Genomic DNA, 144,179 nt, shown 5'->3' on the forward strand with positions numbered 1-144,179 from the left:
AGTTGAGAGCTCAAGCTGCAGTAGGTCATTCGTATACGAGTCCAGAATAGCCACTAAGTGAGAATCAGAATATGGCTCTACCCTGAGTCAACCCCTGAGGTGTGGTAAAATTCTGCACTCATCAAGATCTTCCTCCTTAATGAGTTGTCAGCCCTAACTTATAGGGATATTAAAAGTAACTAATCAAATAACACACCTTAAGGCATGATTTTTAAAAGCTCATAATTTTACCAATGCAATATAAATATCCTTTCTCTTAGATTACTTTTAATATTTATCCTTTTAAAGACACAGTCAAGAGAATAAAAAATATATAAGAGAAAGTGATCAGAAGAAAGGATTGGGGAAGAGGGTTTGGAAGTAAATCCTTGGACTTTTCTCTACCAGAGACCTGTAAAAATAGAAAGATTTAGAACAATCAAAATCAGGGATGCTCCTGGCGTCACCACTCTCCTGCTGACAGACAGATAATTTTGCTAATATACTCAGTGGAACTTGAAAAATTGAAAAATCTATTCCCTGTATATTGTAATGGCCCAAGCAATGAAAAATTTATATTAGTATTGATAATGACATCCTTGGAACAAGACAGGAGCAGGGCCTGGAAGAACATTGTATTTTTAAACAACACACCAGGCATCATTTCTGGAAAGTTACAGTTTCTGTCCTAACTAGTGTTTCAGTGGCTTATCTTCATTATGTAATGTATAGGATGAAGAATATTAGTAAATTAGAAATGACAAAATAAAATGGCCTTCTTCCTAAAAAAATGTTTTTAAATATCCTGTTCTTCCCTATATCCACCATCCAGCATTATTAATTTGTGGGGATATCTAGAGCTCTTCATACATTATATAATTGACTCATGGTTGCCTCTGAAGAGGATTGTCTAAGAGACCCATTTCACGGCTGCCTCTAGGACTAGAAGGGGCTGCAGATGTTCTCTCAGGGACATCATCAGGGAGGAAACTCAGAGCAATCCGCTGAACCTGTTCTTTGCTTCTCAGTGGATCAGACAGAGCAGCCTCAGTTGGGAGGTTCCCCATACAATCACTAGGTTATAGGCTTGTAGGGAAGATGGGCCGGCAGTTTCTGAAAAAGAAAAAGAGATGGAAAAAGCAAATTAGTGGAGAAGGCCCAAGTTATGGAATTCCTCTAGCAACAGTTCAAAGAACTAGGTCTCTTCACTTTCTTGAGTCCAAGTATTTATTGAGTTCATCAGCCAGGCTGATATTTATTGCATATCTATGATGCACCAATATAGACTAAGAGTGGTAGATTAGGCTCAGGGTTGGAAGGGGCAGTGAAAAAACAGAGGTAAGTAGTGGATTGCTGTGGTAGGCAGCCTCCAAGGTGGCCGCTAATGATCGATGTCTGCCTGTATTTCACATCCCTATATAGTCCTTCACACACTGAATTGGAGTTGGGGTGTGACCAATAGAACATGGTAGGAGTAATAGCGTGTTACTTCTGAGGCTGCTCATGAGAGGTACTGCTGCTTCAGCCTCCATCTTTGGAATCACACATAGGGGAAGCCAGCCGCCATGCTATTAGGACTCAACAGCCCTAAAGAGAGATCCACATGGAGAGCAGCACAAGAGCCCTGCTAGCAGCTAAGAGCTGCCAGATGTGTGAGTGAGCCAACCTGGGGGTGAATCTTTGGACAACAGCAGCCTCAGCTGGTATCTGACTGTGACTTCATGAGGGACTGAGTGAGAACTGCCCAGCCCAGACACCCCGGAATTCCTGAACCACAGAACTGTGCAAGAAAATAAGTCATGATTGTTCTTTTAAATGCCTAAGTTTTAGGGTGATTCCTTGCACAAATAGACAGATAACTATTATTTTCAAACGGACAGCATGAGTTTAAATGTGATCTAAAAGGCAGTCTAACATAGTAGTTAAGAACAGAGCTCTTGGAGTTGGATCTGGGTTTGAATCCTAGCTGGGTGATTCTGTAAATTTTTTTCATTTTTCCAGTCTTCTGGTTCCTCAGCTGAAGAATATGGATAATAATTAATACCTACTTGTTATTGTGGGTAATAGTAATACCTACTTGTTATTGTGTCCCAGGTCACACACCACTGGACTTCATGACATCTAGGATCTATTCAAACTCTAAAATTCAGGAAGACAGAAATTATGTATATATATCACAAAAGACAGAAGAGACACAATTAAGCATTTACTATATTTTGGCTATTGAGTCAGATTGGTCCTTTACATATTTTAGGCCACCTTTGAACAAAACCTTGATATCAGGACCGTATCATTTCAAACTCCCTGTTTTCAGAAGAACTGGTTCAAGACAGAGGTTGTATGGTAAAAGCTATTGAATTGTAATCAAGTCCTATTGCAGCAAATTAATCTGTGCAAAAGCTGAAAAATATTTCATCAACCAGAAACCAAGAAGAAAGCTTTATTACAGCCTGGTGGTGATCTGACCCTTTTACACTCCAGGGACTGGGAAAAGTAATCAACCCATGGGTGTTTACTCCCGGAAAAACTGAGGCTGAGAGGGGAGAAGCTGAGCCCCAGGGGGGCAATACTGCAAGGCTGCCAGCTTTCCGAAAGAGCTCCTGGCCGACACCCAGCACTCCCCACACCTGCTGGCAACTGAGGCTATGTTTGACTTATAAAACAAAACAAAAAACTTTATGAAACCAGCTTTTTGTTATTGAGACCTGAAAATTCACTAGGCTGCAAGTATTTTTTTTAAAGCACTCTGATTTGATACAATATTTCGTTTTGTTTCTCTCTTGCTCTCTTTTCCCCGTCTGCTCTCTCCGTAGCTTCTGGTGATCATGAGAACCTTGGACATTATCATTCCACAGACTCTCGCTCCATTTTTTGCCAATTCCAATTTGTTCTGAGTCCTGCAATAAATGAAATAAATAATAAATGAAAAGGCCACAGGCAATGGCACTATCACCCTGCACACCCAGGGGAGGACCCAGAGGGTGTAGGGAGCTCTCTGCAGAGAAGATGGAAAACAGTGTCTCAGGGGCCCAATTATTTACTGTAGCTGCTGGAATGGGATGATTTATGTTGGTGACAAGCCTGTCCTGGAAGTAGTAACCAACTGGTGTAAATTTAGATCTGTTATAAAAAAAACAATCCTTGAAACGAAAAGAGCCCAAGCTAAAAAGAAATTAAATGACTCTGGATTTTATATATATATACACTGCACTTTATATGTATAGACAGGTATTTGCCATTTAATGATTACTGGATATTCTGATATATTTGCTTGATGGATCTTCAATAAGCTAAAAATATAAACATTTTGTGTCTTAAATTCATACAGTCACACAAAATAATATAAGTTAAGCCATAGGTGGAAGAGGATGGACTTTTGATTGAAAACTGGCTTTAATTTTCTTGTGCATGATATGAATACCAATGCATTTAATTGTATTTGACCTCCTCAGTGAAGCAGGCAAGGGTTAAACTCACTAGATTAAGATCAGGGTTTGGTTATTTCAAAACAACACCCTACAAGGTCACATACTGAAATGAAAAATTCAAAATGTCAAATAGCAATGCTGGTTCCACTGGATGAGCATCAAAAGGAAATTCATTAAAGCCCTGGGAGAGTCCAAAGCACAAAATTCCCAGGCCTTGGAGTCATTGGGAAAGAGGAGCTAGTGGTTAGCGAAAGCTTAGAGGCTCAGGTTCCACACTGTCAAGACAGCTGACACTAAAGCGTTTTGAAAGTATACACAATCAGTTAAAGAAAACTGAGCATATGTAGTATGTAAATATATTACATTTATAAATAATATTATATTATTTTATAAATATACACACATACATATTATATGTATACACTACATATTATATATACACACACATACATATGTTTATATAATAAAATATGTGTAAACATCAAAGCTTATAAAGTGACAATAAATAAATGTAATTATATGTTCCTTTCTATTCTGTTATCTCACCAGTGGTTACAGCAATGCCACCAAGATTTAGAGATGAGGATGAACGTTATAGAAATAGCATCTGGGGTGGGGTGAGAAACAAGAAACAGAAGGCATTAGGGACGGAAGGCCTTTTAGGTTTGCCTGCCCTGTACCTAATAGTCAAGAAACGAGTGAGTGGATATCGCGGTATCTTTAACTCCCCACCTCTCCAAATAATACTTCACTCCTTTCCTTGCCATTGTCAGGAACTACACCCACAGGAAGGAATCGTCCTGATTCACCCTCACGCCACCACTCCTTGGACTCCACCTTCCTGCTGTACACATGGCAGCTTGGAGGCCAAACCTGAATGCAAACAAAGAAATAAAAGCTAATTAACCCTTAGCTTGGACTGTGGCAGTAACAGGACTGCCACCAGGATTTTCTCAGTCTGTCTGCCCATCTGTGGAGAACAGCTCCCAGACTTGAGTCACCTACACAGAATAATTGCCTAAAGAGAAGATGTCTGAGTTCTACCCTTCTCCCTGGAAACTCTACTTTGGCTGCTCTGCTTTGGTGGGCCTGGAATTCTGCATTTTATAATTTCTGGAAAATGTGGAGGAGGAGACTGAGGGCAGCTGTGAGGAAGGGGCTGTACTCCTGGATTCTGATCCTCAGGCAGTCTTGGACCAGTCTCCATCCCTCCACCCCCATCCTCCTGAAGATAGCAGATCAGAGGATGCTGACTTTGAGGAATGGTCAGACAGCCTCTGGGGAGAGGTCAGTGGGGCCAAGTGGAATAGGTCCCCTTACCTATCTGTTATGTTAAGTTCCACAGATGCCCTCTGACTGCATGGCAGCACTCTCCTCAGGTGAACAATCTGTGGATACTGAGCTCGGCCACCCTACCCTTTGCTCCAGTCCCTGACAGTGGGCATTTCTGCAGGAAGAGCTCATGAAGCCCACTGGGTTCGGAATCCTGGGACAGCCTGGGGACACTGTGAAGAGGTGGAAGGAGGGGCACAGAGGTGTATGTGAGAGGAAAGAGCATTCAGGCCTTTGGGCTGTGGTGAGGCACGACACGCTGCTAATGGGACTGGAAGTGTACCTGGGCCAACAGGGAGGGCACTGAAGTGCTACCATGGACGTTGAAGTAATTCAGCAGGCAAGGAGAGTCCCTGGAGACACTTCAACAGGTAAATAGGTACGATAAGATGAGCCTGAGGAAACTGATTGCAGAAAAATGTGGATGATGTATTGGAGGAATGGGAATTTGAATGCAAGAAAACCGGGCACACATGCAGGTAAATAATTCACTAGGTTTGATACCTTATTGAGTAATTAACTAAGGAATTAATAAGGCCTTTGTCACCAGACGACCTAGCGATAGGGACAAAAATGGAAATTCTTGACTATTCTGTCTGTTTATATAGAGATATATGGCTACCTATTCACAGGTAAATGCACATACATGGCCCATCAGAATCTTAAAATCAATCCACATGATTAATACAAAACATCTCCTCCATTCACTCCCAATTCTCTACTCACACCACACCCATTACGTCAAGGAAAAAAACTAATTTAGGGACATAAATAATTGAATTTAATTTGCACATAGAGCAATTCTTTTTGGTGTTGCTTTGGCTTTAAGAAACCCAAGTATAACCACATCTTTTTGTCCAGAAAGAGGAGGAAGATAAGTGCAACACATCCTGCCTTACTTCAGTGAAAACACCCATCACTATATTTTAAATGTCTTTTTCCCTTTTCTAGATCATAAGATTCTTCATGGCAGTGGCCAAATCCATCTGTGTTAGTTCCAATAACTAGAGCAATGCCTAGCTGATATGCAAAAGATGTTTATAAAATACTCTTGATGGAATAAATTCAGATCCATTAGATGTCACAGAAATGATTTCAGAACTCACAAATGGACAGAGCTATTTTAAAATCCTACTGCTCTGCCAAATAAATGCAAGCCTTTGAGGACTAAGGCCAAGTGGCCCAGCTCATTCCTTACATGCTGGTGGCCCTCTTCCAAACACGTTCACACCATGACAGCAAAGCATGCTGCCCTTGTGTTACATATGTGTGTCCTGGGTCTGGTGGAGGGGATACACTCTGAGCCGTCCCATATACGGGTTGTATGAATCAAAGCCAGTGAAATGTAGCTTCTCTGAGAAATGAATGATCTGTTTATTTTGATGACCTGTTTTATGTACACTTGATAGACCGAAGTTGCAATACCAACCTTGTTCAGTATCTGAAGACTTGAATCTGTAGATTCTGTAACATTTATTGTATCAACCACAGTTGTGTTATATCATAATGAGAATGGACGGATGGAGCTAAAGGAGGTAAATATAAAAGCCAAAGTGCTGACATCATTTCATGGAGGGTATATTAGGCTAGAATAACTGCTGTAACAAACCCCAAGCTTCAGGGGCCTTGCACACTATATGATAACATCTCACTCATGCAAAATACAGTGCAGACATTTTCTCATTAGACAACTTTCCTAGGTAGCTCTCCTCTAAATGTGCTCCAGGGACACAGCTCCTTCCCTCTCCTAACACCCTTGTCTTCCAGACCTGGTCCCATGGGAGGGAAAGTGAGAGAGTAAAAGATGAAGCAAGAGAGATTTTTATAGGCCAGTTCTGGAAGTGGCAGGTATCAGCAAGCGTAACAGGAAATGAGAGTTTAACAGTGGAGCCAGAAGGAAAATACAGTATATTCGGAGAGCACATAGCATTATTTCTTCAACACTTATTTATCTCATTAGTCAATGGTTTTTCCCTATAGCTAGGCCTAAAGCAGTCATGCACAAACTAAAAGGCATTGTGGTATAGTTATAATTATAGGAGCTATAATTATTCTACCTCATATTTTTTATAATAAATTATATATGAATATTTATTAACCCCATTTCTATCAAATCCCTGATCATTTTAACCCCTTCTCAGTTTCAAAAACCTTCTTTCTTATGAACTTTGGCATAAATTCTTTCTGGTAGCCATCCAAAAGCAGGCTGGTTCTTTTAAAATGGTTGTTTTACAAGGGTGATCCACTTTTTCCATTCTAGTGGAGATGACCTTTATAAATTCTAAGACCTAATCATTTTAGTTAATTCAAAACAGGTGGAAATACCTTATAGGAAGTCATTTGTTATGCACAAGATCAAGCTGAAATGTCATCACCTCTCCGTAACCCTCTCTCCTCGAGACTTCCTTTCCCAGATATAATTAATTGCCCCTCATCTGTGTTTTCACAGCATTTTATATGTACTCAGTTTTAAAATGAATCACCTTATAGCATAATTATTTGCTTGTATATTTGTCTTTCCCGTAGACTCAAACTCCTCAAGGCTAAGGGAGTTTGTATCTTCAGATACAAACTAAAAGAGTTTCTGGCACATAACAGGTGCAGAGTACATCAGTGAAGCTTTGTAATATTGTGTACACACCACCTTTACAGCACTTAGAAAATTGCATTGTAATTTGTTCTGTGTGTTTCTATGACTCTCTAGCTACTAAACTGTGTAAATGAGGGCAAGAATAATACCCATGTGTCAATTTGTTTATATGTTCAATACCCAACTTGTTTCAAAACTATTTTCCATGCTTTGTACCACATATAGAACAAGAGGATAAGCAATAGATAACTGAGTAAAATAATGACAAAGGATAAATAAGAGTAGGATGAATGATGTAAAGAGTCCAAGAGTGAGATAAGTACATAAAATGTCTGGCAGGACATTCTATACTGTATTTGTAAAAAGCAAGCCATTAAACTTGGCTCTGAGCTTTCTAGTAGTCAAAACAAAAAGGGCCACATGCCCAGTTACAAAATGACGAGTGTAAAATGTTCAAGTGAGCTATTTTCTTGAGGCAATGGTGGTTGGTTCTGGTGTTTTAAATGTTTATTTCTGTTTCTCAGATACAGTGGTTTTTGTCAAACCAGATGTTATAACCAGGAGCCACGTGTTTGACAGAGCTTTTACACATCAACCCAGGAACCACTGTTGAAGGCTGAGAAGTGAGGCCTCTCCTAAGCTCTGAGACGAGCCTCCAAGAGACCGACCAAGAACAAGGGATATCTACATGAATGACAACAGCCCCTCGATGTACCTCTTTCCTCACAGTCCCCTAACATCACCCGTCCAGAAGTGAGGGTACACAGGGCCTAGGATGCTTTCAACGAAGACCAATTTAGGGTTGAAATTATCCCTTCTACCCGACCCAGAATATCTACCTAATAATGACATTTACATATCAACCATCAACTATGGTGTATGCCAGTGCTTCTCACACACTGGTATCAGGCTAGCTGCATACAAATTACTGGTGGGAACATTTTTTTTTAAATAGAAATTCCCAGGAAATTCTGATTTGTTGGGTCCTAATTGGAGCTCAGAAATCTGTATGAAGAATCTCCCAGGTGATTTGAATCAAGGTTAAGTTTGCAAAAACCGTCCACATATTCCTTGACATGAGAATGAGTGAAACAGCCACAGGTTTCTTCCTGATGTTTCTATTTCACCAGTCACAGGTTCAGTAGTTTAAATACGTTTGTTTCTACAGAGACAACTGTAAGAAGGAACCCTCGCAGCCCCTCATTGGTGGGATGCAGGACCCATTAATTCTATAGCTCCATCCTGGCAACTGAGGCTTTAGCAATACTTATCTCAGGGGCTCTAGATTTATCTTTACCCTTTGCAAACTAGGAAAAACATTTAATACAACATTTAATAACCATTTGAAATAGTTAATAAAAGGGAATAAATCTATTAGAATTTAACAACCATATAATACTGAAAAATTTTTCAGAAAAATACTACATATCAGGATATCTATTTCATTTATCTCAATTGCACATATTCCAGGAAAGGAATTTTTGTTCTGACAGTGCCTGGAATATTTATATGCTTCTAATTCTCTCTAAGTGAATGAATGAATGAATGAATGACTTGTCATGTCAAATTGAGAGGGAGAAGCCAAAGAGAAGAAGAAAAAAGGGAAGAGATGTAAAGTATATTGCATTCTAACCAAATTGAATGTTTTCATACAAATAAACCCAAAATTAAGATGTCAATTTCATCACTCTAGACCTTTTCTGTGAAGGGAAATATTTGGCTAATGATTACCAAGTTTTCTTATAGATCTGTTAAGACAGGTTATATGTCCACTCAATTCTTATGTCAAAGCAATTTCTAGGGAAGTCCATGATTTTTCTCCCTATTTAACATACCTCATCAAGACAATCTGAAGGGCAATTGCAGTATTAAAAACCCGTAAAACAATTTTTTAGCTCATATATTCACAGGATGTCTAAGAATTGTTTTCACATAAGATCAGAGAATTGAAGTTGCTAAATAAATAATGATATGAGGGAATCATGTTAGTGAGTTTATTTCTACTGGGACCTCTGGAATTTGGACACAAAAAAACCAACATGCTTCCCACAGAGCACATCTGACACACATGCAGTTGGATGCATTTAATTCTCAGGACTCATCATCTCAACAGTGCAAATTTCCATATGTTGGTAGCTCAAGCACAGGCAATATGACTAAGACCCCAGAGAAAGCACCACACCTTCCCTGAGACTCCAGTGGAGTAAGTATGAAAGAAAGAGGAACAGAGAGGAGATTGCACCTCAGGAAATGCCACGGTGCTTTGCACCCCCATTTCTATCTGTGAACACACTCATATCCATTTATATGCATCACAAGCATACATAAATACACAACCAGATGAGTACTGGAGTCATGAGTGTGGGAGTCCTCACAGTCAGATGGAGACCCAGGGCCAGTGAAGAATCTGGGTCTGGTGGAAGAATGCAAGCCTGGGGTACCCCTATCCTAGAATCCAGACAGCATGTTTGTCTCCTGCAGTAAGCATCTTGCAAGTTGGACCTTGCTTATTCATTTGTATCCTTCACGTCTTGCATATACCCTGGGCACATAATCAGGTCTCAATACAAGTTCATTAAAAGATTGAACCAATCAATCAATCAATGAACACCAGATTAGGAGAGTCCACCGTGGACTAGAGACCCCATGCAATGACTATCCCAGCCTCCTGATTGCTCCTTCTTACCTGGACAAGAGCCAGGCAACAGCCCTGGCTTCCATCAGTAGAGTGCTTTAAAAGTTACTAAGGAAGTTCATGTCTGTTAAACTCATTTTATCCCCACAACAACCTCTTGCTATGGGGAAGACAGACACCTTGACCCTAACTTTACACATCAGAGAACTGTGGGGCACAGAGCTGAATTAACTTGCCTCAGTTCACATGTCAATGCAGCCTATTGACAGAAACGGAACTGAAGCCAAGGCCTGGTTATTATTCCCTGCCTACTCTTCTGCTGGAAAATGTTTAGACACATACACACACACACATATGCACTATACATAAAACAGTTGATTCTCATGATTTGTGGTAGTTTTTTCCTATAAAATCTCTGCAAACACTGAATTCGTGAATGAATTAGTAAATACTGAACCACTGCTCCTAGGAGATGTGTTAAGTATATGCATATGCATATCACATAGATCATAATCTTAAATCCTAAAACAACGCTGATTGTTAGATTCTATTTTCTTTATTTTACAAAAGAGAAAAAGAGGCTCAGAAGTGTTGAATGACTTGCCTATGGCTGCTCCACGAACAAGTGTCAGAGTCGGGGTCCAAACCTGGCCCAGTGCCCCCAGAGTCAAAGCTTCTTGCACTGTCCCTCCTTCTCCATCCTCAGGTCCCTTCTGTATGAAACCAAGATGGGAACACAAGGCTGCCTTGTTCAACCTTGGCTGGGAACTTGCATTTGGGAGGGACTCAAACTGTTCTCCTTCTGCGACTACCTATGCACGACACTGAGAATGCTGTGGGTATTGACTGGAGTCACAAACAAATTCGAGTGAGTAGGCAAATTCACAAAGGTGCAATCTGGGATGATGGGGATCCGCTGACTGTATCCTATCATTGGAATGACCTTTCCCTTAGGTCTGCCTCTGGGAAGAGGCAGACCAGACTTGTGATAAAAGGCTGACACGCTGGTTGGAAACAGTCGTGTCTTCTTTTCTCCTTCTAAACTCAGTCTCCAGTCTGCCTGCTACACAGATGTAATTGAACTTCCAGCCTCCGTACTTTCTCTGTCCTTGCAGTACTGGTGGGCCCTGAGCCAGTGGGAAAGATAGGGGGCTTTACCCAGAGGGCTGCATTCCCTCTTAGGCTACCTCACCCTTCAGCACAGGAAGGGTGTGGTCACCAAGGGGAACACAGCCGCCTCCGAACAGGCCTTAGGCTGGTCTGACATTTAAGGGGCATGAGCTCTGGACTGCAAAACAAGGCAATGGTGACAGACCAGGAAACTGACAGCAGCGCCCAGGGTGGGGAAGCAGAAGCCCTTCTGCACCCGTCCCCAAGCCGTCCATGAGGAGAACCATCTCCGGGCCAATTGTGGCTTTTCCCAGCAGGCCTTGGAGTAGACATTTTGCATGTACTAGACATTTAATTCACACAAAAACACAGCCAGAAACAGTACTGTGCAATTTCCACAGATGAAGAAAGTAAGTCTTAAGGAAATACAGTGATCTGCCCAGGGCCACTCAACCAGTCGGCGGCCAGGCCCGCATTCCGAGCCAGTGTCTCCTGAAGACAATGGCGCTCTTTCCTCTACTTGGTAGATACTCAGTTGCCGTAGGAGGTGCTACAGAAAAACATAGATACGAATCTACAGAAAGCTGGCAGGAGTTTCCCAGTAAGAAAATTCTCTGCTTTATTCAATAATGAAGCCATGTTAAAGGGCTTACACCGAGAGAAAGGTAAACGCAATTCATCACATTGACGGTTTGTGTCCTTACATTAAGAAATTGACCTGAACTGAGTGTTTCAATCTGTGTGGTGATAACATGCATGTTCTAATACAGACTTGTCATTTTTGTTGTCACAAAAGAAATAATTTATCATAACAGGCACAGTTCCAAGCTACCCTTATTCTAAAAATGTAAAAGTCTTTGGAAACATGTAGACTCCATCTTGCCATATATGTGAATCAATTTAGAAATTAATTATTAAGTAGTGTTCAACTACAGACATTTGATGTTTTGCTCAGTGCAAGACATTTGAAAAAACCATGGATTGGGATGTTCCGTGACTCCCTAACATGCCTGAATTCACTCATCCTTACCCAGGCACATGTGGAAACCAGCCATCCACACATAAGGAAACATGCCTGCACTCCGTGATTCCAGGGGACAAAAGCATCACTTCAACACTCTTCTCTCCTGCCACCTCCTCCTCAGTCTCTGCAGGCTTTTAGCTCCCAAGTATTGTGGATTCTATTTTTTTTAATGCTGTGCAATTGATTCAGTGCCTTTGAACTTCCCCTAAACATCCAAAGTACTTAGGATCATTAAGAGGCTTTCAGTATGCAGAAAATGCTTCCTTCAAGTACTCTGTGCCACTCCTTGTAGACTGAATGTTGTCTCTGTCTCACCCAGCCTGGGTGTCAGTTCATGGCTCATTACTGTAAATTACCAACATTGGAAATGGCAAGTCACAAAGATGAATTGTGGAAAACTTACACAAGAGGAGTTACCAGGCCATGTGCCTCTGGGGTGTGGTAGCTGTTAATGTAGGAAAACAAGATTCAAGAGTTCTGAAGGTGTCCATCTTCTGAATCAACAATCATATTGCTGGGCAGGAATGTAGAATGGAATTTTTAAAAGTAGGGGCCACCATCCTGATTTCTCTAACTGAAGCCACTCACTTCTGAGACATGTCTCGGTTTTGACATTGCATAGAACAATGTGGGATTGACAGCAGAGTGTCCAGGCTAACTGACAAAAGGTAGGAAACACTTGACTATGTTTAACTGAGTCCATGGCCTTGGGCTTCTCATTTGAGGGACCCCCAATCAGCTGTAGTAAATGGCAGGGGAACAGGCACTCAGGGAAGAAGAACATCAGGAGGCCTAATGTGGATAGGGATGGTGAGTTTAAAAGTAATAAGTATGGATTCCATAAGTCACACAAGGAAATCAAGTATGTTTTTCTATCATATATTTAATTACTATATAGAAGGACTATCCTAACATTTACTTACATAGCTTAGACTTCTTAAACCTTTCAAAGTTGCCTCCTTGAGGTTTGTCTTAAGCTGATTTGTCATTGGAAAAAAAGAAATATTAAAGGGGAACCAGCAGTCTAAGAACTACTCTATTGGTAAGCCATTTGCTTTCACACTTTTTTGACCCAATTCCATAGTAAGAAATAGATTTTATGTCATGACACAGTACAACCATGCAAATATATAAACAAAAGTATACACACACAGACACACACATGCACAAAGTGAAACACTTCAACAAATGACTAGGAATGAAAAAATGAGAGAAGAGTACAACTGAAGTGATGTATTATGTAGTCGGTAACTGCGTTCACCTAGAATATTTAATAACATGGTACAGTGCTCACAGCAAAACAATAAAATAAAATATAGGAAAACTATATATATATATACATATATTTAAAATTATCCAAATTTTTAAATTCATTGCTACCTTGATAAATTCAAACCAGTAATATAATTTTGCTTTAGGAATCAGAAGGAAAAAGGATTTTTAAAGTGACAGGGTTCAAATCTTACTTATCCCACAGAAAACCAATAGAAGTGTGGTTTATCAAGGAAAAAGATGAGAAGCTCTATAATATTATAAAAAGGAAGCCACGATGTTCTAATAAATTCAGACTGTGTACACAATCAATTCATATTATTCAAAGTAGGAGTCTTAATTAATTAGGATAACAGCAGTAACAACTATTAAGTACCTGCATTCGGGAATACTCTTATTGCCAAGCAAAAAGAAAAATAAAGCTAGAGTGATTCATAATTTATGTCATGCAGCTAATGAGAAATATTGAGTTACTTTACTATCCATTCACTTAGTCATTCATTTATTTATCTGAGCATGCAGTACTTTCAAACCACTATAATATTCTTGACTCTTCACTAGGAAGTGGGGATCCCAAACTTAAAAATGACAGAGATCCCATTCTCAAGCAGCTCAAAACCAAGTGGATGACCAAGACAAGCAGATGCTGACACTGAATGTGATGAGCACCATGCTAGAGCCGAACATAGAGAGCTCCGGGCACAGTGTCACTGTGGGCCTTGGGGAAACTGGAGAGAGTTCACAGAACAGCTGAGTCTTAAAAAGTGTGAGGACTTTGCCAAGAAGACAAAGGAGGGAAGGGCATTCCCAAGCAAGTATAGTAGGCTCAAAAGCCCAGAAATGGAAGAGAATGACCCAAGACTGGGAACACATCTACTTCAGTATGACTGAAATGTAGCATTCTAGATGGTGAGGAAAATAGGAAGATATGATGTAAGTTAGTGGGGGGGGTCGGTCTTTTTTATGCTATTCTACAGAATTTGGGTTTCTTCTCAAGGCAGTGGAGAGCCCATGAATTGTTCAGGGCCAAGAAGCAACAGATCTGATTTGTGCTTCAGAATGATGATCCTGGGATGGGTTTGGAGGCATGCAGGGCTAGAGGCAAAAGACCCGCTTAGGAGCTGGACTTAGATCTGTGGGCACCTGTCACTACCAGACTGGCTCTGCCAAGAGAATCTGCAAACAGAGATCCTGCTCTCAGTGAATCCAGTGTCCCATTTACAGAACCCCAAATCACAACTGATGGAGAAATGCTCTTTCTGGAGATAAATGTATACTGTTTGCTTGCACTTCCACACAAAGGGAAGTGCTGCCTTCATAGAAATAACTAATCCTCTTTTTCTGCCACTGGGATAAACAAAGGAGAAAGAAATAGATGCTATAAAAAAAAAATCCGAGGCAGATCAAAGGGGATGTGGTGGAAGATTCAACAACTGCTTACCCTTAAGCAAGGAATAGTAATGAATAAATGAGTTTTGGCAGCCCAGCCAATGGGATTTTAAAGAAATTAATCCAGAAGGGATGTAATGACCCGAAAAAAATGATGAGCAAAGACCGGGAGGATCAGAAGAGTCCAGCTAAAGAGTAGAATTATTTTTAAGACTCCCTTTTCTCTCAAAGGGAGCAGACAGGTAAGAGCCACTTCAGTCTGAGTCCTGCCCATTTTAAGGATATCAGAATTAAGGCCTCAGCAAAGGAAGAAGATTATGAAAAAGCAACACAAAGGATTGATTTGGCAAAGTCATTTAAATCTCTTTTTTCTTTTTATTCATTTTTCTTAAGGCAAAGAATGGTATTTTAATTTATTCTCATAACAGAGGAACTGGCTATTGATAACAGCAGGCTCGCTCAAGAATGATGAAGTTTCAGTAGACCTAGGATGCATTTGTTTTTCCAGCTAAAGATGAGAATTGCTTTTAAGACTCAGACCTTTAATATAATGTCTGTGGATGGTTTTTATGTTTTCTTTCCAGAGTGGACTTCAGTGCAACAGGGAATTAAACTGAAATCATTGAATTCTTTCTACTTAGCACTTTAGAGAACATTTACACTCAGCCTGCCTAAGGTTAGTGAACTCTATAATAATAAATTGTTAATACTGAAACCTTTTGTTTTTATCTGATTTTTAAATGATTTTTCCACCTCATTAGGTAGAGTCTTATTTTCTTTTGGTTCTGTTAGAAAGAGGCATGATAATCTTGGTGGTCTAAGAGTATTTTCCTGACCAAAGGCTCTCAAATAAATTTGAAAATGGCATGGACATTGACAAGAATAGGTCAGTATTTGTAGAGTTCTGAGTAATAGCTACAGAAGTTCCAGTTTTGGTTTGTACTTTTTACACACAATTTGATACCTGTTTCTTGAGTCTGAAGTGATGGTGTTCACTGTAGGAAATTCAACACGGCCAATCAGTGTCAAATTTTTCAAAACATCACCCTTACCTCTTGTTCTATGAATCAGGAAATGCATTATCAGAAGCTCAGATTATGGAAGAAGCTGCAGAATAAAACTCAAAATAAGAAAGCCTCAGATAATTGTACTTCACAGTCAGTACTGTGCTCCAGAAGAGGTAAAAGGTGTATAACATTATAGCTATTTCCCTTTTATTTTAATTAAGATATCTTTTCAATTCTGATATTCCTGGTATTGTTTGAATCTGCCATCTTCCTAGAATTTTATCTTCCATCTTTCTTTCTCCAGCCTCTCAACTCCCGTTACTGCCCACACTGAAGGAATAGAGAAAGAATAATTACCTATTCCCTGCAAATCAAATTAGGGAAACATTTGCCAAAAAACTGGCCCTTTACCAGAAGGGTAGAGCAGCGACCACAGCCACCAGCATCCCCAGAGGCCTTGTCTCGTGGCCTAGCAGCAGTGAGAATTTTCTTGGCTTCCTGGGGGATAGGGCACTGACCAGCTCTCAGCCTGAGCCTACTACTAATTACTAGTGTGAAAAGAAGACTCGATTCAGGTCAATGTTTCCTCGAACGTTGTTTACATTTGATTTTAAATCCATACAATAGCAGAATTGACATTTGCAGTTTGCTCCCACATTTATTTGCTAGGTTTTATGTTATTTTATTTTCAGGTTAGAAATGTTTGAGGAGGCATTTATCACTAAAGCCGTGGCCTTTGCTCCTAGAGCTTTGCCTCCCAAGTACAATAACAAAAGCTGCTAATTAAAGAGGGAAAACAACCAGGAGACATCACTGAGGGGCATCCCTTCCTCATCAGCATAGAACAATAGAACAGCTCCGTCCAGCGCTCCACATAAGGCTTAGTGTTGGGAGGCAGGCTCTGCCCACCCAAGGTACCCACTTAATTCTACTGTCCGAGAACATTAGGGGAGGGAATGGTATTATGTTTTTATACGATCATGATCTGAGATAGGCTAGGTTATGTGAAATAACCACCCCCAAATCTCTATGATTGAATCCAATGAAAGTTCATTTCTCACAGTCAAAAAAAAGTCCACTGTGGTTCCAGGCAACACTGTGGAGCAACTTACCTGCATATAAAGATAAAGTAATCCAGAAGAGAGAGGTGCCACATTATATCAACGTACCCTCTAGAATATTGTTCTCCTTGTTCTATCTAGCAATGCAATGGAGAAAGGTGATAGTCTCATACCAGTAATTCAGTGTTTCATCCAGGAAGTAATGAATGACACACCTCACTGGCCAAACTAGTCAAATGACCTCAGCTAATGGTAAGAGGGCAAGAAAACATCATTTTTCCAAAAATTAGATGAAGAGAATTAGATAAGGGTGAGCACTAAAGTCTATACATAGCAGTTTACAAATATAAATATATATATATATGTCAAATATATGTACACATTAAATTATATTAATAAAATAAAATCCAAGTCCTCAGTTTATATAACACTCACATACACTGTGGGATAATCATTTTTTAAAGAGGGATCCTTTTTCTTTTTTCAATAAATTTTAAAATTCATCACAAATACCTCTATTTTCTTTTTCTCACTCTTTTGTATTTACATCAACATATGAATTTTTGTTCCTATGAAATGTCAGATGAGTCAGTTGAGATGAGAAAGTTGATTTGTTCAAATGAGGATATTTTGATATGTTAAACATTGTTCTCAAAAATGCATTTTGGCATACCCTACCTCTACAAACTGTCACCCAAAAGACAATTTTATGAGCTTTATAGTACACACAAGTTATGTTCCCAAGTTCTCTAAATTAGGAAAAGTTTGATTCAGGACCTTCCTTACAAAAAATACAAATTTTTTTCTATTGAGGAGTTAAAGAATATGAATCTGAACAGGCAGACAAAAAATAAATGTTGAAGGGTGTTTTCTGCTATGCTAAGAAGCTTGGGTTAATCCTCTAAGCTAGAGGCCAGCAAATTTCTTCTGTAAAGGGACAGGTAGTAAATATTTTAGGTTTTACAAACTGTATACTCACCTTTCACAAATACTGAACTCTCCTTCATTGTTTATGGCTACTTTCACACAATGGATGAGTTGAGTGTGCACATGAATTTTGGCCCATGGGCCAAAGTTTTCCCTGCTCTAAGCCAATAAGGGGCCTTGAAGAATTCTGACTGAGTATTGACATGATCAAAGTTGTGATGGATGGATGGATGGTATTTGTGGTGGTGGATGGTGAGGGGCAAGATTAGAAACAGGAAGCAGCAAAAAGGGCATACAAGAAACGAAGGATGACTGAATGAAAGCAGTGGCAAAAGGAAGCAGAAGAGAACACAGACAAGAGAGGTCCTGAGAGGAAATTGATGAGATGTGTCATTTGATTAGCTGTGTGACGTGAAGGAGGGTAATAAATCCAGCAGTAATGGGTTCATAGTGATACCAGGCACATCTTAGGAAACAGGGGAGAGAGAGTAGTAACCTGAAGGGATCTGAAGGGGAAGACCTACTTGAGATGGAGCAAGTCTGAAGTGTCTGGATTGGCCTGGTGTAGATGCCCATTAGACACCTGAACAGACATGCCAGACATGCCCCAGAGTCACAGGAGGGAGATCTGAGTGGGAAGTAAGGGTTCAAGGTCAGCAGCATCAAGATGGATTTTAAGCTGTGGGAGTAAATGAGACAGCTCAGGAAGTACTAAAGAAGAGCCATAGACTGCTGAGAGAGTCATGATATCGGTGTTCGACTATATGTCAATATTTAAGGATGTTATGCAAGAAGAGAAGCCTGAAAAGAAGGCCAAGTCTAGGCATAAGAAACTCAGCGAAAAAACCAAAGGGGGAAGGTGAATGTAAGAAGGATGGCCTCGTCAGCAGTGGTAAATATGGCAGGAAAATCAAATCAGGTGACCGAGAAATATCTATGAAAGTCGACCATTAGAGGATCATTAGTGGTGCTGAAAGGAAGCTTCATATAAGACTGGACAGGATGAATACCAGCCTGCAAAGAGTTGAAGACAGAGGAAGACAGGCACTCAGCTGAGAAGGACTTGTTTGATGTGAGCAACCCACAAAGGCAAAGAGGGGTATACGAGAGAAAAAGAGAGAACTCAATGAACTAAAGTTCCCAAGGGGTACAAGGTGAAATTCAGAACCCAGGGAAATTGGTTGTGAGCAGGCAGAGGAGCAGGAGAAACGCTCAGGTGACTGTAGAGACTGATGCTCTGGCTGAGAAGCAGAGTGGTGGGGAAATGCATAAAGGGCATCTATTTTCTAAGTAAAGAAACAGTGCCTTAGGTGTCTGTGTACCTGGAAACCTACAAAAGGTGGGGGACAGAGTTAATGCACAGAGTCAAAGAAGCCACCCACCATCAGTACCTGGAAGCTAGGAAAGCCAAACATTTTATGGATTTGTGGGTGTGGAAAAGGCAGTGTCCACCACCTTTGGAAATTTTTTTGGCTGAGTCTCTTAGAATGGACCCAGGAGCTCTTAGCCCTTTGTGATGTGTGGCTGGCAGTTCCCACACTACAACATTTGTATTTAAGCCTGTTACAATGCCTGTGATTAGAATGTGTCTCTGGAGCAGGCAACAGTTTCAGTTTGAGAATTCACAGTTTAGAAGTATTAGTTACCACTAACTGAGGGCAACAGGGGTAGTCTGAGCAGCAGAAGAGTGTGGGGGTAGCTGGAAACCAAAATAAAAGTGAATTGTGTTAAATTTCAAGTTCATTCCTTCACATGGAGACTTGTGCTGCAGTGAGCATGGGGCTGTGGTCACAGGCTGGTCATAACAAACCCCACAAAGTGTTCATCCTTTGGAGCCTTATAACACTCAAGAAAGTCAAGCTCGTGAAAGGAGAAACTAAGTACCATTGGTTATTTATGAAAAGATACATTTAACAATGTCCTGCAAGATGAGAAATACATGAGAGGAGAGATTCACCTCTATGGGAATAGCAGTTTGGGAAGAAACAGTACTATTGTTTTTGGAGCTTAGGAAGACAAGGCAGTGCTGGGAGAAGGAGAGTTTCCTCAGTAGGAATCCAGTGTCACGTTGGGGTTACTGGGAGGTACCATTATGATTCGTGGATGATGCAGTCCAGCCCCCACACATAAACATGTGCACAGGTTGGGGGTGCAGAACTGCGTGATGCTTCCTAGTCTGAGGTGCGGTGGGCAGCGATGGTGGGGCAGTCTGGAAAGGAGGAATCCTGGCAAAGCCTTAGGCCTTTCATGCCTGATTCCCCAGAGTAGACAAAACGCACGAAGGCAAATCTCTACGAGCCAGAGGGTGATCTCAGCGAAGAGGCTCAGAGAATCTCTCCTTCCTCCCTTCCCTTCCTCCTTCCTTCCTTCCTTCTCTCCTTGCTGTGCCCTGAGTAAGCTTCTGCTCACCCTTACGAAGACTTCCCCAATGCTCTTCCCACCTCCTCCAGTGGATTCCGTGAGCCCACCTCTGTGTTCCCGTTAAATGACAATACTACAGCTAACTCAGCAGCTCCCTCCAGCTGGCTGTGAGTGTGTCCTCTCTCCTCCCTGCACTCTGAGCACAGCGACCTGCCTGGGCTCTCCTCCTTCAGCCTCTCTCCCCGACTCCCTAACTAAGTACCACACACTTAGAAGAAATAGAATAAATGTTTGTTGAATTGAAATACATTTGGGAATTTGGCAAATCAAGAATGTTTTTGAAACTTCGATTTCTTGGCTAATTACACATAAAATTAGGGAAGTGGATGAATGACAAATATTAAATTCCAAATCCTCTTCAAAATGTATAATAATGTGTAGAGCAGCAGGAATCTTTATTCTCTCCATCTGAAAATATAATTATAGAACTAGAAATGTCTAGAAGAATCATTCGCTCCATTCTCCTCTGCCTCCAGGTAGGTTATATTAAATTATTTCAGGCAGATGAAAATATTTCCTCTTTTTTTTCATTTCAAAAAATGAGATTTTAAATTCCACTATTGCAGTATAAAAAGGCCTCATCTAATTTCTTCTCTAAAGCTCACATGGCACATTTTAGGTTGGGATGGAGCCAGCTGAATAAGATTCTTTTTGTTACAATTTTACAAATTTTTTATCTATCTATCTAGATTATATAGGTATTCCATAGATATAGATAGTGGGTGAACGTGTGTGTGTGTGTGTGTGTGTGTGTGTGTGTGTGTGTCTGTGAGTGTACATGGAGAAAGAGACAGAAAATTGGCTTTATTTAATTTTAAATTTCTGAGATGATCAAGCAGAGAGTGTTTTTTCCTGAAGCATCGAGCAGCAGGAAGTTTTCCTATGGATGAGCCCAGGCTTCAAATGGAAACATGCTGGCGAAAGGACGCAAGGTGGTTCTAAGTCACTATAAATACAGCGTCCCTTTTCAGTCTCTCTTCCTTGTGCCTGAAATTCTACCATGTGGGAACGTATGTATTTATTCCTTTCAGTTGCTAAGAGAATTTTAGATTTGAATTTGTTGACATCTGTAGTTATTCCTACTAATAATTCAAAGGAAAGAACTGGGAACTGGGAAGGGAAGAGGAAGGTGTGAATGGGTTGAGGCTGTTACAAAGCGTGGAGAGACTCACGGACTCTGGAAAAGGCAAGGGATACTGTCCTGCATCAGTGGATGGAAGAGGGGTCAGGGCCACACAGCAAAGCTCCAACCGAGGGATGGGGAAGGGGCTCTCTGGGGACCACCCTCCTAACCCCTCTGAGCAAGCGAAAGCACAGGTCCCCACTGTGTCTCCCCTGTCTTCATTTCTGGGTCTATGATCAGATTTCAGGAATGGACTTCCATAACTAGAAGGGAAACCAAAAACTGGAAAGGCATTGCCTATTTGGAAAGAGGACCAAAACTACTTATTAGGATAAATCACCACAGGATAAGAGTTAAAAGAATAGCGCTTATAGGTTCCCTGGGTTCAGACCTCAGTTCTGCCACTTATTCTCTTTAAGCCTCATTTTCCTCATCCATAATGGGAACAATGGTATCTTTTTTACAGAGTCTTATGAAGATGAATAAAATAATAACTACCTGCAATATAGCATGTGCTTAGTTAATGGCAGTTATTATTATATTATTTGTAACAAAGAAAATGACATTTATAAGAATCTTACTAAAGTTTAGGGAGAGGGAGATCCTGAAGGAGATAAATAATAAATAAATTTAGAGCATTAATTACACAGATTTAAGGTATGTAAAATCACATTGATTATGTGTTTTATTGTTATATTTCAGAAAATGTAAAAAAATAGGTATGAGATTCCCCCTAACTGCACTGGTAGCCTTTGTCTCCCTAGAGGCGCTGTTTCCCTCCCGCCGGGGCTCCCCAGTGCGGGCAGGAGCACCCAGCAGCGCCGCCCAGCCCCACCCGAGGCAGACCACTCCTGCTCCCCCTGGCCTGCGGGCAGCTGCTCCTGGCCAGGAGAGAGCCGCCCTACTCAGAGGGGGCCCGTCCTACCCAAGGCCCCGTCCCGCCCCAGGGGAAACGGCGTCTGCTGCCTATCGGTTTAGGAAGACCCCCGCTTCCCTCCATTTGGAACAAATCTGGAAGGTCCCACAGGGAGGCAGCTGAGGCCTCCGTAGCGAGGACAGCGCAGTCCACGCCTTCCTCTGCGAGCTTGCTTCCTTCCCTCCCCCCGCAGGGCACGACCCTGACAGCACTTCCCAGGCTCGCTCTCAGAGATTGTTTCCCAGGACCCGACCTGAGACAGAGGGTTTCAGAAAAATAGATTTTGCTATTGACAGAGACAGGACTGCAGAGAGGAAAGGGAGAGGAGTTTGGGGAATGACAGCTGTCCCACAGGGCTGCTGCGGGGCTTGCTGGTTACCACTGAGAACCTGGGGGAGGCGCTGGAGTAGGGCGGAGAGGAGAATGGAAGAGGATAGGATGGACGGCGGGGTGCAAGTTCCCAGAATCAAGAAGGGGCCACAACATACTGCAAGTCTATAGGGCTGCAAGCACACACAGGGGCTGCAAGCACACACAGAGAGAGAAAAACAGCCTACAGCATCATCTCCACCTCGCCTGGCTGGACTGTGTTGAAATGCCAACCTCACGTGGGTTCCCCTATTCTAACACCTTCTTTAACAAAAGTTTTCTTTTTTAGAAGTTTGTCCTCAGCACTACAAGAGAAATCCAAGAGAAGATGGGTTTCGTCTGATTCAAGTTCTCTGTACCAGCTTTATTCCCTTGGGGCAAAGCAATTCCACCACAGAACTTTGACCCCTTCTGCTTTCTATTCTTCAGTCAAGAGGTCGAAGCTGTTTGTTCAGAACTCTACAGCTTGTCAAACTACTCTTTTTATTCTAAACTTCTATGTACAGCAAAGGATTATGAGGAGTTTATAAGCTGGGCAAACTCTGACTTACAATTTGAAGGGTAAAAATGTACTGGGCCACCAATTCTGTGCTATGTAAAGGGGCGTATTTTATACTTTACTGTAAAAACACTCACCAGGTGTGCTGTAAACATGAGTGTTTGAGAATTTGCTGGCTGGGCCTTCATCATTTTTGGTTTACTGAGCATTTTATTATTGCTGGCTAATAGTAGAACTGTGTTTCTGGTTGTGCTTAGAGGTAGTGGTGAGTTTGATAAAACAGTTTACTTACCCTGAAAGCTGATGATCAGGTCTCCCCTGGCAGTTCCAGGGTTCCTCCTGTGAATGACTTGAATGAGGGCTTCTGTTCTCCCTCTGCAGGAGGTGGAACATGTTTTCTTCTTTCTCCTCGCCCCATCATAAGGGCTTTTAAGGTATTAAGAAATCATCAATGCGTGCATTATTCAGCAGCTGTGACAGATCCTTCTCCCATCAATTAACACTGCCAGAAAGTGTTGAAAGCCACTACGGAGAAGAGGGTGAAAAGCCGTGCTTGGGACCATGGTAGCACATCTGAGAGGTGAAAGATGGAAGCCCCCACACAGGTCACCTCCCCCACTCCCTCCCTCTGGTGTCAGTGGCAGGACAGCCAGGGCTCTGCCTCAGTCTTCACGTCAGGGTATGGGTCCAGCTGGCTGGTGCCCCACCTCGGGCACTTCCGGCCTGGTCAGAGAAGCCCTTGCACCAGCCACAGTCAGATGAGAAAGTAGAAGACAGAGCTTGTCACCCAGAAGTGGCTCCCCACCAGCTGAAATGGGGAGAGCGTGTGCATTAGTTTGCTAGGGCCACTATAACAAAATACCACAAACCAGTGACTGAGAATAACAGAAATGTATTATCTCACAGTTATGGAGGCCAAAAATCTGAAACCAGGAAGTTTGCAGGACCATTCTCTCTCTGACGGCACTGGGGAAAATCTGTCCCGGCCTCGCTCCTCGTAGATGGCTTGCAGATGGTCTTCTTCCTGTGTCTCTTCACACTGTCTTCCCTCTCTCTGTGTCCAAACTCCCTTTCAATAAGGATGCCAGTCATACCAGAGTAGGATCCCCACTAGTGACCTCAATTTAACTTGATTACTCCTGAAAAGATTCTATTTCAAACTATACATTTGGCATATATATTTGGTGGCATCCTGAGGTTTTGGAGCTGAGGACTTCAACATACCTTTTTGTGTGTGTGTATGAGGGGAAGGGGTGTCTGGAGGGAGTGGAGGGCACAGTTCAGTCCAGAACAGTATGCATTGTTTGTTCTTGTTCTGATAATTGGGTGATTGGCTTTCCATGGAGAAAATTCTTCCAATATTGAAATAAATACAACAGAATTTTTCAGAGATTGCTTAGCAGAGTAGTCAGTTAAGATCCAACCATACAGCCCTTGCAACCAGACAAGATTACCTGCAAATCACAGCTTTGCCAGTTGCCAATACGACTACCTCTCTTTCTTCAACTCTCAGCTTTCTCACCTGCAGGCTGGGGTGAATTAGGGTTACATTTTCACAGGACTGTTGTGAAGGTGAAGTGAGAAAATGGAACTAAAGTATTAAGTACTTTAATTAAGGATATTAAGGTCTGGGCACGTGTTCTAGATTCTATAAGCATACTAGCTATTTTCAAATGTCAAGGGTCTTCCCTCCCTATAGGAAGACAGAACTTTAAGAAGAAAACTTGTGGTGTTACTTACAGCCCTACCTAAAACTCCAAAGAGCTATCAAGACATACACCCCAGCTCCCTAGAGAAGAACTGCAAACAATGACAAGAAAATTGGGTAGATTTAGATCTTACCTTCCAGACCATCTATTGTTTCCAAGTTCTTCCAAGTTGGTATTTTCTAGAGTGAGACAGGTCTTTCTCTCTTTCTTTAAAAAAACAGTCACTGTCTGAGTCAATAGATTCCATGGGTCATGGAAGCAAATTACAAAGCTAATACAAAGGATTTGAGAAATTGCTTATGTAATCAGATTTTGAACAAGCTTTAGAAATAGTCCCTATTTCACAGCACCAAGGGTATTTTTTGAAACCGTTCATTGCTTTCAACAACCCCATTATAAAACCATCTAAAAGTGAGAAAAGAAAATTCAGCAGCAACCTGTGTTGTCAGGACAAAGAAACCTGCCTCACTAGGATGCCGTTTTTGGAGAAATATTCAATACTGAATAATCCTATTTGAATTTTGCTCTCCTAGAAGGATGTGTGGAAGAAATTGCTGTGGGAGCAGGGATGGAGAGTCAGGAAGAGACACAAGAAAATCTTCATTGATTTCTACCAGATAAACAGAAAGGATTTCTGGACCTTTGACTGTAGGAAATGAAAATTATGAGATCCTACACCTCTGACTTTCAATATAATACTTGAAACCCTTATAATAAAATGTCACTGAAGACTTTACCTGCCCAATCAGTACAAGGAATACTGAAGCATCTAAGTCTCAAAGGCCTTCCTAGCACATGGTAAAAACTCATTTAATGTAAACTTTTTATCACTTCACGTGTAAGGTGATGCATATGTCCTGGTCGCCCTGGGAAGTCCCAGTTTACATTTTTTGCCTGAACAAAAGTACTTATAATGTCTGCTTTCATTCTCAAAAATGGCCCAGTTTGGACAATAAATTATATAGTCCACCTTGTCGATAAGCAACTTCAGGAAAATCTGTGAATATCCCACCTTTTAGTTTTCTTTTTATTTCAGGAAGGACATCTGAAATTGCATTGAGGATTTTATTATCTTTTGGGACTTATTTCCTTCGATAGTAGACATAGGCGCATTTCCTTATGGGATGTTAGGTATATGAGTTTAGGGTTTTATTACAAATTAACTTTTTCTAAGCAGTTCTATCAATCTACAAATATTCATTAAGTGTCTATTATGTGCAAAACAACTTTATATCCAGTACCAGTGGACTTTCAGAAACATACTTGAAAGCTCTCATTTGACTAAGAAATATTCTTCACGTGCTTACTAAGTTAATTTTTATAAGGTTTTTCATTTGGAAATATGTAAAGACTTTAAACTGGTATGAAAATGCAACAGCCACCCAGACTGGAAATGACATCAGGCTGGGCATTTGGAACTTGGGTTCTCTGCCCAGCTGCTAATTAGCCGTGGAATGCGCTGGAAAGGCAGCTTCCCCTCACTGGTCCCAGTTTCCTCATCCATAAAATGAGAGAGTCGGATGAGATAATCTCTGAGGCTCTTTTGGGCTCTAAAATTCTATGATCTGATGAACCATCTCTTTTCAATTGATTAAAATGAGTGTTAAGAGATTTCCTAAAGTAAACAAGCCAGGCATGATTCCAATTTGTTTTGTTTGCCCATTTTTCTTTCCATTCCATTTTCCATCTCAGAGCACTTAGGAGAATACGAAGTAAATATTTCTGAATTGTCATTTAGAAATGACACCTGAAATCTTCCCCATTTGAATGCCTAATGCATTGCCATTTTTAAGTCACTTAGAAAATTTAAAAGGAAAGAGAGCCTGGACAAAGTTAACTTAGTTGTGGCCATGCAAATGCAACCAACTTGTAGTTTGTTATCTTGCAACTTGTAACTTGGAAGGATAAAAAAGCAAAGGGGGATTGTTGGGAAAATAAACCCTAGTATTCTTACTACCAACTAGGTGCTGGGTCAGCCCCAACTGGCTTAATGTTGCTGGTGAACTGGTCCCTTCACTGATATTCATGGTCTCTCAGCATAAAATGATCTCATTTGTTGGCTCAATGGTTTAAAAGAAGCATTCTGTTTCCCACAGAGTGCTTCAATATGTTCCAATCCATAGAGATTACTATGGCAGAATGTTTCAACTCAGTGTAGTTTTCTGGCACAAGTGATTTTCATCAGAGCAAAACTCATAGTCAATTTATGACTAACAAAGGTATTAAAATCTTAAAGTTATATGGTAGGTGCTGGGATTAAACTCTCTCAGTGACTTAGTTGTCTTCTTTTAATTTACATTTTTGAAAGTATTTTAACACCACACACACACACAAAACTGCAACTCAAACCTTCCTTGAAGGAATCAAAAAGGAATTTGCATTTTTTATTTTATGTACAGCTGGTGGCCAATGTGTTTATCTTGGTAGAGAGAGGGGGCAGGTGGAAGATAAAAATAGAACTTGAGATAAAAGAATGATCTCAGTGTGGAATTTTTAAGTAAATGAGAGAAAATGGATGACAGAATTGAAAATCTATACACTCCACAGGAAGCAGGTATGGGAATAGAAGAAGGAACAACAGCTCACCTTCAGTGGAAGAGCAAAGGGGTGATATCATCAAAGCCCAACCCCCATAAGAGGCAGCCCCTCAGCTTCCCTCCTAATACCAGGTTAAGAATTTAGGGCTCTTTTGAGAGGATTATCGTGTGCCTATTATGTGTCTGGCAGAACTTGCTACATAATTTAAGGGGCCCAGAGCAGAATGACAATGCAAGAGCCCTTGTCCAGTAATCAGGAAGAATTTCAAGATGTTAAGAGCAGAACATTAAACCAAGGACAAGACCCTGTGCAGGTGGGGTTTTGTTGCTGATCCTGGTGCCCAGCATGTCCACACCCTCACTGGCTCCCATCCTCTCACTGAATTCCACAACAGCCCAGGAGGTGTGTACCATTATCCAGACTTTACAGACGAGGCCGATGAAGCTGAGCAAGACATTTCGCTCCAGGCCAATTAGCTTGTTAGAGCTCAGACCTCCTTCCAACAGACCCAGGGCTTTCCCCTGCCCTAGCCACACTTAGCCCTGCACAATATATAGAGGGCAGTAAAGCCCTCAGTATGATACTGAGCTTCTAGTCCTCCAAAGAAGATGTGGACTTCCATCAGGCAAACTGCTAAACACTCCCTTCCTGTTCTTGGTGTGCTTTGCTTAGTTTTTGCCAGATAAGTATTAGCTAAGTGAATAAGTAGATAAACATGGTATGCATTATAATAATAACATAGTTTGGTAAATCATTCTTGTACTTTTTAAAGTGTTGTCACAAACCTTATTTTTTCCAGGGGTTTTATTGCTGAGTGTTTTATGTTATTCTTGTGACTTGTAAATCCCTGACTATCTGAGCCTGAGATAAAACAAGAGAAATATCTACCCACATTCATTCAAAACTATTTGCTAACCACTGGAAATGCTAACCTATCTTATATATCCCAAGAGTCAGACTACCTATACCCATATAAGCTAGCCACTGGAAATATACACAAGTATACACACAAATGCAATTATTTCCCATAAAGGCCTTATTATCTAGTAGGACTGACAGGAAAACTAGAGAAAAAGCCAGCAGTGTGGTAAGTACAAGAACAGGGTGTGGACAGGCTCAGCAAGGAAACAGAAATAAATCAGATGGGGGACTTGGGAAATTTTTCCAAAGAATGAGATGGTGTTTGAAGGTGAGTAAAAGGTATTTAGATGGAAAACCTGTGAGAGGAAATTTCAGAAGTAAAAACGACATTTGCAAAAGTCCATGAATTATTAAGTAGCAAGGCATGGAGAAAAGACGCATGTGTGCAGTTCTGGGGAATGAGGGTGAAGGCTCCAGACTAACAAGGACCTTGAATCCAAAGCCTGGCATGCCGGTTGCTCCTTGGAGCTTTGAGGAGTCATTCTGGATGCTAAATGGCATTTCCATGATAAAAGACAAGGCTGTCAGTCAGAAAACACTTACAAATGTAAATCCTAGACTTCATAGCTTAAACCTGGCCTTGATCTTCCCGCCCCCATTCATCCTGAACCCTCCATGATAATTATCCCACAAATATCCCACGCTTACTGAGAATGAGAAGGAGCAGACTTCACAGAATTCTTATAGAATGATTTCAGACCTGAATGCCCACCTATACCCCCTGCTTTGCGAATCCCAGCCCCACCAGCCTCACCGTGCAGTTACATGCATACAGCCAGCCTTGCATAATGGAGGATCTTCAGTTTTTGGAAGGTGGATCCGATCTCTTCAAAGATGAGTAACTTTTGTGGCAATTCTGAGTCACCTTCTGTGCACTTATTCAGTCTAAATCCTTCTAATTTAACCTATTAGCTGTTTCTCAGCCCTAATCCCTCACAATCTTCCTATCAACACCCTTGTTCAGGGCTTTGTTCTGGACAACCATACCAGCCTCCTATCTGACATCTGGTCTTAGCTTTCCTGTGCTTGAATTCACCCTGTGCCCAGCTACCTGCACAACAATCATAAAGCACAAATGTGATCAGTTCCATTCACTGCTTAGAAGCCCCCCCATCCTCTACTTGATGAAGTCCAAGCTCATCGCCATGCCACCTACTTCCACCTGATTACTACCCTCTGCACCTCCCTGTCTGCTTTCCTGCATGACAATGAGCTGCTTGTGATGCCTACATACACTATAGGTTTCACCTCCCCATGCTTTTCTGAATTCCTTCTGCCTACAGTCTCCTCTTAGCACTCTTTTCCTGGCTGACTCTGACTCACTCTTGAAGAGTTGATTCAGTTGCCATCTGCAGAAACCACCCTTTACTCCTCCAGTCCCAAGGAGAGCTGTACCTCCACTGTGCTACCGTAACTCTGCACATATGTCTTTCTAAATTGCATCATCACTATCATTTATGTATCTATGTCCCCTTTGAACTACAACGTCTTTGAGGACTCTAACCTGTCTTGTTTATCCCAGGATTTAACAGAGTGCCTGTATGTGCATGTATATTATGGATCTCTAAGTCAGGGTCCCAAGATGGAAAGGAAGAAACTAGGTAGAACAGGTAAAAACACATGTTAAACGGTCATAAGGGGCCATAGAAGAAATAACTTCCTTTCATTTCTTTCCCCTGTAGCTTAGATCTAGGACACTTCTTAATTAATAAATAGAGCCCATAGATATTCATGGCCAAGGAGAAGGAGGCAATCCCTGATCTAACTTGAATTCCCCACAGGACAGGGTTTCAAAATAACCACCCCCACCCCCACCCCCCAACTGGAAGTCTAAAAGCATTAGGAATTCTCCTATCCCCTGGACAAGATAGGCTGTGTGAGACCACATTTATTAAGACAAAATTGACGAGGTGTCAGCAACCCCAATGCTTTGTCCTTTGTGTCCCTAACTACATCTTTAAAGGCAACCATCCATTCTGAGATGGCAAGAAAGTTTCACACAAGGTGGCAACACAGCCAGAAAGGTAAAGCTTTTTTTCTTTTTTTTCTAACCTTTCTCAAGTATAGCTCAGGACTAATTTGAGGACAAGAAACGATTCCAGTGCCTTGTAAATTGCGATCCACATTGCAACTCCTAGCAGCCGCAGTTCAGCACAGTTAGAAGTCAATTAAGGGAGGCCCAGGATTAAGACATCATAGAGATGGAATTATCTCACGCCAGCAGGAAAGAGTCGTTTCTTCAGTTCAGGTTCATGGTCTTTGGAGCAGAAATAGTTATGAACAGGAAAGCAAATAAAGGCAATTGTGATCTTTTATTTTCTGCAAGATAAGGGAATAGAGAAGATTCCAACCTAAATATATAGCCAGCTCTTCAATATTCCCTAATTAATAAATTTATTTTTTAATACACTTTGAGTACAAATTTCAGGCCTTTAGGTTCATTGGGAACAGCTAAAAATACCAAAACATGGAATAAACTACAACATCCCGCAGTTCCCTCCACATGTTTTATTTTCTTTCCCTGTTTATGAGATAAAATAGGTGAAATAAAAGTAAAAGTTTAATTACAAGAAATAAAGTGTCAGCAGTGAAGTTCACGGCCAATTTCTGTACTTGGAGTCATGTAGCATGTTTCTGTGAATGATTGTAGGTTTCTGATTGTGCAATAAAATAATTCCAACAATAAAAACCATTAGTATGCAGGTGTTCTACAATTTTCTCAGGGAGTTTTGTAGGTGCTGGCATGCATTTGATAAATGTACTCCCAAACCCCAAGCTCCTATGCAGAGACATGTGGCTTCACAAGGAAAAGGCTTTTGCACACCTGCAGTAATCAAGCAAAAACATAATGAGACGCAAGGGGATTGGGAGACACACACCCTTCTCTCTTTAGATGAATGTTGAAGTATTGAGATCTCATACACAGCAAAGCAGTATTGTCATTTGCTGACTTTGCCCACCCACATTTTTAGTAACTATCACTTTAGAGACTCATGTGTGACTTCTCAAATAAGCATAAAGGGAACAGATCATGTTCTGAACTTATTGCAAAATTGGAAGTCATAACATGGCTCTTAAAGTAACTACTATTCTTATAGTGAGGAGACACTCAATTGGTCAACAAACATTTGCTGAGCAAGTTTTTTGTAAGCCATTATACGAGGCTTAAAAAACTGAAGACAACGTAAACTCACATCTTAGCCTTATGCTGGGTTCTCCAAGCCAGCAGAACCCTTTGACAGGGTCCTTTTATGCATCACCCACATTTAAAGCACAATGAAGCAGAGCTGCCTAGTGGACACCAGGGCAGGAGCTCTGCAGACACACTTGGCCTAGGAACCAGTCCTCTAAACTCTGGCAAGAGGAAATGCATTGAATATGTTACATGAAAATTTCATCCAGGGAATTTTTATACTTTTTCAGTGTTAGCAGAATATTTTACTTCTTTCCCTTTGTCCAGTGAGCCAACTAACTCCAAGACCTGATAGCACATGAAACACAGCAGTGGACAGAGAGTCAGTCCTCTCGAGGTCCTCATCCACCTCTTAGCTCACCGGTGCAGCATCTCTTGATGGTCAGTCCATGAGAAGCGAATATTAGGCCGTGGATCCTATCTTAAGGCAACGCTGAGTGGAAAGATATCAGAAGAGTGAGTCTAAACCAACATCTGTACAAATTGCTAAGGGCCTAAGCCAGGAATCTTAAAAGCAATGACAAGTTCAAAGGAAAGATAGGTTGCAAATGGGAAATAAAGCCAGAGGTCAGGATCCAGGAGGAAATAGAAGCAGATCAGGAAGGAAGCAAGATGACTCCAGTCCATTGTTCTGGCTCTCGCTGGCCTGCTTTCAATTCATCTGCTTTGGTCTTTAAGCCCAGTGATGACCATGAGTACTAGCTGAAAGGTTCAGAGCTGGAGCGTATTCTCCCCACTTCCAAAACCTTTTGGTCTTTCTTTGTCTGTGTATGTTTTATATTGTTACCTTTCTAAGCAATGGGTAATTCTCTACTACCCAAGAGATTTTAACGGTGAAACAGATGAAAAATCTGGTTACATCTGATCCTAAAGACTAAACCCCTTCCCGTTGTCAAGGGGGCAAAGAGGGGAACAGTACACCTGCGATATACCTGAACCAGCCTAAAGTTTCTCCTCCGATAGTCTTTCCCTTTTAAACTTTATGTTTCCAAGCAGAGGAACAGTAACTATAGGCACACCAAAAGCACTCCACAGCACCAATCTGTGCCCAGACCTGTGTTAAGTATTGTAACAATCATAAAAGCTGCAAAATACAGTCTCCACCCTCAAGGTTTTTATAATCTCAGTAGGAAGGCAGAAAACATACATGAATCAGTAAAAAATGCAGGTGTTTCAAAACAGCAGCAGACTCAGAGACTCCAAGAATGAACTAGTGGTTACCAAAGGGGAGGGGTGTGGGAGGGCAGGTGGGGAGGTGGGGAGAAGGGGATTGAGGGGTTTGAGGGGTATTATGTTTAGTACACATGGTGTGGGGGATCACAGGGAAAACAGTGTAGCACAGAGAAGGAAAATAGTGAATCTGTGGCATCTAACTACACTGATGGACAGTGACTGCATTGGGGTATGGGTGGGGACTTGATAATATGGGTAAATGTAGTAACCACATTGCTTTTTCATGTGAAATCTTCATAAGAGTGTATATCAATCATACCTTAATAAAAAAAATGCAGGTGTTTCAACTGCTTTTTGCTAGGTAACAAACCACCTCAAAACTTTGTGGCTTAAAATAGTAATTTATTTGCTTACCATTCTGTGGGTTGGTGAGTTGGGTTGGGCTCAGCTGAGACCTCTTATCTCTGCCCTACAGAGTGTCTGATGAACTCACTCCTATATTTGGGGCCTCAGCTGGGACAGCCAGCAAGTTTGGGTGGCTAGGCCTCTCTCTTCACAGGCAAAGGAGGTCAGGCTTGTTCATAGAGCAGACAAGTTCCAAGAGGGCAAGTGCAGAGACCACAGGCCTCTGAAGCCATAGTTGCACAGCCTGTACATTGTCACTTCTGCCACATTTTGTTGGTTGAATCAAGTCATAAGCCAGCCACAATTCAAGAGGTAAAGAAACCAACTACTTCATCTGTCCATACAATAAACTGCAGAGAATTTGTAGCCATAATCTACCATAGTCATCTACTAGCTTTATATAATTATTTGTATTCCTTCCACATGTCAAATGAATTGAACCCCTTCCAAGACTGCCAAAAAGTATTACATAATTTTATCATCAAATTCAGAGTCCAACATCTCAGGAACTGCATATCCAGATATGGATGGTCCCTTGGTGCAGCTTCTTCCATGTGCTCCTCTTAATTTGGAAATTTGTGAACTAAACAATTTTATTTTGCCCTCTCCCCATATACCACACATACAGTGGTGAGATGGCAACAAGACAACCAAAGTAGATACCTCCATTAAAAAAAAAGGAGAAATGGGAAACACATGAGAGTCAGTGGTCCACAGCAGTTCAGGAATCCAGTCGTGTACATGTTACTGTAAGAAGTAACCCTTTTTTACAGATAATGCCTGTTATTCCCACTTGTCCAACACCAAATGCAATGGTGTCTACATATATGCATAACAATAACAGTATTATACACAGCAGTAATAATACTACAACTCCATTCAGTTTCCCTGACCCAATTCCAATGTGTGAAAGTATGTGGGAGGGGGTCTTCCCACACATACTTACACCAAGCAAATCTCAAACACCAGCAGGGTGTAGGAGAACTCAACGCAATTTTGATGCTATCTGCCCAGAGACAGCACCAGATTCCCAAGTTAAGGGCTACATCTTACAAGACTGCCCTCCACCCCCAACTCCAGATGCCAGTCACAAGCCCCAGGCAGTTACCTGTGCTTCTGACCTACCAGCTACAGACTGGAGGTTCCCACAACCTCCCCTTAGGTTCGATTAATTTGCTAGAGTGGCTCACAGAACTCAGGAAAACACTTACATTTACCAGTTTAATAATGGATGCTGTAAAGGATACAAGTTAACAGCCAGATAAAAAAAGACATAGGACAAGCTCCAAATAAAGGGGCTTCTATCCTTGTGGAGCTTGAGCCTGGCTCAGCGGCACATGGAGGTACTCTGGTTCCCCAGGCATAGGAGCTCTATGACCGAGAAGCGGGATCCAACCAAACAGAGCAGGCAGAGCACAGAGAGAGATAAGTTCTTCTCTGCGGTTTTTGTGAGGACTTCATTGCATAGTCACGATTGACTAAATTATTGGCTATTGGCTGATTCAATCTTCAGCTCTACCCCACCCCCACCCCCAACACTCTTGGGTGGGGTTCAATAGTCTCTCATTAACATGACAAAACACCCATTTCATCTTTAAGACTCTGCAGTGTGTTCAGCAAATGGATAAAGACCAATATACCTGCAAAATACAATATACATGTGAATGACCAAATATCTATTTCTTATAACTCATTATATCACAATACCTTTTCTCATCCTGCTTCCTGCTCAAAGAAATTTGAGGACCTGAAGTGATCTTTTCAGGTTGACCTACTTTGATCCCTTTTAATGTAAGCCTATACAATCCCCTTTAAAACTTTGCAGGTTTCCTATGTATCAGGCTACACTCAATTTAATTAGACAAGGACACATACACACAATTCTTTTTGATGTGTTTCTTCTTAAGGAAGAAAATCAGGATACTGCAGGTTTGTGCCCTTAAGGTCTTTAAAATTTTTCTTTTCTACTTGAAGGCATCTTCTATGAGCTATCACAAATCTTCTGACGTCTTCACAATACCCTTAAAACAAACCCTTTAAAGATTTTATAGGGATCTTTTGTAAATTGGAAAAAGGGTCATGAAAATAATTTTATTTTCTAATCTAGAAAATCTACTCTAGAAAAGCCCTCTGTATTTCCTCTATTTCCTGCTTACAAGCTGAATAATTCCTTCTTTATTTCATCTCTTTCTTTCTCTATTTCAGTTCTTCCTTTCTATATATCATCAACATTCTGCTGAAAATTTTCCTAATCAGATCCACAAGTTTATTAGGTGTATTTTCTAACTGCTGAGTTACCACATGCAACAGTTTTACCAATTATTCGGACCAAAAACCAGTGCCACATGTTTTAGGTTTTTGTTATGGCAGCATTCCACTTCTGTGCACCAATTTCTGTGTAAGTTAGCTTTTGCTGTATGACAAACCACCTCAAAATTAGTAGCTTAAAACATTTATTTGCTCAGAGTCCTGTAGGTCAACAATTTAAGTTGGACCAAACAGCATGCTAATCTGACTATAGTCATTGCTGAGTATGCAACCTGTCAACAACAGAGATCCACACTGAACTCCTGATATGGTACCATTTCCCGGGAAACCAGCCAGCCATATAATGGCAGGTTGATTACATTGGACCACTTCCATGTGGTCTTCCATGCCTTTCCATGAAAAAATTACAGAATGCCTTATTCACTGTCATAGTACTCAACATAGTGTTGCTCTTGACTGGAGAACTCATTTTTCATCAGCAAAATTGGTCATAGGCTTACACTCATGGAGTTCACTGTGTTTACCATGGTCCTCATCTTCCCAAAGCAGTTTGCTTGATAGAATGGTGGAAAGGCCTTTGAAGACTCAGTTATGGTGTCAGTGAGGTGCCAATCTTTTGCAGGAGTTGTGTGACATTCTCTAGGGTGTACTAACTGCTCCACATTCATGACTAATATATTGTACTCTTTATCCCATAAACAGGAGTCAGGAGCTTGAGAATCAGGGGTGGGAATAGAAGGGGCTCCTCTCATATTACCTCAACCATCTACTAGTGAAATTTTTGCTTCTTATCCTCACAATTTTGGGCTCTGCTGGTCTAGAAGTTTTTGTTGTTAAAGAGGAACATTTCCAGGGGTACCAAAAAAAAAAAGGTTTAATTAAACAGGAACCTGAAAAGACCATCTGGCCAGTTGAGCTTCCGTGTCAGTAAGTCAATAGTCAAAGAAGGGGAGTCCTTTATTGGTTGGGTAGTTGATTCTATTAAGAGGAAATTGATAGGTTTTTTTCTTGAGAGGTTTTTTTCCCCCACCAACCAATTCTGACACCAACTGGGTGTCATACAATTCAATTCAACCGATATTATCTGAGTTAGTGTGAGACTCCACAGGTTTAAGGGTTCAGTCCCACAAGAATGCTCTCATTTCAGATGCCAACTGCAAGTACTGGGTCCCCAAGTTACCCACATCTCTGACCAATTTGGCTACAAAGTCAGAGGTTCCCACAACCTCTCTCCTTAGTTTTGGTAATTTGCTATAATAATTCACAGAACTTCGGAAAATGTTCTATTTACTATTACAGTTTATTATAAAGGGTATGAATGAACAGCCAGATGAAAAGGTACATAGGCCAATGTCCATAAGGGCCCTTTATGCAGCAACCTCAGTCCCCATGGAGTTGGGGTATGCCACACTCCCAGCACGTATTTAACTCAGAAACTCTCCAAACCTCATCATTTAGGAGTTTATAATGGAGGTCTCATTATATAGGCACGGTTGATTAAATTTTTGGCCATTGGTGATAAATTCAATCTACAGCCCTTCTCCTCCCCAGAGGCTGGAGGGTGGGACTGAAATTTCTAAACCTCTCATCACATCACACAGCTGGTTTCTCTGATGACCAACCCCCATCCTGGAGCTATCTAGGGGACAATCAAGTGTTCCATGATTAGAACAAAAGCCACTTCTGTCACCCTTATCACTCAGGAAATCTCAAGGATTTTAGAGCTTTGTACCAGGAACCAGGTACAAACCAAATACTTTCCTTATTCTACTACACTACTGCACGATGGGAGCTGGGGCCTTTACATATTCCCAAAGCTCTGTGATAAAGTATATAAATAACCCATTACAGGTGAGGCTATAAAAACACAGACTCTTCAGGAGAGGTTTAGGTCCCCTGCCCACCATCAGAAAAGAACCATGATTGAGATGAGCCACTTCCTTGGGGCAAAGGGCATGTGACATGGTAACGGGAAGGAGGAACTCACAAATGCTAGCAATGACTGTGTGAATCAACTGCAGAAAAGAGGACAGTAGTACTTATTACTGGTATTTCTCCTTAATTTCATATGAATATTTTTATTTATTTGTTTGTTCGTTTATTTACTTTCTCCTCTCTGATTCTCCTACAATCTGACTTGAGAGATAGTTCCTAATGGTTAACATTATATATCAATCTTTAAGTTACAGGATATGAAAGGGTGAATATGCGCTAGAAGAGGAATGAACATCCCCCAGAACTGAGTCAGTTGACGTGTGAAACTAATGAATCATTGTAGGAAATTATCAAAACTAAGGAGAAGAGTTGTGGGACCCTCTGACTTTGTAGCCAAATTCATTGAGATTTGGGTCACTCGGGGACATGAGTGCTCTTCTGGGGAAAGGGTTACAGTATTTTTAATTGTGTTCTGTTAGGCAAAGCATGTTTATCCCTTGTCTTAATTTGAAGTTAAAATGGTTAAAAGAGGAGTCAACTTATCAAGGTGCCGACTATGCCAGTTTGTTGTATCATCAACTTGTTTAAGCTGAGAACTACTTTTCCTGGAATCCCCTCCCCTCTCTAGGATGCCAGGCTAGAGTTCGTCCAAAGAAGGGCCAAATGAAAGAGAAGCAGTATCCATTGTCTCAAAGTGTCTCACCGTGAGCTGATCAGCAGTGCTAGAGGCCCCACTTGTCCATGCCGTCCTCTGCCACAGGTCCAGTTCTCCCTGATGGGGACACTGCTGACCACAACAGCTAGACCACTCCCAGATGCTCAGTGACAGAACCACAGGGGCAGCAACTCTGCAGAGCCTCTCCACCCTCACCTCCTCCACCATCCCGCTTTGGCAGCTGGATGTGGTTGGCTTCTGAGATGATCCACCCACCCTGGGGTGCTTCAGGATGAATGGTTAGTGATTCTCCAGTCATCCAATACTCCTTTTGAGACTCACTACCCCAGTTGCTCTTGCATCTATGTAAGGCCTACTTTCTATAACAAACCCCTTTTCCCCTAATGCAATAAGAACTCTGCTTCCCTGACTGAACCCCAACAGAATCAAGGTATATAAAATATGGCATCACAAACAAGCAAGCACCTGAAGACATTTCTCCAAATGGAGTTGCTATTGGGGAATAATGTTTTCCCCTATGCCTGATGTTTCTTTCTGTGGAGGGAGAATGCCATCAGTGAAACCCTTCTGGCCTCTCTCCAGCGCTGTCTCACTGATGAACTTGGGGCAAGGAAGTGAATCTCCACAGTTCTGCCCCTTCTGCCTTCTCCTGGGAGCAAGCCTGCCCACCAACAGCATTCATTCTGCCAGTTGGTTGGGACAGATCTCTGCAGTGAACCATTCTGCCTGTAGTGGGTGGAAATATCCTTCCGAGATTCTGGACTATGAGGTCTACTCACCACATTTCTCTAGTCTTATCAGAATAAAGATGGCATTTGGAGTTCATCTCTCCTATTTTTATGTATTTCTCTACTGGTTCAGAACTCAGGTGTGGAAGACAAAGGTTCATAATAGTGTTGCCTAGAACCCCAGAATGGGTCACTCAGAAAACCTAAGCAAGCTTTCCACCAGTTCTCAGAGAATGTAATGGGAATGGCATAAAAAAGAAAAAAGGCAGGCAAAGCATGAGGAAAGAAGGGATGCAGCAGGCAGGACAAGGAAGATTAGTTTGAGAAATATAACTATACTTTTTGAGCAAATAAAAAATAATGAGGGATGGAGTTTGATGAGGGACAGGATGATAGGGCAGCTGATGAAGGGCCCTGAAGACTAAATTTAAGTTTTTAATAACAGTTACTTTAATTTTGCACCAATTATTCTGCTTCCTTTGAATATTACATTTTATGATCAGCTTCACTTCCAATTTAATGAAATATGCAATCAGCTCTTTTATAGATCTCCTTTATTGCTCATATATGTTTCTTAATATCTAAATCAGAGAAATGACCTACCAGTACTAATAATGGTTCCAGGCCCTTACTACCTGTATCTCCTGGCACACTTACTTTATTTGACTTTACTTGAAATATATTTTCCAGTCTTACAACATTAAAAATAGTTACCAGGAGTAGAACCCCTTTTCTCTGCAACAAAAATTATTTCAGGGTGCTTTACTAAGGGAGACAAGGAGAGAGAGATGGGATGATAGAAACATTTTGCCCTGGCTCAGTACCTGTCAGGAAACTGATGACTTGTATCTGGGTGTCTGAGTTCATCCGCGTGTTATGAATCACACTGTTGGAAAATGTACTGGTATTTCCCTTTGTCCCCTCTCTATCTTCCCCCTCCCCCTTCCCACATTTCAAATTCATTTTTGTTTCTGTTCCAGGCCTAATGAGACTGTGATCAATGTATCTCTAGCTGACCCTGCCTTCGAGTCTTCAATCATACCTTCTCTGTCTAATCCACTACACTCTCCTCTTTGTCAACTGATGGATTTATTCAGTTAAGAAAACTAAAAATACAATCATGCTTCAACTCCACAAACAGGCCTCTGGTTTGATTTTCTTCATTTTATGAAATCCAGCCAACCGCAGACACTAAACAATGCCCTTCCAGAATGTGTCTCTGGCCCAATCATATATATTCTCCCTTCGTGAAGACATTTGTAAGTCTGCCTTTTTTTTCTCCAGTCATTTCCTGGGTGGTGTGCTCTGCAGGGCTGCTTTCCTGAGCTCAAGTCCAAGTGAGGGCAGGACAGGTCTACCCCTAAGCAGTTTTTTTGCACGAGTTAAGTGCTCGCGGTCCTTCTCTCCTTACTAAATGGGGGATCGTGCAAGGTCAGCTTCTGCCATGCTGATGCTGGGAAGAGAGTAGCAGCGCAGACCTCCCGGCACACTGCCCGCAGGCGAGCCTCATGACCCAGGGTATGATGGAGTGCCATGACCGCGAATCCAAGACCTTTCAAGCTGCCCTTCCTATTTCTGGAGTTGTACCAGCTTCATACTCAATCTCACAAGGCCTTTGTGTTTGTGCATTATTTGATGATTTGGACAAAATACTATCCAATTTATAACTTCCAACTTTCTGGAATCACTCTTCTCTTTTTCTTAACTCCTTTTTGGAGATGTAGAGCCTGAGCTTCGGACAGTTATGACATCTACTTCTAAGTGAGAGACTAGTTCAAGCTAACTTCATGCTCCTTCCTCCTGTGCCAATTCCCAACCTCCTGACTTCTGCTCTAACTCCTGCCACTGCCACAAAGCAGATATTCATCATTCTGAGCCCCCAGAAAGCCATCTCCATAACCACTGCCCTCATCTCTTGCTACTTCTGCCACTGTACTCCATCCTCTAGGCTGCAGAGCTTCATCATCCATTGTAGCACACTCCAGGACCAAGGACACATCCCAGGTTCTGAATACTTTCAAGGGAGATGTGGAGACTCTAAACCCTACCCAAGGCATGCATGGAAATAAGCCCCATGCCTTGGATTAATCCCTACACTTTAACAAACTGGAACAATAGGGGCTCATGGCATATGAAGAGGAAGCAGATAGAAATGGCACAGAATTGCACCCTTTCTCCTCTTTATCCCAGTCTGCTTTAAACCAAACAAAACAAAATAAGAAAAACTTTTTGCCTTTTCTCCCCTTCTGGGATAGAGGAATTCATTTTAACCTGATTTTCCCTAAATGGAATTAAGGAAACACACTGTAATTTCTCCCACCCTTATTTCCTTGCCTAATACCTTTCTTCTGTCTCTACAGTAACTCACACCCATGTGCCTACAGCACCCATCAACACGATGATCCCACATACCTTAGGCCTTCAGTCTTCCCAGATGACCTTGCTTCAAGCCTGCTTCCCAAAGGTGGCCTGCAACTCGTGGAAAGAAAATGGAAGTTTCATCCAACTATTATATTTCAATAAAACATTCCTCAAAGAAACAGACCTCAATGAAATCTCTCTTCTCTCTTCATCATTTGTATGCTCACTGCTTTGATAAACAAACATGTGCATTTGGAAAGGGAAAGAATCAAGTAAAGCAAAATTGAATTCTGATACCCCTTGGGGAATATGGTTATAGATGTGAGAATGTTAAGATAGTTCAAGTGACACTAAGAAAATCATCTGTGCAGCCAGCATGCTGTATACTTTATCTGCAGATGCCTGGACAAGGTTCATGAGAGAAAACACTCTGGGATCACAAGTCATGCACATTTGCTGTAAGAGTGAAATGCATCTTCCATCTGAGGGTACTTTTCATGAACAAAGCATTGGGAGAAATAGCTGTCTTGTAGATGCCTCATTACTCAACCAAACCAGCAAGACAATAAAAATGTAATGACAGCATTTCCGGATAAGAAATAATGGTGAGAACAGGGTGCTTTACTCTTTAAATGACCTGTATTGCATCATTTTAATGCAACTGCAATTAGGTAAAGAGGAAAGTTTGGGACTATCTCATCCCATTTTCAGAAATTACCAATAGCACATACTATATACAAATAATGCTTTATATCACTCTGAATGCTTTCATATATTCCTCCTCATGAGGCTTTTGAAAAGTGCATTATTTTTACACGTGAGAAAGCTGAGGGAGGGGAATCTCTTGCCAAGGTTGACACAGCTGGTTAGTGAGAGCACTGGATTGGAACCCAAGTTTGTTGAACACCCAGCAGCACAATAGTCTATTATGCTAGTTCCATACTAGTCATGAGCTTCCAGGCATTTCTGGAATCCATGAAAATGGTATTTTTCATGGAGACCCTACTGATTAATTGTGCTCCTTGTTCAAGCCAAAGAATTCCATATTTAGTTTCAAAACATGGAGGTTTAAACATATATGTAGCCAACACCTTGCATAAAAGGCTCCTGCCTTGAATTTGTTGTAACACCTCTCTTGCAAAGGGCTAAGAAAAGTTTGCAGCCGCTTGCTAATCCTCCCTACATGCCTGTGAAAGGCCTAGTGGGCAGTTTTAATTATGCCTGGTTTACAAATAGAAAAACTGAGACGCAGATGGTGAAAAATGAAGCTGAGTCAGGGATTTTCCCAGAACCACCCGGCATGTCAGACTCAGGCCACTGTTTGCCAGGCCGGCACAATCTCCACCCAGTCACATTTCCTGGGTAAGATGCTTCAAGTGGCAGACAGGCATTAAAGGCTCTTGTGTGTTTCAACTGCAATACACACATACTTTGAGAGGTGGAAAAATACGGGGTTCCGAAGGGGAAACAGTGTATATGGCAAGTGCCTGGCACCAAACGCTGACAGGTAGTATTGGCACAAGAAATGGTAACAGGGAAGATCTCTATCTGGAAAGAAAAGAGGCTGATGATGTAGACACTTAATAAATACCAGTGAGAGGAAGGAAGGGACAAAGAAAGAATTGAGAAAGGTAAAACACTTTTTAAATGGAAAATTGGGCTTGCTACCTTTTTCCTATGACTAGTTAGAGTCTTACAGTTTTATGTTCTGCAACACAGGGGTTTGGTAGTCTAAATACCTTTTGAAAATGGATAATTTGACTGGAACATTTCTTAACACCGCCCTTAATATAGTCAGCTCCCACCTTGCTGGGCAGGCCTCTTTGTTTGCATCACCAACAGGTACCTCAACCTAACCAATACATTTTATGCAGACACATCCTGTCTGTTGGAGTTTGTTTTGACGTTATTGTAAAAGAATGACAAGCCTTTTTTTTAAAAGTAACTAAATAGGTTTGATTATATTGCAGCAGCTCCTGAGGTGCTCATCATAAAGCCAACCCTTTGCTATTATTTCATCCATTTCTTGATTCTTTCCAAAAACCAAACATCTTTCTAACCTCCATGACAACTGCAGAGTTGTAGGTGGGTATACAATGAAGATTCTGAAAACTGCTTAGCAAGTTGAAGGAAAGACATTTAAAAATTTTTCATGTAATTCACTGAATCTCTTTCTTCATGGCTAAATTCAGTCTTCTACTCCTCAGTTCTAACACAGAGACCTTGATCACTGAAGAAGCCCTGACATAGCTGTCCATCTTCTGGTTTGTCGCTCTGTGGTTCTGCTCAGTACGATACAACAAGCATCATCTACATTCAAAAGCAGTGAGCAAACATGTTTTATTGCCTAGAAGGAGGGATTATTAAATATGGAAAAACTGAATTGCTTTTAACCTTGCCTAGGTAGTATATCCAACTATTCTTTCAGTGTTTAATCCCGTTATTTAATGTGTGAAAACAAATAAATAAAAATGGGCTGACAGAAGTGGCAATATAATATCCTTTAATCTGTAGTTCACAGTGCATTTAAAAATAATAATTTTGAAAGGAGCATTTGAAAACATTTGGTCTTAAAAATGCGTATTTTGCTTATTCTAGTGTTTGTTGATTTGAAGGCTTTGAGGTCAGCCCAGTAAATATTCAGTTTGCTTGGCACAAACTGTGCAGGAATCTAATAGAAAGCAATATTGTTGAAAATGGATATCAATTGAAAACAGAGAGCAGTGTCAACTATTCCCCACTGGGAACAGACAACAATAAAACCAGTCAAGCATTACACAGCCGAGCCTGCCAAATGTCATTAGAGTGGAGAAAAAAGGAAAGGAACATGGTAGGGAAAGAAGCACTTTGCTTTATTTTTTTTTTACCTCCAATTTAAAAAAAGACAAAAAAAAAAAAAAACGAACCCCATGGTGAGGGGTAGAAGGAGAACATTGGGGGAATAAGGACAATAAAATTGTCCTAAAATTGTCCAAACCAGTGTCAAAATTCTCTTAGGGCTGGCATATTCTCTTTTCCTTTTGAAAGTGATTGCTTTTAAAGATTTTCAAATAATGCTTGTGGCTCTTCAGCTGATTATTTTCCTCTCAATGGTTCTTTTAATTAGGTGCATTTACAATCACAAAGTTCCCAGTTTTTAAACCAACATTGCAATAGCATTCATGGCAACCATATTTCTATCATCATTTAATTAATTGATCTGGAGTTAAGGTTGAAAAGAAAAGGCTTTGTAAATGTATACTTTTTCATTGTTACCATAAGCTTCAATGGAGAGCCTTTCAGGAGGAATGGGCTGCAGAGCAGCTCTATCTCTGGCTGAAAAGAAATATTTACAGTAGCTCTGAAATCTATTAAATGATGGGAATGTAGAAAAATATTTGTCAGCAATATGCAGAGGGGGCAAACCCATCGCCACCACCATCCCCACATGAAGGGCGGAACTGGGAACCAGTGGCTTAGCCCCAAAACTTCTGCCATATCTGTGGCATTTTCATTGATGATTTGTAAATTTTCAAACAAAGAAAAATTGTCTCCTACAGACAATGGTCAAGCCTCTGAACAGCCAGCCAAGAGCTCCCCCTAGTGAGGTCGCACACATATCAGTGTGAACTCCCTCCTGCATGTGCACACGCATACACACACACAACACAGTCTGAGACTTGACTCTTTAGCCCCAAAGGTTGTCCAGCCCCACATTCTTTTTTTAACAACATGAAAAATAAAATCCCCCAACCTTTCCTGGGTTTTTCTTCCTATTCATTGTTAAACCCCATACCCAGCAGTAAGAGCCTCGTGAGGACTCCCTTAGAAGGAGAAACTGTCATTCCGATCAAATCATTTGGCCAATAATCACATATTGACTCCAAATATGCATCTTCAAGTAGATGCTATAAATGTAAAAAGTCCTCAGGGGCAGCATATTACCATGTAATTAGCATAATAACTTTGTTGTGTAAACAAAATAAAAGACAGGCTTGAATATGAGAAATAGATCTTATGCTGTACTGTTATCTACAGCTTCTACAGAGTATCTATTGTCTTTGGCCAATCTTTTATTTTGTTGCAGTATTGCTGTGATTAAATGCCTACTGAAATGTGCAAGCAGCTTTCTATGTAAGGGCACTGCATTTGTATATATGCATATATTTGCCCATATATTTTATTGCAGAACAATCTACAGAACACTCGTCCTACTCATATTTAACAAAACTAATTTGCTGTAACACCAGCAATGCATCTCCCAGATCAACCCTAATTCCTTCAAATACATTTTGACTCCCTCCAAAAAGATATTTTATTGGTTTTATGAGCTTTGAGAGGGCCCTGAAGGGAGAAGAGGCATTCTTTAGGGGGAAGAAGGTAGAAAATGTAGAAATCAGATGCAGAGATGAAAAGGATTTAATGTCTTCCTGAAAATTCTTTGAGCGCCACATCAACATTTTTAGTAAAATACAAATGACTGCCATTCATAATTAACAGCTGCTTGTGTTAAGCATCCAGTGCTCCGTAGCTCCAGCTAATATATTTTTTGTTAAGCTATCAATCCACAAGATAACTGATAACAGATCTAAGATGCTAAAGGTGACTCTATTTCCCTGGAAGTTTCTAACTCTAGTATGCAGTTTGTGAGATACTGTACATTTATAGGCAAAACTGAAACCCTCAGACATAAAAATGACACAGGAGAGATTGTTTTTGAGGGAGTGTTACTTTCATCATCAAACTCTTTTGACAAAAAAACTGTATGCCTATGAAAAACTAAATTTAAATAAGTCCATTGGCTTATAGATACTGCTACTAACCTCTCAGGAGGATGTCTTCACAAAGTCTTAATGGAACACATTATCAGATAAATATAAACAATAAAATTTTCCTTTTCATTTCAATCATTTGTAGTGGATATTTTAACAAGCTCATTTAATATACTTAAATCTTTGTCCTTTCCATTACTCTTACACCCTCACAAAACATAAAGAGAATAGGTGAAGGGGGTGGGATAAGGGAATGTAGGAGACAGCGCAACTAAGCCACACGACAGGACAAATGTGTATGTCACCAAATTTACCTCCATTGGCTACATGACTAGCACTTTCATAAAACCCACGCCAATGATAAACTCTTCTACAATTCATTGTTGAATTGTGGCCATATAACTCAGCCTGCAAAAACTGATTTTCTTCCCTTATAAAAGGGGGAATTATGAGGCTCAACACCTCCCTGAATCCAAAGGAAACCACACTACAAAGAACTGAAATTAGACCTATTACGTTAATTAAAATTCTGCGGGCATCTCTGAAAGTGTAATTTGGCCCAATGTGTTTTAAAAAAACGAAAACATCATGAAAATTAGCTAATGAATATTGTGCAGTCACTTCCCTAACATAAAATAACTCAACCATTTAAATTGCACAAATTCCAAAATGGTCTAATTTACAATACATCGTTGTTGCTTGTTTGTTTTAGAAGTGCTTAACCTAATAACATACTGAGATTGTATTTTTTTTTTATTCCAATCTTTTATGAATTAACAAGAGACTCGTGGCTAACATTTCCTATGAGTTTAGCTTCTACAAACTTAAATACTAAACTCTGACAATACTTATTCCTGCTTAAATTTATTACTCAGAATTTGGTCTTGTCAGTTTCCACTAGGTTGGAAATGAGGAGACTCAGGCTTCCAAGCCCGAGCTGACAATTATCCGTATGACCTGGAGTGAGCCACTGTGTCCTTGGACCCTCAGCTTCTCTGTCTGAAAATGACGGGTAACATTTTCCCTGCAGGCTTCGTGGAGTCGCCATGATAACTACAGGTATGGCAAGTACTTTGCATATTAAAAAGTGCTAGACAAAGATATTCACTATATTTTGAAAAGTAGTAGCTTTATCAGTCAATGACCTATGTAATCATCTTTTGAATTTTCTTCTATTTCTCTAAATGGTTCTTTCTTTTCTTTTTTTAGACACCATAAATGTTGAGTTGTTCATCTGCAGAGAAGTTATTTTAAAAAAAAACAAAAGAACTAAACTCTGCTACTATTGGAACTTTAGTGTGATACCTACCTCTGTTCCAGCCACTCTTCTCTCCTCAGAATTGTCCCCCAAATGGTATGAGAGCACAGTTCATATGTATAACAATCATCCTTCTTCAGTTTAGGTCCTCCTAGACTAAAAGGTGTTGTCCAAGAGTTTTTCATTGGCAATTTGCAGAGAGGGTCCCCCTGCCACCAGATGTATTCCTATTTTAGAAGTGTAGTCATATGGAATACTACTCAGCAATAAAAAGAAAGGAACTACTGATCCACACAACAATATAGATGAATCTCAAATACCTTTATACTAAATGAAAGAACCATATTTTGTATGATTGCATTTACATGACATTCTAGAGAAGGCAAAATAATAGAACCATGGGACAGAAAACAGGTCAGCAGTTGCCAGGGGCTGGGGGAGAAGTGAGGGGCTTGATCATAAACAGGCAGGAGGAAGTTTTTGGGTGAAGGACCCACGCTACATTTTGGTTTGGGCAACGGTTACATGATAGCATGTTTGTGAACATTCACACTCTGAAGGGGGAGTTTTACTATAAGCAAATTATAGCTCAATAAATCTGACATTTAAAAGAAATCATGGAAAAGTCAACGTGAGTTCGTTGCCCTGCTTGGATTGTGATGCTTCCTTTAAAATCAAATTGTATTTCCATGGGTATCCAAACTGTTTCCACTAAGATGAAGCCATATTTAGCCAAAAAACACTTAGCTAAATATGGTTAAACTTCAAAATAATGTTTTCACTACATAGCTACCACATCAGTGACTGGTTACCAGAGTCCAAATAGTGCCTTTGTCTTACAATGGTCGCCATTTCATTTTTATTGTTTTCCAAATGGGAGCGAAAGATTTTAAGTCTTAAACATAGTTACATAGACTTTACCTACCAGCCATCCTCATCTAGCCTTAGAGAATCGTGTAGAACTTGGATTGTAGGTGTTGCTCATAGGAATTGGGAATGTGTACCCACATGCGGGGCTGTCAGTCAAAAATTTCAGTTGGTTGCAAGAGGAATTTGCTTAAATTGAATTCTAAGTAAAATATGTACCCAGAAATATCTGATCAGGAGCCCAAAGAAGAGAGAATAAAATGAACAAATCAAAAATAGCCTCTAGAATTCCACCAAGAACTGCAATGCATATACTGTACAGAGGAGCTGCAAAATATTAGCGCTGGAAAGCTTTCTTTCTAAAGATTAGGGTTCAGCTTCCAGCTTCAGTGATTTTATTTTCTTATCAATCAAATTTTATAATTTATAAAATGGGCAGAGGGCTCAGTGAGCAGCTCCTTCCTGGGACATGGCTGCTGTGGGGCCTTCAGTGGGTGGGCGGGGAGAGTTTGAGAAAAGCGCACCACCTCTCCAAATCCCATACCATCCCTTCTGTCGTAAAACGCTATATAAAACAATACCCAAACAATCTATCGCTGGAAATGCAATTATTTGCAGGTGTCTCAAAGCCATTTTGGCTCATTCACTCTTCTTTTCTCCTCATTGACATTAGTTTAATCTGTGAAAATCAGAACACAATTACGCCAGACTTTTTACCTCATTAGTTTTCTATTGTCTGTTCTGAGGCATTACAAACGTTTCTACCTCCAGGCAAGGCTGGTTCTTGACTGCATTCGGTTTCTGTGCCCTCCCCCCTTTATTCTTATGAGTAAGGGACACTTCTAATCAAATAACTTAACTACTTCTGGGCTAATCCAGAAAGAATTCACCTGCATTTTTTCCAAACTGCAACTTTGGTATATAAACATGTTTCTGGCTATTATCCTAATCATGCATGAGATGTATATGAAATGCCCCCACCCTCAGGATTTGCTCTCTAGACAACCAGTAACTCTATATAGATGGTGTTTTATTGAATATATAGAATTCCATCTTTCCTTTGTGTTAAATCACAGCAATGTCATTTTCTTGGTAAATTTGTGTCTCCCATGCATCTTGATCACTATGAAAAGAAAAGCATTGTCTAGCATTATTTTAACTGTATTTGAGTCGGGGTTGGGGCACTCTGTATAATCAGATTCAAGGGATCAAACCAGGGACATCAGTGAGAGTATGAATCTGTTCTCTGCAAACCTTTGAACTTCAGCATTCACTATTACAGCAATTTTTACTTCTCCAGATGTTGCTCAATACACATAGTAGATAAAATGTTGAAATTCCTTGTCAACTAATTATACAACAAGAAAATATGTCTAATATTTTGGCTACTACACCATTTCTAAATGGTTCTGATATATATTTGAGACTCTGAAATCTAATTTTCTGATTTGGGACTCAGAGACAGTTACTATAGCCCTCAGAAATTAGGATCAATAAAGAAAATTGCTAATAGTTCTTTGAGTGTCTACCTATGTCAGCATTAGCTATTCTATTACCTTTTCAAGAAATCTGTTATGTTTATAGAATGTCATGAACTGCTATATTCATTGTTTATTTCCTTATTGAATATCAGCAGAAATTATCTGCCATACCAAGATATTAGACCTCCTGACTAAACAAGTTTTACATCCTTTGGGGAAAAAATAGTAATAATAACCTTTGATTATATAAGAACATCATAATCTACACTGTCATTTCTGATTCAGCCCATGCCAAGAACACAGAACGATTTACATACGCCCTATTCAAATATTTGGGGGCTGGGGATTCTCCCTGTGTGTCTCTAGATCAGGATTATGTGACATGCCTTGGATTTCAGCCAGGTTTGAGGCTCTTCATTTTTAAAACAATAACCACCTGCTAAAAGAAGAAAGAAAGCCATTTCCTTCTTGACATTCGTTAGCTTAGGATCAGCAGAATCTTCCTGCTGCTCAGATTGAAATGTAATAGCTGCAAGGTTGAAAACTGAAATCTTGCACTAAGCACTTCATTGCTGCTGGCTTGTAATTTTTTTCCTTCAAAAAAATTACATACGCAAAGCAGTTTCAGACTCTGTAATCAGATATTCTGCTTCATACTACTGTGTGATTTGGGATGTTTCCCTTTTTTTTTTTCTTCTAATGAACTAGACCTGCACAATCAATGCTTTCCAATGCCTCGCAGGACACTGAAACTCACTGCTACTATGTGACATTTGCGGATTTGACCAAGCTAAATGAGTAAGATGAACTCAGACTAATGAACTTTCATGGGGCCAAAAAACCCCATCTCAGATTGATTCCATGTTCCCTTGCTTATTGTCCAGCACTTCAGCTGTCAATACATGTATGTGTGTCAGGGGGAAAAGTCTTGGCAGGGGAGAGGCAAGGAGCATGCAGAGGCCAAGAGAAGAAAGGACTTGATCTCAGCCTCAAAGTGTGGCTCTATAGTGGGTTCAGATTTTGTAGGGGCATGAAACGCATCTCCCTTAACTAAGACATGGTAATTTTCCTCAGTGTCCTCTGTTCTTCTCCAGACTGGACTGACAAAGGCATTATCAATTACATGCTTAACAGTCCAAGTACCTGTAGTAAGGAAGCACTTAAACAATATCAGATTGTAAAATTCATCAGCAAGCAACAAAAGCATGATTTCATTGGCAACGTATTTCATTTGCAAAATGACCACCTTAAATGGCATGATATTTGCACATTTTTATGCCCCACTACTTTGGAACTGACACTTTAAAAAATGCATTCAACCGTTAATATCTGTATTTTTTAAGTATAGAGATTGCTTTAGCATACACTCCCATTTGTAGAGATTTGAATTTACAAATCCCTTTTTCCAAATTCTTCAAAATGGAACTGTTTAAGAATCTATCTATATATGTACTTTCATATATGTGTGTGTGTATTAGTCAGTTTTTTCTTAGATGTCCTCTGACCTCACACTTAACTTGTCCAATCATTCACCTTCCACATCACATCTCATCCATTCATCCGGGTTTAAAACTCTGAAGTCATCTTGGAATCCTTCCCTCCCTCCACCTATTTATATATCACAGAATAAAGGAAGTAGACAACATAATTGGATTAGCAGATATTTATGTTTCAACTTTTCATCTTAGAATGTATAGAAGGCAACTACATAAGGAAACTAAACTAAGATGTGATTATATATCCATATTTCTGATACTCTTCTTGAAGTTAGAGAAATTTTCTGGCAGTCTTCTTGTCATATCTGATTGGAATGTCTCAGATTTTCAATCTTTATCTGGAAATAGAGATGAAGAAGCACTCACACTAGGGGCATGAAAAGTATCTGCTGTTCCATGTCCCCTGTTCCTGTGTGCTGGCATCATTAGTAGTCACTTCAACCTGTGACTTCTTTGCAAAGATCATCTGAAACTATTTGTCCATTGTATCAGGATTGGCTTAACTAAAATTCAATGTTATCCATAAATGCATTTACAGGTAATTGCAAAGTGCCTGAATACACTAAAAGCCAACAAACATGAGAGGGCATCACTAGCAAGCCTTTGCTTTGTGGAATGCCCCTTCTTGCCCATGAACCTTTAGTCTTCTCCAAGGTCAGGGAGGAGTTACACGCATGAATCTAGCTCAAAGTTACCATCTGATATGTGGACTTAGGGAAGGTGCTGGTGCTGATCTGCATATTCAATATTATGGATTTTTTTTTGTTTCTTTGAATGACAGTAAATAGAAGTTCTAATATTTCTTACAGCATCCCAATGGAGCATCCTGAACCTCCCTGGTATGTAAAACCTCCTATTTTATATACCCCATTTGAGGGATCGTTATTGTATTCATCAAGATTTTCCAGAATAACAGGGCCAACAGGATTTCTCCCACCCTCCCTCCCTCCCCATCCTCTCATTCTCTTTAATTCTCTCTCTCTTTCTTTCCCTCCAGAGATCTAATCTAAAATATTAGAATTTCTGTCTCTCCAGAGATAGATTTTAAGGAATTGGCTTGTGAGCCAATTCATGGCTGGCAAGTATAAAGTCTGTAGAGCAAGCCAGCCACCTGTGATTCAGGTAAGAGCTGATAGTACAGTCCTGAGCTGGAAACTCAGGCAGAAGTTCTATGTTGCAGGCTAAAGGCAGAATTTCTTCTTTGGAAACTTGTCTTTCCTCTTAAGGCTTTCAACTGATTAGATGAGGCCCACCCACATTATGGAAGGCAGTCTGCTTAACTGACATTAAGTAATTGTTAATGGTAATCATATATTAAAGATATATTTACAGAAACATCTAAATAAATGCTTGATCAAACAACTATTGCTGTAGTTTAGCCAACCTGACACATAAAATTAACCAGTCCTATCCATTGTACTGTGGTAACAACATGTGGATGGGAAAGAGGAACCTCACCTCAGAGAGTCAGACAAAATGACAGGCTGCTTTCTCTTCTTCCTTCCTAGCACAACCCTAAAGACCTCAGTGCAGGGAAGAAGGAATAAAGAAGAGCACAGAGAAAACAACCCCTGCTCTGAACTAGATCCATGCCTGTAACTCCTCCCTGACCTTGGAAAAGACAGCTTTGAATCAAGTCAAAGACTGAAGCTCTGAGATCAGATGACAGAATCTCAATTACTAAACTGGACCTGTGTTATCCCTGAAGGGGACTAGAAACTTATAGAATTTGACCAGGATGTCATTGAGATAAGTGCAAAGTAGGAATGGGGCATTTAACACAGCAGCACAGTAACCACACTGAAAAATACTAAACCATAGGGAACTGTCATGTTGAGACTTCATAGCCATTCAGTTCCGTGCATGTGCAGGAGCAGAGAGTGAAGACACCATGAAGAAACTAGGTCAGCTAATGGAGGAAGACATGGAAGTGGTGTCATTGTGGGTATAACACACACCTTCCAGATGGAGCATGTGGACAGGTTTGCCAAGAGCCATGCTGAGCTGGCATAATCAGGTGGTAGGGGGTCATCAAGCTTCTAGAGCACAGCCTTCAAAGTTGAGTACCTGTTGACTTGGACTCTGCCACTTTGAGCACATTGCTCAACCTCTTTAGACCTTAGTTTCCTCCACTATAAAGTGGGAGTGATAATAGTACTTGTTTTACATTAGAGGCTAAGTAGAGGCATAGAGTGAGTGATCCAATAAGTGGTAGCTAGAGTCATCATCGCCATCATCCTCTTCATCATCAGATACTAGAATTTTCTTCTGCTGCTAAAAGTGAAGGGTCTGGTAAACTCCTGATTTACTCTGCTGAAAGTTATATGTCTTAAAAGAAGATACTGACGGCCTTTTACAGAACTCCTGTATCAACAAATATTCCATTAAAAGTATGTCTCATGTAATTGTCAGAAGAACCTCATATATTAAAGATATCTTTACAGAAACATCACTGAAGCTTAGAGACGTTAACCAACTTGCCCAGAATCACACAGCTCACTAGAGGCAGAACTGAGCTGTTTTCACTTTATCTTACTGCCTCCCACTGAGTATGGACTTCATTCTGGAGAACTTGTTGGTAGTATGGAAGTGTCAAACACTGAAAGAAAGTGGCATTATTAATAATAAGTTTGAATTACAATAAAAAGAGCTAAGGGCATAATCAAGAATATTTAAGTGAGCAGATTTCAAAATACTTGAGGGCAGGGGGATGAATGACAGACATGTTGCCAAAGATACTAGACTCTACGGATAGGAGGCTAGAATCAAACAAATTTCTTACAGTCAAGTTAAATATGGTCTAAAAGGGTAACAGGAAGGAAGACAATTACAGAAGCAGGTATGGCTTTGTACAAAAGGATTTTTCTGATGAAGCTAGATTCCTAAAGATCTTGATCAGAATGCGTAAGTCATTCAATTACAAAAGTGCAGTACAAACCAGAGAGTTACTCTTCCCTTGGCTAAGTCCAGAACAAACTGGGGTTTGGGGAATATACCAAGCACAACAAAGATGTGTTAAACTTTTGTGGGGGCAAGAAACATAAAGGAAAGGACTGACGCATTGCTTGGAGGAGGTGTGATAATGTTGAGAGGATGACAAAGAAAAGGAGAATTATTTACCTCCAGTTTTGCTTATTTTCTCCCTCCAAGAAAAATCTTCAAACTGCAAGTATTGAGGTGCTTATGATAAATAATCTGTAACTGCTTTAAACTGGTATCTCCAATGCCAGTTATATTTCATCCTCAATAACTTGCTGATGGAGTTGCAGAATCACTGTTAATAATATAAGAGAAATCAAAATTAGGAAGAAAAAAAAAGAACCAATTAAGGAATTGCTTTCCAAAAATTCCAAATGAGTATGCTAAAGCATATCTTGCCTCACCAAAAGCATCAAATGCTGCAAGTTGATGCTACCATAGGGAGAAGGGTCAGGAATCATAGAAATTATTAAGTAAAAGCTAAGTGAATATATCAATATTTATCCTCTTGAGAATAAATTAAGTATGTAATTTCTAGAGTCTTAGGATTAAGAAAGAGAAGATCTTGCCATCTCCAGCAAGATTACATGCTTTTCAACTTCATGAAGCACCAGTTACTAGACACTGAATCTTCTTCGTGTTGAACCAAAACCATTTCTACAATGCTCTCTCCCTCTAGTATAGAGCACCAACTGTGTTTCCGAAAGCTGAATTCAGCCTGCAGGACTGTTTTGCTATGTTTTGGTCATTTGTCTGTTTGTTTGTTTTTAATGCTCCTAAATGGGCCGTCCACTGCCCACCGTCTGGGAACTCCTTACTGTCTTCCACTCCACTCTCTGGTCATGAGCCTTCGCTACTGTCAGCCACAGGTGTCACGAGTTTGAAACCTTTCTGCGGGGCTGCATGAAATCAATTTAATCCTATCCTTTTGCTCCCCTTTCCACTCTTAAAGCCTGATGACATTTTGAACCAGATTACACCAAAGACTGACCCCTTCACCAGGCCATGAAAGGTGTCTGTCAATGACTCTCAAACATTTTCATTCCAGCTCCATATCACCAACCCTTACCACTGCCCAGAATTTAGTATGAAAAAGCAATTACAAAGGATTCAAATTTAAGAGTTTTAATAAACTTACTGCTAACAGCATATTTAACTGTTAATTTGTTTATTCCATAGGGGAAAATATGATCTTACACATAAAATTTTCATTCTACCTCTGTCTCTGTAGACATTTTTGAAAAGATGGAAACACCTGTCTCTCAGAATCATTGTGAGCACTACATTACTTTAAGTAAGTGTATTTTAAATGCCCTATAAAGTCAAAATAACCTGGTCATCTTTTTATGTTTATTATTTAACCTATACTTCATGTGTTTTGATTAGCACAAATTTATAGGAAGCATATTACCAATGAAATGTTCCCATGTAAGAAAACTTTTGATGGAGTATGTATACATTTTCTCTAAGAAAAAATATACAGATTAATTACATTTGAACTACAATACCATTATGCCTGATTAGTATCATTAGAAACTCAAGTGATTAGAAAATCACAGGCCAAACATACTATTGAAATAAACATGCAGCCTACACTTTCAATGGTTAAATAAACTGCAACCAATTAAATTGATATGGAAAAACCAAAATAATAATAACTGATTGTTAAAAACTAGACTGAAACTAGAATAAACACTGAAAGCAGCAGCCGGCCCCATTACACTGAGAGTGAGGGAGGGGTCCCCTCTGAGCCCCACTCCTCCCGGAGGGCTGACTGCGCACTGGCATAGAGGGGGCTCAGTAGCATCTGTAGCAGCCAGACCACTCAGTGGAAGAGGGAATGCCACTCCCAACCCTAGGAGGCATTCATATTCCCTTCTGTATACTAAACCCAGTGACCCACCGAGTCAAGTCAATGAAAGGCAGTGGAAGCTACATGTCATTTGTCTGAAACCGCCCAGAAGGCTGGCTGATAAAGCAGCCGTCATCCAGAATATTTTGGCAGAGGGAGAAGAGAGTCTTGCTTTGGAGGGTCTTGTACCAGCAAATAAAAGCTCGGTCCAGAAATGACACGCATCACCTCTGCTCATTGGCCACAGCTGGACACAGGGCTCCTCCAACCCCAGGAGGACGAGAAGTACAATATCACATGCCCAGAAGGCAGTGATCTGGATGTATTCAGTATAGAGAATTAATTTTCCCACCACTATAAGACTCTTGTACTGGACCTCTGCAGTTTGCTTTTAAGCTGATAGTTGACTTGGAGTTTTAATCTATCTGATACGTGCCACACGTATTGTGATTTTCTTTGGTAGCCATCATGGGTGATAATGACTTTCGTCCTCATTTTACTTCTGTGAAGGATAGAACAGCACACAATTATGGAGGGCTCACAACTTATGCCAGTCACTGTGCTAAGAATTTACAGTTTCTGTCTCAGTTTATCCCCACAACAACATTAAATTGCTGTCCTTTTCATTGTTGCTATTTATAACTATTTGCATTGCAGCTTGAAACAGGATCTAGAGGTATTAAGAGTTGAAATACTGGAGTTTTGAGATGGAAGCCGGATTGCAAGGAGAGGTGGATAGTAGAAACCAAGAGGAAATAAGTAATGCTTTGGGGCTTTCAAGGATCATGATAGCCAGGAGAAAGAGCAAGATTAACAGCATTCTGGGGAACAGAATAGAAATCTGCTGATTTGGGAATGGTAAAGACTTAAGGAGAAGAAGCCAGTGGAGTGGAAGGTAAAGAAAATGCAGAAATGACAGTGGATGGGAGCATAGTCCCCAGAGACAGAGGGGACAAGACTTCAGGTAATAAGGGCGTGTCAGCTTTGGTCCCCCCACATATGTGGACCTAGTGGGTTTCCTCATATGAGAAATGCTCACTCCTGTTTTTACCCACTCTTTGCTGAGCTGTTGTCTTTCCTCATTGATTGCAGCCATCTTCACCTAAAAGGCCTAAGTCACCTCTCTCTAAGGAGGAAGAAATACAGATGGGAATAGAAAAAGAAAAACCATGGAGCAGAAAGGCAAGAATAAGAGGAAATTCTTTTCCACATTTTAAGGAAGAACAAGGCAGTGATGGAGGGAACAGGTAGTGTAATAAGAATTTTTGAACTGATATAGGGGATTGAAAACCCAAGACACTCTAAGGAGTGAAAGATTTGCTGAGCATCAAGTCCCAAGCTTGGCAGCTTCTAGAAGAATTATCATTGTCTCCATGGACCTCAGTGACATGAAGAGGACAGGTGGCCAGTTCCAGACACACAGGAGAAACTCAGTAAATGCTTATTGAATGAATGAAGACTTCTGAAGACCCGTGACATGTGTATCCGCTCTATTACTCCATGAATTTTCTGTATGCAGACCTATACTCAGTCTTTCCTCAAGTCAACTAGCTCTTCACCCTCTCTCCAAAGTGCTGGAGCTCCAAAATATGGATTCAGCTGGTCCTTCTATTCCCCCAAATGGCACTAACTTAAAACCAAGGAGGAAAAGAACAGCAAACCAACTTAACTAAAGATTTTTAGGTTAATATATAGCAATTGCCATTTGGGAAAGGCAAATTAGAATCAGCTCTCAGATCATCACTGAAGGTCCCATCCATGTCCCTCAGAATACTCTGCCCATCTCCTCACTCAGACTGGTGTCACCAGCATCCCAGCCATATAGAGAACAAGCAACCACACAAACACACAAAGCAAAAGGGACCATCCCAGCAATCTCTGTCTCAAAGAAGATACTCATACTTGATTATATAAAGCAGCTTAGCTCCTCATAGCTCCAACTCTCCTCAGAATAATCCTGGCCTTTGTGTAATCAAAAGCCTATTAAGTTGCCCCACACACACACACACAAAAGAGAAGTACCACCAGCTCCAAAGCTGAATTCATTTGCCAACCTTAGAATATGGAGAGCAAACAGCTCTGCAAAAAGACAGCTTATTTCATCCCTGCCAGAAGTACTGTTGAGGAGGAGGGGTCAGAAGGATTGGCCAGAGAAGGAATAAAAGGCTATTATAAGGAATGTCCTCAGGTGTGGAAGGACCCAGGGTGTTCTGGGAGGGTGAGAAGTTCAGCTGGCCTGGACTTTGAGATTTATAGGAACGAAGTGCTGGGAGGTGAGATGGAAGGACAAGGCAGGGCGAGTGTTTAAAGTGTCCTCTATGCCACACTGAGAGTCCAGCTCTAGGCAGCCATGGAGTTTTGCAACTGGCAAAACATGGTTCTGATTTGTTTCCAGAGACAGTAAGGATAAACTAGAATGGAGACCAGTGAGAGATAATTGGGCAGGGGAGCAGGGAAGAAACTAGACAACAAAGCTAGCTAGGAAACCAAACTTTCCCTACATTGAATGCATTCCCTTCCATCTGCATCTGTGACTCTCAAATTTAATTTAGAAAATTTCCAGGGAAGCTTGTTAAAAATACATTTTCCTAGGACCTACACTGTAGATTCTCACTCAGTAAGGGGTGGAGAGTTTCAGGAATTGGCATTTGAAACAAGCACCCAGGGTGTGACTTTCATCCAAGTGCAATTTCAGGCATACTGGTCCACTTAGAACCTACCCATCTTCCAAGAACCTCTGTTCTCTATAAAGCCTTTCTCCACAATTCCAGTCCACATTGACCTCACCCAGAGCCAGCTTTCCCTGGTGCTCACTGTTCATATGAGAATTTCTTAAACTTTAGTGCGCAGATCTTGTTAAAATGCAGATTGCATTTCTAGCAAACTCCCAGGGGATGCTGATGCTTTAAGTCCATGTTTCACACTCAGAGACTAAGGTCACCATATCATGCGCATTGGCAGCACATTACAATGACAATCTCCTGGATGTTTAATGAGAGCCTTGCCTCCCAACTTTACTGTAAATTCTCAGAGACCAAGTTTTGGAATGCCTGTGGGAACTCCTCACATCACCAAGGACTGGAAATACAGCTGTTGCTTTATAAACACAAGTAGAACTGAATAATTCAAAGTAAAACAGCAATAAACTTCTAGATTTCAGGTTGGGAATAAAGAATAAATCAAGAACCCTAGGCCTAATTCATAATTATTGCTCCTAACAGCCACTTTCATAAAGCCACATAGAATAACCAGAAAAAAAAGTCAGGCTTAATGGGGCATTCAGGACCACTCACTAATCTTAGGCATCTACATTAGAAATGCAATATGAAAAAAGTACAGCTTTAATAACTTAGAAAGGAGACATGCTCTTCTAAAAATCTGTGGGGTATTTTTGCAAAAGTTTTATCTGTTGTATAATTATTGTCCACAATTCCTAGACCCACTATAATGTAGACAAATTGCTGGTCAGTGATGTGCAAATCAGATTCTAGTCTCAGAATACACTGGTTTCTTTTGAAGTCTAGGAATCATACAGACTCAAATGAGAATCCCAGATTTTCATGTGTGGCTATGTACTGATTAAGTAATAGATTTGCCTGAACCTGCTTTATGCTGCTGAGTTTTGAATATCTTTATTCAGACACAGTTTGGAATTGTGTTGCATTAATGTTGGAAAATCAATGAACATCCAGGATGACTTTGTAAACACGAAAGTATGGGAGACTACTTCTTGACAAGAAGGAAAATATAGATAAGTAAGACAGAGGAGACACATTTTCTCTTCCCAGGAGTGCTCTGGCATCCAGTCCAAACAACAGAACACAATTTATTATCCCAAATTATATTCTAAATCCAGTGAACATATGGGATTGGCCAAAGCTATTTTGAATATGTTATTTCAAATCAAAATACTCCCTTCCTTAGGTATACTTCTAAGAAGACATTTAGATATCACAGGAAAAAATTGGAGCATAATAACATGCTCTACTCCTGATGACCACATATGTCGAAATTCTAAATCCAAGAGCTAGATTTTGTTGTAAAAAAAATATCATTGCTACCTATATATGAAAGAAAATAATGCAAGTCTCTGGTAAACTATATCAGATACAACATAGTACAGTATAACAAAATATTTAGGCAAGACATTTTAAACCATTTTCACTAGTGAAGGGATGATTTAACTTTAGCAACTGTTTATAAAATGTGATGAAGTTAATCTATTATTACATCATAAAATGGGTTGTTTCATAATATCAATTTTGCTTTTAGGATTTGAAACAAGAGTTTCCTAGGAATATACATTTTTACATGACATTAAGGTCATTTGTATATAATTTAACCATAACCATGATAATTATTCCTCTGTGCAAAAATTTCTAGTAATACTCCTAGCAGAACATTAGTGTTATAATGTATGTGTGAGTGTGTGTGAGTGAAAGAAACTAATTCACTAATGATGCTAAGCTTATTAGGTTAACTTGAGAATCTTTGAGGCTAGCGATTTGTCATGAAAAGGCCATGTCTAGCCGAGTGAGTGGGAGATGGAATAGTAAGCAGAAAGCAAAACAAAACTTGAAGGAGTTAGAAGCTTTTTCCTGCTTTTCATCTTAGAAGTCTGAATGGATGGCATCAAAATCAATGTGCATCTATTATTCCAAGTAAGAGGCTTAGTTTGGGGAGCCCACCTGTGTGTATGCCATTTGTAGTTTTCCAGATGTCTGGCTGCATTTCCATGAGGTTACCAGCAGACAGACAGCACGGTAGAGAATGGAGAGATGATCAACTCCCAAGTCTCTTGTGACAACCTCAGGTTCATGCTCTGTTGATGGGACAGGAAGTTGATGGCAACTAATGTCTTCCCACCAATATCGTTAGCTAAATCTAACACATTCATAGCAACAAGTTGCCAGGTCTGCATAGGCAAGTCACATATCTAAAGTTAACATTGTTTTCCATCTAATCCAGAAAGCTTTATTTTTTAATGTAACCAACTTTTTTTTTTTTAATCCATTTACCCATGGCAGCTATAGGGAGATGATTGGAATGGGAGTGGTTAGAGAAAGATGACTTTTTTCGGAGATCTATTTACGCCTCTAATTGTTTGGGTAAATTTAGTCACATACATCGCAAAACAGAAGCGAGTCTTGCATATGGCACTTTGGGTGAGTACTGTTTTCCCCGGCTTGAATGTTTTTAGGACATTAGAAGGCTCCCATCCATCCTAATCAACTTTGTGTAGACATGATTCAACATCTAGCATTGGCTCCGATCAGCACAAGTGTCAGTCACGGAGCAGATTCTTGCCCACAGCCCTCTGTCCTCATTTCTTCGCAGCAGAATGTATGCGGTTTTCAGGACAACTCCCTTTTGCCTGCATTCCAAGCATGCCTGCTCCTGACGGGCTTGCCCAGCTGTGGCACTGACCATATGGTTAAGCTCAGTTCCACCTTTCTCTTAATAATTTCACCTCCTTTACTATCCAACTCTCGCTGTTTTCAGGGAGGGCATTTACTTACAGACTGTTCCTTAAACTCCCCTTTCTCACCAATGTATCCATGATTCCAGTTACATCAGAGGGCCCTTTGCACTCACATGCCCACTGGGATGTATCTTGCTGACCATGGCTTATGTAGTTTATTTCTGAAGGGAACTAATTCAAAACTTACATAAATACTGTTGTCTTTAATATTTTAGCTTAAATTCCATTCCGTTAGTTCCCCATATTGTAGCATATATTTGCCTTGAACCCCCAATTGTCTAATGCTGTTGATCTTGATTCTGACATATGTTAGATTAATTTGGGTCTTTTTTCAATATTTTGTTTTAAAGGAAGTTTAAGTATTATTTTTAAACTTTTCCTTTTACTTGATATTCACCCCAATAGTAATATAAGCTTTCATTACAATATTTGAGGAAATCCAAGTGATGAAAGGAAGTCCTGAGAAAAAGTAATTCTTAACATCACTTCCCACCCAAACATGATTTCCCAAACTTAATTTTTAATAGACCTTTTTTGACCCAATATACCTAGTGTCTGAGTCCATTCACATTGTTATAACAAGTACCACAGACTGGAAGGCTTATAAACAACAGTTTATTTCTCACAGTCCTGGAGGCTGAGAAGTCCAGGAGGAAGGCCCTGGCATGGCCAAGTCTTGTGAGAGCTCTCTTCCTGGTCACAGCCGCAGCCTTCCCACTGGGTCTCCACATGGTGAAAGGGACTGGCAAGCTCTCTGGGGTCTCTTTTATAAAAAAGGCACTAATCCCTCTTATGAGGGCTCCAGCCTTATGACCTAAGCACCTCCCAAAGGCCCCACCTCCTATCATCACATCAGACATGAAGATTTTACATATGAATTTAGGGAACACAAACACCCAGACCACAGCATCTATTAAGAAATGCCCTGTTCTACGAGGACCAATCTATCAATGAAAAACTAAAGAAACTATTTTCAAATACCCTGCAAGTAGGAGAAAAACTTCTCATACTCTCTTACATACATCGCTGCTTCCAGGATGATCAGGTCCGATACCAGTAGCCAGTGAGATTACACACAGCTTCAGTGAAATAAATACAGCAGGAGAAACCAAACCCGGGAGCCTCTGCTTCATCTGGACCTCCGCTTCCATAGAGGCAAAAGTTAGCTTGAATTGCAGCATTGATGACACACGTAAGCCTTGTTAATGTCCAGCTCCATGAGCGGGAAAAGATGGCCAGTCTCTTTGCATGTACCATTTCCTCCCTGGAAGCTCAAATATTTTAGTCAGATTATGATATTCTTTTTGATTCACTGCAGCATGTTACTGAGGTAATAAGCAAGCCAGCTGTTGGAGAGTAGACTGTCCCTTTGGTCACTGAGCTCCTTCTGGTGGCCTTTCTTCTGGTCTAAAGCACACCAAGCTCTTTCCTTCCTCAGAGACTTCCCACATGCTGTTCCCTTAGCCTAAACCCCCTTCTCTTTGTATCTTCTTGCTGGTTTCTTCCAACTTAGATGTCAGCCCCACCAAGAAGCTCTCCTCAACCACCCCATGCTCTTCTATTATCTCCGGTGTCCTGCTCTTTTCCATCATGGCACGTATCCCAATTTATATTCTATGTTAATTTGTCTTCTAATTCATGACTATCTCCCCCTTTAGACTCCAAGCTCAGGACAAGGGCTACATGTCTCTGTTATCTGCCAGTGTATACCCAGCCTAGAGCAGCACCTCGCCCAAAGGAGGCACTTTAACAAATAACAGCTAAACAGATGAATGAGAAGTGTGACTCTTTGGGAAGAGCAGGAGTGCCATTTCTCAGGTTTGCTTCTGCCTCTCAGAGCCTCTATAAAATCCTCAGTTCACCAGAGGAACCCCTTTCCAGCTGGGCCTGTCAGAGGACACATTCTCCAGGCCGCCTCCCATCAGGCAGCATATGTAACCTGGGGGCTTTGCAGCCAGCTTACCACATTGGTGTTCTTACATCAATGAACAAATGAATGCTGGCTAAACACACAGGCTGAGAATTCTTAGCAGTCTGAAAATTTTTTAATTCAGAAATGTTTCATGTCATCTCACGCCATGTCTTTCATTTATTTCTAATTCACGTAGCACACAGTCTGTTGTGTGAAATCAGGAAGAAGCAGGCAAGCATATATGGAGTTCCACTTCTGTATATGGAACGAGGCTAGGTGACTTGTCTCTGTTGTTCCATTTAATTCTCACAACAACCCTATGAGATGGACAGTATCCCATCTTATAGATGGGGAAGCTGAGGTTTATGGAGAGAAAGTATTCATAAACAGGAAGAGCTTGTGTTCTTTCTGCTACACCACAGGGTGTGGAATAGAATAGAAAAGGGCACATCAAAGAACTTTGAATTTGGTCTTTTCCTGGGCTAGTGGCATGCAGCCTGGTCCTCTCTGGTGATGCTGAGTGGTGGGACCAGCTGCAACTCCCAGTCAGGCACACAGTCATGAGGGCAAATAACTGAATCACTCACAACCATTCTGTTCTTCATTTTCAGTGCAGTATTCAATAAATTATAAGAGATATTCAGCACTTCATTATAAAATAGATCTTGTGTTAAATAATTTTGCCCACCTGTAGGCTAATCTAAGTGTTCTGAGCGCCTCTGTTAAGGTAGGCCAGGCTAAGCTATGATGTCCAGTAGGTTAGGTACATTAGATGCATTTTCAACTTAGGACATTTTCAATTTATGATAGGCTTATTAGAATGTAACCCCACTGTAAGTCAAGAAGATCTGTATTTAATATATACCCAGATATTATACTGAGCAACTTTTAAAAATCATCTTATTTAATCATCATCACAATAATATTATGGACTGGGTAATTACATTAGTTCTTATTTTATAAATGTTGACACTAATACTCAGAAAGGTTATTTACCAAGCCGAAAATGGCACAGCTATTAAAAGTCAAAGCTGAGATTCAAATGCAGGTCTACTTAACACCGAGATCATGTTCTTAATCGTAATGATACACTGGTTCCTGATCTAGCAACACAGTGTTTGAGGCTTTCCACATTCACAGCAGGACACAGGGCATGATCAGCACACGGCCCAAAGTGAAAGCAGCCTGGGGAGATAGAATACCCTCCTCTGTGGCTCAGCGGCTCTCCAATCAGCCATGCCAGGGCTGCCGCCAGCACCAGCATCACAAGCTTCCCGGGAGAGGTTGTCACTCCACCTCCATCACTCCACAAACACCAATGGGCCAGCAGGTCACATGGCCGCAGAGTCCTGCAAGGACCCACCTCAACTTCATCGTGCTTCCCAGGGTCTCACTGTGGGTGGCTCTGCGGAGAGCAGGCAGAAACCAGCTGATGTCTCCACCTGTTATCTCCAGAGTCCTCAGGGCTTATGCATGATCTGATTTGCCAGGAGAGGCAATAGGCACTGATGTTTTTCACCTTTAACATAGGAGCCTCTAATAGGTATTACATTTGATTGTCATTTCACTCTCCCGAAATTCGCAAACTGAGGAGATTGCCTCATGTGCCAATGAGTGACTACTTACTCCACCCCCATGGCAGGCAGGAGGGCAGGGAAAGTGGTGATGAAGAGAGTGGGCTCTGGAGTCAGACTGCGGGTTTGGAATTTCTGGTTCGGCTGCTTGCGAGATGGGTGATGTGGGCAGCCTCTAATGCCAACCGCTCCTCAGTTCCCTTGTCTCTGAAATGTTGGTTGGCATGAGTTATCACAGCACTAGCACAGGACTGCCGTGAGGGATGAGTGAGACAGTGGTTGTGATGTGCTTACGACATTGCCAGGCACACAGCAATGTTAGGTATTACTGATAAATAAATGTTCAAGGGAACCATCTAGCCATCCCATTCGATGTATCCTGTTAGCATTCTCTACTGACATATACACTGGCCTTATCAGTCCTGAATTAAAAGAATCCTGTCAGGTGTTCAGGGGAGCAAGCCAAACTGGACAGACCCAATGGCGTTTACAACCACTCTCCTGGCACCCAGGAGACCAGTAAATAGACTGGATCTTCTTCCTGCTTGGATTCGCCAACTCTAAACTTCTGAATGATACATATTTGGTATTTATCTAGAGCAAATGTCACAAGTTAATAAGCCTATGGTAATGCAGATGAAGCAAGCATGAGAAAAATATAAGAAAATTAATATAGCATAAGAAAAAAATATATAGTAAAAGAGAAACAAAAAAGTGAATGCCAAGATGGTGGCCAATGCACTAATCCTGAGAGCCGGCCAGCAACAGAGAGCATTCTCCCCAGGACCGGAAGGAACTGGGGAGCCCGGCCTCTGCCTAAGAGCCCAGCCATCCCGCAGCCCCAGCTAATTACTGCCCACCAACACCATTCAGGTCCACCAACACTGGAATTTCCTATTTTCCAAGTGAAAGCATAAATTTAGATTTTCATATGAAATCTCATGACTTAGAAATATCAACAATGAAATTCAAATTATTTTTCAAACTATCTCCAGGCCAGACAATATAAGACCAGGTAATATCTATGTGCTTCTGGCTTGTACACCCCACAAATGTTACAGGCAACTTCAGGCCTGGCAGCAACTTTTTATTAAGTATGAATGTTGACCTCTTGGTTCTGAAAGACTGTAAGCACTCTACTTCCATTAGTCATTCATTCTCTGTTGGTTTACACATTCCTCCTGCAGCCCAGCACATCTAGGAAGGAAAGAAATTTTGAATTTGGTAGTTTCTCATTTCTTCTATGACAAGAGCAACTTGCCCACAGTTGCTCCTGCTGACCGGTTCACTCCACTGCATGGGAGAACAAGCCAATGGTGTCGTCATTCCCCTCGAGTAATCACTTCAGATGTGTTCTCAAAAAAATTACACCGAATTTTCCTTTTTTTCTTCTAATCACCAGGAAGATATGTGGAAAACATGACATTTAGTGGAAGTCCCCTTAAGGTGAAAGTGTGGCATTACCTCTGGCGTGAAGGAGGGAAGAACTTGGGAGGGGTGCAATGAGTTCCCAGACCTTCATAGATGTGATCTTTATGGTGTGGTTTCTCCAATTGTTAAACATTTCACCTAAACCAATATGGGCATCAAATAGACCATAATCTAAATCTACATTACTGTTTATCTGTGTGTTGAATTAATGATGCTATTGCTCCCTTCTGAATGGAGATTTTGATCTTCCAAGGCATGGCTTGCTTTCAAGTTTACTACCAGCATCCACTCTATTCAAGAGCCTGTTTTGTTGATATCTGGGAGTCACTAACAGCAGCAGATGATCTGCCTGATTACACCTGTTCTGACTTCTCAACTCCTCTATTTATCCCTTTATCTGGGTAAACCATTTGAAACATAAACATTTCATCAGCTCTTGGCCAAAATGAAGTGTAAAAGAGAGAAAGCAAATCATTCATCATTTTAAGAAAAGCTAGAGGCTGGTTCTGGATTCAGACCTATGTACAAATCTTTCTCAATAGATGCACAAGCCTGGGCACGTTACTTAATACCTCCTGTGCAAGGGAAAAAGTAATGGTACTTACCCAGGGAAGTTAAGAGGATAAAATAATCTAATATTCAAAGAAACATCAGTGATAGTACAGTAATATTTGATCACATGTGTACATATCAATTATTAAGGGCTTCCTATGTGGCTGGTCAGCAGGTACAACATTTTAGACATGTTATATCACTTAATCCTCACAACGGCCCTGTGAGTAAGGGTTTACTGATTCCCATCTCAAGGAGAGTAGTTGAGGTTTGAAGACATTTCCCTCGGAACCATGGGAAGCCAAGGCTTCGCAAATTCAAGTGATTTGCCTGAGATTACACAGCTAGCAAGCAGGAAGGTTGGCATTTGAACCCAGGCAGCCTGCCCCACTCCCAGCCCATGGATCTCCACAAGGTGGGTGCATTCAGTAAAAGACATGATAGGCAGAACGATGCCATTTTCACTGGGAGGGGTACAGAGGGTGCAGTTTTAAATATTGACCCATGCAGTGTTCTGAACTGGGATGAAAAGACCCTGCACCCAGTAGAGGGCAGGTAGTGAGACATCACAGCAAACAGGGGCTGATGCACAGGGGTGTGGCCAGTGTTAGGCAAGTAGGACCCGAGGGAGGGGTCGGGCCACAAGGTGGAGCCTGTTCAACCCAGGAAGGCTTGCAGAGTGTGGGAGTTCTGGGGCTGAGGCTGAGAAGCTGGAGGGCGGCAAGCAGTCCAACGCGATGAGAGTGACAGGGCACCAACCACAGCCGACCAGAGGTAAAGGCTGACAGGGGGCGCCCATCGCCACCCCAGGCAGGCTGCTTCCTGACCTCAAGTAGCCAAAGGTTTGGATGTCCCTGAGAATAGGCAGACCATTTGGAAGGTATCCCAGGAGACACGGCCTGTAGCATGTTTTCTGTTTTTGTTTTCTCCTTGGGGATTAGTTTCATCCGTCAGGAAGTGAGCTCTGCACTGTGTCTTCCACACCCAACCTGAAAGCCAGCCCCTGACACTACGAGGGATGCAAAGGCCTCAAATGTTTGCAAACACCTCAAACACCGGCAGTCTTCTCGCATGAGAGGAGATTCCCTAGTTGAAGGGTAAATAAAGAATAATTGTTAACAGTCATTTTTGAAAGTCTCCCCTTTCCCAAGAAGGAAAATGTGCCAGATCCTGCTAACATAGGAAGTGGTCCCAGACCCTGTTCTTTTCTCAGAATACAAAGACTAAGCATTAAAATTGTGCTTCAAAACCCCTGATTTACCTCTTTTAACTTAACACTTGAGTTAAGCAGGAGGCTGCAGGAGACCATGTTATTACTAAATTATGCTTTTATTCTCCTTTGATGTGCCTGATGCGACTTGCTTGCACATATTGGGGTATTTAGTAAATGAACCCTGGGCCCTAGTTATTTATTTATTTACCAATTTCCCTGGCATTATCAAAAGCAAGGAGCAGCTGTGATTTACCCAGTTCAAGCATGCAGCTGAATATTTAAAAGGCCTGCCTTTGCCCAGAAATTGAAGAAAGAATGTCAGGGCAAACTGTGGGCTTCCAGCTGTGGGAGGGTATGTTCTCTAGAACCTTTGGCTTTGTAATAGTCTACATACCAATAAGCAAATGGAAAACACAGCTCATGATGTATGGCCGTTAGGAACCTTGGACCCATGACTGTCTCTTCAGTAAGGTAGGGGTAAAAACAAAAAGGGATACCCGTGTCACCACTCCTACCTTCTGATTCACATGATTCTACCTGACATGAGCTCCTTCCAACTGGCCTAGGGCTGATATTTGGGAGGGAGGCACTAATATGGGCATGCTGATTGTTAGAATACAGCCACTCATCTCGGTTGATATGAATGTCTTCCCTGAGCCCCACATGTACCTGTATTTGCCCCACTCCTTACCCCAGAACCACCTGGAGCCCTCCAGAATTCAGAAACTAAAGGGCATCTGGCACCATGGGCCTGGCACCACAGCATGACCCTGGTAACCTGATCAGTGACAAAGCTACTTTCCAATTGATGATACAGGTATCTGTATCATCCAGATTTGTTGAATATTTTTATTCATTACCTCTTTATTGGTCTAATTTAGTACTCCTTAGAAGACTCCAAGACAAAGGTACCTTTGCCCAAACTCCTCCCCATGGTAAGCTTAAGTATTGAAAGGTTCCTATGCACTTAGTTTTCCATGTTGTATTAGCTATCTATAGCTGTATAACAAAATGTCCCAAAATATAATGGCTTAAGGTTATAATACTTATTATCTTTCAGTTCCTGTGGACCAGGAGTCTGGGTATGGCTTAGCTGGATGTTCTGGCCCAGGGCCTTTCCCAGTGCTGTAGTCACAGCACCAGGCAGGGCCATAGTCATCTCAAAGCACAACTAGAGAAGAATCTGCATCCCAGCTCACATTGTTGACAGTGTTCAGTTTCTGAGGACCTCAGCTCCACCCTGACTGCTGGCTGGAGCCCCCTCGATTCCTTGCCACGTGGGCCCCTCCATAGGACAGCTCACAACATGGCAGTTGGCTTCATCAGAGACAGAGGGCAAGAGGGAGAAAGAAGAAGAGAGAAGAGGGATAGGAAGAGGGGACATTCAGTTCAAATCCCCTGAACTCCAGTAGGAAACAAACAATTTGTTGTCCATAATAGGGACACCAAATAGTGTCTCCTACAGATTATGGCCAACTTGCAAATGAACCGATCCCAGGTACAACAACAGAAAAAGCTTTCCATTAATCTATCCTGAAAATTGTTACTTTCCCACCAGGCCAGCATATGAGAGTACTGGGGCTTTTTAACTTAGAGCAGACAAGAAACTGCCATCAGACATGGTAATGGGAAAAAAACAGTGCACTTTTAGGGACACATTTATTTCTGCCACAAAGAATTTATCGTGGAACTTTCTCCTTCCCCTTATTCCACCCCAACCCCTTCTTTCTCCCCTACTAGTGGAACCCAAGCATACATTATTCACTTCAGGCACTGCCCCCTGCCTTTCCTGGGAGTGAGAAATTGGAAATGAAACACACTATATGCAGATTGGTTTTAATCACCTGGAACAGATGGTGCAAAAAGTGGCAGGTAAGTGCAATTTTGAATTTCCTTTGGATGTTTCTTAAAATGCAGAAACAACAAAGAAATTAAATGGACTGTCAAATGTCAATGTCAGTTCTGGCTTAGAACAGGCAGGCTTCACCATGTCTACATATAACCCTAATACTATCTCAATCTATTTCTCCACTTCTCTGTTAATTAACTAACATTTGATGGACTAAATGCAAGAAGATATACACAGAAACAAAGCAGACACATTTTACTCCTTGGCTGTGGGAGAATGGAAGGGAGCCCAGTGAATGCATGTGAGCCCAGCTCACCTGAGCTCTGCACTATAACAGGTAATTGCAATAAATCATCCTTTGGCCCGTGATACCAGCCTAGTGAAGATTAATGGCAGTAGACAGTAAAGCTGCCAACATGGAAGATTGCCGTGGTGGTGAAGAGGAGGCTATGCGTAAGGAATGTGTGATAAAATGCTATGCTGGGACCATAATAAACGGGCTGGAAGGGAGCCGAGGTCCTCCTCTGTAATGCAGAGACATTAAGACCTGTCTGATTGTGATGACAGACAGGTATTTGACTGAGCACACTGGCAGCTATAAAAAAAAATAGCTAAAAGTTAATGTCAAGATGTGATGTAGACCTGCCACCTGCCATCAGGAGTAATTATGGCTCTGACCACTTGCTCACAGGGAGGGCACAGGAAACAATATTGTATCTGACTGCAAGGAATCGGCCGGCTAGGTTTGATTTGTGGCCCGGATGGCATGACTGGCCCAAGCGTCACCCTCCATGATGAAGCAGCCGAGCCAGACACTGGCAACTGTCCTCATGGGAGGGAACTTGAGGGCTGACTTGCTTTCATTCACTCCAGTTGGGAGGAAGTCAGTGAAGGCAGGAAAACATGGCCCAGGGACAGTAACTGAATCCTTTATATTCAAAGAAAAGCCTAGGCTGGGCACATAACTAGAGATGTGGACCTCAGTCCAGAAGCCCCTTCAGAAATGTGAGTTTCAAGAAAGCAAGAGATCCATGAGTCACAGGCCAAATGATTTGCCAGAAAGCCATGGATCTCTGTGCTGTGGACACACAAACCCTCCCACAGGCATGGCAGCACACTCTCATGTGCAGGAGTGACTGTCACCACGCTGGCTCTGAACCTCTGAGCACGACAGGGGAGCCGAGAGGAGCTGAGAGATGTGTTGGAAGGGCCTCCGCTGGTTTGCTACAGCTGCATGACACAGTACCAGTGGCAGAGTGGCTGAAGCCACAGAAATGTATCATCTCGCTGCCCTGCAGGCTAGAGGATGGAGATCCAGGTGTTCACTGGGTTGGTCCTTCTAGAAACTGCGAGGGAAGGATGTGATCCAGGCCTCTTGCCTCCACTTGGAGGTGGCCATCCTAAGGTGCACAGGCATTTTTCCTGTCTGTCAGTCTATCTCCAAATTTCCCCTTCTTTTAGGGGCAGTCATACTGGATTAGAATCTGCTCTAATGACCTCATCCTAACTTGATTATCTTTAAAAAGACCCTGCCTCCAAATAAGGCACTGGGAGTTAGGTCTTGAGCATATGAACTTGGGAGGGAAACAAACCAACCCACAATGGGCCCCTAGAGGAACCTACCTGGCCAAGTGGGTATGGAAACAAGAAGTTCTCACTAGTCTGAGAGGAAATAGCCAGGAGATGCTGCAGTGGAGGGAGGTGGGATCAGCGGGATTTGGCATGAGACAGACCGTCAGGTATGTGGGGCAGACGTGGGTAAGATGGTCCCAGGTTTAAGCACACAAGCAAGGCCAGGTATGAGAGAGTACAAACCATGGGCAGAGCTCAAGCAGGCAACAGAGTGAGGGGCCACCCACCAAGAAGAAAGGCGTTGCAGTCCCAGAGAGCACCAGCGGGCCACATGGAGCCAGGCTCTGAAGGAACACAGACTCTGGATCTTTTCTGATGAAGATTAGAGCACTTTAATGCCCTCTGGTGTGCCCAGGCCTGCATCTTCTGCAGTGTAACCCCTTAGAGGATAGGTCTGGTCATCAGACCCTGACCCTGCATGGGGGCAGCTAGCCCTTTTCTGCTCATGGTCTATTGGGTTAGTGCTTTTAGGGGTTGGGCACTTTACTAGAAGAATCTAATACTCCATGAATTAGTAGGAAGTTCTTTCAAAATCCTCCTGGTGGAGGTATTTGTTCTGTGGGCCTTCCAATGCGGAAGACTAGTATGTGGATTCCTGACCAGATTTTGACAGTTCCATTATGCATCAGGTGTGGTGTCACCATAGAATCATTTGACATTCTCACTCTGGAGATAATTTAGAATCCCTAAAGTGTTAGAAGAAGTGAGGAGGAGAGGGAGGGGGGCAGAGAGTACAACTTTGCAATGAAAGGAAAGAAAATACAATCACCTGTAAGGTTTACCCCTCCCTTCTTCCTGAATGACTAAATTTGAATAAAATACTAGATTTTCCATTATTTTGTCTGAAAGATTGTCTTGACAACTCACTAGGAAAATGAAGATAAAACAGATAATGGACCTTCAGTTATGACTTCTCAATAGCTGTTTTCCAGACAAGGAAAATACATCAAAGGAATTGTTTACAGAAAAGAAATGGTCCTGTTTTCATTAATTCATAACTTTAAAAAATGTCTTTCAGGAGTTAAAAGTGTTTATTGTTGTCTCTTCCCAAAGGTGTTTTGGGCATTTAAAGATGAGATTTGACCTTAAATCATTTCAGCTGTTAAATACTAAAGAGAAATACATAATTTCTACTTTTGGTATAAAACATTTTCAATAACTCAAGTAACTAAAATATAGAAATTTGCAACTAAAACCTCACTTCTCTATGGTATCCTGTGAAAAAGAAATTCGATTCAAGTTTGAAAGTATAAGAGTAGACATTTTTATGATAGCAAATAATGTAAGGTAAAACAACTGAGCATGTGAGTCCAGCATTTCTCTAAATTTCGAGTATTTTCTACTCAAGGGTAGATTCAGAGCACACATGTGGCCAGCAACCAAACTCTAATTTCTTGAACAGGAAATTAATAGAGGCCTACTAATTTGAAAAGAAAAATCGAGGGTAAAGGTACGATTACTCAGCCAAATGCTCCCCTCCCCACCAAAAAATAAGACCTCTTGTCAGTAAGTTCCCCAGTTAAATTCTCATTTATGTATTAATTCATCTTACTGTTACTTAATAAGCTCCATAAGCATATTGAAAGGCTTAATAAACACTGTTACATAACATCACTTCAAGTTTTTATCACCACCTTGCAAGGCAGATAGTATTATTCCCAATTTGAAGACATAATCAAGGCTCAGAAGGGTTGTGTACCATGACTAGGGGTGCATCATAAGTATGCCAACCTGTGCAGTCACACAGGGCCCCACACTTAAAAGGACCCCATGGTTGGTTTAATCATCTGATGCTACAATCTTAAAAGTCTTAGTAAGCTTTGAAAAATAGCTCATTTTGCACTGGACCCCATAAATTATGTAGCTGTTCTTGACAATTTCCACAGTTCTTAGGGGAGAGAAATCAGGATTCAAAACCAAGTCAGCATGATGCCAGAGCACTCCACCAATTCTGTTTTCATCTTGCTGGATGGTATCTTCTTACCATTATCCTTTTTTCAAGAAGGTCTTAACAGGGATAATGTGATTTTCTGGAAATAAAGACCTTATTCATATGTATAAAACAATTTCAGTACCAAGTTATGACAAACTTTATTTCCGTATCTCCCATTCTACATGTTCTGCAGCACCACCTTGCCTCTCGCCCACCGTGGAGTAGAATCTAACTCCCCTCCCCTTAAGCTTAGGCTGGCCTCACTGACTTGCCTTTGACTAGTAAAGTGCAGCAGAAGGGACATCGGAACCTAAGAGGCAGATCGGAAGTGACCTGCAGTTTCTGTCTCCTGGAATGGGAGCTCGATCTCGGTTTTCACAGCTGTGAGAAGCTCACACCACAGGGAGAGGCCACTAGGACACATGAACTTACCCCAGTTGACAATACAAGCAGAACTCCCAGTCACTGTCCACCATCAACTCCCAGCCATGCAAGTGAGTCAGCCCGGGCGAACCTTTAGATGGAAGACATGCAGGCGCCCACAGAACCATGAGACACAGAAGTTATCCTGAACCACCACATTCAGGGATGGCTGATACGTAACATTAGATAACCAAAACAAGTATTAAGACACTCGAATGATTTGGTTCCTACTTTGTTATTCTTGTTTTATTTACTGATTTTTTTTCCTGCTGGCTCAAGAGTAGTCAGTCTGTAGACAATAAGTCAGTTGATTAAACAATAAAAGGACTTACTGTAACTCCTTCAGGTCATCACATTTCCATTTTGATGTTATTAACTTAGTACTACATAAATGTGTTCACTGCCAACCTGTCATTTGAAAGAGCTAACACACTTCTAAGGACTCCTAACATAGTCTTCAAGAAACACAAGCTGGGAAGAGACATTCTACCAGTAAATCCACATATGTTCTAGTTCTCCAAAATTAATTTATCAATATGACCCATCTAGGACTTGACCCTCATGTCTCTAGACTCGTACTAATGATTAAGCTGTCTCTCAAACTGTATTTAGTCTTCAAAGAAGCATTAATATATTTGTCCACATGACTACAACCATGCATCTGCCTACCCTGATGGGTTGTTTCCAAAGAGAAGCTCACAGTAGAAAACTAGCCAAAGGATGATAAGGCACACAATCAATTTTAGGTATTAATGTTATTTTTCCTCTGCCCTCTTAGAATGGCCACTTATCAAACAAGTAGTAAATCTGCAAAAGATATTAAACCAGTTCTCACCAATCCTCCTGACCAGAAATTACACACCGCAGTACGACACCTGCACAAACTCACACATGTCAGAGTAGACCATGTGTGGTCCCTGAAACAGAGTCAGGCTCTGAAATATGTGTTGAGTAAGTGGAAAACACACAAATAATTTGCGCTCCAAAAAACAAAAGGCCTTAAACAATTATCTGTTCTATAAAAAATGTTTTCCTGATATTCTATAACAAAAAATACACAAAACCGATCTGTATATTCTGGTAAATTTTATCAACTTTCCTATGTCTTATGTCTACCTACCCTGTTTCTCTCAATTATCAAAAGCTATACACTGGCCTTTTGGTGGAGCAAGCCATGTTTTGTTATGTCTTGTGAGACTAAGTTATATTCTGTGCTAGGAAAAATCATTAGAGCTCATCATTCTAGTCTAACTTCCTTCCTAATGTAGTCATCTTTACAAAAAATTCTGTTTAGAGATTATCTAGCCTCTACCAACATAAATTATTTTCAAATCACACACTGTCCTCTCTCTCTCTCCTGCTGCCCCCGACTCACTGTCTCTCTCTCTCTCATGTACACGCCACACATACACACACACATATCTCACAAATAAGCTTTCAATGCACTTTCTGTACATTTCTAGTCTCTTACTGTCAATGGGAATTTGTGTCTGGAATTAGGACCATTCACTATGAATTCACAAACAGCTTATAAGTCCTCCAAGTCAGCAACTATCAGATCTGTTGCAGAAACCCTACCAGACATGATTTCTGGAGGACAGCCAAGAAGGCTAATAATCTGTTGTGAGTTAACCGCACCGTTTCCAATGAGCACATCTGCCTCTGCTAACATTTAAGATCATGTATCTCCCTAACCCAGAGCTTGTGACTTGCCAGCAGGAATAAATAGGACAGCACAGGCCCTGAGCCTGGGCTTGAGGGTTATGGTTTCTGAAATGAATCAAATCATGGACTTGGACTTTCCTTCCTCCTAAGGGATAAAGACAATTCAGGCTGAAGCAGCAGAGAAATATGGAACTCATTAGCAGACAAAACTGTACACAACAACTAAAATATTACAAACTTACAGTAAACAAAATGATCAGCATTCCTGGTTCCCCAAGGTCCCTGAACTGAGCTAAGAAGACTCTTACCTATCTCCTGGTCTACTTCTCTCATTCTGTGGGTCAGGAGGGGAGTGCTCAAGATGACAGTCACTTGAGACCCAGCAGAAACCAGATCCAGACTCCAGACCTCCTTCCCCCTTGCCCAGTGATTTTTCCACTATTAAATCCTGCTTCCCAAAGCACCACTTCCTGGCCTCACTTTGCCTGCTGTCCTGGGCTCTACCCACAGCCTACTTCCAGGGGCAAGAATGACCTGAGCCTCCCTTGGGATCTTTGTGTTAAAGAATTCTGGGGAGAGAGTTCTGACTTGGAGAACTTGTAAGCTGTTTCTTGTTGCTGACTTGGAGAATTTGTAAGCAGAATACAGAGAGCTGTATTCTGTTCTACTGTCTCCTGTTCTTCCCTGACCATTGTACTTCATGATGTCATTTTGACAGTATAAGAGCTGTTATGTTCATGCCAGTCTTCCAATTGATTGCTGGTATGGAGGTGTGGACTGCTCAATCTACTGATCTCTAGCGATAATCTGCTCTTCTCCAAGGGGTAGGTACCACCCCTCCACAAAAGGTGACCTTCAGACATGCAAAGGGACATTTCATTGGTTGCCACAATGACTGGAGCACGTTACCAGCATTTTGTGTGTGGGACCAGGGATGCCAGACACCTTGCAATACCCAGGACTGTTCTCTTCAACAAATCATCCCACCCAAAATGTCAATAGCACCCTACTGCCAAACCCTGATGGAGCTGGCTGGCTCAGGGAGAAGCCCTTCCTGCTCTCTGCTGCATGCCTGTCAGACAGGGAAGGCAGAAGGAAGCAGAAAAACCATCAGAGTCCAGGTAGAGGTAGAATAAGTTCCTGACACAGCTCCTCCAGTGATAACTGGTCTTGGACAAACCACAACACTTCTGATTCGGTTTTTTCATCACAAAATGAGGACAAAACATCTGATTCACAGTGTGAGTATTAGGATGAAAGGACAATGTATGTAAAATTGCTAAGCACCTGTTAGTATAGAAATGTAGAGGATTTTAGTCACCAGATTTCCAAAGAAAGAAAAACAGCAGAGAATGGATGCTGCTTCATGGAGAAGCTGTAAGAAGCAGGTAATTTTAGAAGACTCAAGAGGAATGTGTGTGATTTGGGGTGTCTGGGAGCAGTGGAAAGGAAAGTGAGTGTGAGGGTCAACTGCCAGCAAAATACTAGCAAAATACTCTTACCTGTGCAATGTGACCCTGTTGATAAAGTGAAGGTTCTGTTGACTCTATATAAAGAGCTCCGCCTAGTGCTCTGCATGACACAGTGGCACGGCTGCAAAGCTGCAGTCAAGCAGAGCAGGGACTGGAGTCAGGGGCAGAGAGGCCCAGAGGCAGAGATGGGCTTGCTGCATGCAGACTTGCTCTGAGTGGACGGGATTCTAGTGATTGACCTGCCACCAAGGGAATATAGTTGAGTATAAACCCTTTACCCTAAGAACATTCCATCATCATTTCTTTGATCTTATTGAATCCATAGTGAACTTGTCCAGGTCTAAAACCTATTGGCAAGACAGACCCCCCTAAACCTTCAGGACAAGTACTAGGAAAACATGCTGATATGAGTTTAGATGTCTTATGGAAACAGGCAGAGACTAAATTTTGCATCATCTAAGCTCAGAAACAGACCCTGTGTGGAGGCAGAAGAGAGGTGGAGTCAGAAAAGATATTAACCAGGATGTATAGCTGGGGATTCCAAACTGGTGTATCTGAATTTTCAAAGTATAGAGAAATGGCAGGTCACAGCAGAATCGAGTAAGCACTGAAAAATATATTATTAACTAGTATTTATTGAGAATTTAACCAGGGACAAAACATCACAGGGTCTATAAAGAAGTTGCAAATGCAATCATGCCTCAGGTACAGTGGTTTAACAATGGGCTTTGGAGTCAAATACACTGGCATGCAATCCAGGTCCAGCATTTCCTTGCAGCCTCACCTTGGACATGTCATTTAACTCTTGATTCCCAACATCCTCTTCTGTAAAATAGCAACAAATATAGTGCCAACCTCAGGGGAATGTGCGGAGAAGGACATAAAATAATCCAAGTAATCGTACACCACTGTTAACAGTACTTCATGGAGATGTAAACCAATAAGTGTGTGCCAATGTAAAAGGAACTAAAGCGAAGAGAAATTTCTGTGGGTTTGTCCCTTCTGAGGTATTGAAGTTGCAAAATGTAGTCCCCTGTGGTGGAATTTAGTCAGAATAGATCATGAGACACAGAAGCTTGGCTTTGTAAGTCTACTGATTGCTTAATTTTTTACTGCAATCCCAACATCGTGTTTTTTGGAAATGAGAAGCAGGATCCTATTAAAAGAATTGTTTGGCGTCCTGTAAATTCACAGAGCCATACTGATCTCAAGCTACTGAAAAGATCCTCTTTTCAGAGAATTGAATGGATTTGATGCTTCCAAAATCCTGCCAGTATCTGGCATAACCAGGTACTGAGTTAATGTTTGTAGAATGAATACTTAAAATGGGTGCTCTAGCTATTGAGATACTTAATGCTGACGAACCTGCTTCCCAATGTTTACATGCTGAACTGTGGCTCCCCTACCACCACCATTCTGAGGCAAGGATGACAGACAAGTCTGGAAAAAATGAGTCAACAATCTGTGGGACTCACTATGTGCTAATATGACCTTACAAGGCTCCTCCTTCCTCTAATGGATGGAATTCTGCCATTACACTTGAATCCAGCCATGAAATTATTTTACATGAACATAGAAAGTCTCCCTTTGCAATGATGAGAATAAAGCAACTATAGAAGCTTCAGCATCTAATCAAATAATGTTCTCTCAACTCATTTAATCTTACCTGTAGTTTTCATCAATGGTGTTACTCCAGTGAGAAAATGATTTGGGTAAGACAGCCAATATATTGTAAACAAGGTACTAAAATGTCCTCCATGCTTAGTCATGAGACAACACCTTTAGACTATAAGCTCCATGAGAATAGCTATAGACTGTTTATTTTGCTCACTACTATATCCTCAGTGGCCAGAACAGTGGCTGGAAAATATGAGGTATGCATTGAACATTTTTAGAATAAATGCTTCCTGAACACCAATCTAGTTGTTTTGAACAGCACCTATGCAGGCAGCTTGAGTGGGGACATGGCCTCCTCACCAGGGTCTTAGGGGCACTGCTGCCTGATGTCATTGTCAAGGTGTTTAGCCCTTTACCTTGGGAAAGGAAGAGCAAGAACTATTTTTAAACCCCACCAGCAAGAACCCTTGACATATTTGAATGATGAAATAGAAGTCGCCAAGCAGAGAAAAGCAGTAATAATGCCAGGCAGACACTCATCTTTCTGACCAGAAATCTTCATTTAACATAACTCAGTTAAGACTGAATAATTTGTGGACAGGAACTTCATTCAGACTTTCAGCTAAATATCAGACTGAAAGGATGCTGCAGGCTAGTGAAGAGTCCTGATGTGGCAAGTTGTTGGAGAATCACCAACATGCTTGTGCTCTTTATTACTTAAACATTACCCCCCTGGAGATCAATAACAGTAGGAAACAATGACTGAGGACACTGACAGAGTACTCTGCTGCATCTCCCACATGGTCTGTCTCGCTTAATACTCACTAAGACACCATGAGATACTATCGTCCCCATTTTCTCAATGGCACAAACTCACCATTCAAAGAGCATAAATGACTCCTTTTACGGTTTCACATGTGACAAGTGATGGAGTTAGAACTTAAATCCAGTCTGCCTGATTCCATAAACTCTTGGTGACTGGATGAATTTCTAGTTAAATAATATCTTAAGACTTGTCTCCCCCTTCATTCTGCAAACTTAGGTGAAAACTTGGAAGGCACATAGGAGCAATCTGAATATGGCTGTGCCTATTTTTCTTTAATCACTTCTACCACGAGTGTCAGCATGATCTGGACTATGAGTAGCTCCAGCTACAGTGACGTGCCAGAACCTGTCTCAAGTCAGGGCTCAGGATGGACAGATCAGAGTGGGATAGCCATGTTGGAAGGTAAGAGAATTTTCCTTCATCTGCTATTGTCCGAACAGAGCAGCTAGGGCATTCTCCATCAGAAGACTTAGGCAAGTTATTGCCCTCTCTGAGCCTCCCCCAGGGAAGAGAACATGAGCTTTGGGTCCACACAGACAGGTGGAAGGACTCCTGGGAACCCACCAGAAACAGAGCCAGGAAGCTGTGATTCTCTGGCCATTCTACCAGGTGTTCATTCATATAGCACAGAGATGGTGTAGATCTTTGCTACCCAGTACAATAGCCACTAGCCACATGTGGCTATTAAAATTTTAAAGTAAATAAAAAATTCACTTTCTCAGTCACACTAGCTACTTTTCAAGTGCTCAGTAGTGCATGTGGCTAATAACTACTATGTTGGACAATGCAGATCTTGACCACTTACATAATATTCCAATCACCACAGAAAGTACTATAGGACAGCACTAGTCTAGATTTAAAAAGAGAGCAAGTCCTTGCTGGTCAACTGACTGCTACTTAAAGGAAAAAGGGTATGTGCTTCAATTTTAGTGTTAGTTTTAGTGAGAAGTTTTTTTCCTAGGGGTTTATATTGATCAGAACTCATTCAGTTATAAGGGTAAAAATCCAACTCAAAAATAGAGAATACATTTGTTCTTATATCTGAAAAATCTAAGATTAAAACCCAGCTGGATCCAGGGGCTCAAATCTCTCATTAAACCTGTATCTCTCAACTCTCCTCTCGTCTATGGTGGCTTTCTTCTTCAGCTGACTTTACTGTATGGGGGGAGGAGGCCCAGGTGGGCTCAGGCACATTCACTCTTAGCACCCATGATCTCAAATGTTCCTCTATCAGTCTCTGAGTGGCTTGACTCTGATCCATCCCTGTGTCCAGTAGAATGGAATATTCTGATTAGCAAGGATTGATGCCAGGTTCAGAGTGAGGAGGGTAAGGTGGTCACACTCCAATCACATGGACTAAGAATGGAAATAGAGTGCTTCCTGCAAAGATATCTGAAGCAGCAAGCAAACACACACACACACACACACACACACACACACACACACACACCACATATCCACTGAAGCTACCTAATCATTCAGAGTCCCTGTAATCTCTAACAGTAGTACCAGTAGTAGGGAGTAATGTTGAGGTGGAAGTGCCTCCAGAGGAGTTCTTTCTGAAATACAGGAATGTTTACAAAAATACAGCTATTCATTAATTTGCAGACAACTGCCCAATGATAGGAGAAGAGGCATTCTCTTCACATACGTGAAAGATAACAAGTGCCCAAACACACACCTGGGTCCAGTCCAGATCTGATTTATGAGCTGTACAACCTTGGGCAAACTCCGATGCTAATTTCTCAATGCCTTAATTTTCTCATTAAAATTGGGATAGTAATGCCAACTTTATGAGATCCATTTTGAGGACAAATGGGATAGTCCATATCAAGTGCCTAGCACAGTGTAAAATGAAGAGTGATCACACTATACATGGTAGCTGTTACCACCACCATTACAGCCATTCAAGACAGTGCAGGATAAATGTCTGATGAAATGTCTGGTGAAAACACTTTGTGTTCTAGGAATTAGGAAAGTGAACAGCCCCTGTGAATTGGTGTGTCCCAGGGGTTTCACTGAGCACTCAGGCCGTGACTGAGTTTTGAAGCACGGCCCAAGACAGGGGGACGTGGGTAGAGCTCTTTTCACTGAAGCACCCAAGAAACGGGGTCTGCATCTCCGAAGCCCTGTTTCTCACTAGGCAAAAGGGAGCAGGAGAGGATGCCTATGGGAGAGTGTCTTTAACCATCATCTGCAGAAAAAGTTGAAAGACAGCACATTTTTTAAAACATTAATAAAAAGCACAATGAAATGGAATCAGAGAAGCCAGGCACCTGTTCTGTACTGTCCTTGTACTGAGCTCTTTGCACTGCTAGGGGCTGATGGCAAGCACTTCCCAAAGGGGCAAGTTGGAGCAGACTGTCTGGTTGGGCTCTGTGCATCTTCCAAATGCTTGTCTGTCCAGAGGGGTGGAGGCCTCCGAACAGCTGCTGCGCTGCTTTGTAAACAAGTGGAAGACACACTTCTTTAACCTGGAATCCTGCAGCTGAAAAATATGTTTACCTCTCCAAGGGTTTGGTTGGAAATGCTTCAAAGATTTTTGCTTGTCCCAGAAAGCTGGAGCTCAGTATGAAGTGACGTGCTTCATTTCTGAGAGCAGTGCTGTCCTTGGGTGAGAACAGTATTTTCCAGCTTGACGGTAAATTACTTCCGGACTTGGGCAAGAGCACAAAACCAGATTACCTCAGAGGTACATGAAAGGTGGTTTAGCTCATACTCAAAGTAAACGTGAAAAAGTGTTCCCATCCAAGGTGGGGTTCGGCACTGCACAGAAGAAAGGCACACAGGAAGACATTTCCAGGGCACATGATCATGGCTGGATCATTTCCAGAGACTGCTGCCAAAGCGCACCCCTGGGAAGCTGCAGCTTTACTGAAGCTTTATCATTCCCCCCAGCCCTCCACCCTCAAGCCTCATACGTGTGTGTGTGTGTGTGTGTGTGTGTGTATGAGTGCATGCACCAGCCAAAAACACTAATTAGCATGCTTTTATGTATTAGAGCTTAAAAGCCATCAGGACAGCTGTTGTCTAGAAGCCAGAGAACTAAATTCAAGTCACAGCTCTGTCATTTGGCCATACAACCTCTGCCAGGTCACCTCACCCCTCTGAGCTTCAATTTCTTCACTTGTAAATAAAGATGACACTATCCGAATTAATTCACTGAGGGTTCTGATGAAGAGCCAAACTGAAAGGAGATGACATGTGGGAAAGTCTTCCCCAAACTCTAAAGACCTGCCTTTTAAGGTATGGTCCACAGACCGGCAGCATGACTTCACTGGGAAGCTTGTTAGAAATGCAGCTTCATGGGCTGCACCTCAGTCCTGCTGAATCAGAACCCTCATTTTAACATGATCTCCAAGGTAATTAATATGCACATTTCACTTTGAGAAACACTGCTCTAAAGCACTATAAAAACGAATTTACAGTCTAGTTACAAAGACTAGTAAAACCCATCCAACTCCTGGATACCAAAAGTTCAGCCACACAACTGACTTCCTGAGTCAGCCCTGCTCCCTCGGTGCCTCAGACATTCCCGCAAAGCAGCAACACTGTCGTTTATCAATTCTCCGAGGCACCTAGCACAATGCAAATAAGCCTTATCTCACTCTGGTGTGACAAATAGCATTCTTATGTAAGATTTATGACTGTGTATCTTCCATATTAAAAAAAGAACTTACCCATACTTTAAAAATCCTGCAGGACAATCTGACCATCCATCACTGACTGCATCTACTAGCCTTGCCCCCCAAGCCCAAAACCACCCCCTCTACCACCACTTGCTCATACTACTGCTGCCACAGGCCTCCCTGCTAGTCCTGAAATGCCAGGCAGATCCTGGAGGAGAGCCTTTGTGTTGCTGTTCCCTCTGCTTGGAATGCTCTTCCCTTAACAGCCAGAGTACAGTCCCTAGTCTCCTTGAAGTATGTATAAACACTGCCTCTGGATGACACTTTCCCCAACCCTTCTGTCTAAAATTCCAGCACCTCCTTTCACCCAGACTGATTTGTCTCCATAGCATTTATCACTTTCTAGCCCATGATATACTTTACTTATTTATTCTGCTTTATTATTTTACCCCTTCCCACCCCAAAAGAGAATATAAGTTCATGAAAGCAGGGATTTTACCCATTTTATTCACTGCTCTATCCCCCAGCTCCTGGAACAGTCCTGGCACACAACTGCTTAACATTTATTGAATGGGTGAATGAATATACAGGAGAGGCTTTGAACATGGACTTTGTAACAAACAGACCTGGACTTGAGTTTCAGCTCTGTCACCATGAGCTGTCTGACTATAGTGAAATAGTGCACATCAACAGTTCTGGTACGATGCCTGGCATATAGGATATGGCTCTGCATGTATTAGCCGTCATTATTACAACATATGCATTATTATTATTATTGAATAGAAGCCTCATTCTCCCAAGAGAATGATTAAAAGTTATCACTTACTTGCAGAGACTGGCTTCTTTGTTCTATCTAAGCCATCAGCTGATTAACTGAGGGCTCACCCACATTATGAAGGGTAATCTGCTGTACTCAAAGTGCCTTGATTAAACGCTGGATGGAATCCTGCAGACTGCCTTCAGACTGCAACTGCACCAGCAGCTCTCCTGGGTCTCCAGCCCACTGGGTTTTGGATTGGAACTGGAACATCATCTTTTCTGGGCCTCCAGGCTGCCAGCCCACACTGCAGATTTTAGACTTACCAGCCTCCATAACCCTGTGAGCCAATTCCTATATTTCTTTCTATCTCTATGCACATCCCATTAGTTCTGTTTCTCTGGAGAACTCTAACTCTGACTAAACAACATGTAATGGGCTTATTATTATTTTAAATGAAAAAGTATTTATTTTTTTTAAAAAAGTTATCACTTAATTTAATATATAATCAAACTTCCAAAGAATATGCCACATCAGCCAAAGAGGGCTAAGGACTAGGACTCATTTCTCAGCAGTCAATTCTTTTTGCATCAAAAGAAATAATTGAAAAGTTGCAGCCAGGAGCATATTTCACTTAACGAATAAAACTCCCTATCTTCTTTTTAAGGACAGATCAAGAAATATATTGGTTTCTATTATATTTTTCAAATAAAATATAATGTCTGACATTAGACAAATGAAAACTTGGCCTAATATCAAAGAGTTCTTTTTACGGTGTCCTAGACTGTGAAGCTGAGCAGATGAGGAGAGGGCTCTCCCAACTGACGAGCCCCTTAAACACACAGGAAAAGGAATTGGAAACTTTTTCCTATATGCTCAGACCCACGGCAATTATTTGTTTTAAAAAATGGGGAGTTTCTCTTAATAATTACTTCAAGTTTTATTCTTAGAGGTAAGACTTAAATGTAAATAGACTATATCTAATCCCAGTGGCTCATCCTTTTGGCCTTGAACAGCACTCATTTCTTTACCTGTAGAAAAACAACTATTTGTGTGGGCAAATCACCTCCCCTCTTAGAACCTCAATTCTCTTTTCTCTCAAATGGGGAGTTGACTCAAGTAGCACCTAAGGTTCCTCTGACTCTAACAGACTCAGTGACCTAGAGCATCTCACTCTCCTATATCCACCACTCTGGCGCCATCTGATCCATCACTCAGTCCTACTGATCTGACTCTAAACTTCATTTTAAATCTATCCTCCTCTGTGAAGACCACCCTGACATTTACTCACCTGGACTAACTTGAGAGCTTCCTAATTGATCCTTCACTCCTGTATCTCTCCAATCTATGCTCCCACAAAGCAACCAGAGTGGTCCTTTTAAGAGAAAAATATGATTCTACTTGCTCTTTTGCTTAAACCATTCAACAGTGGCACTTAAAATAACAGCTCAAATGTTATGATGCACAGTGAGATGATGCACCATCTGGCAGGGGCCTCCTTCATTTCGTAACACTCCCCTCTCACTACCAGCAGGCCACGCTCTCTGCTTTTCAGGTTCTCATCTACAGTCTGGTCATTCACACATGTTGATACATCTGCATGACCCTCAGCCTAATTCTTACTCTATAGTCCCACAGCAAATATCTCTTTTTCAAAGAGGTTTTTCTGGATTCTTCATTGTAAATTGTGTCCCTCTCAATTCTCAGTTTTTTTTACTTCATAACACAATCTGCAGATATGCATCCTTTATACGTCTTTTTGCTTCAAGTCTGTATCTTGTTTTAAACTCTATGCTCCTCAACGAAAAGGACTGCTTGATTTGTTCTTTACTATATACTCAGCATCCAACAGAGTTCCTGACGTGCAGTTAGCAATTAACAAATATTTGTGGAATAACTGAATGGATGAATGAAGCGTATTATCAACGCCATCTATGAAGGGCAAGACAAGAATATCACTGCCCTTTTTGTACCATCTTATGAAGTTATTTAAAATAATATACACAGAGCAATTTGAGTTCACAAAGAAATAATTTTTAAAACCAAGCCATTATTTTGCTAATACATTCTTCAGGTAATTGTTCATAGATTAACTCATAGCTATCATTTCACTACAAAAATATTCCAATGTTCTGCTCATATCTTTACAAAATAATAGATTTATGGACCAAATAATAGACAGATCCACAAATAGAAGATTTGGATTTATGTCCTAGTGATATGATCACAGCATTACTGAACATGTGACTTTAACTAAATCACTTAGTAAATAAGTATGTGATCAATAACCATCTTATATAATTTTATAAGTTTAATTGAGGACATTTAAAAACATGTATATTTCCTGTTTCATTGGTATTAACAGCCAATAGAAGAGGGTAGGCTGAGCTGTCTGAAATGAATATACCAAAAAGGAAAACTGCAGTTGCAATCATTTTAAATAACTGCTATGAGAGAGGAGTTAACTAGCATTACAATTATTATCAGGAAACTGACCTTAAATTCATTTTTGCATAGTTTTTACCTTTTTATCCACCTTTGGTTAGGTTCTCTGAACATCTGGGGCAATGGGTTAGGCAATGAGTAAGTTACAAAATTATCTTATATAAGGTTGGAAATGTGGTATGACAAATAGAGGGAAAGAAAACTAACAAAATCTTGGAGGCTGATGAAGGTGAGGGCGTAGGAATATACTTGGAAGTAAGCTTCATTAGACAAGAAGATGCAACCATAGGGGATGGCATGGCAATGAGGATAAACAGGCACATTTCTGCACCCAGGTAGCTGAAAAATAGAGAAATGGTCCCTGGTCCTAGCAACCAATGAGGAATATTGTGAGAATAAATTAGATACAGTTTTCCTTTAGAGGAAAAGCACTATATAATTTATGATATTGTTATTATAATCATTAGTCATCTTTGCCTAGATTTATGGAGTGACTCATCCTAAATTAAGCCCTTGGAACAATGAGAAGAGGGAAATTTATGAGACCTACAATGATTTTCTAGTCTCATAAAAGATTGTAGCACTTGATTCTTGAGATGTTGAAATATCTCTGCCTCTTAACAGGAGGCTACAGGGACCATCCTTTGATTCATTATTTGATAACTCTTTCAGGTCTCCATCCTTCTGCTCCTCTGGGACTAATAACTCAGCAAGCATTTTAAGTCACCTTGGCTGTCAATAAATTATTTTAACTTAACTTTAGAGTGCCCACTACTTCTCTTCTCTTCCTATGAGAACAACAATTGTCACTATTTTATTCCCCATAATTTCTCCATATATTCACTTAATATTCTTTGAGCACCTATAAATGCAAATAAATGGGCTAGACATAGAGATATAAGGGGAATTAAATCCTGTCCATCCCTCAGAGAGCTTAGAATCTAATTGGGAAATATAAGTAATAGGACCAGACCTGAGAGATATTTTAAAGAAGAATTACCTGGTCAGAGGGACTGACTGGATACAGAGTAAAAAAGCTGGGAGAGCACAAGGTTTTCCCTGCTGGCAGACTGGATGGAGAACAATGCAGATTTAGGGGGAAGACCATCACCATTTTAGGCACACTGAGCTGAGGTTGAGTAAAATATCCAGGAATAAGCTTACCCCAGGGGTCTGGAGCTTGGGAAAGAGGCCAGAACCAGAGACTCAGAGTTGGATTTCATCTAAAGAGAAATCATGGAACTGAGTGAGATACTCAGTGACAGAATATGGAACAAGGAAAGACATGGGAGTCTGACAGAAATGAAGGAAAGAGACAATGAAGTAATTTTGGAAGAGAAACACAGGATTGGGAGGGCTGATGAAGAGAAAATAAGGGGAAGGGAAAGATAGAAAATGGGAGCAAGATGAGAGAGCAGAGGACTCTCTACAGAAAGCAGATTCCAAGTTGCCCTGGGAACAAGCATCCTTCTCTCTCCCAGCAGGGGGCAACAGACGGCTGCCAGGTGCAGACTTGTTTGGAGGTGGGCTATAGTAGACTTAAAAGAGGGAGAAACTGTTGATTGAAAAATGAGAAGTTGAATTAGAAGAGGCCGTGATGATCAGAGAAAACAACAGGTAGAGAAAGGAGCGTGTGTACCTTGGCCAGACCTGGATTCCAATCTGAGCTCTTACACTCACGGATCACTGAGACCTAGAGCAAGCAACCTTTATCCAATGGAGCACCAATTTGCTCTTCTGTGGAAATGGCAGGCAACAAAGAAACATTCCATAAAGTTGTGACCAGGACTAAGAAAGAGCATGTGCATGAAGCACCCAACTCTGGCCTGGCTTTCATGGGGAATGAATGGTCAGGATAAGCTGGGCCATAAAAGACAGAGCAGGACTTCTCAGACACGACTGTGCATCAGAATCAGCTGGAGGGCTTGCACATCAAGCAGAATCAGTTTCTGATTCAATAAGTCTCCGATGGTGCCTGAGAACCTGCATTTCTAATGAGTTCCCAGGTAATGCGGATACTTGTTGGTCTGGAATTACATCAGGAAGATGACTGAGGTACAGAAATCCTCCAAGAGAAAGGATCAAAGGGGTCAGAGACTCTGCTGGCAGTAGAACACAGGTTCCAGAAGACAAGGAACCCATCCCTTTTTAGAGTTCATTTCCCAAAAATGCACTTCATCATTTTGTCGCCAGAACCTTGGCCACTCTGCCTTAAGAGGAGGCACTGTCTTTCATCCCAGAATCCCAAGAACTGGAGCAGAACCTAGAATGGAACGGAAAATCATCTAACTGAGTGGCCGGAGGAGTGGATGAGAGAGAAAGGGTAACTCTGAGTTGCCTGAAGAGCGACACAAAGGAGAGTCTAACAGTTCCCAATATTTTCCCCAAAGCTTGAAGCAAGGGCCTCCAGGAAAGTGGCAGTAGTTTGGAAGCCAGGCTGAGGCAACATGGCTTTTTAAAAAGTGGAAACTGTCAAGTTTATGTATTATTTCAATTTTGTTCTATCTTTTCAATATTGCATGGCCCAAGTGTTTAATATTTCATGTTTTTCTCCTTTTTTATTTTAAATTACTTTTTATTTTTCTTATCCTTTTCCCTGGCCCCAAAGTACCTTTATTGTTCCAAGTGGTAGTTTATAACCCTTTGCAATGGATCAGATTATCTTTGAGCACTTTCTTTTCCCTTTTTTTGCTCCTAATTCCTTCCCGTTGTATTATTCAGTTATTCCATTCTATTGCATCCATTATTCACTACGTTTTTTTTTTCAAAAATTGATTCTGCAGAAATCGAGCACCCTCATTTTTCATTTCTTGGTTGGAGTTACTTTTTAGAAACTCAACTAGATTACAGCTTCTAATGCACTAATGCTCTGCTGAGTGCACGTTGCCCAGCATTTTTATAAGTTCTGAATATAAAGTCAAGTCAAACCCTATTCCTTTTCAAGATTCCCCTTTCATACATCGTTTAAGAAAATTGCTCAACCATGTAGCTTGCTTCTATTTAGTCCTTGACTCATTTCCTCACTGCTGAATGCCCCATCATCTTTTCTACATCTGAATTTTCAGTCAGGGAAAGAGGACAGTTAACCCAACATTTAGTCGCAGATGGTCGCTGAAGCTGTGTTCTACAGCTGGGGCCTGGGGACAGCAGAGCCATGAGGATGACACTGGTCAGTATATTAGCCAGGCATCAACCCCCTTCTCTTCTCTGCATCCGGTGCCAACTACACCTCACCTGTGATCTTTTACATCAAATTTTTTAAATTATTCTCAGCTTCCTTAAATATAGGGTACTTAGTCTCTTGCTTTGTACATGTTCAACACTCCAAACCACAAACAGATGGATGACTGAATGATGAGTGAAACAGACCCAGCACAGCCTGGGCCTCTACTTCTTAACTACTGCCTTGCCTCTGTCCCCCTTTCCTGTGGGTATGTTATTCAGAATTCCCTGAGGCTCCCTACATGTGCCATGCTCATTCTCACCTCCAAACCTTTGCATGCGTCACTCCCTTGCCATCCTGCTTGCTCTGACTAGGATGGCCTCCCTTCCTTCTCCAGAAAACCACCCCTGAACCCCTGCCTGGGTTGGATGGCCCTCCTATGTGTGCTGAAAAGTCTCGGCTTCTTAGTTCTAAATAGTACTTATATTGTCAGCTTGTTTGTCCTGCTCCTTAACTAGACCAGGGGCAACCTGAAAGCGGGGATTGTGTCTCATGAACAGCTCTACCGATCCCTGTTCCACCTTAATGCTCAAACAGAGTTTGGAGTAAATGAGGATAGACTAATATCCAGATTTCAGTATGGATAGTCGCACCACTGGCATGGAGACGAGTTGAAAGGGGTGAGCTAGGACAGAGAGGAATCTTTTGGATGAGACAGCTCATTAGATGCAGGGCAACAGGAAGGGAAAGGTAAAACACGACAGCTCGGGGCTGGGAGGATGCCTTCCCATCTGCCACAAATGATTTCAGGTGCCCATTACTTACCAAGGCCTAGGAATTTAATTTCCTTTACAGAACAATAGTAGCTCTACACCCTACAGCCTATTCACTAGTGTTTTTAACAGGGAAACATCTTATTCCTGGAACAAGACAATTAGGTAGCTAAATTGATGTCTTAAAATTCCAAATAATACAAAGCAATATACAGGTAGTTTGAAAATAAAATCCTAGAACCTAAGAGGGAGGACACATGGTGCCATCCAAAATAAAGTTAATTTCCTCATTTCTTCTTTTCTTTACCTTCTTTCTGCTGCAGTCCAATACAGGTACTCCTCGTCCAGGCTTCTTTCCAGCTGTTCAAGCAGGTGAAAATACACTTGTTAAACACGGGCATAACATTTTCTTAAGCCTTCTAAGAACACAGTGTCTCAAATCCTGAAATTTCAAGACTTCATTTCTCTTTTTTGGGGGTCATTAGTCACCCCTCCCCTAATTTCTCTACCTCATTCCCTCCCTGGTCACTCTTTCCCTCTCCCACTTCATATTTGTTCCCATCTGAGTTGTCTTTGCATGGATGGAAATATAGTAACTCCACCCCAAGTGAATCCTAGCTCTGGCCTCTTCCCTTGATGAAAGATACCCATGACAGTTCTGGTTCCTAACTGCAGCAACATCCCATATGGGCTGCAAGAATTTAAAATCTATGCCTGTCTTACGATCCTTCTTTCTCTAGCCCTATGTAAATCCCACCTTCCCTCTCAGATCTGGCATCCAATCCATGTCATCCATGTCACTCAGCTAACAAGCCCTCCTCTTAATTCTTAGAGGACAAATTTTCCATAACAATAGAAAATAAGGGCTTGTCTCGCACACATTGTGCATGGACAGTTCCTTGGATCGGTTTCCCCTGGCAGTGTCTGAGATGAGAGAGAGCACTTAGGAGGCTCAATAACTGCTTGTTGCATGTAATGGACTGCCTCTGCTTGTCATGGAACAACTTCACTCTCCATGTGGAGTGAGTGTGGGTGGTGTTTCTGAGAACACCCGCAAGGCATAGAAGTTAGTGCCGCACACGACAGTTGCTTGCCAACAAGTAGTTTGGGCTCCGCTTTGCCCTGCCCAGCTAGAGGGCTAAGGGAGCCGCGTTTCTTCTCTTGCTGCTTGTGATAGCCCCATTACTCTTCATACAAGACGCCTTCTTGCACTCTCACGAGCCCGGTATACCAGGAGGCGACAGCACACTGGTAGGGGAAGCCGCATTCTCCCGCCCCTTCTTCCCAAGTCCCTCGGGAGTGGGAGGCCAGCGGCCCGGCCGGCAGCCGAGCGGTGTTGGGGCCCCGCCGGCAGCGAGAGGGAAGGAGCCGGGCCCGGGGCGCGGCCCCACTGCCGCCGCCGCCCCGGATCCAGGCGCAGGTGCGTGAGGCCGGCGGCTGCGAGGTTTGATTGCCCTCATCAAGGGAGCTGCCAGACAACTTCAGCGCATTCTGCGGCACGTAGTGCCCAGAAAGAACACTGTCAGCAGTGTCGTTTCCAACGAGGGGGAGAAAATACACGAAACAGAAAATAACGACAAAAGCTCAGCCAGCTGGCAGCGCCGCCAACGTCCTGGCGGGACTGGGCGCCTTTTCTCCCGCCGGGGCCGGACTCGGAGCCGCGGCGGCAGAGGGATGCCCCGGAGGCCCCTGTCTCACGGAGGAAGCCAAAGCTTGGGAAAAGTAGAAACCACGGAATTGCCAAGGCCTGGAAATTTAGGCTGATGCGACACAACTCCATCTACTTCCCGACTGCCTCCTTTTATTTTGTCCAGAAGTTCAAATATATCGATAATGTATAAATATATGTACAAAATTTATCCACAGAGTATCTTGTACCGTATCCAGTTATTTTTTCTTTTTCAGCTTGTTTTAATTCAGCTGTTTTATGATTTTTAAAAATTATCTTGGTTAAAGGGATTTTCTAGACTTTGCAACAAAGTTTTGAGTTTGTGGAAACTTTTTTAAAAATAAAACTGAGAAAGTAGTAACGATATGGTACAAACGACCTCCAGCTCACAATGGTTTGACTTAACAACTTCCTCACTTTATGATGGTGCAAAAGCAGTACGTATTCAGTAGAAACCCTACTTGGAAGTTTGAACTTTGGATTTGCTCTCTTCCCAGGCTAGTGCTATGCAGGACGCTCCCTCCAGATGCTCCCTCCAGATGCTCAGCAGAGGCAGCACCCAGGCAGCCCCGGAATCACAGGGGAAAACAATCGATGCACTTAGAACCATTCGGTTTTTTACTTTCAGTACAGTATTCAATAAATTACAGGAGATATTCAACACTTCATTGTAAAATAGGCCTTGTGTTAGATGATTTTGCCCAACTGTAGGCTAATGTGTTTCGAACAAATCTAAGGTAGGCCAACCTAAACTATAATGTTTAGTAGGTTAGGTATATTAAACACAGTATATTTGACACAGTAAATTTTCAACTTACCATGGGTTTATCAGGACATAACCTCATTGTAAATTGAGGAAAATCTGTATATATATATATACAGACATACAGACACACACAGATATATTGGCATGTGGCATGTGGCAAATAATAAAGCAAAACGCACTCTGGTGTAGCTGCTCCCTCTGAGCCCTTTCTATGCTAACAAACACCCGTCTGCCCTGAATTCCTCGCTGAACACGGCTCTCCCCGACCATCTTTGTGGCGATCTGGCTCTCATCTCACATGAAGCCACCCCATCCCCTGCAGCCTTTTCAGAGGAGTGTGTTTGCTCTCCCACATTCCTCATGCCTTAGAATATGTCAGGAAGTGGGCTTTGGATCCTTCTTGTTCTCCAACTGTCCTTCACTGGCTGTCAGCAAAACCGTCCATGTTAATAGCACTACTGGAATAAGACAGTTTCTGCTTCTGCTTCTGCTTCTGCTTGTGTTAAGGTAGAAAGGGAAACCTCCCTCTCCTCCATAATTCCCATTCTTTAACTCTCAGCTACTCCAAAGCTTGGATTTAGGAACTTTCTTTTTCTTCCCTAAACATATTATTCTGTTATTGATATTTTAGTACTGATACATTTTTTTCTAGAAATCAAAGCATGCTCCCTTTTTTGAAAAAGTGCCACATTCATCTATGCAAAGGCAGTACCATGTTTCTTGTATGCAGCTTTCTGATTACTATTTGAATACAGTCAAAAAGAAATTAGATTTTTTTGTGCATGCCTGATTCCCTTGCAAGCATGCTTTTATCAAAATTTTGACACAGTAAATACAGACCTCCTGCATGTGGACCCCAGTTGATTAATTAAATGGGAGATTCACTGCAAAATTGCCAGCAGCTGTTGGCTGGAACAGAGGCTGGGGAGCCATACACCAAAAAGGCTGGCAGTGGAACAGGACCATTGCTGAAGGTCTGAAGTTTGTGGATAGTGAGTTCTACTTCCCAATCTGAGACTTTTTTCATTCCATGGACACTTTGGAATATTTATGTTTCATTTAAAACAAGTAACATTAAACATTTTCTTTTCTCTTTCTTTTTTTTTTTTTCCTGAACCAAACAATGGCAAGACACAGTGTTCAATACCAGGACATTTCACCAGCTTTGAAAGGCACACCCAAGAAGTGCAGTTCACTGAGCACAAAACTATGGTCAAGACAGCTGAGGCAGAGAAAGCTAAGACAGCTTCCACTTGCAAGCCCTCTGGGTCATGCAATTCCACATTCTGAGTTCTGCCATCAACAGGGAATATGAATGGCAGGTGGAATTTCAGATCCACCCAGAAGGGAAGAAAATAGAAGCTTCCACAAATATCAAGAGCAAAGGATATCAAGGATAAGCGTTCAGTCCATAGCCATAATTAGATATTGTGGGGAGGCAGAAGAGAAAGAAGTCAGCAGCAGAGGGGAGCTGCTTTAGAGAAAGGGTTCAGAAGTATAAATTCTCTAATAAGTCATGTCAGTGACAGTTCCTAAAGGTACTTCCTGACCTTCTCACAAAAGCTAAAGTTGGAATTTTCTCCATCTGCACTCCACCTTGCCATGAGCTAATAAATCTGGGCTCTGACCTAACCCTGGTGGAGAACTCAGCCAGGAGAAGAGGTTATCCCCTGAGCCAGTGCACATGGCGCCAGGGGCCACCTGTGAGTCCCAGCCTGTGGGAGGTTGGGGAACATCTGGTCAAGTTCATCTCCCACCACCACCAGCGGGTCTGACTTTATGGTACTTGAGTCTGTTTTAAGTGTACCTCTCTCTCCACCACAGCATCTTTGCAACATCAGGATGTTGCATAATGACTGAGTGGAATCCAAGAACCAAGCCACACATGTAGAGCTATGAGAAACCACATGTGGGAGAGAAAAATAACCTCAGCTTGACTATTATTTTTCTTCTCAAAGCAATGAATGTGTTGGAGGCCACTTTGAATATTTGGTGCAGACTGAGAAAGGGGCGTGGATGTGCTCTGCTTATAAACCTCTACACTAATGGGACTTAGGGTATGTTTTCAAAATTATCTTGAAGTTACCACTCATTAAGTTCCTACTAAGTGTCAGACACCTTATAAACATTATCTCTGACTATCCAATAGGACCACAAAGTGGTTATTATTATGCTCATCTTTCTAAACAGAAAACTAACTGCTAAAATAATAAATGACTCATCAAGGTTCCACAACTGGTAATGGGAAAAAAGCAGGCTTGGATGTAGTTTCTTCTGTCTCCAGAGCTTAGAGTCCTCCTTCTCATTGTGCTTTCTTCCCTGTCCATGTACAAATGCGAAAAGTGACAACACTGCCAACCCTCTGTGTTTGCTCAGCTCCATAAAGAAGGCAAAATGTAGCCAGAAGCTGTATGAGGGAACATCAGGACGTTCGCAATGACCCCTGAGGAGGCCAGTCCTCTTGTTACAGATAATAAATACATGTTATATATATATGTATATGCATGTATACAGAATACCAAGCTAACATATGTACAGAGAATGTGAGGCTAAAATTGACTGGGACCTGCAAAGCTGATGATGGAGACAATCAGATCTGAATATGCCCATTTCAAATGAACAGTGAAATATTAATATTCAAAATTATTAAGGCTCAGTGGTACCAAAGCAAAGCAAGCCAGAGACATCAATAAGGATTCCTTTTCTTCATGGATCTCATTGATTCTCAACCACAGTGGGTAATAATTTACCAAACCTTTAGCAGCAACATCTGCTGTCCAAAAATTACCTCAATTTACTCTTATGGAGTCTATTAAATTCTGTAAGTAGAGAAGCCAATAAGCCAATAAGCCAATACTACTATCAACTTGAAGCTAGTTCACAACAGCACCTGTCAATGGAAATGTTCCTTCCTCCCTTCCTCTTCTTCTTTCTCATTTTGTTCCAACTCTCAAAGGCTCAGAAGTCATAGCTGGCAAGATCAGGGAGAATAAACTAGTATGCAGAGGAAAGAAAAAAGAAGCCAGTCAAAACCCTTGCCTCGTCATAAACTCGGAGCCTCCAAAAGTGGCAGGCTCCAGTTCCACATTTTAGGGCAAAGAGGCTAATAAAATCAAGGTCATATTTTTAAAAGTATTATTATAACACCAGACTTGATACATTATGGGTTTATCTGATACTATGTTTGGGACCAAATAGGACTCTAGAAACTTCTATTACCTAAAGTGACTAGAAATTATATATATTAGAGTGAATTGAATGGAACAGGAAATCTCCACAAATGAGTCAGGATCCCTTACATCAACACAAGTGAAAACTCCAGAAGAGAATATTCCAGTCCAAATAAGAGTGACTGGGGCTCTATTTTACCTCTTGGCCAAGAGTACTTAACCTGAGGGCTACAATCCCCTAAAAGAAGCAAGTAGCATCTTATATACATACATACATGTGCTTTTTTATGGACAAAGAAGCCACAAATTTTATCAGAGTCACAAAAAAAGGTGAAAATGATTCCCAAATCAGAGAACTTTTAGAAACCCAGGACAATCTTTGACTGGCTTTTGAGCTGATTTATATCTCCGCCAGATACAGCACTGGTCAGTACCTCGTCAATTCTATCTTAAAGTGGACCTGAGAGGTGGGACACAAACTTCACTATGCTTCGGGAAGTCCTCTGGATGTGGCTCTGGAACACCTCTCATTTAGACCTGGAGAAAATAGAAACTAGCTTTGAAATTTGGGATGCAGTTTTCTAGGTTTTAGAAACTTACATCTTCTAAGAACTTGGTGGCTCCTTGAGATCACCTCTGTTCTGACTATATTTTGACCCTTTTCAGTGAATTGTGATATGCATATTTTTGAACCTGTATTTTGATATAAATGCATGTAACTCAACTGGTTTAGGATTTTTGATGCTCAGTTCCTGGCTACCGACCTTCCAAAGCCTTGGCCTCTCTCTGACCACTCACCAGTGGTTTGGATGATTCCTGCACTAGCTGCCTCCAGAAAGGTAATGCTAACCCAAAGTGTCAGCTCTTAATCCAGCTAGTAGCCCAACCATCTCCACTTACCAAATCACAGGTGCTTTTCCTTCAGTTGACAGGCTCTCTCAGTTGTGTCCCTAGCCACCACAGTATCAGCCACCTAACGTTTACAGAAAGTGAATCAGCATCACAAGCTGGAATGCAAGACATGCTCTCATAGATCATCATAGGATATGGTTAACTTGAGGCACAGCAAAGTAATTGAGATAGCATTAACTCTCTTATAAGAATAAAGCACAAATAATAAAACTCAAATTGATCTATAGAAGAGATCAAGTAACTAACAGCTTGAAAGTATTTTACAGTCAGTTCTCAACTATCCACAATCATGAAAAGTGAGTGGCACAGATAATCGAACATAGCAGATGATTTTTAAGTAATTAGTATTTGGTGTTAGAACCCTTTATTTATTTATTTGCATCAAAGTTACCTTCCTAATAATGTTTTGCTTATACTAACATTTAAATGGAGAAGCAGCTCCCTGGTAAGCAGCGACTGACTATGGTGGGAAGACAACTCATTTCCAGACTAGGTAGGAGTGGGAAGTCAAATAAGAGATTAAAATTTTTTTCTACATTCAGTTTTCCAAACTCAAATAGTTAAGAATGAACTCTTTTAGAACACGACCTCTTCAGAAACTGCTCTTTGATCTTCCAGTTAAACCCCCACCCCATGTGCCTTCAATGCTCTGCAGTCCTTCACAATGCTTACCACACTGCATATAATTATTGTGCAGTCTGTTTTCCACACCACAGTATGACCTCCAAGGAGGCATAACAGTCTGGCTTGTTCTAGATTTTATTCCAAACACCTAGAAAGTCCATTCATATATAGCAGGTATTCAACAAACATTTGTTTATTAAATGAACAAACTCTGCATCATTCTCTTAAATTATCTATGAAAAATGAGAAAGAATTATTTAACATTGCACAGAATACGTGATCAGGTCCCCAAGAGAAAGCCTGATGTGGAGATGGAAGCTCTATGAGCTCAGAGACCCACTGATACCGTTCACTACTGTGAACGAGCTTGGGGTGCAACACGTGATAGAGTGTAGGCTCTCAACAAATACAGTCAAGCTAGTGCCCCTACCACCCCCACTCATCCCTATCATAGGTGCTTTAAACCCCACTTTAGAAGCTACTCAGTTGTGTCCGTAGCTTCTGCACCATTGGCCATCTAGAGTCACAGAAACCACTGGGGACGATGAGTGATAATGAATGAGAAAAATCTGCAGGTCTTTAAACTGTGCACATCTTTCCCACCAAGTTTCAGAGACAAAAGAGAATGTGACAGAATTTTATAGAGGGCTTGGAGGTTCAAGAGCACAGCTCTGACCACCTGGGAACAGAATCTGGTATGTCTGTTTTTATGGTAAAGCTATTAGTGTTTTTCTCTCTCTCTCTCTCTCACCTGTGTGTCTGTGTGTATGTCTCTGTCTGCAATTGGCCTAATCTCTATTCATCTACACTTGACCCATCTTCCTTGAGTACATCAAGACTTCTGAATCTTGCAGCCAATCTATCAAAGTATTCTTTTTCAAACTGTTTTGTTACTGTCTCACCCTAATGTTTCCCTCATGTGGAGTGTTCAGAATGGCAACTTTGACATCAGAATAAGTGTGGTCAGTGGTATATATACTTCTGCTCTAGGATTCAGAAATGGAGGAAACCATGGGGGACCCAAAATCAAGTGACTACAGGCCCCAGAACATGACCTTACACAGAAAAATGAATAGGTGTGAGACTCCATTCATCACAGCAAACTCAGAGAGCACCCAGTGCAGTGTCCTCATATTGTACATAAGGGAAACTGAGGCTCAGAGGAGCTAAATGACTATAACATTTCTGAACTCACATGTGGCCCCAAGAGTATCTATGTAACAAGGGAAACACTTTCTCTTTGTGGCTACACTCTAACTCAACAGATAGCTCCTTCCCCTCAGGACATAAATAGACAAAAGTCCACCCAATATTGAAAAACTACAAAGAGATGAAACCTTGACTTAACTTCCTCCTCTAGCAAGCATTCTATATGCCCTAACTTTCATAAATAGAATTTCACACCTGCTGATTTTATTTTCTTCCCTCAATCTGTGGCCTTACACAGGAATGTCTATTCAGAATTTCCCCCGACTCTCCCAACTCTAGTCCAGCTGCTAAAGGATTTGCTCCAGATTCCAGCATTTAACTTATTCCCTCTGCTCCAGGATACAAGATTTCCCTTTTACCCTTGGGGGGTTTGCCAAAAGCCTAAGTAACTAGCCTCACAAACTCTCAATTAAGTAAGCTAATATTTACTACTTTTAACCTAAAGGACCCTTGTTTCAACAGAAATTCAATTTCACATCTGTGCAGATGGGGCCCAGCTGACAGTGGACTCAGCAGATTGGGGGAGTCTTGACAAAAAACACCTTCTTCCTGGTGTTTGAACAACTCCATTCTGCCATCATACGCAGCCAAAAAAAGTAGGTCAAAGCCTGGTGACCTAGAGGTGAGCTACCATGTGGATCTTGGGTTCTCATGCTCCAAATAAACAATTTTTTCATTCAAGTCTGTTTTCTAAGTTTTGCAGAGCACCTAAGATGTCAGTCAAAATGAATCCTGACCAATATGAAATTCATGTCACTCAAATCACGTGACAACCTTGGTCTATCAATCGCCATGAAGTTGGAAAGGAAAGGGCAGGTCTGCTGTTGACTGGAAAAGTCAGGGTTTTGTGTTGGTGTGGCCACAATCACCAGCATCCTAAGTGGACATGGGAGATAAAGCAACACCTCAGTGTGAGCTCAGTTGAAGACGGAGCCTGGATGGGGTGCTTCAGTTGAAAGGTGGAGTTCCAAGGCAGTGAGAATTAGTGTAAGGAGTGGTGTGACTGGGAAGGGAAAAGCCACAGCGTGCCTTTACTGTGAGCCTCAGAGACAAACAGCTGGTTGCTCAGCAAGTGCAGCCACTCAGCCACCTGGGATATCTCCAGACAGGCTGTTCAGAGAAGCTGCTCCAAGCAGTCCCTTTAAGGAGGCAGGAGAGGGAATTTATCTGCAAGACTCCTTCCTGTCTCTAGTCTCCCTGGTTCACCGCACAGGGAGTTCCTTCCCCCAGATTCCAGGTCATGCCACCCAGCTCCCTCACTAGCTGCCACAGAAGCCCATCTCCATGCTGCAGTGTCCTGGAAGGGGCCACAAAAGCCAGAAACCTCAGGAGTGCAGCTGACCAGCCTTAGGTGGCAAAACTGCACAGGCCCACAGAGGACCAATCAGTCTCAGGGGCAGCTGAGGGCCTGCCAAGCAAGGGAGGCTGAAATTCTGATAAGACAAATAAAATCATAGCATACAATGGGAGTTAGGATTAAAATAATAATTGAAGCACAGAGTACATCCTCCTTCTTCAACTTTTGCCAAATAACTCTTTGTGCTGACAGTCTGGACTCTGTCCCTAATGACAAAAATGTTGTGGACGTGCCAATTAGGCATTCCAAAGTCTTAAGTCAAAATGCTATGCTGTGTATCTGGGTGTGAGAGTATCCATGCTAAACCCTTGTAAAAGATTTTGTGATCTGCTCCAAAAGCCACCAATAAGCTCCTCAGCACCAAATCCAATGAATACCTTTCCCTGTTTACTTAACTTGATCTCTTTACAGTATTTCACAGAGCTAAACATTTTTTTTCAGTATAAAACATTTCCCTTCCTTGGATTCCAAATGCAGCTCTGTTCTGATTCTCTTCTTCCTTTTTAGTCTCCTTTGGTGGGTACCTTTCCTCTGCTAACCCTGTGAGGGCTGGTCTTCTCGGGTCTCCTTTCTCGCCCTGATGTCCTTTTTAGACCATGTGTTCTTCCTGGGGTACCTCATCGGCATGACTGACTAAAACCACTCCTCTATGCTAAGGATTCCCAACTCCAGACTCATGAAAAAGAGACAATTCTGGCCTGTCCTGGAGAACAGGACAAAAGATAGCCATTATTATGACAAAGTGTAGGAAATGCTATGCTAGAAAGGGTTATGTTAGTTTTGCATATGGACCACACTCAGCCTAAATGATTTGCTTAAACTGATTCTGAAAGGATAAGAAAGAGTTATTTTGAAATAGGAAAAGAAGGAGAAAATCCCAGGGGTAAGAGTACCAAGGAACAGAGGCCTAAGGGGCCATGGGATCAGAGAAGGTAGAACATGAACAATCTATAGAGACACAGCTAGAAAGGCAGGCGGGAAAGGTCATAAAAGCCTGCATGCCAGGCCCCAGCATCTGGGATTCATCCTGATAGCAGGATCAACCTGGGGCCAGCTTTCCATTCTATAAATATTCCTTTGTGAATGCTGTGGTCTAGAGGAAATGCCAGGGAAGGACTGGAGACCAGTTAAGAGGTGGTGTCACCATCTAAGCAAGACACTCCAAGTCATGAAGGGTTTGGCAACAATAATCTTTTGTTTCCCCATCTAAGTAACTTGCACAAGATAAATCCTGAGCTAATCCCAATATTTTTGTCTATATATTTATAGAACAATAAATTTCCTTCTTGATTCTCAAATATTTACCTGATTTCTGAGTATTCCAGGCAACAGTGCATTCAGGGTTCTCCAGCAACTCTGAGAAATTAAAATTATTTTATGACTGTCCAAGTCATTTTTTTCTCTAGAAGATCCTTATGATTTTTTTATTCATTAAGTAATTCTGAGAGGAAATGTCTCCTGTCAGTTGCCGTGAATTATACAAAGATGACCAAGACGCAGTGCCCCCAGGATGTCTTCGCCCAGTGGAAGATGGTCTGGAAAACTCATCCGCTGTAAGGAGGGCAGATGAAAAGGGGGCCAGAACAGAGGATTCGGCATGAGTGCGGCGGAAGGAGTAGGTGACTGTGTTTGGGAGGTTAGGGTTAGACAGGGCCTCGAAATGACCAGGATCTCAATCAGGGGACAATGAGGGGACCCGTGCACTGTTGAATGGCTAAGCTTGGTGAAAGTGGCCGACATGCAACAGGACATAGCAGAGGAAAGAGAAACAGTGGTCAGATCAGGAAGGCCTTAAATCCAGGTTGAGGCACTATGACTGAGCTGTTTGAGCAGATATCCTCAGGCATCTGTGTGTCTCCGTGAGGGCATTTCATAAAGCTATTTGCAGTGTACTGACTCAGCAAATGATCCCTACTACTGTTCAGTTGAAGCAAATTGAATACATCTTCACTTTGACAGCACTGCCTTCTTCTTAACCCAGATGATGAGTTTCCTCACAAGCAACAGCTGTCTGAGCAAATACCTGGTTGCACCCTCAAATTTTCCTGGCCCCTCATGGCCCCTGGGTGCGAGCCACCTGCAGTGAGCCTGCAGGGGTGTCTGGATGTCTTATTGCTCTTCCCTTAAAGGTAGTACCTTCATCACTTTAGACTTCAGAGTAAGTCTGCTGTTGTACAAAGCCTGTGTGAAGTCCAAGTTCCCTAAGAACACGTCTATACATAATCTCTTAAAACCGTGGGCTGAAAGCTCAAAGCACTAGTTCAGAGACAAATGAATAGGTTGAACTAACATCCTAAATTGAGTTGACTGAGGAGACCTAGAAATAAGATCAAGGCTCACTCCCTTGAAAAGAACACTGAGGAACTTTACCTCAAAGGTATAGCTAAAGAGAAAACAAGAAAGAGAAAAAGAGAATAGAGAGCAGAGACCAAGAACAAAGCCTCTGACTTCAACCAAGGGTCAAAACAATATATACTCCAAACTGTTCCAGAAGAAAAAATAATCTGTCCAAAGTTAAATGATATGCACAGCCATTGTTGTGTAAAGATACGCTACAACTTTGGCAAGACATAGAAATATTATATCTCCAACTTTGATGATATAATCTCCCTACTTCATGAAATGTTAAGGTTGTAAGAAAAAGTCACATTGCTCTTTTATTGTTAATGTGTCCTGGGTGTGTGTCTGGGTTTTTTTTGTTTGGGTGTTTGAGCAGTTGTCTTTCAAGGTTGCATCATCCATTTTCCACAATTTTTTATGTTCTTGTCATAAAAGAGTCCTTATTACTTTCAGCTTATTCCTTGCTTCCTTTTCATCCCTTCCTCTTCCTATGTCCCGCCTGCCCTCCTCTGCTGACGCCAAAATGGAGGACAGGAGGCAAACAGAGAGGAAGCAAGTAGAGACACTGTGATAAGAGTGAAGATAGAAACAGTTCCTGTATTTCTTCACCTCAAAACTAAAGATAATTTAACAATGTAGCATTCGAAATTTTAAAATACGCTCTCCATCTTTGTCATCGCCTCCCAGTGAGCTATGCCCTCACATGTGTGCAGAAGGAGACATGGAGGGTGAGCAGGCTGGACCCTGCTCTATGGCACCCTGTTTTTCCTTTGGTGTGTAGGAACCATAGGAGGTAAAGGTTCCTATATTAGTTTCCTGTTGTAACAAATTACCACAAACTGAGTGGCTTAAAACAATAAAAGTCATTTTCTCACAGTTCAATAGGCCCAAAGTCGAAAATCAAGATGTCTGCCAAGCCACACTCCACTGGGAGGCTACACGGGAGAATCCCTCCCTGCCTTTTCCAGCTGCTGGTGGCTGCTGGCATTTCTTGACTTCCTGGGCTTGTGACTGCATCATTCCAACTCTTCTGTCTTCACAAATCCTCATCCTCCATATTCTTCCTTCTCACTCAAATCTCGCTCTGCCTTTTTCTCGTAAGAACATTTGTTAGTGGACTTAGGACCCAACTGCATGATGTCAGATGGCCTCTTCATCTCAAGATCCTTCATTTGCTTCAGCCTACATGATCATTTTACCAAACAAAGTAATATCCACAGGTTTCAGGAATTAGGACATGAGCATATTTTTTTGGAGGCCAGCATTAAAAGGACTCAATGACCATATAAACAGAGGTGACTTTCGTCATGGCTACCAGAGCCCTGCCTCAGGGGTCAGCCTCTCTCCCAAGCCAACCAGGGCCCACACACATGCTCCCACATCCACGTCAAAACACTAAACTGGGTAGACGTGTTTCCAAGAGAGACAAATGGCAGTCTGCTCCTATTTGACAATTTAGACAAAGGCTATGAAACATCTGATGAGAAATTTTTTCAGCAGGACATAGAAACACCTTTCAACACTAGGATTTAGGTGCTTAATTTACATGCCACTTGTAAACTATTTTAATATGTACAGACTATTGTTGGTGTGAAATCTTCTGGTAAGAAAATATGTTCAAAATGGTAACATTTTACCTCAGAAATGACATAGAGCCCTTTTACTTCATGCCCATTACATTTCAAAAGAAGGTAGATATTATGCCATCTGGAACCAAATAGCCTTAAGTTTTTTTTTTTGAAACTGTAATATAAAACATCTTTTTCTCTGGCTCTAATCCAATTTCTTTGAGTGATGTGTAAACCTAACAATTGTTTGTAGCTCTTTGTAGGTATCCATTACTTTTGAAATGGCCCCTACATTTCACATTCTTTGTAGCATTTTCCTGTCTTCTCTGAGTGGCAGAAGATCGCTCATAGACACGCTAATTGCTTGTGACACCTGCAGTCCTTTGAAACACTGGCTTTTTCTTGGTGAATCAGTAAATACTCTGTTATTTGGAGGGAATATTGTTGCAAAACACTTTCTTGAGTCTTGCTCTCTACTTAAACATCATAATTATGTGAAGCTGAGTTACAGTTTCACTTCTTCCCATGCATATTATACTCAGTATGGATTTGGTGATACAGTTGCTTCAGAAACAACTCAGTCCATCAAAGTACCAGTAATGATTTCTTTTGTGGGTATATTAATCTCACAAAAACTAAGCATTACATTTTAGACAATAAAGCTTGCAAAAAAAAAAACCCTGTCAAATCTATATTTTTTAAATGCTTTTTATTATGTTCTTCCAAAACACACCCCACTGCATTGACCTTTAAGCACATTAACCTCTGCAGGGAATTTCTTAAATCCATATTATCTGCATAAAGTCCCTAATTCAGCATTTATTGAGGAAAATAGATTGTCCTTAGTGCTGAAATGTCAGCGAATCATCTACATCTGACAGTAGATTTGCAGAATGACAAAGAATAGCATTCAGCTTGTCTTAAAGGAAAATGCAGTGTAGCTAAAAGCACTGATAGATCCAAGGCAAATGTTCAAAAAAAAGGCACACTTTAACAGACTAATATCTGATTTACAGAGATCCCTAAATGTAAATCCCAGGTTACAATCTGTTCCCAGCACCAGGCACCATCATGCTCCTCAGCCCTGTGTCCCCAGCCCAGCTGCTGTCCTCCAGGTTTTCCTTCCTCACCGTGAGATACTTTTACATCCCTCCCTCTTCTCCCAACTCCCCCATGTCTTGCCTTTGAGCCCTGACAACTCGGATTTTACACAAGGCTTCTTTCTTTTTAATTGAAATGTATTTGATATACATCATTGTAATTTAAGGTATACAACATGTTGATTTAATACATTAATAAATTGCAATAAAATTACCCTTGTGGCATTAGCTAACACCTCTATCACCTCGCATAATTGTCATTTCTTTTTTGTGATGGGAATAATTAACATCTAGCTTCTTAGCAAGTTTGATGTTTATAATACAATATTGCTGTCGATAATGACTCTGCCATGCACTGGCTCTCCAGGACTTAGTCAGCTACTGGTTGAATGCCAGGTCTTCTCTCTGCAGTATCCACATACCTCTCTTCCCTTCCTCCTTCCCAGCCCACCCTCAGCATGTTCTGTTACTTCAGAAAATGTTCATGCTCTTTTTTCTTCTTACTTTGTTCCATTTGAGAGTCAAATAAAATGACTATGGTCATGACTGAGAAGCATAAATGTAGCATTCATGACATTAAATCAAGGAAAAAGAAAACATACATTTAGCAGTGAAATATGGCATAATATGGGACCAGTGCCTCAACCACTGGGCCCTTCTGAACTCCTGCAAGGGCTTCCCTCTCTAACTTTGAGTCATATGTTTCCTGCTTTGCTTCAATTGGTGGCATCCAAAATAAATTCAAAACTATTTCTTACCCATTTTTAGGTTCTCTGTTTCATTTATTTATAGCATTGTACATGTACTTTCTCTTTTTAAAAATGTTAAAATATAGTGACTAGTTTCACTGTGCTAACAAGGCTTCATAAGCTTTCAAATTAGTTCCCATCACATTTGAGATCTTTTCCCATCCTCACACTTGATCAAGATGCAAATGAATACTTTTATAATGACCCACTGTAAGTCGGTGATGATGCTATGCAACATTTTCTCCATAGACAGGCCTCAGCTGTTTGATGCTGTGTCTATGAAAAAGAATTGCTCGTTTTCATGTCAAGATTTTCTGTCACCCAAAATTGAACAAGTTAATAGTTTCAAAGATTCAAAATAACCTAAACCCCTTTCCATCTATTTCCTCTTCCTCATTTCCATGTAGGTAAACCAAATGCTCTAAATCAAATGCTCCAATGAGTCTCAGCCCCAGGCAAGTTCACTATGGATTCAATGTGACCAAAGAAATGACTGTATAACATTCTTGGGGTGAAAGGGTTATACCCAACTTTATTTCCACGATGGCAGGTCAATCACTAGAATCCCAACCACTCAGAGTGAGTCTGCATGCAGCAAGCCAGTCTCTGCCCCTGGGCCCATCTGCCTGCACAGCCGTCCCAGTCTCTGTCCTCGGGGCTGCCATCATCCAGCCTCTGCTCTGCTCTCCTGCAGCCTTAAAACCAAGCAGCAGCCCAGAGCACTGGGCAGAGCTTTTTAATGTAGACTCAATAACAAACGTATTGCCCCACATGTGTAGCGAACTAGCCAACCAGGGCCAAGTGAGAATCCTGGCCACAGGAACCTTCATTTTATCCACACTACTTAAAAGATAATACCTAGTCAGAAATCGTGGAGTTTGGGGGAGGGAGATGTGTGAACCTAAAATTTCCCACTTTATAGTACATGATTCTATTTAACCACTTCCTTTTTCACTTATCTGCTTCTTTCTTGCCTCTCCTACTAAGCAGTGAGCTTCATAAGAGCAGGGATCCCATCTATCTTGGCTGGCACAGTGTCCCCAGTACCTATAATTAGCATAAATTCAAAAAAATTGTCAAACAAATAATATATTTAGTTAATTATTTCAGTAATTTAGGTTCTGGTTGGCTTTGCCTTTGGTTATTCATTATTTTAAAAAAAAAGAAAATCTGAACATGTGTGCATGGTAGATTTAGGATCCTAAAAATTAGAGTTGGAAGAGATCCTAGATATTATGCAAATAGATAATATTATGCAAAATATTAATGTTACAGCAATGGAAACTCAGGTGATAGCAGGCTAAGTAATATGATGCTCCAGGTCCATCACAGCTCTGGGTGACGGCCAAGGCACTGTCCTAGCCCTAAACTATGGAGGTCTCAAAGAATCTGGTACCCTTGGGGAGCACAGAGCTTATCCTTCTCATGTAAAGAACTATTTGGGGGATCTTGTTGGCTCACCAAAATATATGTAGATCTCTATTTACAAGACAAAATGAACAAAAAGTGAGATAAAGGACTATGTGACAGAAATAGAATATTGTCCTGCATTATTTTCATTTAGCCAACAAACTTTCACATCCTGGGGATGGTGGCCTGTGGGAAAATCAGATAAAGAGCACAAGCGCTGCCATGCTACTAGCCTTGGCCAAGTCTGCACCTTGAGCACATCTGAGCTTGGGAGAGAATGTGTGGCTTGAACATGTGCGCACAGCACATTCCAGCAGAAAAAGTGTTTTCATAGTCATTGTTTCACTTCATCTTCACAACCATCCTGTAAAATATCAGGGAAGATCTATGCTAATTTTACAAATGAGGAACCTGCAGGTGAGAGCAGTTCGGTAAACTGCTCAAGGTCACACAGGTAGTTGGTGGTAAGAGACAGAATTAAGTCCTCTGACCCCATGACTGTCCCGTGTATTGTTTTCACCACTCAGATGTATGTACTTTCTTGGTCCCCTATTGTCTTTTTTTCTCTGAATTAGTGGGATTTAAACCTATCTTCCACCTGCCTATTCCTCCCATCTCCAGATAAGAATCTGAACTCTAGCTAAGATGTTTACATGGTAACTCTTCATTTTTTTATCTGAAAAATGATTATTTGCTCTCCTTAGTGCTCTTCACAGGGAATGCACTTCTCCTTATGAAGTCTGCAAATGATTAGCTGAAATTATCAAAACCCTAGAAGACTACGCAGCCTCAAGATTCTGTGGTCTAAGGTATCCATGGCAGAGTATACACTGTGCTTTCCTCTCCTCTCTCTGCTACCCAGAAACATATATACACACACAGCAGGAGGACACCACACTCCCCTTCCACCTGAAGTTTTCCCTCACAAGCACCAGACTAAAGCAAAGATAATAGCGGCCATTTGGGGAAGGGAAATGGCAGATCATCAGGGACAACGCCACAAGAAAACATTTAAATGGTGTTGCGGGTGGTGTCTGATGGCTGGGCATGGGGGGGGCACACTGCTCGAAAAGAGACATCCACGTAGGAAGATCCATAGGAGATGCTAAAACAGAACCTAAGTTGCTGAGACTAGAACAAAAGTAGAATAAATGGTGAGATTACTTCTTGTTCCTTCTGATAATCTCAGCAGTAAAATGCCAAGTGAGAACTTCAGTTTCTGAAGAAAACTAGAGAAAATGGATGAGAAGGCAGATTATATGTCCAGTGCCTTTTTTCTAGGGACCTAGGGCACAGACAGCTCACTTCTCATGCAGCCATGGCCACGGCAGGCTCAGCAGTTTGGCAGGGCCATGGGGCCCGAGGCAAGGGTCCAGTTAGGCTCTCTAAGTGTGTGGTGAGCCTTAGTTTTCCAATCTCCCCTGCCACTACCATCTGGCCCCCTGAAAGACCTGGACTCATCCTGCATGTCTAAGCTCCATTCACCCCCATGCTCACTCGCCCCCCATAAAAGCTATCCGCTGTCTACCCCTCAGACCAACAGGTACACACACCCACAGCACCAAAGCCCACTCTTGTGAGAAGAAACTGGCCTTGAAAACCAGTTCACAGGCTTGAGCAGGCATTATGAGGTCCCAGTCCCCCAGAGCACGACCTAGAGGAGGGGGTCTAGGCACTGCATGGGCACATCCCCTTGGCCATCTCCTGTCCCAGAAAGAGCAACCAGCTCATGTCTGTGAGTCCTTGGGATGAAGGCAGGAGCCGGGCTGCTTGGGTCTGGGGGTGACACTGAACTCTGGAGCCATGTGGGCAATAAGGAACCAATAGGAAATCTAGCAGGTCCAGAAATCCTGAAACCATCTTCACAAAACTAGTACCTAAGACTGCAAGATTTCTGAACCTGCCCAGCTTCCTACTGATATGATGAGAAAAAAGCATCCTAGAAATTGTGTCAGATATAGTTAACCTGTGAACAAGTACACACCTTTTGGACTTAGACCTGGACTAAGGCATGAATATAACCCCAAAATTAAAATAGGTGTTTTAGACAGTCATAGTCTGAACTAAATAATCTCCTCAGCTTTATTATCTTACATTTCTCTTTTATATTAATTTAAAGAGAAACTTCCAACTTTGCATTGAAGAATAATTACGAGGACAATGGATGCTCCCCTTGGCTCTTCCCTGGAGGTAAAAGCATAAAACCATAGCTTTAAAAGCCTATTTAATTTGTTTGTTAGTGGGGGGAATTGGAGGTTAATTAATCTAGTTTTGGGAATGCTAGATAATATCTACGTTCAGTAGCTTATACTTATGCTGTCCAATTAATTCCTCCCAAGGGCTTTTACATGAACCTATTCAGCTCAATAGTTCTGGCTTGAATCTTTTCAAGGTCTTTGGGGTGACCATGAGAGATGAACATGCTTAAGAAATCAGCAAGTCTTTTATTCTTTCATCCTGGTCAGAAGCTGTGCTCTTCTTAAAGGTCACCAAGGTTGAAAACCTTCAGGGAGTGTGGCCAGGACACCCATGTCAATTGCTCTCACGTGCTCCTCTTGTTAAATTCTTGGAAGCACAGTCTGGAGCCTGCGCTCCAAGATGCCTGACATTCAGCCCACCAGGCTTCCTGCAGAAGCTGGCTGAGCCCAGAAACAGTCAGACGCCTCTGGAATTTTTAACACTTTTCTGACAGAAGGTTTGGCCATTTCTTCTCCTGGTGCTCATTTTAAAATTAAGCACATGAACGTACATTTTTTGAATCCTGAAGAAGACTTTTAATTTGTTCCTTGAATATTTTAAGGTCTACGAATTCTATTGATGTTACAAACACTGCAATTCATTCCAGCTGGTGTTCTAATCACATGCATTAACAGCCTTATTTTTACCTGCCAGCTAATATTTTACATTGCATCAATAAACCTTCAGCTTTCTAGCCAAACTGTGTACAAAATAAAGTGAACTGCCCAAACTCCTGATTGTTCCCTAGGGGTTGTTAGCCAATATCCCTCCTTCTGAGAAGGACTAATCAGGCCGGAATAAAATGGTGATAAACTAAAGAATGCATGTGCTACTCATTTGTGACATTACAAAGATAAAATTGGATTATTTCAAGTACAAGTTTTTCTTGAATAGTCTTGCCATTGAATTTTTAATTTTGTATTATATAAAGTAAAAAGGAACATACTTGGTCACTCAGATGTAAACAAAAGATCTCATAGTAGGTTTGAATAACTCATATACCACTATTCTCTATAAAATCAATGGGACATGAGTTTTTTAAATCATTAATAATGTTTAATATGGATTATCCATTCACGATGTCTTTCTCCATCCTTACAGACTGGCAATAGGCATTAATGGAAAAATGGCCCTGAACTAGGTGTGTAGCTTATGTCATTAAAACATAGAATAGGTAAATGATCCATATGACAAACCAAGTGTGTATCTTGGGATCATTTGCTGATGCTGTATGCATTGAAAGAAGGGAAGTAGAAAAGCCCATCTACAGAATTCAAAGCTAGATCTCTCCAGATAAACTGGTAAATTTTCTGTCATTAAGTGACAGGTGTCAGAGAAATAGAGAATTATGGTTAAGAGAACTCATGGACTTGACTCTTAGCTTTGCTGCATACAAGCTATGAGTTGGGTAAGTGAATTAACCTGTGTAAAACCCACTTTCTTCTCATACATTGCCCATAAAATAAAATATTTCATCTAAGGCCCTTATAATAGTGCTTGGCACATAATATGTCCCCTAAAAATGTAAGCTAAAAGAAAAAAAGTTGTATTTTACGTTCAACTACCATTGCTTCTCTTAAATTGGGTTTTATGTCATAATAATAGGATAAAAATTTTTCTACAAGGCCCTAGTAACATTTCTTTATTCCCACCTCACTGCCTCTTTACAAAAACTTCACTACCCCTCAGATATCATCCACTTCTATTCCCTGACACTTATTTACTCCAGCCACACTGGTGATGTTGGAACATGTCAGATGTGATTCCACTTTTAAGGCCTTTTCATTTAAAATTCCAATCCTGCTTCCCCACATTCCTTCCCTGTATTGTCTTTCAGGAATACTGAATACTTATCACCATTTGATACATTATACATTTAGTTAGTTTATTTATTTATATGTTGACTGAATATCCAGTAAGATTCCAAGTTCTGTAAAGATAGGGATATTTTCTGTTTCTGAGAGTAAAGTAAGAAGGAAAAATAAACATAAAACACAGAAAAGCAAATGAGCACTGCACAGAATTAAGATACAAGACAAAAAATAGCATAAAAGTTGAGAAGCAAATAAACAGAGTTAAAGTATTTTAAGACCATTATAATGTCAAGAAAAAGAATAAAAGAATCAAGCAATATTAGTCTCTCATAATTTAGAGATATATGTTGTGTTCCTCAGGATAACCACTGAAAGAATAGTAATTATATGGTTACCAAACTGATGTTGATGTCACAGGAAAGGGACAAGGACAGAATATTAAGAAATAATCTATCAAAAAATGAGGCAATAAAAAAGTAAACAGGAGGATAAAGAAGTTTAACTAAATTGAAAACAAACATAAAATGGAAGATTTAAACCCAAATATATAAGTAATTATATGTTCTATTAAGACAAAAATGGTTACATTTAACTTCTAAAATTTACCATATGCTGATTATAAATATCTCAAAAGAAATAATAAGTTGAAAATAAAAGAATAAAAAAGATACAACTTGTAGCCATTAAACAAAAAGGCCAATTATATGGTACTAATATCAGACAAAGTAGATAAAAAGCATAACTAGAGACAAAGAGAGAAATGTTATATGAAAGGGGAAAACATATTAATCCATCCCCAATATGTATTTACCTAATATCATAATCTCAAAATATAGAAAGAAAACATAAAACTGCAAGAAATAGAAAAGTTAATAATCATAGTGGGAAACATAATCACAATTTTCTCAGTAAATGATAGAAGTAAAGCTAAGTCTAAATATTTGGAAGATCTGAACAATATGATTAATAGACTTAAACTAATTGACCTGTAGAAAACAATACCCAACAAATGCAGAACACACATGCTTTTCAGGCACATATTGTGCATTGATAAAACTTAACCATATGCTGAGCCATGAAGGAAAACTAAACAAATTTCAAATGATTTAAATGATCAGAATATGTTCTGTGACCAAAATTCTATTAAGCTCAGAATAATTAACAAAAAAAAAAACCTACAAAAATCTCCATGTATGTGTGAATTAATAAGTATACTTATTATTTGATTAACTGATGATAAAATACTGTGGAATGCAGTCAAACCCATTATCAAAGGGAAATGCATAGTATTGATTACAAAAAAAAAGACAAAATCAATAAACTAAACAATCATTGCACAAAGTTAGCAATAGAACAGTAAAATAAATCTAAATAAAGTAAAAGGAACTGAAAAGATAAGAATAGAAATTAACAAAATAGAAAATGAATATATAATAGAGAGGAATGACAATACCAAAATTTGGTTCACTTTAAAAATTACTACATTTGATACCTCCAGGGTTATCAAGGAAAAAAGAGAAAAGGCACAAATAACCAAAGTAAGGTATGAAATTGGGAACAGCAGAAAACATTAGAAAGATTATAGGACAATACTGTGAAAACAAAATCTTAAGAAAGTATTGTTTAAAATATAATGAAATGCTCACTACTTCTTTTCAACATTGTACTGGCAATCTTTGCTAATGCAATAAGGTAAGAAAATGAAATAAAAGGTACATAGATTGGGAAGGAAGACATAAAATTGTTTTTGCTTGCAGATGATCACATATGTAGAAAATATCAAAGAATTAAAAAAAAAAACCTTCCTGGAACCAGTAAGTATTATGGTAAGATTGTGGGATACAAGGTTAATATACAAAAATCATTTATTTTCCTATATACCAACAACAAACAAATGGAATTTGAAATTAAAAATATAATACCATTAATATTAGCACTACCAAAAATAAAATACTTAGGTCTGAATCTAAGAAAATATGCATAACATATACATCTAAATGAAAAAATCTACAGAACTATGATGAATGAAGTCAAAGAACTAAATAAATGGAGAAACATTTTGTGTTCATTGATAGAAAGACTCAGCATTGTCAAGATGTCAGTTTTCACAACTTGATCTATAGATTCAATGCAATCCCAATCAAAGTCCCAATGGATACTGACAAAATGATTCTAAAGTTTATATGGAAAGGCAAAAGACCCAGAATAACCAATACAGCACTGAAGAACAACAAAGTTGGAGGACTGATGTTACAACTTCAAGACTTACTATAAAGCTGCACTAATGAACATACTGATGAAAGAATACACAAATAGATCAATGGAGTAGATAAAAGAGCCCATAAATAGACCCCCATAAATATAGTCAACTGATCTTTGACAAAGGTGCAAAGACAATACAATGGAGCAATGATGATCTCTTCAACAAATAGTGATGAAACAACTGGACATCTAGGTGCAAAAAAAAAAAATGAACCTAGATGCAGACATTACTCCCTTCACAAAAAATAACTCAAAGTGGATCATAGACTAAAATGTAAAATGCAAAATTCTAAAACTCCTAGAAGATAACATAGGAGAAAACCTAGATGACCTTGAGAATGGTGATGCTTTTTTTGATACAGCACCAAGCATGTGAACATGAAAGAAACAATTGATAAGCTGGACTTCATCATGATTAAAAGCTGCTCTATAAAAGACAGAATTATAATTTAAGAGAATTAGAAGAAAAGCCGTAGGAGAAAATATTTGCAAAACATGTACCTGATAAAGGACTCTAAGTCAAAATACCCAAAGAAACTCTTACAACACAGCAATAAGAAAATAACCAACCATATTAAAAAGTGGTCCAAAGACCTTAACAGACAATTCTCCAAAGAAGATACACAGATGACAAATAGATATATGAAAAGATAATTTACCTAATATGTTATCAGGAACATACAAATTAAACAATGATGAGCTACTACTGCACACCTATGAGAATGGCCAAATCAGAAGCACTGACAAAACCAAATGCAAGGATTTGGAGCAGTAGAAACCCTCAACTTGTTGCTGGTGGAAATGCAAAATGGTACAGCCACTTTCAGTTTGGCAATTTTTTACAAAAGTAAATGTACCCTTACATGCATTCCAGCAATTGTGCTCCTTGGTATTTACCCAAAGGAGTTAAAAACTTATGTCCAACAAAAACCTGGACAAGGATGTTTATAGCACTTTTATTCACAATTGTCGAAACTTGGAAGCAATCAAGATGTCCTTCAGTATACTTCAGTGATTAGGTGTGGTATCTCCAGACAGTGGAATATTACTCAGTGCTATAAAGAAATGATCTAACAAAGCATGAAAAGACATGGAGAAATCTTAAACGCCTATTATTGAGAGAAGCCAATCTGAAAAAGTTACATATTGTATGATTCCAACTATGATATTCTGGAAAAGGCAAAACTCTGGAGAAAATTAAAAAATATCAGTGGTTGTCAGGGCCTGGGGGTGGGTAGAAGAAGGAGTAGACAAAGCACAGAGGATTTGGGGGGCCAGTGAAAATATTCTCTATGATATTATAACATGGATATATGCCATTACACATTTGTCCAAATCCATAAAGGATATATCAAGAGTGAACTGTAAGGTAAGCTATGGACCTGAGTTACTATAATGTGTCATATAAGTTCATCCTTGGTAAATACATGTACCATTCTGGGGGGTGATACTGCTAATGGGGGAGGCTGTGCATGTGTGGAGGCAAGATATATAGGGCAAATCTCTGTACCTATTTCTCTCAATTTTGTTATAAAACTAAAACTGTTTTAAAAAATAAATTCTTTAAATATATGTATTAAATGCACAAATCCTAAAAAAATAATGGAAGAAATAGAAAATCAGAATAGTCCTATAATCATGAAACTCATTTAATCAGTAAATAAAAATCTTCCAAGAAAACTCTTGATCCATGTTTTATTGGTGAAGAAATAACTACAATTCTACCAAATTTTTCAGGGAATATAAGTAGTTCATTTTTATGAGATTAGCGTAACCTTGATGCCAAAACCTGACAAAACCATTATAAAAAGGAATTATGAATCAATCTCACTCAGGAACATAGGATTTCAGTAATATACATGGATGGCAAGACTCAGTATTACAGAAATATTGGTTCTACCTCAAATTTTCTATAAATTCAAAGGAATCATATTTAAAACCCCAACACTTATTTCTAGGGAAACTGAACCACCATTTCCAAAATTCTTTGGAAATGCAAGTGGCTAAGAGTAGGCAAGCTCTCTTGAAGAATGAGGTGCAAAAATTTGCTCCACTAGGTAATGAGACTTATTTATAAAGTCACTATAACTAAGAAATATGATATTGGTGAAGGTTTGACCACCAGACCGATGGAATAAAATAGAAAGTCCAGAAGTAGACCCACAAATATATGGACACTTGATTTATGACTATAACAATGTGATTAATTCAGAGGTAAAAAGATAACATTTTCAATAAATGGTGCTAAAGCAGTTGGATATCCATACAGGAAGAAATAAATTGAGTCCCATCTCTTGCCATGCCCCCAAATCAATTTCTGGTATATAAAGGCAAACAGTGATACTTTATGATATAGGAGAATATTTTCATTACATTGAACTAAGGGAATAGTTTGTAAGCAATACACATACTGCAAGGGAAAAAAATCACCTTTAAGGGAAAGTCTTTGAACTGGACTACCTTATTTTCTTTTTAATTTGAAGTATAGTTGACATAAATATTATATTAGTTTCAGATGTACAACATTGTGATTCAAGAATTGTATACATTATGAAATCTCACCATGGTAAGTGTAGTTACCATGTCACCATACAAACTTATTAAAATATTTATTGACTATATTCCCTATGCTGTATTTCACATCCCCATGGCTTAGTATTTTGTAATTGGATGTTCGTAACTCTTCATCTCCTCACCTATTTTGCCCATCCCCTTACCCTCCTCCCCTCTCCTAAAGCAACCATCAGTTTGTTTTGTATATTTATGATCCATTACTGGGGTTTTTTGTTTATTCATTTGTTTTATTTTTTGGATTCTGCATATAATTGAAATCATATAGTATTTGTCTTTCTCTGTCTGACTTATTTCACTTAGCCTAATACCCTCTATGTCCATCCATTTTGTCACAAATGACACGATTTCATTCTTTTTATGGTTGAGTAATTGTCCATTTTATATATATGGGTGTGTGTGTGTGTGTGTATATACATATATATATATACATACATATATATATATATATATATCTTCTTTATCCAGTTATCTATTGATGGAATTGGATTTTATTAAAACTAGGAATTTTTTTATCAAAAGACAACTTTAAGAAAGTGAAAAAGCAAACCCAATATTGGGAGAAATTGTTTGTTTTATATATATATATATATAACACAAAGGGCGTGTGTCAAGAATATATAAAATGTTCTAACAACTCTAGAGCCCACAAGAAAAATAGGCAAGATACTTTGACAGGTACATCACAAAGAGAATATCTAAATAAGAAACATCCTTGACTTCCTTAGTAACTTGGAAAACATGAATTAAAACCCCAATGAAATTCCACTACACAATTATCAGAATGCCTAAAAGAAAAGAAAAGAAATAGTGCCATTACCAACATTTGCAAGAATGTGGAGAAATGGAAATTCTTATCATACTGATATGAAGGTAATTTTGGAAAATAGTTTGGCATTGCACACCAATGTTGAACAAACTTCAAACCCATGATATAACAACCCTATTCATAGGGTATATACACAGTGGTAGTGTACCCATAACAGCATTATTTAAAATAACCAGATTTGAAAAGAACTCAAATGTCCACCAACAGAAGAATAGATGAGTAAATTGTGGTGTCAATCAATGGAGTAGTACACACCAAAAAAAGTGAGCTATCTACAATTACATAAAACAAGATGGGCAGCCCTTATGAACACATGAGCAAAGAAGGTAGACAAAAAAAATGCACACTGGGTGTCTTAGTTAATTCAGGCTATTATAACAGAATACCAGAGACTGGGTAGGTTAAACAATAAATATTTATTTCTTACAGATCTGGAGGCTGGAATGTGTAAGATCAAGGTACTGGAACATTCAGTGTCTGGTGAGAGCCCTCTTCCTGGTTTGTAGACACCGTCTCCTCTCTGTGTCTGATGGCAGAAGAGGTGAGGGATCTCTCTGGAGTCTCTTTTATAAGGGCACAAATCCCAGTCATGAGGCCACCACCCTTGTGACCTAATCACTCCCACAGGCCCCTCTTCCAGACACCTTAATTTGGGGGGCTAGCTTTCAACATATGATTTTGGTGGGGGACAGAAACATTCAATCTACAGCACAATCAATTACATAAAGTTCAAAAGCAAGAAAAACCAACCTATACTATTAAAATTAGGAAGTGGAAAAGGGAAACAGAGAAATTGAAGGGGCCATGTTGAAGGAACTGCCTTTTTCTTGACCTAAGCAGCAGTTACACAGGCATTGCACTGATAATGATTCACTGTGCTGTGCATATATTTTTGTGCCCCCTTCTTAAATGTGTTTACTTCACATAAAAGAAGTTAAAATTTTGTAATACTATCCTTAAAACTTTATTTCTAGAAATTTTATTTTTAGATATAACACATAAGTAGATTAAAAATTAGGTTCAAGTATCATTTATGAAAGTAAAAGACTGAAACAGCTTAAATGCCCATCAGTAGATGACAGGTTTAATACATTATAGCACATCAGGAACCCTATGGAAACTTCATAAGAATGAGGCATCTCTGTGAACTAACATGGGACAATTTCCAACATACATTTAGGCAAACAGTAAGCAGGAGATAGAAAAGTGCAGAGCAAACTATCATTTTAGTTTTGTGTAAAAATGAAGTGGAGGATACATGCATGTGGGTTTTATATATGTATATAATGTTTCTGAAAGAACAGGTAACAAATAAAACCCATGACCAGTGGTTGCCCCTGAAATGGGGAGTTGGAACCCCAGGCATAATGGATGGAAAGGACACTGTTTCAGTGTATCTGTTGGCAAGTGACCTTAATCATGCACATGTTACCTTTTTAAAATAATAAGAAAAAAGATGATACAGAAACAAATATATATTTAATTATATTTAATACTTAATAATATATATATTTTTTTTAATAAGTTGAAATAATTTTGTGTGCCCAGTTCCCAAATGTTGCTGGTTTAGACATTTGTATGTATCAAAATGCCCTTTCTTTAGGGATTGACATGGCCTGGAGTGGAGCTAGGGAAATAAGTATTTATGAGGAGTAACAAGGGAAGCTGAAGACAAAAGGCAAAGCAGAGACAAGTTTGAGAAGCCAGGGCAAGCCCAGAAGATCACCAGTCTGCACAGGACCAGCAGCAGGGAAGATAAAACCAGAGGAGAAGCCAAGAAGCTCAGGTCAGGAACACTAGCAAAGTGCATATAGATGTAAAGAATCTGCACCAGGAGGGGGAAATGCTGGTGATATTCACTGCTTGCTCTCATGAGCCTGATATTGCTGGCAGAGTTAAATGGGCCAAGGATGAGACACCACCATGCTCTTACCCACTTATGTGTATTGATCTAAAATATGATCAGCCCCAGAATGAAGTCTTTGCCCCCTCCATAATCCATGTTTATAGACTGTGTGCACAGTGATCTTAAAAAGGAGCTGTTGATTCAACCCGTTTCCTAAAGCATAGAAACTAAACTTGTCTCTGAGTGGTTTAGCAGGTTTTCACACTGGCAGCCTGGCAGTGAGCCTGAGCCACTGGCTGATGAGCAAATGAGTACCTAAAATTATAGCAGCCTTTGATTATCTTTGCTCTGTGTTCCTGGTCTGATCATTCCATATTTCAATCTCATATTACACACTTCCTGCTAAAGAGATTCATTCTGTTAACAACCATCATCTCAACATTTTACCCTTAAAATTTGTTGAAGGGATGTAGCTTTTGAAGAATATATTCCAGAGCATCAGAAACCACACTAAATGCTCTGTCTCCTCAGTTTCCAGGGCCCTACAGACTCCCATGAGGGCAAAAAAGCAGGTAAGGGAAGCAACCTGAACAGAGGGACAGTGCCAAGGCCACAATAAAAAGGAGATTCATTTTCCAAGTTATCTTCTAGCCAACAGGGTCCTTTTGCCATTCAACACACCTATAGCTTCTGTATAGTGATGCCAAGTTTATTCTCAGTGCAGTTTTTTGTAAATCACTTCCCAAATATAATTTGGAAAAAAATGCACCTTATGAGCCCCCTGTGTACTTGAAAGACCCAGTGCACAAATCATTTGCACCTGTACCATTTCCAGCCCGTTCTAAACTAATTTTAAAAAGGCTCTGAAAGCCTGCCAACAGCACATGTGCACAGAAGATAAAATGTAATAGCAATTAATCCAATCATCTCTGATTTAACGTTAATTTAACCCAGTGGATTATGCCTTGTTTTGTGTGCAACTGTGTTGATCCTGCTACATTTCAGAGAGCCCCCAAATCAATCAAGTCACAATCCCTAATTGCAGTCAAAATGGGGAATTCCACTCAGCAGGGCCCTTCTCTAGAGTATCTATTCCTCCCAAGGAAGAAAGGGAAGTCAAAGAAAGAGGCGTCTCTAATAGCAGGCTGCTAACATCACAGCTGATGGTGTCAAGAGGAGCTACTGAAGAGTGGCCTTGTGTTTGCTGGCATATTCAATTGCACTGGGGCTTCTTGCCAGAATGAACAGGAAAGGGCCATTGGAGAAAAGTCAATGGAAGTGTAGTTGCTGTTTAAACTAGAAGCAAACAACAACATCAGAAATTCTGGGGGTGCAATGCTTTTCGTTATTTGCAGTATGGATTGAATGACTATAGCAGTTAAGACCTGAATCAGGACACCTGATTGAAAACTAATACCAGCTACCCCTATCGGTCTGCTTAAACTAGTTTAAAATATGGATGCATTCCTGGAACCAAGACTGATTGTGAGGATGTTTGTATTTTCCTATGCAAGGAACAGAGGAAGTTTCAGGTTCCTATTTCCCCCTGTTTGGGTTTTATTAAGAACTGAAATAATAAAAGGTGTTACCTCAGCTCAGGGGCAGCCCCAGAAGTTCAATTGTAGTTCAGCCTTAGTTAAGGATTAGTTAATAGATACTTCACATAAAGTGCTACCATGTTCTCTTTCATAATTTTTCTCTCCCCTCCTCCTTTCCTTTGCAGCTGAGAATAATTAACTGTTCTTTTGTGAGTGTCATTTGTTCTCAAGGAATTAAATGCCACCTTATTTCCCAGAACAAGAATTCAACTGTCATAATTATAGCTTCATTTCAGAAGCAAAAAAAAAAATCATAATTTATTACAGATTGTTCAGCATGTGAGATAGGTTTAAATGTCATTGGAAGTAAATTGTGGCATGTCATGAAGGGGTTTTAGCCACCACTGTAATTGCTTTATAATTTCACATTTAAAATGAATAACATTCACCCATTGTTCTTGTATTATATAACTCTGACAGCAATCCCTCGAGAATGAGGCATTCAACTTGGTCAATACATAATAATAATAATAACAATAATAATAATAACAATAACAATGATATGTCAATTTTAAAGATAAGCAGTGAAATTAGCATAAATACTAAGAACATATGTGTTAAAAATGGGACTCAATCTCTATAATACAAGACAAAAATCTATTTCAGAGAGAATGCTTTTGGGTATTAGCAGTGAACTCCATAAAATTAAATGACTCTCAGGGGTTTTAATGAAACTTATAAAATTAAGGATGGTCAGAATTAAGGTTTAAGCTATTCTCTACCCAGAGTTATAAAGAAAGATGCAATAATTGGAGGTGGAGATAAATTTTTTCCATTTCTAATTTCAAGAAGATTAAGAATCAATTCCACCTTGAACAGTAATTTACTAGGTTTGCAGTGTGGCCCTAATCCCTTAGGATTACACAGTAAGGATAGGTGGCATGCTGGAGGGACTATATAAATCCTTGATTAGTCCACTAAGGGCCTACAGATCTATTTTATGCAAGATGAAGTGAGTCCTCTGATGGTTCTCATACTTCAAAATTATATCAATGGATTTGTGCCACTTGGACTTGGATATAGAAGCAAAACCCACACAATGACAGGGACAAACTGTGCCATTGGTAATCAAACTGTATGGGCCACACTTTAGAGGCAAAATCAGTATCTTCTCAAACTAGCCTCCCCTCCCCAGTCTATTACCTTATGAAATGCCTTATTTTTCCCTTCTGGGAAAGCCAATACTTTATTCTTTGCTTTTTTAAAAAAAGTCAATGCAATTGTCTAGATATAAAAAACTTTTTAAAAAACAAGGTATGGTAGGATAAATAATGGCACCCCAAGATGCCCAAATTCTAATGCGCAGCATCTGTGAATGTTACATTATATGGCAAAGGGACTTTGCAAATGTGATTAAGTTTAAGGTTTGAGACAGGGAGATTATCCTGGTTTATCTAGGTAGGCCATAAATGTGATCACAAATGTCTGTAGAAGGGAAGTAAAGGGAATTTTGACTACAGTGGAAGAAAACACAATGTGGCCATAGAAGCAGAGATTGGAGAGACGCGGCCAGGAGCCCAGGAATGTTAACAGACTCTAGAGTTGCGAGGGACAAGGAACAGCTTCTCCCAGGAACTGCTAGAATGGAGGCCTGCTGATACCTTGATTTCAACCCCACAAAACTCATTTCAGACTCTGAGCTCCAGAACTATATTAGAATATATGTATTTGTGTTGTTTTAAGCCACTAAATTTGTGGTAATTTTTTACAGTGGTAACAGGAAACTCATACACAGGGAAAGAAACCGATTTAGTAAAAAGTTTGTCCTGAGATTGAGTGGTCTCGTATTGAGAACCAGCCAAGGGGCTGTGCACCACCATCTCTGAGATGAGGCTTTTGGCTTCACCAGGACCTGTGCTTCTCCTCTGCTGGCACATAGGCAGTTCCCATAGTTGTCCTTGTTGGGAAGCAGTAGTCCAAGTATTTGGCAATATTACCAATTTAAGAAAGGAGTACATTTGGTTTGATTTAAAAGAGTCACTTTATGGAGAGTTAAATGAATGTAGTGCTCTAAAATGAACTGCAGTATTATTTATAGCTTATAAAAAACCAATTGCATTTATTTGAAAACACTAATGCATTATAAGATTTTTAAAATATATAGCTTGTGATTTTTCCAGTCTTTCTCTTGACCTGATAAATGATTGCTGTGGAGTTGCCACTTGCCATTCAAGAAATACTTGCAGGATGTCAGGCATTTAAAATGTAAATTTCAGACACCGTTTTTGAAATATTTATCTATTCAGTCTGCCATAACAAGAGGAAGAAGAAATAAGACACTTTGGGGATGTTACATAAAACAGTTTTATCTGGGGTCACTGGAGAGTAATTTCCCACTGCAACTACGTTAGAAGAGTATTTCGTAATACTTTCTTTGGTGCTCCATCAGGGGACACCTTCCAAGTGTTTTTGTAACTGTTTCCATCGCTCACCCTATCCTACCACCGGGTATGACACAGCTACTACTAGACCTTAGTTATTAAAAATCTAACAAACTCAGCCTCAGAGAAAAGAAGCAAATGTGATTAAGTTTAAGGTTTGAGACAGGGAGATTCAGTCTAGCAACATTAATTTCACTGAAAGATGAGCCTTGTGCATAATTCCATTCATTCACTCAACAAATATCTACACTGTACAGTGTGATATCACTAAAGGAAAAAAAGGTGAAGCAGAGAAATCATACATGGTAAGTATGTAACTATATTGGGTAATGATAGTCACTTATTGGGCATCCCTATATGTCAGGGACGGTGATAAATCACTTTGCCTAACTTACCAAAGAGATCCTATGAAACAATTATTATTATCCCCTATTTATAAATGAGGTAGTTGAGACTCAGGAGATTAGCAATTCACCAAGTTCTGAGAATTCAGAAGCTGACCCTTAGTTCAAATAATATGTCCTAACTATATATACAAAGCTTATGATCCTAACCTCCTGACAAGATACAACACGTTAATTGCCATAAGAAGGATATACAGAGTATGGAGTGTGGGTATTGATTACATACCCCAGGTGACCAGGAAAGACTTTGTGAGAGGAATAGGGCTTAACCATGGTTGTGAGGGCTGAGAAGGAATTGAACCTATGCAGATGAGATAATTGGCCATTCCAGGCAGTGGGAACAACCAGAGCAGGCACTCTAAGGCGGGAAGCATGGAACACCCATACGGAAAGGGAGGGTCTCACTGTGCCTAGAGAGGGAGGTCAGCTCAAGCAGAGAGAAGCGAAGCTTGAAATGTCACTGTGGTGCCACAACACAGAGGGCCTTAAGTGCAAGCTTTGGGATTTGCTACAGAGGAAGTGATGGAGAGCTAGTGCTAAGACTACTTGGGGGAGTAGGACATAACTCCATCAACATAGAGTTTTGTTGCAAGCAACTGATTAACAAATTCAAATTAATATCAGGCATTAAATATTTAATTGAAAAAAAATAATAAGTAATGTGCTTTGGCAAGGGTCCAGGCTTGTGAGTCAGAGAACACAAAAAGTCCTGCCCTGCATGAGTTTACAGTACACTGGTGGGGGTGTGATGGGCCGCATTATTGTTCACAATATTTGCTGCTCCTCCCTCCTATGGGAGTGTAAAACCTCTCCACTTAGGATTTGCTTTGGCTAAGAAAATACAGGCAGAAGCAGTGTTTCTGGGCAGAAGCACTGAAACCAGATGGAATCTCACATGTGTACTCTAAAGAGAAAAAAAACCTGAACTGATAGAAACAGGGAACAGATTGGTGGTTGCCAGAGGTGAGGGGCAGGGAGTGCACAAAATGGGTGAGGGTGATCAAAGGTACAAACTTCTAGGTGTAAAATAAATAAGCCCTGAAGATGTAATGTATAGCATAGTGGCTACAGATAATAATACCATATTGTATATTTGAAAGTTGCTAAGAGAGTAAATCTTAAAAGTTCTCATCACAAGAAAATAAGCTGTACCTATGTGTGGTGATGTATGTTAATTAGATCTATTGTAGTGATCATTTCTCTCTATATATATTTTGAATTATGTTTATACCTGAAACTAATATAATGTCATATGTCAATTATATCTCAGTTTTTGAGAAGCCAAATGTGTACTTCGTCATGATTTCCCTTTTTCCTCTGCTGTGAGCCCAGCAATATTCCAGAGAAAAACCAGGGTTGCTCTCCATTATCCTGGATGCTGCCAAAGAGCAGAGCCAAGGCCACCTCATGATGGAAATGCCCCATGAGCAAGTAGTCAACCTTTGTTGTTGTAAGCCCCTAAGACACTGCGGTTGTTTGTTACTACAGTACAACTTAATATAAGCTGACTGATACAACAAGCTAAGACAAGAGCATACACAACCACAATATTAATTCAGGTCTATAAGAGAAATACAGGATTTCAAAGAAGGAAGAGGTCATTTATGCCTAGAGCACATCAGCAACAGCCGAACCAAAACCTTTTCACCTCTTTCAGTGGCTTTTTGTTTTGTTTCACTATCTTTGCTTTAGATTTAGCACTGAGTAGGTAAAGACCTGATGACTAACTAATCAGCTGACCTCAGCAGACCATCTATCCTTCCATCTCTCCTTTGCAATTAACCCTCAGTCCCTACACACTTTAAAGGCCTGTCATCAAGGACCAGATAAAGTGCTGCCAGGCAGTGGAAAAGCACTTATTCACTCCACACACACTCACTGGGCACCTACCGTGAGGTTTCATGAGTGTTGGAGGCTCAGAGAAAGAAGAATCTCTGAAGGTGTTCCACATCTGGTGGCAGCTCAGACCAGAGCCACACAGTCACAGCAGAGTTCCCTGGGTGCTCTGGGCTACCAGACAGTACATGGAGCATGAAACAGAGATGCCTATGGGGACCTGGCCACAGAAGGGTGGGGGAGTGGTACCAGGAAACACTTTCTGCATGTAGTGAAACCTAAACTCAATGTTGGAGGAAGAAAAGGAGTTAACCAGACAAAACGAAGTAAGGAACTATCACCTGCAAAAGCACAAAACAGTGAGGCAGCTTAGCTTCTGTAGAGCTACTGTGTTGGTGGAGCAACAGAGAAAGGTAAGATCAAGAAAGGCCTTGTAAGTGTCCATTGATAGATGAATGGGTAAAGAAGAGGTTGTAAATATATACAATGGAATACTACTCAGCCATTAAAAGGAATGAAATCTTGCCATTCGTGACAGTGTGGATGGACCTAGAGGATATTATGCTGAGTGAAATAAATCAGACAGGGAGAGACAAATACCATACGATTTTTACTTATATGTGGAATCCAAAAAAACAAAACAAATGAACTAATAAATAAACAAAAAACAGAAATAGACTCAAACACACAGAACAAACTGGTGGTTGCCAGAGGGGAGGGGTATGAGGAATGGGAGGTGCCAGGAATAAAGAGGTATAAACTTCTAATTATAAAATAAATAAGTCATGGGAATGAAAAGTACAACATAGGGAATATAGTCAGTAATAGCATAATACCATTGTATGGTGTCAGATCATAACTATATTTATGGTGAGCATTTCATAATGTGTATAATAGTCAAATCACTATGTTGAGACTAATAAGATTGTGTGTCAACTATAGTTCAATTTTTAAAAAAGAAAGGCCTTGTAAATCACACTGAGAAGTTTGGATTTTATCCTAAACGCAATCAGATGCAATTGAAAGCTTTTAAGCTGGGGTGTGGCACAGATCAGATTTGCATTTTGGAAAGATTTCCCTGGCAGCTCAAGGAAGGAGAGACCTAGAGGTGGGCTGGCCACTCTTGGATCAGAGACTTAGTTAGAAATCTCTTGCCATAATCTGGGTGAGAAACTGTGAGCATCTGAACGGAGACAGGGCCGGCTTCCTCCTATGAAACATGGGGAAAATAGAGCTTCTCAAAGATATTTACGAAGGGAATTAGCTCATAGCTAGTGAACTACAAAGCCAGCAAGGAAGCACTGAAGCTTTTCCACTTCCACTCTGCTCACTGAAGAGCTTTGCATTTTTTGCATTCATATTGTATCTTTTGTCACTAAGTTCCAAATTCATAACAGTAGTTATAAAATTGCTCTCTTGCTCTTCCTAGACCCCTTTCTCCATTCACACGTATGTAAATATGTTCCTAACAAATGTGTGCATTCATTCATTTGTTCATTCATCCTACAAATAAATGCTTATTGAGTACTACCATTATGTAGTAGGTACTGTTCTAGGTGTGGGTGCACAAGAACAAAGCAGAGGCCTTGCTGCATTATTTACAACAGCCAAGATATGGAAGCAACCAAGGCGTCCATCAGTAGATGAATGGACAAAGAAGATGCGATACATATACACAATGGAATATTATTCAGCCATTCAAAAAGAAAGAAATCCTACCATTTGGGACAACATGGATGGACCTAGAGGATATTAACTGAAGTGATACAAGCCAGGCAGAGAAAGACAAATGCCATATGATTTCACTTACTGTGGAATCTAAAAATGAAACATAACAGAATGAATAAAATAGCAGTAGACTCACAGACACTGAGATGAGACTGGTAGTTACCATGGGGGAGGGGAAGGGGAATAAAGAGGCACAAAATTTCTCAATCATAATATAAGTTGGTCACAGGGATGATAGTCCAGCAGGGAAAATATAGCCAATGATTCTGTAACATCTTCCTAAGCTGACAATAGTATCTGCACTATTGGGGGCGAGGATTTAATAATATGGGTAACTATTGAACCACTGTGTTGTATACTTGAAACCAATATAAGATTGCATATCAACTATACTTTAATTTAAAAAAGGCCTTGCCTCATGAAACTTTCCCCAGTAGACTGGGGAGTCACATGATAAATATAGAAACAAATTTGACAAAATGCAAATATCTAGGCATAAACACCAATAGAATGCCGAACTGTTGAATAACAGCTGTGCATGTATGCTCATAGAAATGTCCTGGAAGGCTCACCCACTAAGTCAATCTGTTGAGATGGGAGTATCAGTATATTCACATTTAATTTATATCAGTATCATTCTAGAAAAAATAGTATTGGTACATCTAGGCTGGTGCTATTACCCCAAAACGTTAGCATTTAAAATATAAGGTCACTAGAACCTCACCCCCACCCTGTTTTGAGAGAAATCTTCTGCATCCGTGGATGTTTTGTTGCCCTTGTCTAGCTTGGATTAATACTTAGTCTATAGGCACACACCTGATCATCTACGTTTGCCCTCTTACAGCACTAAATTATGTTTTCTACCTTTATCTTGCATCTAGCTACCACTTCAGCATTTTATTTAAAAAAAAGGGAGAAATGTGGGATTCACATATAAATCAAGTATAAAAATCAAATGAATAATCATATCTGACTTGATTGTTTATAGGTCATAATGCGTGATCAAAACTGAAAGTTTCTGTGATGACTGCCCTTGCACTGTTCACCATGTAAGAACTTATTCACTATGTAAGAATTCATTCACCATGTAAGAACTTGTTCGTTATGCTTCAGAAGATTGGAGACTGTTGAGAATTAGGCTGGGGGTTGATTAATGATTGTGCATTGAGTCCCCTATACAGAATTTTATTGTTGTTAACAACCATTTGATCAATAAATATGAGAGATGCCCTCTCAAAAAAATAATTAATTAATTAATTAATAAAAATAAATAAAAATAATACAATAAAAACTAACATTTACAGACATTAAAAAATATATATATATAAGGTCACATTCTCCAAACAGCAAGCAAGGCCTACAACTGCAGGGGCAGAAGTTGAGAATAGGGAGCTCTAGCCTACAAAGGAATGTTTCCATCTCTGAATTTACTGAGGCCATAGAGCTCCAGGGGAACTTTGGGAGAGGCTCAGAGGCTCAGTGGAACCATACTGACTGAGCACCCCAAGTAGGCCTTACATACGTAAGGCCATGGCAAGTCTGCCCCTGGTAGGGTGGGTGTACCTAGGACTAAGTTCTGAACTTGGATTGACTTGCAGCTCATTTTCAGGAAATGGAACCAAATTCCTTATTAATGCTTTTTTTTTTTAAGTGTCAGCAGTTGAAGAGAAATTAAGCAAGTTCTTCATTAGTTAAAAGTTCCCCTTGCTGATAGCTCAAAGATTGAAATCCCCAAATCACTCACCCAACAACATTAGTGTTGGGCCGTTTTGAAGCAGCCTTTCCACAGAGTGGCTCCTGTCACCTAAAAGTAAAGAGTGTCCGCTAGACAGCTAAGCCAGTTCCGAATGAGGTACCACTGGACCCCAGGCTTTTCTGCAGACTGCAGAGTCAGCTAACTCTTGGTCTCTGACCACCAGCCCAGTACCAGCAGGACAGTGGTCACTTCTAGCCCCCAGCCAGCAAGGCTGGACCACCCACCACCAGGTCAAAGGCCCTCTGCTTCCCTTCGACTCTTCCACACCAACCCTCTCATCCATCATCATTTCCCCAGGCCCGATAATTTCATAAAAAGAGATTTGATTAAGTGCAAGATTTATGAGGTTCCACATTGAGACAAATTGTAATTCAATATAAGCCCATTCTAGAAAAGGGGCGAGAATATGAGCCAGATTCTTTATTCCTTTATCTACACCTCCATACACACACACACACAGCCACACATACTGTTTGGCAACTTGTCACTCAGAAAGACTAATGACAATTGTTCACTTTGGGCATTTGGCAGAGATAATGGGACACTACTTTGGCAATGATCAAAATCATCCTTCTTTATGGTTCTTAATCAAAAATTTATTTCCCATTGACTAACCCCAGGAAAAGGTTGTCATCTATTTCAGTCTGTACTTATTTCACTTCTAACAAGATATTCTTTTCTCTCCTATCCTTAGCAATGCAGAATTACCATCATTCCCAAGACCTCTTTGGGTTCCTTGACCAGAAGAGGCATTTAGCTATGTCATCCGTGATGTATTGCACATTTAATTGCACTATGCAGCTATTCAAAAAGCATTCAGGAGTAATCATTTAACATTAATATCCCAGGGCAATCCAAGGTCACAGTACATTAAAAACTAATTCACAGTGGTTGAAGAATGCATTTTTCATATATGGAGTAGCATAATTCTTTTATGATAAAAATGATAGTGGTGTTACAGAATGATGAGATACAAAATATTCTGAATATCCATCATTGGACCTACTATACAAATGGCAAAGTCAGACCTTTGTTCTTCTCATAACTCAACACACCACTAATCTGTATTAAACACCACTGACCATGTTAACCTTTTATATCACTGATCGTGTTTTAAGGAGCAACAGCTCCTTATTTATTATCACAGACAGTACAAGTGTTTAATACTTGTGAAAATTTCACTCCCAAATTTTATTTATTTTTATTTATTCTTATTTTCTATGGTTATTCTAACATCAAAAATTATAACCTCTCTATGGGTAACTAAAGGTTGTTTAGTAAAAAATTATACAGACGTGTGTTTGTGTGTGTGTGTGTGTGTGTGTGTGTGTGTGTGTGTGTCCTATCGACTTCCTTCCAGGAAGGCTGTGTAAGATAAAATTATTACAACTTGCATTAAACATCTATATCATGCTAGAAGAACAGTGTCCTGAGGCAACAGGCCCTCTATACTGTGTAGAACGGGCAGGCCCCGTCCTCCAGAATATGTCACCTCTCACACCTCGTGTCAGTAACGGTGTTGTACCACAATTTGCTGCCATTCAGCAGGCAACATATCAGGAATTATTTTATCACTTCACAAACAACATTGCCATTTGTTAATATGCCAGATTCTACATTCAAAGACACCGGATAACATTGCCAACCCACTGTTTCTTTCTCCCTGTTTCTTTATAGTTCACATCCCTAAACCCATCTTCCCAATCAGTCTATACACATGGGACAAAGTTTTGGCCTATTTAAAGGGTCATTCAAAATGATTAATAGGCATTATCATAACTACGCATTTAGGGCCCTACTCTAGGTGCTGGGCATGAGTTGAGATTGGGCATATCTATAATGGAGATAAAATATCAAATCATAAAACACAAATAACATGTAAGATTTGGCCAGTGATAACAGAAAACTGGAACAAGCATTACATGATTAATGGTCAATGAACAATGCAGATGTTCAAGTGCTGAGTTGGAAGCAATAACATCACTAGTCTCCACCTGTCCTTTCCCTCAGCCTCCAGGACAGCCAGGCTGTTACTCCTGGAACATATGTTCGTGGTTCACCACCTACGCTGCCTTTCTCCAGACCCCTGAGAAGTTCTTTTTCCACCGCTGCAAGAGAAAGGGAGAGTCCTAAGGATCTCATGAAATAGGAGCAATGTATGGGATCTGGAAAACTATCCCCAGGGTGAGAAAGGGGATAGATGGCTTTAACTATTAGAAATGTCTATTTTCAACCAATTTTTAACACAAAAAGCCACCTTTGGATGAATTGGAGAGATAAGTCATTCTAATTGCAAGCGCTTGTAAATAGAAAGTTCTCTGCATCTGGGTAATTGACTATCAGCTTTCCTAGCTGCAGTCCATAAACCCACAGGCCAGTGGAACCTGGGGAATTCTTCAAAAACATAAATAAGGTGCTTTGGCCTCTCAGTGATGAAGACTGAAGGACTTCTCCCTCCCTCCCATTCTTCCTTTCTTCCTTTGTTCCCTTTTCTCTTCTTATCTGATTTTTTTATGAACATAAGGCTTTGGGGACTAGAAAGATTATACCAAATTCAGAAAGGAAGAAGTTAGAAAAAATGAAATAAAATATGGTTGGTGACCTAAAACTCTCTCAAAGGAGACACTGCTAAGTTACATCAGTCTCCCATGTTGTTTCCAAGTGGGCAGCCTCCTTATCACAGATCCCTGAGAAAGCCAGGTAGATTGACTGATAGGGAAACATAAATATACCTAAGATCAGCATTGATTGGAGTCTGCATTTTAGCATTCCTCATTTGAAGAGTATGTTAAATGTGTGCAACCCCTGGCTTTTCCCACACTCCTGTTAACCTTTATTTGTCTTAGACAAATCCTACAGTGCAGTCTTAGATAGAGAGCAAGGGAAGCAGTACTTCCTAATAAAATAAATTCCTTTTAAAATGAAGTAACTCTTCTATAATTTCCTTAGGCACATATCTTTATCCTCACCCCCATCAGTAGGTTACCGTCATCAACATCTTCATGCGTCTGTATCCCTAGCACATGACGTGGAGAGATGAGCAAAGAAAGCTGGATAAAAAGTTGCCAATCCTGAGTTGTAGTGTCTGTCACTATCAAGCTTTCTGATAGTGTACACGTCAGTGAGACACTCCAGAGCTTGTTTTCATCATCTCTAAGATATGCTCTCTTGTGTCCCTTCTAGATTTAACTTTCTATGATTTTTTTATTCTAATTGAAAACATTATAAACAGACAATACCCACTCACTTGGATAGAACCGATCATGGAAAAATTAATCCTGACACTAAAAGGATAAGAAAATATTGTTAGTTTTACCTTAAAGATGAAGAAACTGGAGTTCTAAATGTTTAAATTAGTTGCCCAAAGTCAGTAAGTTATACATGGTGGGGTCAGTGATAAAATTTTGATATGGGTGAATAGACCCTATGGAGTCGAGTCTGGATTTTAATTTTGGTTCTCCTACTTGCTGTGTGACCTCATGCAAGTTGCTTCAATTCTCTGAGGGCTGACCTCATGAATACAAATGGGAATAATGTATCACCTACATCTCAGAATTGTTATGACTTAACATGTGAAAATGCCTAATGAGTTTTTGGCACAGAGTAGGGGTGCATAAAGTTTCAGTTTCTTTTCTCAGTTATATTATGCTGCCCATGGCATGCCAAAAGGAAGACAAGTGTTTAGTCTAACACTGAGCAGTTGCTAGCAGCCATTGTTTGGTGTAGTCTGGTTTGGATTAATCTCTGTGTCCTACTGCCCTCTTCTGGATACCAAACACCAGATCTACTTATGAATTCAGCTTATTGGTCCTGTCTAACTGAGCAAACCCCTGGACAACAGTAATGACACCTACTCCAAAGATGCAATGGAAGCAATTTCTGGATGCAACAAGTGGACATTTACAATAGAACCAGGATCTAGAAATGATCAAGTAATTCCAAAGTACCACAGTTGGTAGGCCTAAGCTATGATGCAGTGGCTTGTAGTTCCCTTAACGTATGTGCCAGCAGTCAGGCTGTCTGACAGCTTCAAGCGAGCCACCAAATGTGTACATAAACAGCTACGAGTAACTCACGAGACGCTGGGAGATGGACTTGGAAGAGAATCCTAACCTACTGGAGTATTCCTCCTAGCTTAATGCTCAGTTATTTGACTTTAGCACATACTTTTTCAAAGCTTTTAAACCTTTAATTGTATTTATTCACATAAATATAATCCACCTGTTTCTAGTTCATTTATACCTTTCATAACAAACTGCTTTTGTGTCCTAAGTTGATGTCCAAAAAACCAAAGACATCCTTATAAGTGTTCAAATGTTTAAAAGTTTCTCTTAGGTAAACATGGTGAAATGTATCAAATGAATTACAAAATATTTGAGGTCCAAGAAGTAAGCACATCAAAGGATAATTTACAGATATTTGAAGTATTGGATAATAACACTTATTTCAGGCAAATGGTGAAATTCAAATTTCTACTTAAAAATTAAGTGAAAAAAAATCATCTGTTGCACTACCTGATAATTTACCAAAGACATAAGTATATGAGTGATGCAACTATTATTTTTAAGGAAAATGTAGGAACAACTAGACAATATCTTAGACATTTCAAGCCTCACGGTTAATTTTTAAGTTGGCTGTACTAAATATCATTACAACTTTAGAAAAAATTGATAACTCTTGATTTAGAATAGATATATGAGTTACTAAATGGATGGATGGATGGATGGATGGATGGATGGATGGATGGATGGATGGATAGATGAATAGTTCAATAAAAGGAATACCCTGAAAATTATAAAAATTTGATGTATTTTTTCCAGTTGCTTCCATGATTCAAGCAAAATCATTATTCTCTACTACTTCAAATATTTATTTTATGATCAATACCTTCCAAATGGAAATATGCATTGCTTTAAAAAGCAAGATATAACAAAACATTTTAGTCAAATTACATTTGAAATACACTGAAGATAAATTATAAATATTCTGAAAATAAATCCTTCTAATTAAAACGTGAATGATTTTATGTGTCTAATCACAACCTTATTTATGTTGTATAAGTTCCTATTATGTTAAAGTTGAATTTGCATAGCAGTGTTATTTAGTAGAAAACACTAAGAACTGCCTTGTTTAGAATTAGGATTCATAGACAAGAAATATTTCCAACATCACCTAGCAAAGGAGGGGTGGACGCGGTGCCAATCTCAGGACTGCAAGATCCTAGACATTTGCTGTGTTCCTTTCAAGAGCACATGCACACTGTCAAACACACACACATACATACACACACAATCCATATACCCATGTATTCATTCAGCAAACACTGATGGCCTATAACCAAGACTCAGCTCAAAAATCATCTTTTTAACAAATCTTAAACATGCGTCAAAAGAATGAATGGTCTTTTTCTCTGTTTTCCTGCCCTGATTATGTTATCATTGTTAACATGTACCTAGATTATGAACTCAGCAAAAGTCTTATTCAAATTTGTATTCCCAAATGTCTGGAATATAGTAGATGCTTCAATAAATGTGGTTGCAAACATGCATAACTTGTTTAAAATTCTCTGGTTTCTCTGTCTGTGTATTGGACACTAAATATCTGAGTCAGTAGATATCTAAAACACTTCTGTGCCCAGAGACAGCATCCACATCTCGGTCAACCCAGTGAAAGTGCTGAGTTTTCAGTCACAGGTGGTATTTAGCCATACACTGGGCAGCAGCTTGCTGGGAACTGAAACATGAAATGGGTATTTAGACCATGTAACCTTTTAGGTTCCTTCCAAACATGAATTCCTGTTCTTCTAATGTGGGTGCTTCTTTCTCATCTGCTCATTTACCTTCTTTTTACTTTGTGAGAACCTGCTGAGGCAACCCCTGAATTCCTGAATACCTGAGGTGTTCTGAAATACTAGGGAAGCTGAAATGTACTGGTGAGGTGGGCCCTGGCCCTTAAGTCACCCAGGAAACTGGTCAGACTGTCTCCTCTCTCTCTCTGCATCTCCTAAACTGTAATGTTGCTCATCAGTTTTTACTGATTTGGTCTGAATCTCTTTCACATTTTCTGGCTGGGGTGCATTCTCTCTCACTTGCGTTGATACTCCCTGGTCACATTAACTCTCCCACCAGTTTTAATGACAGCTGACATAAGCACTACTATGAGTGAGGCTCTGGGCTGGACACTTTACATCCATTATGTCATTATCCTCCTAAGAAAGGAGAACATTAGGATTCCCAAATTTAAAAACCAAGGAACTACAACAGAAACTTGCCCAATTTCTATCACTAAAAAGTTGTGGAGCTGTAAATCAAGCCCATGGCTTTTGTATTCCAGAGTGCATTTTCTTAACTACTAAGCTAGTGCTTCTCAAACTTTACTGTACACACAGATCATCTGGGTCCCATGATTAAAACAAGATCCTGATTTAGTCAATCTGGTTTGGGGTGTGAGGTTCCACATTTCTAGCAAGCTCCCAAAAGATGGATCTGCTGGTCCTCTGATTACTCTTTGAGTAGAAAGCACTAAGTACCACCACTAGTAAGCTTTGCCTAGCCTTCAGGCTTTTCTTGGCTAGCTCTCCTTGGCTCCACCCCACAATTCAGAACCAACCAAGAAGTTAATATGAGAGCATGGGGGTGGGTTAACCATTCCTGGCACATGAGCACTTACTGGGCTAACAAGCACCATAACTGACCACACAGAAGAGCCATGCAAGCATCTTCAGTCCACAAAAGAATGGAAAGAAAGTCTTGTATCTCATTCTCCTCTGCCATAAACCCACCAGAATTTAAATTTAACTGTCAAAAGCAAATAGTAATAATAATGCATGGAGCTATTTCACAATATATTATCCATAAGTAGCAACTTTTTAAAGCACTTGATACTCAAACAGAAGATTTTTTTAAGTTAAACAAGACCAACACTGAAGGAAGATAAGGACAAGCAAATTTAATGACCTAATGTTGCACGATATAAAATCATTCCACTTGAATAACTTTTAATTAATTATACTGCATATATGCCAATTATGCCTGATTTATTAAGAGAAGTTCAGCAGCACTGCCTCCTGATATATAATACTGGTTGCCATGACATCCAGCCTTTACAAGGACATCTTATGGGTCATGATGATGATGTCGAGGTTGTAAGTGTGACCTCCAGGGGTTTAATGATAGATGATAATACTGTTGTGCTGTCCCCTCAAACAAACACCTCAGACATAAGTAAAGCATAAAGGATTTACATATATGCAGCTTATTTTACTGGAGATAGTTTAAAAGCGTGCAGGAGGAAATTGTGTCACTTAAATATAAGACTATGTGTGCATGTGTGTTTACATATGCACATACACACTTATATATCCATGTGTCACATGCACTTTTGTACATTTAATTTTATTCACCATTATATTCAATTAAAGTGAAGGACAGGCGAAGTACAGGGATTTTTCAGGCAGGGAAATTGTTCTATATGAGACTGTAATGGTAGACACATGACACTAGGCATTTGCCAAAACCCACGGAACGATACAAAACAAAGAGTGAAATGATTCAAACTATGGACTTTATCTGATAATAATGTATCAATATCAGTGCATTAATATGCCTCACTAATACAAGATGTGAATCACAGGGGAACTCTCTGTGAGGGTTGGGGGGATGTCTGTGTGAATCTCTGTACTACCTCAACAATTTTTCTGTAAATACAAAACTGTCCTAAATTTTCTTTTCATTTAAAATACACACACAAGCACAAATCCTAGAGGAATAAGCAAAGTTCATAAATTAAGGAGGCATGGTCAAAAAATAAGTGGCACTGCTAGATAAGAAATATTGAAGTTGTTAAGTAGAAAATATCTGTCTTAGAAATTGTCGCCTTTTCATCTATCCCTCTCCATCCCCTTCCTGTATTCCCAGCACATACTGAGAGAACTCTTGCAGCCCTGTGCTTGACTGGAGCCTTCCACCATCCTCACAGGGGCCTGGAAGGAGTCCTTCCAGACCTGAGCTTACCCATCAAAGCCTACCCACCCCATGCTCTGCTTCCCAGAACTGCTCTCCTCACAGGGATGATGCCAAAGGGAGAAGGAAGTATTCTGACGGCACTGTGCTTAGCCTATGCATTCACTTCCCACAGATAATGCTGTATCTGTGTTTGGCTTAGTCAAAAACACATGTGCTCAGCAGGCCCCCCAAGAAATAATTTTAATGGCCTGAAAAGTGTCTTTCAGATTCTGAGAACAAATGGAGAGGGAATATTTTGAAGCATGTGAGGCATTTGATAGCTTCAAACCCACCACCACCTCAGGAGCTGCTCTGCCTTTTAGTGAAAATAGACAGAAGGTCCACATTCTGCACCACATGACATACGTGTCTATGAAGATCATCACGTGCCCAGTAGACAGCCACTCTACCTATGTGTGTGTTCCATTGTGGCCATCCTGTCTGTGTCATTGCCCTTCCTACGCTACTTCTGCAAAACCCTCACATGTTCCCAGAGGCCATTCTGGTTTTGGTCTTTGCTCAGGGATAGTTCCTAGAGTTGCTGGGGTTGTGGAAACAAGCAGGAGAGGGTTTGGTATCAAAAGAAGAAGAAAACCTAAAGCAGTAAATTGTAGCTTTTCATGGGTTAATGAATTCCCCAATATGTAAAAACCCTTCTCTTGGGTATTTTCTTCCTGTTCAAATTTCCTTTCCCCTGAGTCCCAGTTCACTGTCTCTGAACTTTACAGGGAGCCCTGGCCCTAGGGTTGCACAGTTTTGTTCTATTCCTCTTCAGTGAAGAGGCCTGGGACCCAGAACCCCTGAAATAAGGATCCTCTGTCTACGATTATTGTTATAAATGTTCCTCTGGACTCACTATGGCCTTATGGTTTTTAGTTTTATTTCAGAACATTCTTGGCTTGTTTCCTATTAAAGGAAAGGCAGGCAGAGAGCATAGTAAATGAAAAGATATTTCCAGCTGGGTTCTCAGTGAGATTTACTTTTCAGTAAATAAAGTACCCTTGGGAATAAACTGCTCATCCTTTGAGATGTATTACTGTAGTTCCTACCATATCTGTCAATTCAGGAAAAGAGACAATTTGCTAAGTACTCTGTTTCCCTGGAAATTAATTCTTATGTGAACTGCTTCAACCACTTTAGCCTTTTACCTCCAAAATCAAATATAGACTCTTGGCCTCCTCTCAGAGCCACCTACCACTCCAGGTCCTCTCTCAGAGGCTCTTGTCCTCTTGATGGATTTCGCCATGGCCAGCCCATCAGCTGCTTTCTGGCTTTCCTCCTGCACATGACAGTCTCAGGCTCACTGAAAATGCCACTGCCTCATTCGCTAACTGATCCCATCCTACAAGATGACCTGAACTGATTAAAACAAAATGTTTATCCTTTCCTGGAACACCCCATTAGCCCCTTCTTGTCCGCCTTAATAGCAAGTAGATTATTATTCATTTTTTGTTCTTGGTATAGTCTTCCATATTAAAAATGGACTAACAGTGAGATCTGCTTGATCAATTCCTACCTGCCCCAGTCCTGCCCACCGGCAGGCACTGAAGTCAGCAGATTTAGCATTCCCTCATGCCCGTTAAGCAATCATCTTTCCCTCTCTGGGTGCTTACCCCTTTGAAAGCAGAAATGAGCAGCCAGAGGAGAATCTAAATCCATGACAGTCTCAGGCTCACTGAAAATGCCTGAGAACAGGATTGAAAACAGGATTGGCTAACATAGCAAATCTTCTGTCCTTCCTGAAAACTGGGTCCTAACTGCCCCTGACTTAAGGAGTCTGTGGCCAAGTGGACAAGCTGGAACCAAGGGAGAGAAATCTGGTTGGGCTGATAGAAATCTGTGCTACTCGGTCTGTTTGCTATTGGACACTGGAAGCATAGCTTTTATGATGTCTGGGCTCAGGCAGGTCCAGCAGATCAAAGTGCAAGTACAGATGCCAAATGCTTCATCAATAAGCTGATCTCATCCTAGAAGTAATGCTGTGGTAACAAATAACCCGCAGATCTCAGGGGGACAAAAACACCAAGGTTTATTTCTTGCTCATGTTATGTGGCCATGTTGGGTCATCTGCGAATCAGCTCCACACCATCTTTACTCCAGATCCAGGCTAATTTACCTGGGTCGTTGCCAGTCAGGTGGCAGAGAGGAAAGAGATATAGCAAATCCCACCCTGTTTAGAGCTGCTGCTCAGCAGTGATCCACTTCACCTCAGGTAGTGAAGAATTTGGCTTTGCCCAAGAGAGATCTGTCCTTTTCCCTCAGCTTCTAGAAAGTAATCTATGTTCTACCTAATAGGAATGTCTTCATTTGAGGCAGAGGTTGACCACATGAACCTCAGGGAGGGGCCAGTCACACCTGATAGTCTTAGGGTTGGGACTAACCAACATGTCAGAAAGACAGCCACATGACTTAGGGTAGGTACTTTGGGTCAACCACACAGGCAAACAATCAATCAATCATACCTATGCCATGGAGTAGCAATAAAACTCTGAACTCAAAGCTCACACGAGCTTCCCTGGTTGGTAATATTCCATGGATATTGCCTCACATTGATGCTGGGAGGGTGACCCATTCTGAGCACAATGGAAGCTTTGCATTTAGAAACCCCCCAAACTGTCTCTATGCATGTATTCCTCTGTTCAGTTGTCATGTGTGTATTTTTCTTATAATAAAATATAACCATAAGTACCATAGCTTTCAGTGAGTTCTCTGAGTCTTTCTGGCAAAATATCAAAACTGAGAGTAGTTGTGAAAACCACTGAACTTGCATTTAGCATGAGAAGTGAGGATGGTCTTGCCCCTCTAACTTTGTAGATGGACCTTACCTCCTTGCAGTTTGTGTCAGTCTTGGGCATAATTGGCAATCTGAAGGACTATGCCCTCCAAACTTTGCAGTTTGGCTACTCTGAGTAACTTTCATTCATATTTCCTCAGTCAAAGCAAATCCTGGACCATGCTGTCTGAGTCCATTGCAGCAGGGATATATAACTTTCCCATGAGAAGGGTCATCCCAGGGAAGGGAACTATAGCAGAGAGCAGTAAATGCTTTGAACAATGATATGATCTAACACAGTCATTCAGGTGAAGAATTATTAAGACTTAAACTGAAGTGCCATCACAGTGATACCAAGAAAAGGCTAAATATGATAGAATAAAATAAAAATCAAGATTTTGATGGTTGATTAGATGTGAGAGTAATGAAATTGTAGTAAGAATCACCTCTGCAATTGTAGGTAGTTTGTGACATCATTCACTGAGAGAAACAGGATTTGGGATAAAACATTTAATATTGGACATGTGAATTTTGAGGATCCACCAAGAGGAGGTGTTTCATTGGATTGTATTGATCTAGAACTCAACAGAGAAATGATAGCTGGAGACAGAGATTTCATCTCCCTAAAGGGAGCAGTTGAATGAATGAGATCATGAAGAGCATTTAGAATGTAAAATGGGGAGGGCTGAAGATGGAATCCCAGAGCAATGCTTTCCACCCTTTTTCCTGTCAGGACACATAGACATTTGTTCAGCCCACTGGGATAAACACATGAGGCAGCTCAAGTCTTCAGGCATCCAGCCCAGGGGCTCTGACCACAGCAGGGACTGAAGGAATCACTACCTCATGCTGGTTGGGAAGCTCAGTCCTATGGAATAAATACGTTTAGGCAGCTGGAAAAGAACAAGAGAAACTGAGTGGCCATTAAGGAAGGAAATCAGAGCAAACACCACCATGGAAGCCAGAAGAGGAAAGAATTGTTAAAAAGAATTTGAGGGAAGTTGCATAAAATGAAAACTTGGAAGATGTGAGCCATTTTGGCGAAGGTTAAGTCACTACTCAGAGAGAAAGGGGTTTTGTGGAGACATGGTGTGGAATCATGATTTTAGGGGATGAGGAATGAAATGATGAAAAAAGAGCATGAGCAGAGACAACTCTAGGTCTGGACTATAAAAAAGAAAGACGTTGGTAACAGCTAGAGTTTGTCATCAGGGTTAGAGGAAGTTGTTTTAAGATGGGCAGAGCATGAGCCTTTCTAAAAGCTGAAGACAAATAAGCAGTGGAAGAGGAGAAGTTTACAATAAACAGAAGTGACAGGTGATTTATAAACAAGGACACTCAGAGGATATGATCCAGTGCCCAGGCTGGCAGGAGGAAGGACAAATCTTGCCTTGAGGAATAAAGGAAGGGGGGTTCATTCAGTCAGATACAGTTGAGTCATGGGTGGTGGGTGATAGTCATGTTAGACTCTTTTCTCTCTGAAGGAGAAGTCTCCATCATTTATAAAGCATGAAAAGCATGAGGCAAGGCTTCAGGAAATACAAGCAAAGACACACATAGTGCCTCAGGGTGATGCTCCATTAAACTGGGAGAGGACAAAATCTTGTGAAAAAGATGCTTCCCTGTGCCTTCTATGTATCCTTGCTTAATCAAGGTAAACAGGGCTACTTTCAGAAAACCAGTCAGCCTAGAAAAAGAAATCTGTTCTTTTTTCCTCCATCACAAAACCATTCTTTGATTCATCTCCTCCATTTTCTTCCTACCTCACTCTACTCCAAATACATTGGTATTTTTACTGTTCCTTGAATCAGGTAAGCATGTTCTTAACTCAGAGCATTTGCACAACCTATTCTCTCTGTGTAGAATCCCTTGTCCAACTGTTAACATGCCATCTTCCCTCAATCACTTTATACCTCTACTAAAACCTCACCTTCTTTTAGAAGATTTCCTGCTCAATTATTTTAAATAACACCCTTCCATTACTCTGTTCTTATCCTGTTTATATCCTGATTATATTTATGTTATTTGATTGTTTACTGAATGACAGTTCCTTCCTCCAGCCCTGGACCTAGAGCACAGGCATCTAGCATTTTTGTAACCTGCTGTGTACCAGTACCTAGGAGAGTGCCTGGCAATACAGGATACTAAATAATTGCTGATAAAATTTCATTTCTCTTTCCTACCCTCTGTCTTCTTTAGGGAAAGTCCCTCCTCCTTTCCAATGTCCATGTCTTTTACTTCCCTTTCTTTCCATCAGATCAGGAAAGGATCTGCTATTAGATAATTGTACCATAATTAGTTGCTTACTCTTCAGTGTGATTAATTTTGGTCAATGTAAATTTCCTTAAATATCAATTTACAGTTCAAACTTTTATTTCTAATTATCAAATACAAAGTTTTGTTCCATATTAAAATAAATTCCAGCATCATAAGCAGATATTCAGGCATATCTTTAAACATAAGCATTTCAGGTTGGCTAACGGATGAGGGTGTCAAAGGGGAAGGTCTCTCTCCTAACTAGTGTTGCCCTATTATGCACCATTTCAGATCCCTTTGGCTTATAGTCCCTTATTCCAGCCACCACCCTACATGGGCTCCAGACAACTTCACACTGTTACCACCTGACAGAGCCTCACCTCGTGCCACACTGTGGGTCTCTCACCTCCCACCACAGCTTCTGTCCAGAGGCTGGCAGACCCCAGTGGGCATACAGAAATGCACAATCTGGGAGCCTAGAAGGCTTTATAGCCTCAGGGTGAACCTGGGTAGAGGGAGATTGGAGCCTGTGAATAAATCCTTCCCCACGTTCCTCCCCATCTCAGCTTCTACCTCAATGGAATTTTACCTCAAGATAAGTCACACCTCAGGTCTCACCCATATCTGATTTAAATATTTAAATGAGATGTTGGACTCCAGAGTTGATGCTGGAATGAGTTAAGACTTTTAGGGCTGTTGGCATAGAATAAATGTATTTTGAATGCAAGAAGAACATGGATTTTTGGAGGCCAGGGCAGAATGCAATGAACCAAAATGTATAACCCCTAAAACTCCTATGTTAATGCTCTGAAACCCCAGTGTGACAGTGTCTGGAGACAGGACCTGTGAGGAGGTAAAGTGTAAAGGAGGTCATAGGATGGGGTCCCAATCCAATAGGACCAGTGTCCCTATAAGAGAAAAAGACACCAGAACCCCCTCTCTGCCATGGGGACAAAGCAAGGAGGGGGCCAGAACTCCCACCAGAACCTGACCCATGTTGGGACCCCAATACCAGACTTACAGCACCCAGACTGTAAGAAAGTTAATTTCTGTTATTTAAGCCACTTGACCTGTGGTATTTAGTTATGGCCGCCCAAGATGACTACCACAGTTCCCAGGCTAATTGTCCAGAAATGTATCTCACACAACTTCTCATATGACAACCCCGTGAGATCTGGTAGTTAGTCTTTTCTAGAAGCAACCAGACTGATAACACCTCTCATTTGAGCACTTGATCCTTCCCCACCCTGCTCCCCTTAGCCCTCATTTCTATTCTCTGTGATTATACCTCTTATCAGCATCAGGCCCCACTCCCTGGGAAATTCAGGCTAAGACACCATCTATATGCCAGTGACATTCCAAGTTACACCTAAAAGCCAGACCTCTCTCAAGAACTCCAGATTTGCATAACCAAATGTTACTCAACATAACCATTTGGATGTCTAATAGACATCTCCAACTCAGTATGTCCAAAACTGAATTCCTGATCTTTCCCCTAAAACTTCACCACCCCCTAAAACCCACAGCCTTCCTCATCTCAGTGTAGAGCATCTTTTTACTTACAGTTGCTGAAGTCAAAATCCTTGAAAATCTTCAATTCCCCCCTTTCTCTCATACCCTATATCAAATCCACCAGAAAATTTTGTGGGCTTTACCTTAAAATATATCCATAACCCAGTCACTTCCTACTACTACCATCCTGATCTGAGTCACCATCATCTATTCCCTAGATTACTACAGTAGTTTCTTAATGGACTTCCTGTTTCTAACTACCCTGGTTTCCACCTGCTATAGTTTGTTTTTTTAACATAGAAGCCTTAGGAATCCTGTTAAAATAAGTGAGTATGTCATTCCTCTGTTCTAAATCCTGCAATCTCATCTCATTTGAAGTAAAAGCAAAAGTAAAACATTAACAAGGCCCTTCACAATATGATGCCCAAGACAAGAAGGATAGAAAATATCACTCTATTTCCTAAGAAGGACAAGTATCTATTGACATCACGTTATTTGAAAAGGGCTCACTTACAGAAAATGATATGTAAACAGAGACCTGAAGGAAGTGAGAGAAAATGTTATAGGCACAAAGACATCAAGCAAAAAGGTCCTGAGGGACGACCTTTCTTGATATTCACAGAAGCACAGAAATAACAGTATGATTGAAGGGGATCCTTCAGCTCCCAATAGGGTAGAAAGTTTCAGGAAATGAGGTCAGTGGGATATCAGGGAGCCAGATCATTAGACTATAAGAAACCTTGTAGGTCAGTGTAAGGATTTTGGATTTTGCTCTGAGCACCTTGGAAGGTTTTGAACAGTTAAATGACAAGATCTGATTTAAGATTTCCCAAAGGGATTTAATAGGATTACTCCGAATGTTGTGATGAGAATGGGTCATAGGGAACAAGGGTCAAAGCAAGGAGACCAGTTAGGAGGCTTGTGCTGTGATCTACATAAGAAATGCTGGCTTGAGCCAAAAATGACACACTGGGAATAGGTTTTTAAAAAATAGTGTTCAGATTCTGAATTCATTTTGAAAAAGGAACCAATAGGATTTGTGGGAAAAGATCATGTCTACCTTGCTCACCATGGAATTCCCAATGCTAGTATATGTAAATGACCCATCAAATCAGGCACTCTGTACATTCTAGAATTTTTATGGGATCAGTGTCAGCCTTGCCAGACCATGTTGTCTTTCTGAAAACCCAGGTAACTGTTGTTCATTTCTGGCATTCTGCAATCTCCCTCATATTATCTTTAATTTCTCATGGATTATTGGCAGAAAATATGGGAAAACATCTAAACATCTACAAGTTTGCATATCAGTAAGAAAACCCTCGCAGGAATAATTCCTCTGCATTGTCAAGAATTGAATTCCTTTTAAATGTAGGCTTTTTCATTCTATTTTTCTCATTTATCTTGAAGATCTGTTTACTTTTAACAGTATTTTTTACTTTTCCTGCTTGCATTGAGGATGGAAACCATCTGCAACACA

Source organism: Manis javanica, chromosome 2 (assembly GCF_040802235.1).
Source record: "Manis javanica isolate MJ-LG chromosome 2, MJ_LKY, whole genome shotgun sequence".
Taxonomy (NCBI): Eukaryota; Metazoa; Chordata; class Mammalia; order Pholidota; family Manidae; genus Manis; species Manis javanica.